General features: G+C 47.3%; 1 protein-coding gene across 1 annotated transcript; it reads left to right on the top strand.

Moving 5' to 3' along the window:
* The first annotated feature begins 35,610 nt into the window (after positions 1–35,610).
* Positions 35,611–137,867, top strand: mAChR-B (muscarinic acetylcholine receptor). Its single transcript, XM_089550577.1, has 2 exons — positions 35,611–35,724; positions 136,217–137,867. Exon 2 carries the CDS (start codon positions 136,227–136,229, stop codon positions 137,634–137,636), a length of 1,410 nt encoding a protein of 469 aa, XP_089406703.1. The 5' UTR covers positions 35,611–35,724; positions 136,217–136,226; the 3' UTR covers positions 137,637–137,867.
* Positions 137,868–144,179: the final 6,312 nt, after the last annotated feature.

Below are 144,179 nucleotides of genomic sequence, written 5' to 3'. Positions count from 1 at the left end.
TGAGGCAGGGGAGACAGCCGTGAAATGCGTGCTTCCCGACACCGTCAGCGCGTTAGAACAGAGCTTCTTTCGACCGCTTTTGTGCATTGCGTGGCATGCACACTCGAATACAGCGTGTTTGGTGCTCCAAAACAAACTAAAAGCAAAGCAAAGGAAGCAACTTTTTTGCGCGCTTTTTGTCCGCCGGTGCCCTGGGTGCGTCTCCTGGCGCGAGCGCTTCTGCTGGCGGTGGTTCGTTTTAGCAGTTTGCTCGACGCCTGATTCGGAAGGCGTTTCAAAAAAGAAAAAAAGAGAAAATCGCGGGGCGGACAGACCACACACTCCCTCACTAATACGGGGCGTATCTGAAGATCTGCCCTGAGGCGCAAGGTCAGGAAGAAATGCATGCTACAACGTTGCTCTGAGAGCTTCGGTAAACAGCAGCAGAGTCGACCACCACAGCCGTTCCTTTGCTTTCTCACTCGCAAACCGATTATTCTTCCGGTTAACCTCCCTGCCTTTCCTCTTCTACCTCCTCCTCCTCCCTCCTCGCTCGGTCCAAACGATGGCCCGAGTCGTGACCGCGCGCAGACTACGTGACAGGCAATCTCTTCAGCGCGTGCTGTCGCAGAAATGTCGACGCGCTTTTAAAAACAACGGTTTGGTGTGCGATCGCAGACTGTGCGCCGCCAAGCCCCCTAGGTGGAGTAGATTTGTAATAAGGGAGTTATTTGGGTAGATGCCAATGTGTAATTACTTCCTTATTACAAATCTACTCCACCTTGGGGGTTTCCCCTAAACCAGAGGTTCTCAAACTTTTTTGCTTGGAGGAACCCCAAAAGCCTTCAATAAGTTCCAGGGAACCCCCCCCCCCCCCCCCCCCCCCTTTCACTTACCAGCAATGTTGTCGAGTGCATTTTTGCAAAGAGAGAGTTGCAAAAGTTAAATGTTTATTGCTCAGATTAATACAAATACTAATGTGATGGGTGGTACTGCTTCCCTTTTAAGAGCAAGTCAAAGCGTGGCTCAGTAGCACTCAGAGCCAGTCTCATATCAGCTGCCGGGTCAGGGCCGGTGAGGGTTCTCGCGGAACACAAGAAGACAGCCCGCGGAACCCCTGTGTTCCGCGGAACCCAGTTTGAGAACCCCTGCCCTAAACATTTGACCAACACAGTTCACACTTCGACTTACTGCTCAATCCGCTTTCGTCGTACAACAAGCTGCCGTTCCAGTTAGCTCAGCTGGTAGAGCGACTGCTTCGGTGAATCGGTGGTCCCCGGTTCGAACCCCGGACCAGAACGAACTTTTCTTTAACTGCGAAGTTTGTGAGAAAGCTGTATAGCTTTTCTTTGTAGCCGTACGGCTGCGCTTGGGTGGATTCTAACGAGTAATTACTCCCTTATTGCAAACCTGTGTATGATGTGTGCGAAGTTTCCTCTGCAGAAGTGCCTTTGCATACCTTCGGGAAATATGCAAAGTCAGGCTGGAGGTGCGTTTCATTCCTTTGCGGTGCGTTTCTTCACCATGTGCCGGTTTCGAGCGGTCTAGCTATATGCACGCATGGAGCAGGCGGGCTTAACGTCCCGCTTGCTCATCTCCAGATAGCGTGCGCAGTGAAGTGAACGCTCAGCCTGTGCTACTTCGGGTGATATGCGGCTGGATGGCCTGCCCAGGCCGCTTGCAGTGTGCCGCACGCGCGGTTTTGTATATACAGTCCTTTTTTATGTTTTGCAAATATGGCCAATGGTATACTCACTCGCGCAGTTATATCTCAGACAGCGCCTGATACTCGCGCGCGGGAGGCGCGAACTTGTTTGTTTTTCGTGTTTTGTTGGTACAAAGCTCTCACCTGTCAATTTTCGCTGTCGCTCCTCTCCGTACTTCTCCTGGCTATCCTCTCCCTGTCGCTTTTATTTCCGCCGGCCACAGCTGTGGGGCTTAAGATATTATATATCAGCTTTTCCTTGCTTTTTGTATTGTTTTTAGTAATAAACCTACTATCACTGCATCAGCACATGCATTGGTTGCCATAGGCTCCGGTACGGGCTGTAGCAGGTCACGAGATGCGAACGTAGATTTAAGCAAACGTTCTACAACAAGTAACCAAACCTTATACACAAAACGCTGGCTTGTTTACCCTGCACGCTGCAATGCTCTAGCCACCGCTCGTTCGTTTTGTTCGCCTTTGATTTCCAGGGGTAACGTAATCTTTGACTGCTTCCAGGCACTATTTTTGCAGCTATTACGACACCCATAAATGCAGCAGTAAATCGACTTGGTTGTTTTATAGGCCGTTTTCTCTTGGTTCTTTCGAGGAGAAAAGATCGAACGTCTAGCAAACAAGCACTGCTGCTATGTGCTTTGCTCTCAGTGCCGTGCGTGTACGGCAGGATAGACAACCCAGAGGCAAACGCTGGGAGCAGCTGGAAACCGTCATTAGGAAAGCGTTTCCGCTGGCCGGGCAGACCACGCGTTCGCTCAACAACACGGGTCTTATCTGAAGGCATGTCCTGAAGCATCGAGTCAGGCATGCGTCCATAGCACTGACTTTAAAAGCTCCATCTGGGTCCACCATATCCGCGGCTCTTTTCGCTTCCACCGTCCTCGATCTAAACGATTGGTCGTGCTTTGACTGCGCAGTCCCGAAAAAGAAAACACGGGGAATGCGCAAACCAAATGAAAAACGCTGTACAAGAATTCATGTGTGAAATGGACATCGTGGGACGAGGTCGGAGGAGCATGGCGGCGTCGGATCCCGACAACCGTTTTTTTTTTCCGCTGCGCCTTTCAGATGGCGCCATATGTATGTACGACTGAAACTGCAGCGTACGAGGCCTATATAGAGAGAACACTACGAGCGTCGTTTCGAGATTTAGTATTTCTATTCAATTTACCCATACTTTCGGGGTATTACCAAGGGAATAGTACATTATATTGAAAACATGCAGCACGAAAAGATAAAATGCAGTCGAGCCCGGATATATCGGTCCCAAAATATCGAGTTATTGTTTATATTGCGCAGTCAGAACATCCCCTTGCGAATCCCAGGCAAATGTATACCATTGTTGTTCGCGTGTATCAAATTCACGTTCATCGGAACACTCAATATATCGAACTGTCCGCAGTGCCCCTAAAGTGCCGCTTCTTCTAACGGCGCTCTTCGAACCCTTTTCACAAATGGAGACGGATCGACTGCGCAGCCTTGGACTGCGCAACCTCGGGGCGAGGTGAATGCGAAGAGTGTTTAGAGTGACCTGTAGTCTCTTGTACTCATTTTCAACGCCACAACCCTGTCATGCAGTGAAGCCAACCTAACTAAGCCCTTGCAGACCTCGCCTGGCATGCTTCGCTGCCGAAGTCGTCGCTTAAACCGACCGTGCCTTAGTTTTCATGAGATTATTATTTTTAGAGTTTACCGGTAACATGATCAAACATCTAACGATATGATAATTCCAAACCACCTTCCGCTCTAGATTCGATGCGAACACCTAGCGAGTGGTGGGCTACCAGCACGCCGGCGGGCCGCATGTCGCTGCAAAATGTGTCAAGCTTGGGTGCAATGCAGTCTCGCTTCTAGGTTACAAAAAAGCTTTTCTATTGCCATTTTTTATATGTCGAATTATCGACATGTCTAACTTTTTAGCTATCCCCTTCGAATTCAATGTATTTGTGTTCGACTACATGTTGTGAGGCTTTTAATTAAGCAGTGATAGCTAACGCGTCTTGGAATTGCGGTGGTCTTGAATGGTGTCGATGAGCCTAGGAAGGTGGCTCCAGCCCCCCTTTGGTTTGAATGGAATAAAACTTTTGGAATTAAGAATTAATGCTCCAGGATACAATTCGAACTTCGTGGCAGTGATAAATGCGAGAACAACAGGGATGAACATTGTTTTTAGTTCATTACGTTAGCAGATAAAGATTAAAACAGTCTTCGATGAATACTTGTGTATAGCCTTCAAAGCCAATGGAGGCGAATATAAGCTCTGTTTTATAGCTGCAATACTGGCAGCGTGACTCCAGTCAGCAAGGATGACACGCGAGGGAATGCTGTGAACTAGTTGGAGCGAAGTAATTTTCTTTTAACCACCCCGTTTAAACTCGGTTTAGTTAGGACTGGCGTTTTATAAAGGAATTTGTCGATTCGGACAGTAGAAAAAAAGCACTGCCATCGGTGCTTTAGCATTCGGTTAGCATTACAACTCAGGTGGTAATGATTCATTATCTCAAATTTCTTCGGCACGTGCGGCTCGGAGTGGTGTCAGCAAACACCCCATTCGTATCCATTGCTAGCAAGGCTTAGTGCAGTGGCAAGGGCTGACGCGAGACAAGTAACGGCGTCCTCAGCATTGGTTATTGCTACCATGCGCAAAATCGTTCATTGCCACACTACGAACAGAAAGGAGTGAAAAGGGAGTAAACAGTCCTCTAGGACACTCCCTTACTCCCTTTTATAAAAGAAAGTGTGCTAGAGGACAGGTTAGTCTCTTTTTACTTTCACATAGGCGTATTAGTGTTCAGAGTGTGCAATTACTCCAGGCGGGCTGGCAATCTTCCGCTATCGGGTTCTATAAATCCTCGGGCTTGGATCTTACTTATGATCTGCGAGTAAAACAACAAAACCTTCTCGGACATGCTGGTTTCCGCGATCATGTATGCGAGATTTCAATGTTCGGTTTGATTGCTGGGACTTCGTGCTTCGGACGGTTTAGTCTTTGACGGGAGAGCATCTTTCTCAAGTGTTTCTCCCTTGAAAAATTGGAGAAATACCCTTGGGAACGCTTGTAGGAACCAAGTGAAGAAAAGCGGATTGCTGGAGGTCAGTTAAAGACAACTGGTTGAGCTCCTGTCGGTAGAGGGATATGAAAATACTACAACCCGCATGCAATAGATGCATGAAACACTTATTATTTTCCTTCACTTCTTTAAACATCGGTTTATTCAAGTTCAGTAGAGTTTCAATCACTTAAACAAGTCCGGATACATTGGTTTCTTGATAAAGGGTTTTATACCACGCGGACCGAGAAAGACAGCTGGGTAAGCACCTTTTTATTGCAGAACGGGGATTTCTGCTTTGCGTCGTATTACTACTTAAGTCTTTGGACTCTGCCTTAAAAGAGGGATCGCACAGCTGTTGAAATGGACAGGGAAAAGGCAGAAATGGGACGGGGAAGAGAGAAGAACATGTTCTTTAGAGCGAGAGCGTGGGAAAAGGAACATGAAACGTATTTTTGATGGTCCCATCGAGCGGTGTTTAATGTGTCCCGAGGAAGCCCATTCCGCGGCGATGGATAAAAAAAGTCGAGGGGTTTAAGCTGCTCGGATTGGCAGGTGCCGTCGATTTGTTTGACAGTGAATGGAGTGCGAAGAAGTGCGATTGGTTTTAGTTTAGTTTATATGCGTCTTTTATGCGAAGCATACAAGCCGCACAACCGAGCTCTTCCTTGCTGCGCCGCGCGCGGCCGCGTAGCCACCACTTGACCTACATCGGCGCACCACGTGATATGACGTCACAACAGCTGTGAAAGCTGGGGCTCAACTCGTGCGCTCGCTTGCGGACGCGCAGCCTCCGCCGGCGGTATGCTTCGCATCCTAGGCTTAACCATAAGCTAAGCCAGGCCATTTTATCGTTACAGACAAATGTTATCAACAAATATGTTCATCAAGTTTCAAGCAGGAGCAGTAATCGTAGTTCGGAGAGGTCACTTCACAGTTAGGTTAGTGAGAGATATTTGTGAAAGACTACGTGCAGAAGAATGCGACAGAGCGCTTTCAAACTGTTGGGGTGGTGCATTATTAGCCTCAGTTTAACGCGCAAATTTACTGGATGCATAAGAGAGTGCTCATGACTTGGTAAATTACGGCGGCAATTGTTTTCTTTTGGGGCAAAATATTTTGTTCGACTTTTCGACACCTCTTTGCAGGACCAGGATTCCCGAAAATTTCAGAGTAACGAGTGTTTAAGCCTCCCCATCCACCTCTTCCAACGCGTCATTTGGCTAGGAGCAGGTGGGCGAGTACCTACTTGTCATGTTCGATGGGCTTTAGAAGGCTGCAATTAACTTTATGCTTATGAATAGATCACTGCTTAAGAATTCGTTGAGCGCTGTTAATAACAGACTTTCCGCTAGCATAATTGTATAATGAGATGGATGACCATGCTCACTCCAAGCAATACTGGAGCATTTGGACACAAGAGGGCAAACGTAATGAACGTGGCAGCTTTTGTTTCAAAGTTATTCGATGAACTGAATTGCATTAATCAGTGCACATTTTTGATCATAAGTTCTAATGGTGGTTGATTGATCACTGCACACGGCGCGTCCTCAATGCCAATGCCAGTGGCATACAACATTTAGGATATTCAGAGTCCGGTGGAGATATAGGATGACACCTGTTGTTGAGATAGACAGCTTTGTGCAGGGTTCATATAATTAAGTAGATTCTTTAAAGAGGCTGGGGGCTTTACGCTGCTTGCTAATCACGCAAATCATGTAATGATGGTGAAGCAGCCCAGCTGTACCAGAAATACAAGGCGTTGTGTGGGAGGAGGTTGCTGAAAAGGCTACTGGGTAGCCCATAGATAGAGCCAATATCGAGTGAGAATTGATGTGAAGGTGATCGCCTTCGGCTTGACCTATACCAGTATTAAAGTTCTCACTTGCAATTCATTGTCTTTTTTGTTGAGAAGACTGAATGAAGCAGACTGCATAGCGGGCCCCTTGACTCCTCTATCTTGTAATGTCGCTTTTGTTGCGAAACACGTAGCTGACATCCCAGGAAAAAAAATTGATTTCGTTCGGTCGGTGCAGAACCGATCACCTTCGTATTGATCCTGAAGGCACGTGTATTGCCAGCTTAGGCTCAACATACCAGAAGGTAGCTGCGGCCGGAGTAGTCTAGTATTTAGAGGCGGCAAAGAAAGACTTTTTATCTTGTTACATGTTAGTAGATTCGAGGCGCGTAAGGTGCGGAGAAGGGCCAGTGACTGAGTGTACATATAGAAGCAGAGCTACTTCGAACTGTGAACACGCTGAAGCTTCAACTGATTCGATATGTGGGTACATGAGCTCGAATGTTGGTCGTGTAAACTAATTCATAAACCAATATTGCACCTTGTTGAAATGTCCTTTTAAATAGCGGGCTCCAGTCGCTTCCCGTCCCGTTCATGTCTGCGTTCGGGTATACCGGTATATGAAAGACAGAAAAAAAAGGTGCGAAATCTGTGTACTAATACATGTCAACATGGGCTACGTCGACAAGAGAACCGGTTAGGAGATTTGGTTCTTGTATCCAATAGCAACAGTGCGATTGATGATGCAAAGCGCTGTTCATACAAACTAGGACGGCAAAGTTTGCGGGACGCGAGTTATTGGAAAAACGTTTATTGTAGCTCCGTATCTCTATACGCAATCACCTGATATTGTCAACAGAGGAAAGACCACTTAGGTTTTCAAACCTTCATACAATATCAGGCGACTGGGCATCGACGTGGCGCTACAATAAACGTTTTTCCAAGAACTCGCGTCCCGCAAGCTTTTGCCTCCGATTATATACCTTAAACTGACTGTCTATAATCACCAAATACTTGTACTGTTTATAGTCGTACTCTCCTGTATGCAAGGAATAGTCCAAGCCGCTCCAAGTCGCTAACATCGCCTTTTATTTGCACAAAAAAAAAAGAATGCAGTTTAGGCGAGGTATTTTTTACTAAGTACCGTTTCACTTCTAATGAGGAGACACGATCGATAATGTTTCCACTCAGGGAGCCCTTCCTTTGAAAGCTATTCATCACTAGTTTTCTGCGCTCCCGTATTCAACAAAAGTCGTCATTATTCTGTCGAGCCCCCTTCTTATTATCGGTCAATGGAGCTGAATGGGGTCCGTCGGCCGAATAGACGCGCCGCTTCCTGTGAGTGCGGCTTCCGTGAGAATGGATAATTATTGCGAGGATCGTCCTGATTGTGTGGACGCCAACTTTCTACATGAGGTGCAGTGTCCGGACGCGAAAGCGAAAGTGATGGCATAACCGTGCATGAACAGGTAATTAGCAATTCTTCGCATGGACAATAGCTCCTGTGAGCTGTTCCGGCAAGCGGGGAAGATTTGTGACTGACGCAGTCATCCGGTAAGGTCGGAACTGAGGTTGGAGCGCAAACCCACTCGCTGGTGGGTTCGCGCTGGAGCTCACAATATTCAATGGTAACTTTTTTTAATGCCCCTCGAGTATGAAAACAAGGCTCAGAGTAGTGAGAGTAAACGTCGGAGGCTGTCTGCGCAGTTCTTTATGCATGAGCGCCAGGTTTTCTTGAACTGACGCAGTTAACCTAAAGCGTTGCATAAAAAATGTCGACCGCTCTCGGTTTGGCTTAGTTAGAATACGCCTAAGCCCGGTAACTTCTATTAAAAGGTGCGTTTTGCAGATTTGTACCTTTTATATTTAAAGTAACCTTGTAAAACGTGAACTACGGAGAGGGGTTGGATAAAAACCTCTACATAATGGTTACCACGGTACCTTCTAGGAGTGAGAGCTTTTTAAAAAATTTGTGCGGCACATTTTGCAAATATGTGCTGCTATTTTTTAAGTAACCATGAAAAACATGAAATATGGGAAGTGATAATGGTGACGAATGTTTGAGGCGCAAGGGCATCTGTGGCCGAAGAGCGCCATGGCACAAGGTTTTTCCTTCTACTTAAGGTGGGGTGCAATTAAGTCCCAGTTTCCAAGCATCTCACCCCAGATAAGCCGAACTCCAGGCCAGGGGAAAGCTTGTACCCATTCCATCACAAGTGGGTACCCGGCGGCATTGGGGATCGAACCCGGCACTTCCCGCATGCGAGGCGGATGCACAAACCACTAGGCCACAGCTGCGGTGTGAAATATGGGAAGTGGCTACATAAAAACCTCGATAACCAGGTAGTGGTTACCATGGTACCTTGTATCAGAAGGAGCTTTCTAAAACAAAATAAATTGTTCCAGCAACTAGCTTTTAGAACATTTACACGCTTATAGACAAGAGTACTTTATTCCGCAGTTTCTTTATTCAACCCCGTAATGAAAGCATAAGCGCCTACAAAACATTTTGCAAAATGCGCCAAAAATAGTGGCAACAGACAGGCCCTTCTTGTAATGTCTTGCGTGCACTGCAGTCTACCAGAAAAAGTTTTTCATTTATCACACAGATATATGTACATATACACATACAACATATTATTATTCAAGGATATCATAATGTAAATTGAACGAAGTAGCCTCCACGATGTATCCCACGCATTTGCAGTGGGTTCTTCTCAGCTTCCCCTCGCTATACCCCAAGCGTCTTCAGGACCTCCATGTAGGCCTATAGGGAAACACAAGAACGAAGTGATGATACGAGTTCAATATAACGCCAGGTAATTAAGGATGTTCCTACAAATTCCATTTTTCGAACACATGCGTTCTAGCAATAAAATCGGGCGCCACGCCTAAGAAGAGTAATTACGCCGCAGAGCCTTACCGAATATCCTACGAAACATGCAGCCAAGGAGGCGAAAACTGTGGACACTTCGTCGTAAGGAGGGATGTCCTGTAACACGTCCCCTAAATGTTTTTGGAATTAGATGATCCATTTATCTTATTTCCTCCCCCTTCCCGCTCTCCTATTTCGTCATGCTTGTTTTCAATGCCTTTTGAAGATTAGTTTGTTGCTGCATGCTCGTATTACATGTTTGGTTTGGTTTATTGGGGTTTAACGTCCCACAGCAACTCAGGCTATAAGGGACGCCGTAGTGAAGGGCTCCGGAAATTTCGACCACCTGGAGTTCTTTAACCTGCACTGACATTGCACAGCACACGGGCCTCTAGAATTTCGCCTTCATCGAAATTCAGCAGCCGCGGCCGGGATTGAACCCGCGTCTTTCGGGTCAGCAGCCGAGAGCGGTAACCACTGAGCCACCGCGGCGAGGCCCTATTACATGTTCCTGGTATATTGTTCCTGCATGTTCCTATTACATGCTCCACCTTCAAAATGATAGCGTACCGTACTCTAGAACGGATCTTGCGCTCACGAATTCGCTGTTTGAATCCTTTACAGAGAAGTTAGAGTATAGGAACATTTCAATGCGAGGCTGTAATTACTAAGGCAAAAGTTCTGCCGCAGCATGCGCTTCTGTGTCTACCGAGAGGCCTATGAAATGCGGGCAACGTAGGGTGTTATTCAAACAATGCAAATGTAAATAAATACCCAGGACTTCCGTCGTTCATGCTGAGTTATGATGAATTTTGAAACTGAGGTGTAACTACGGGATGACGTTAATATGGGCCAGTATGCATGCAACACCGTAGAATATGAGCCGTAGTTTAGTAATTAAGAGAAATGTTCTTGTTCGTTTCGGCGCATTTGTAGTCGGCTAGAAACTTCTTTTATATTGTTACGACGCAGTGGAAGTGGAAGACGAAGTGGACTCCCGCGTGAAAGGGACGAACGAAGAAGAAGAGGTTGATGGTGCTTCCTGTTCGCGCTGGTGCTCCCGGCTAGGACTTATTCACCTACGGCTTGTAAATAAATGTAAATAGTATTTCCCCGTAACATCTTTGGTGGAGGTGCGACAAGACGGAACTACGCAGCGGACGCTACCTTCCACCCCCGACCTACCTTTCACGCCGCCGCTACCTTCCACGGCCGACAATGACGGAAACAACTCCTCCAGATTCGGCAGCATCGGTGTCCTCCGTCGTCCTCACTCACCCTCGTGATCCTGGACCCTTCTCTGGGGACGACGACGCTGACGTCGAGACTTGGCTTCGCAAGTATGAACGGTGCAGCGCTAACAACCGGTGGGACCAAACTTTCATGCTTGCGAACATCGTTTTTTACCTTAAGGGCACGGCGCTCAAGTGGTACGATACCAACGAAGAGACGTTGACCAGTTGGGATGACTGTAAGCAGAAACTTATCGACCTTTTCGGCAGACCACTCGGCCGGCAGCTTGCCGCAAAACGAGATCTCGCAAGTCGCGCCCAGTCATCCACGGAGTCCTACGTCTCTTATATTCAGGATGTGTTGGCTCTTTGCTACACCGTGGATACAGAGATGAGCGAGGCTGACAAAGTGGGCCATGTGCTCAAGGGCATCGCAGACGACGCATTCAATCTGCTCGTTTACAAAAACTTTGACAAGATTGCAGACATCATAAAGGAATGCCGCCGCTTCGAGGACGCCAAAAGCCGCCGGATAACCCAGCATATCGCACGCCTGCCCAACACGGCTGCGTCTTCGTCGTGCCAAGATCTTTGTTCTCGGAACCAGCCGACCTCACCTGAGAACGTGACCCGTATTGTACGCCGTGAGCTTGAAGCCATTGCTCCGGCTTCCTTAGCAACACCCGTAGCCAACCAGCCCCTGTCCCTTCCACTTATTCAAGCCGTCGTGCGACAGGAAATTGCTAACTTAGGTTTAAACTCTGTCGCCGCTCTTCATCCCTCCCAAGTACCTGAAGTCCCTCCTCTCTACCCTGTCCGGCCTGTTTACACCGCTCCTCGACCGCGCAACCCCTCCGAGTGGCGTACACCTGACGACAGGCCCATCTGTTTCAACTGTTCCCGTGTCGGCCACATCGCCCGTCATTGCCGTAGTCGATGGTATTCCTCCCAGCGGACCCGTTACTCGGCCCCACATTATCGCCCCGACGCTCCAGACTCAAGCTCTTTCTCGCGACCCTTGAACCCATCAAGCCCCACCACCGACGTCTCGCCGGCCCGCTTCAGCCGCTCACCGTCCCCACAGCGCCGCCAGTCCCGTTCGCCGCAACGACCGCGCGCTTCCTCTCCTGGCCCCTACGGACGATCACAGGCGGAAAACTAGTTTCTGCAGCGTCTAGAGGTGATGCTGCAGTGACGACCCGGGCCCAAAATCCTCGTTTAGTTCTTAGTGCCCCGCGCAATTTACTGACCATACAAGTCGATGGCGTTGCCATCTCTGCTCTGGTTGACACGGGCGCCCACATTTCTGTGATGAGTTCCGACCTACGACGCCGCCTTCGCAAAGTACTGACGCCTGCTCCTGCAGCCGTTGTTCGAGTTGCCGATGGTACAACGTCCCCAGTCCTCGGCCTGTGTGCTGCTCGTGTGACGATTTCTGACCGACAAACCACCGTGCTCTTTACCGTTCTGAATCAGTGCCCTCATGACATCATACTCGGCCTTGATTTCCTTGGTGAGCACGCAGCCCTTATTGACTGTGCTACAAGTGTGGTTGAGTTGGACCTGCCGTTCCTCTCTAACCCACCTGCCCCAGTTGTGCACCGTCTCTGTACTGCCGAGTTCATCCGGTTGCCACCTGAAGCCGCAACTTACGTATTGTTTAAATCTATTCCACCTCTTCCTACCGGCCAGTATATCATCACTCCTGTCCTTGATTTGCCCGTCACGAAGAATGTTGCCCTTGCCCATACAGTTGTTACAGTCTCGGCAAACAGCGCATGTCTACCTGTTCTCAACTTCAGCACGCACGTCCAGACGCTTCCTCAAGGCATGTGCCTCGCCACGGTGTCCCCTACCGACGACTACGTGATCTCCGCAGTCACAAACTGTGTATCGTCCTCTCTGGACGATCATGTCACAGCTCTTTCGAGACCTGACCACTTCGCCAATATGATCGCTTCCGATCTCTCTTCTGACCAAGCAGAGGCGCTTACCCATCTTCTGGCATCTTTTCAGGACATATTTGATTTCAATGACCGCCCTTTGGCTCGTACGACTATTGTGAAGCATCGTATCAACACTGGTGACGCCGCTCCTCTGCACCGCCGGCCTTATAGGGTGTCCAGTTCCGAACGCCAAGTGATACAACAGGAAGTCGAAAAGATGCTCACTAAGGACATCATCGAACCGTCGTCCAGTCCTTGGGCCTCTCCAGTCGTCCTTGTTAAAAAGAAAGACGGCAGTTGGCGTTTCTGCGTCGACTATCGCCACCTGAACCGCATCACAAGAAGAGACGTATACCCGCTCCCTAGGATCGATGACGCTCTCGACTGCCTCCACGGATCTCAATACTTTTCTTCCATTGATCTTCGTTCCGGTTATTGGCAAATCACCGTTGACGAGCAGGACCGCGAAAAAACAGCTTTTATCACGCCTGATGGTTTATACCAGTTCAAAGTCATGCCGTTCGGACTTTGTAATGCGCCAGCTACTTTCGAACGGATGATGGACTCACTACTTCGCGGATTTAAGTGGACAACGTGTATGTGCTACCTTGACGATGTTGTTGTCTTCTCGCCCACATTTGCCTCGCACCTTGAGCGTCTCAGGAGTATCCTGACTGTCTTTCGTACGGCTGGGCTACAGCTCAACTCGTCCAAATGCCGATTCGGCCACCGCCAACTCACCATTCTTGGACATCTCGTCGACGCCTCCGGTGTACGTCCTGATCCAGCTAAAATTGCAGCGGTGCAACACTTCCCTCGTCCACATTCCCAGAAAGACGTGCGCAGTTTTCTTGGGCTGTGTTCCTACTTCCGCCGTTTTATTCAAGATTTTGCTCTTATCGCTCGTCCCCTCACTGACCTCCTGAAGACCGACACAGACTTTACCTGGGGCACTGATCAACAACGTGCGTTTTCCACGCTTGTCCGCCTGCTGACATCATCCCCGATTCTGGCACATTTCGATCCTGCGGCCTCAACTGAACTCCGCACGGACGCCTGTGGCTACGGGATCGGAGCCGTGCTGGCTCAACGCTCCCGGGGCCCACACCGCGTGGTTGCGTATGCTAGCCGCCTGCTGTCACCTGCTGAGCGAAATTACTCCATCACCGAACGTGAGTGCCTCGCCCTGGTTTGGGCTGTAGCTAAATTCCGGCCATACTTGTTCGGGCGTGCTTTTTCTGTTGTCACGGATCACCATGCCCTTTGCTGGCTGTCCTCGCTGAAAGACCCTTCCGGGCGTCTTGGCCGCTGGGCGCTACGGCTTCAGGAGTATTCGTACACTGTCGTGTACAAGTCTGGACGTCTCCACCAAGACGCTGATTGCCTGTCTCGGTACCCTGTCGAGCCACCTGCTCTCAGTGACACTGACGATATCCCTTCCCTGTTTGGCATTTCTGATCTACACAACATCGCCGAGGAGCAGCGCAAAGACCCATATTTGCAAACCATCATCGAGGGCCTCAGCTCTGGAAGCTCGAAGCGGTCCCTGCAGCTCTTCGTTACCGAAAATGACATCCTCTATCGCCGCAACTTCCGTCCTGACGGGCCCTCCCTCCTTCTAGTCATTCCCCAGCAGCTGCGGTCTTCTATAATTGCAGAACTCCATGACCTGCCTGCCGCTGGCCACCTTGGTGTGGCACGAACTTACGACCGGATACGGCGCCGTTTCTTTTGGCCTGGATTATACCGTACAGTCCGGCATTACGTCACCACTTGCGACCTCTGTCAGCGCAGGAAGAAGCCTTCGGTACCACCTCCTGGTCTTCTGCATCCTATAGACGTGCCTGTGGAACCGTTCCACCGTGTAGGGCTCGACCTCCTTGGGCCATTCCCGACCTCGGACTCCGGAAATAGGTGGATCGCGGTAGCCACAGACTATGCGACTCGGTATGCGATCACCCGTGCATTGCCTACGAGCTGCGCGACCGATGTGGCAGACTTTCTTTTGCACAATCTCATTCTGCAACATGGTGCCCCTCGTCAGTTACTCACAGACCGCGGACGCTATTTCCTGTCCAGAGTTGTTGACGACATCCTGCGTTCATGTTCTACCAAGCATAAGATTGCCACAGCATACCACCCGCAGACCAACGGGCTAACCGAGCGTTTGAACCGAACATTGACAGACATGTTGTCTATGTACGTCTCCCCCGACCACAAAGACTGGGATCTCGCCTTGCCCTACGTCACGTTCGCTTACAACACCTCGCGGCATGACACAACTGGTTACTCTCCTTTTTATCTCTTGTACGGGAGACACGCCGTCCTGCCTTTGGATACACTCGTCCCATCTGCTGACCGTCCAGTCACCGCCTATGCCCGTGACGCCATTGCTCAAGCTGCAGACGCTCGCCAAATCGCCCGTACTCGGCTACAAGCGTCCCAGCAAGCACAGAAGTCTCTGTATGATCATCACCATCGCCATGTCACTTACGAGCCGGGGTCGCTCGTTCTTCTGTGGTCCCCTCCCCGCCGCGTCGGTCTTTCTGAGAAACTTTTGTCCCCCTACCATGGTCCTTATCGCGTTGTGCGTCAGGTCACCGACGTCACGTATGAAGTTGCACCTCATACACTTGCGTCCTCATCATGTCGACCATCCACCGATATTGTTCACGTTACGCGCCTCAAGCCCTATCACGCAGCTCCTCTCTCATCGGCCTAGCACCGGGACGGCGCTTGTGCCGCCGGGGGTCATGTTACGACGCAGTGGAAGTGGAAGACGAAGTGGACTCCCGCGTGAAAGGGACGAACGAAGAAGAAGAGGTTGATGGTGCTTCCTGTTCGCGCTGGTGCTCCCGGCTAGGACTTATTCACCTACGGCTTGTAAATAAATGTAAATAGTATTTCCCCGTAACAATATATTTAATTATGCTTAACATATTGAAGGTAAAAAAAAAAGACTTCGAGTAACCCGGACAGAAAGATTATTGTTACAAAAGGAATAAATACTGAAGGCACAGCGCACGGAAGACAGGACTAAGGAAGGGACAACCACAGCGCTGTGGTTGTCCCTTCCTTAGTCTTGTCTTCCGTGCGCTGTGCCTTCAGTTTTAACAATGTACCGACTAGCCCAAACAAATACCTTAGTGGAATAAATACACATACAACTCGCAGTTCAAGTCAAGGTATGGTTTGGCACGGTACGGTATGGTATGGTATGGTATGGTACGGTATGGTATGTTGTGGCATAGTATATTATGGTATAGTGTGGTATGGTACGGTATGGTATGGTATGTTGTGGTATGGCATAGTATGATATAGTGTGGTATGGTATGGTATAGTGCGGTATGGTATGGTATGGTATGACATAGTGTGATATGGTGTGTTATAGTGTGATATGGTATGGTACGGTGTGGTATGATATAGTATGCGTGTTTTAACGTCCCAAAGGGACACATAGGTTATGAGAGTCACCGTAGTGGAGGGCCCCTGGCTAATTTCGACCACCTAGTGGTCTTTAACGTGCACTGACATCGCACAGCGCATAGGCGCAAGCTTATGCTTTTCGCCTACATTGAAATGCTGCCACTGTGGCTGTGATTCGATCCCGCGAAATTAGGCATAGGTGTCGAATCCCGTAGCTATTGACCCTTTAAGGCCCAGTGATTTCAATCGGAGTCATCAAATTGAGAGGCCGCCACTCTTGAATTAAGCGCGGACGTCCTGCTGTTTTTGCAGTACTATCTTTTAGCAGTTAGTCAAGATATATTAGCTGCATTTCACCTGACTGACATATGCTAATAGGTAGGACAGGAATATGGAAACTGCGTAAGCTTTGCTGTCACCATCGCACGGCGTCACATTATCCCTTGCATCGTGTAGAAGAAAGAAAACCATTTTTATTTTTCTGTGATCATGTGAATGGTAGAAGTGGGCCTCACGTTACTCCTTAAAAATAAATTTTTATGGCCTCCAGGTCGCAGTGATTCTATTTGGAATCATTATTATTTGCGAAATATTTTAGCGCTTGTAAATATGTTTTGCCGAAAGAGGAGGAGGACGAAGAACATTTATTCGGCGGAAATAAATGTTCTTCCTCCTCCTCCTCTTTCGGCAAAACATATTTACAAGCGCTAAAATATTTCGCAAATAATAATGATTCCAAATAGGATCACTGCGACCTGGAGGCCATATTGTAGAATAAGCGGGGCGGTCGTATTCGAGTTAACTATGTCTGATTGAGTCGTGCAAACATCGCCTCGTCCTCAGTCTATGTGTAATATTGAACGTATTTTTCCTCCGAAGATGTAGACATTCAGCGCAAGCACTTTTGATCGGAGAGGAAGAAGTTTCTCATAGCGGCCCATCACACGTTTTGAGACGTCGACTCATCCGATGAAGAAGAAATTCAAGAAGTTAAACAACAACTGAAAGACAAAACATAACACAAAACCATTACACCTCTATGGAATATCGCCCATGACTGCAAGTTGAAAACTGCAGGACGATGCAGAACCGAGTGGTAGCACAACTGCATCAAGGCTGAAAGCCATCCAGCTTTCAAACTTCGAAAAGTAGACCAGCTCGCCCTGAGATTCTTGTTGTGTGACCAAAAAAGTAACCACAGAAAAATCCGTATTATGAATGCAGCATGATACTGCTGAACAAGGCCGAAGACATGAATACGAATCACCACCACAAGGAACATCTTCACCGTACGAATACTTCAAATACTTCTGCATCGACTCAATCTGAGAATTTTGGATTAGAAAATTTTAGTCAGTGCAGTAAGCTAGATGCTGTAAGCTCGAGGTTGGAAATCTGGATACTGAGGACGTGGTCCCCCTGCCTCTTACACGGCATCTCTTAAAAGAACCAATGCTCGTCTTCAGCCAACTCAAGAATTCCGCATGCATAAGACCGCACACTGACTCGCACACAATGAAAAAATAACAGAGCTGTGGCACCCACATTTTTACTACAGAAAAGACAAGCGTAGTTTCGAAGGAGTTGAAACTTAACTAAAATTTAGAAAAAAATCCCCAAACTAAGCATTTTGCACCCACTGCGTCCCACTGATTTCATTTAAAATCATGTAAAGAAACTTATAAAGAACCGACAGAACGTTGGTTTTCTGATCTTTTAGAATCATCTTCCTCCTGCAGAGGCTATTCTATCGAAGTAATTTTTTATATTGAGCGGTTTTATTTTGGCCTGGAGAAGGTTAAGACGCTCGGTGGGTCGCAAAGCGAGGTCAGATCACAGTACCTGAGCCGGTTCGTGGCGAAACTATAACTATCGATCTGTTCTTCTCTCTCTTTTCTTGATTTTGTGAACTATATATCAAATGTTTTTACCGCCCATAGGGGGAAACTCAGGCGGCTATCCTTCCAAAACCACGGTGAAATCGACCTCGGAACTGAAGCCAAAACCGGGGCTGGAGCCATTGGACCCCAAAGTGAAATTTTCCACCCGAACAGTATCGAACAGAAAAAGGGTTTTTCATTTCAACACCCCGTGCGGGATTCGAATCAACACAGTCGGAAAGAGAACAGCTTCGTTTTTTGACACCTCAGACCACTCGGTCATCGCCCTTCATTTTTTCTTTTACTGACAAGGTATTTATTACAGTGCAATAATGTTCTCAAGTGGTGTCAAAGCCGTCTTAAAACAAAACGTGTCGAGGCAACACAACACAAGAAGGCAGGAGAGGACAACCATTTGACCAAAACAAGGCTGTTTTGAAGTTTATCTGGTCAGACACTTCTCTAAGCTGAACAATCATACAGACGAGTTGAAAATATGTTGAAACTACCGATTCACAAGGCCAGTCCATCGTAATATTCAAAGTGAAATAAGAAATCAGTTTATAGTGCTTGACATCAGGTAGAATGTCATCTCTCGTTCGAGCACGCTGTCTGCTCCTATTTTTTTTTTAAACGACATAAATACAGGGCGTTTCACCTAAGTCTTTCCACAATTAAAAAAAAAAGAGGATTTTTGAGCTAGAAGAGCATTTCTTCTCGGCATAGCACTGTCAGCGATGTAGTACATCACGATAGCGCTAAGGCAAGCTAACTAGCAGGATTGTTAACTTATTATTATTTATTTATTAGTACCTCAAAGGCCTACTAAGGGCATTACATGAGGGGTGTGCATACATATAATTGAAAAAAAAAAATCAGTGATGAATGATTTGAAGTATTCCAGTTAGTGAACTTTTAGTTAACTAACTGTTAACTTTAATTATTTAATTTGTTAACTTTTAATCATTGAGAGGGGTGCATGCAGCCCACCGTAAGTCATAACCCTACCAGTTTTTATAACTTTGAAAACGCGGTTACCCTCGATTCTGTGGTCCAACAAACTTTGTGTATTGCGATGAGTTAAGCGCATGTATCGACACGACGTAGCCAAAATTGGTTTTGCCACAGCACCGAGGGTAACCGCGTTTTAGAAATTCTAAAAACTGATACGGGTATACTTACAGCGGGCTACACGCTTCGCAACGGCAATATTTAAAAAGTTAACTATTCAACAGAAGTTCACCAGCCTGCTAGTTAGCACGTCTTAGCTGTGTTCTGATGCGCTACACAGATGAGAATGCTATGCTGAAAAAAAAAAAGCGCTCTTCGAAGTCAAAACTTTTTAAAATTGTGGAAAGACTTAGGTGACACACCCTGTAAATTCTTCTCTTCCTTTCTCACGGGGTTTTAACATCCTTATTTGGATCTTTCTTTAGTCTCCAAGCCGTGGCACCTTGTCTGAGAACTGGCCTTATATAACGGCCGGTCCAGTAATCACTCTGCCCAAATTCCTGCTAGTGTTTGTCGATGCGCGCACACGGGGCTTGCTTGACCACTACTCGCCACCAGAGCGCCACTGCATGGGAAAATCGGCTCTGGAACGCCGGCCGAGAGAAGTTCCGGCTGTCTCCTGCAATGAACATCGATCCGAACAGATTCCTTTTCAATCTCGGCGTCGCGGAGCCCCTGAAGCATCTAACGCGGCCCTCGGCCGCAATTCCAACGCTTCCGTGCACTCCTAATGGGATTTCACGGCTCGCGACAGCACGGCTGTGGCGGAGGGTGATGTGATTTCGCGTGAAGTAACTAACGCCCAGCTATAATACCTGTCCGAAGCCAGGGTCTAGCGTGAAGTAGAGCGTTAAGGGCTGTAGTGACTATAGCGTAAATAAATGTTTTCCTCATTCATTGTTTTCACGTTCTTGATGTGTTACTTGGATGAAAAAAAAAATTCTTTAGGTTGCTTTTTTTCATTTCATTTCATTTCATTTCATTTTAATACCTTAAATACCCACTGGGGGTATTACATAAGGGGTAGGTACAAACAGTCAAATGAACAAGTGTTATGTTGAAAAATGGTTGGTAACAGCTTCGGCGAATGTGGATGGGTATGAGATGGTAGCGATGTCATTGGAGAGGTCGTTCCAGTCTACAGAAACACGGTGAAAAAAAGAAGCGGCACAGGTAACAGTACGGGCACGGGGGCGAAACACTTGGAAAGGATGACGAATGTGGTGGGATATGCCGGCTGGTGGGGCAATGTAGGGAGCGCAGCGCAGCGAACTATGAAAAAATTTATGGTATAGGCAGAGGCTAGAAATACGACGACGAAGTGAAAGGGGCGCTAAACTGGATTCCGCTTTTAAAGATGCTACACTGATATCGTACGAATAGGAGGAATGAATGAATCTGGCTGCTCTGTTTTGAAGTGACTCGAGCGCATTGATTAGGTAAACTTGATGAGGGTTCCAAACTGGCGATGCGTAATCTAACTTTGACCTGACAAGAGATTTATATGCTAGTAATTTTACCTGTTGTGGGGCGTGGCGAAGATGACGTCGTAAGAATCCGAGAGTTTTATTAGACGAGGAAATGATGTTAGTAACGTGTGTAGCCCATGATAAGTTGTTACACAGCGTGACGCCTAGGTATTTGTATGATGAAACGGACTGCAGGTGAACGTTAGCGACTACATATGGGAAATCAAGCGGGTTGCAACCCGCGAAATCAAGCGGGTGCAACCTGTGGTTCTTTCAGAACCACAGGTTGCACCGTTGGAGATTTGCCTTAGTCCACCATGACCTTTTTGGGTAGCACCCTGTCACTTGAGCCACGTTGTTTTATTAGGTAAAGGTGTTGATCTGCTCCACACTCATACCCAACAATTCTGGACAGAGGCAGTTTTGGTCGGGAAACCTTTTAGGAACGAAATTTTTATATATAATGTAAGACTTCACTATAACAATCAATATACGCACAGATCATAGGATGGCAGTCTTGAATTTTTTTTATGAACGTTTTTGCTATCGTCAAAACAGTTCCCCATTGGTTTTCTATGGCAGTCTTAACTACTCCATGCGATCGATGGAAAGACTTAAAGAAAGATTTTGCTACGCGTAGGAAGAATGGACTGTTACTTTAAATAGCTCAGTAAAAGTATCTTACAATTTTCTAACTTTCAAAATTTTTATCCCCAATAGATGAACATGGTACTAGGTGGCGCTATTCGTGTACAGTAAATATTTCTACTGCGACATAATATGAGTTTAGGGCAAACAAAGTGTTTATCTTGCTGGTGTAATTGACAGTCTTGACAAATTCAAAAGCTCTTACGTCCAAGAATATAAATAAGAAGATATCGGACGCCAACGACGTACTGCCGAGACGAGTATGGACCCTTGGCCTTGTATTTCGTCGCATAATATTTCTTCCAAAAAATACGTGAAGAACTCGCGCAAAAACTATTACTTCTTACTCCACGAACTAGTCCATTGCCGCCTGGGACACAACTGCCGGTGGTAGATGCAAGAAAACTTAGTCGCTGTGGAAGAAGAAACGAGTATAAGGTTAGCATTTTGTGGACGAACAACCGGAACGCGAACGAAGCCAATGTAAATACGAACAAAATGGCACAGTTTCCTTCCAGGCGCTCCGCATTACTAGATGCCTCACATTATTACCTTGAAACCGTATATGCAGTCATTTCAAGTCACGTATTGTACACACGCGAGACGACCTCAGTAGTGTCCACTGAGCCTTCGTGATAGTGTCGTTTGTGTGCGCTTGCTAATAGGGAAATACGTCAGCGAGTGGGAACACGTTTATCGTCGACTTCGTTGCTTGTGCTTGCTGCGGTGGACGGACATGGACTACGAGGGAGAGGAGAAGAGATAAAGGAGAGGATGGAGTGTGCCGAGTGGGCGCTCACATTTTACCCTTGAATGCCTAGAAATGGAAATGCCGAAAAAACGTTACAAATTTCCAGCCTTCGCTGTTGCTATAGCGCCTGCATTGCATGAACGTGTAAGATAGGGTAGCTCTATTAAAAATATGTCTGCTACCAAATTGCATTTAGTAAATCGCAGTAATTTTTGAACGTCTGACAACCATAAAACTGTACGTGGAAGAGCCTCGAATCTTATGCAAGCGACTTTTTTATTTACGTTTTAATTTGCTTGAAAAACTACTGGAAACACAAAATTCAAGAAGTGTTGCATTTCCATTTTAAAGTTTCTTTTTTTTTCCCCTCCGAAACCTGTGCAAAGAAAACAAAATGTGAAGTTCTGCAAACCTTATCTCAAAGCACGCTGTTTTTTTGCAAGCTTTCAGTTCGTAGTGGATATTCTGAGAAGCAAATTTGTTTATTTACAACAGACAAAGTGAAACCTCTGAGCCTAATTAAAATTGGAAAAGTACCGTCCGCTGCGATATTTTTGAAAAGCCTCGCATGAAACAACATGACACAGCATCGAAATTATGAAGTAAATTCTTTTTTTCTGCTTGCAATAATTAACGGATGTAGTTCACAAACCTCTGGCATGCGGGAGTTGTAAGAAATAAAACTTCAAAATTTGCAGATTTTCTTTTTATTATTTTCGACGTTCACAGCGTGATTTAATTCCTGAATCGAAACTCTCTTTCTGTTGGCTTCTATGGCTTTAAAGTTGCTTTTAACTAGGACAATGCTTAACAGAAATTAGTGCGGCTCTTGCTGATGAGAACCATTGTTCCGGTTTCATGCATATACATAGGGACGAGAAAGTTGAGGCTCTCGCTCAAGTAAGCTGCAACACGGGAACATTCTCTTCATTACGAAAGCACCTCATCAGCTTTTCGCATATTACAAACACATTAAAATACCGATACGGTGCGTGTCCTTACCTCTGTCTATTCGTTTGCATGCAAAGTACGTGCCGACATTAACTTGTGCACAGCAAACAAATGCACTGTGGAGCGTATGCCGCACATGTGTTTTTTAGATTTTTTTTCCATCGTATGGTTTTTACTTAATACCGCCTTCATAGAGGCTGTATTTGCTTGAAGCAGGCGTGCTGTCCACATGTGACAAAGGTTTGTTAGCTGTTCCTCGCCGTACTGTCAGCAAATAATCAGGACTCGTGGGCTCGTTAATTTTGGTTGCGTTTCATGGTTCCCTATTGCTCATCCCCCGAAGAAAATGAAAATCGTGTTTATAAGTTTTTGCTGTTTGCCGCTTCGGCATTCTTTAGCTGTCAATGCGCGCATGCTCGCTGGCGATGCATATTAAGGGCGTTATTCTGGACTGATTGCCCCCAAGCAGTAATTAGTTTGTCAGTTAAGCTTCATAGCGCGTGTTGGGGATGGAAAAGTCTCGATCTGATCTCAATGCGTGCCGATGCTTTAGCCCAATGCATCAGCTTTGCGTGCAAAGCAACTGTCAGGGAAAGTCGACGTCGACAACTTGCCAGCGTTGCGGTGTATACACACGGATATGCTGTCATGTCTAGTTCACGGGGGTTTAACGCCCCAAAGCGACTCACGCTGTGAGGGACTCCGTAGTGAAGGGTTCCGGCAATTTCGACTACCTGGGGTTCTTTAACGTGCACTGACATGGCACAGCACACGCACCAACAGAATTTCGCCGCCATCGAAATTCGACTGCCGAGGCCGGGATCGAACTCGCGTCTTTCGGGTCAGCAGTCGAGCGCCATAACCACCGAGCCACCGCGGCGGCTCATATAGAAGCAGATTTGTGATTTCTTCTTGTTCCAGACTTCGAGTCGAGAATGCGGCGAGAAACTGCGCGTAATTGGACGGGACCATCGGCAAAGCGATTTTTGCTGCGTATGTCAGCTTGGAAACTTCATCACATTTATCCATAATGAGCTTCCCTGTTCATTCTCACGCAATTTATTCCTTTCTAAAGTGCTTGTGCGCTCTTGAATATGATAGAGACTTGTGCGTATCCTCGCAGAACTATTCCAGATTAGCTAAACCGGCAGCTCTGAAATACGCAGACAGCACGTGCAGGGATTTGGCGCGTCAGCTGACGTTTCTGTTTCGCTAGATATATAAAGTCAACTGGGCACAAATGCCGCCATCCCTCATAAAAATGGTCTAAAGACAGTCTATAGACTTCTTATAGACTCCATTGCCTTCCTATAGGTATTTCCTTTTGCCTATTCATAGTCTATAGACTGTCTATAGACAGAAGCCTACTAAAAGTGTATGGCCCTAAATCTATGGATTGTCAATAGACTGTCTATAGCATTTGTATTGTCCATAAATCGTTATCTAAAATTTTTCTGTAGAGAGTCTATAAACTTTATAGACAAACGTCTATGGACATTCTATAGGCTGTCTAAAACATTTTTGTAAGGGATTATCCTGGACCTTAATTTTTTCCTAAGCCACGGGCAGTGGTGCTTATGCTCGAGGCTATGAGGTTTCAGATTCTGAATGCGAGTTCCGGCTGGAGAGCCGCCATTCAACAACACCTGCCTTTAAAAAAAAAAAAAAAGACACAAGAACAACAACAAATTTAGCAATCATTGGGCGCAAGGCAAATTAAAGAAGAAATCTGCGGCTTTCGGACGCATTGATGACAACCTCCCAAAATATCAGCCCGGCCTTAAGGCTGCTAGCCTGACGGATTTAATTTAACAGTTCTAGTACTGATACTGCTTCTGCCACTTTGCAACCGACACCACTGTAACAACGACATAACTCCTGCGAATAGTGCGTATTGCCAAAGGATAACATTATAACATAAACCCAGCTTCAAAGGCACCATCATTTCAGATTTCCATCACCACTTGAAAAGCATCATCCAGTGTGGCTACAATGCTGCAGAATTTCAGAACAGTCTTTGGTTCTTAGTTTCTTCCTTAAAATAAAGCAACTAGCCACGGTACGCCGCTGTCGAAAACACGGCTGCAACTTCGTGTTTGTCCCCTGGAAGATTAATCGGTTACGTGGAGAGTGGGCGGAAGGTTGTTTAGAGTAGGCATTTTTGGTTGTAAACAAACAAAAAAAAAGAAACGGACGTCCGCATACTCTTTCCGCCGAAAGTCACTCCTTCAAGTACCATGGTGGGGCGAAGGGAAATTATAGCAAAATCGTTCGCTAACGTTCGCCATTCCGTCAAGTCTGCAGCCGTGGGCTTCTTTCAAAGCTCGCCGTCCGAAGCGCAGCATAAACGTGATTAGGTGCTATTTTAAGAATTGGTTATGTTCTTGGGACCGCCGGACGAGAACTTCAAGCAGTTCCACGGGCACTACTCTCTATAACCTATAAAAACACTGAAAATAAATAAATACAAGATACACACTTTCTTTAACGTCCAAGCGTTACGCTGAAAGTTGTCAGCGGCACCGTAATGGAGAAACCCTCGTTAAAATTCACAACTTGCGATTTCTTAACATGGACCGAAATCTCAGAGCTTGGTCTTTCTGTATTTCGACATCATCGAGGTAAGGACGCCGCAGCCAAGTATACAAGACGCGCCATTACACACAACAGCGCAACGCCGTAGCCGCTGTTCATCCCGGAGAATACAAGCAACACAAGCCGATTGTTTTCCCGCGATGAGTATACAGATCTCGAGCGGCCGTAGCAAAACAGTTTCACGAAACAGCGCGTTGGTAAGCATAACGCCAAGCAAAACGTGTACTTTAACTGCCATTGCAGCATCTCACTCGCTGGATCCCGTGTGCAGAAGAAAGCGTGCCGCAACCTGGCTTGCATGGTGCCAACGACCCTCCGGTTGAGGTGGTTTTAATGGAACGCGATAACGACGGCCGTCGCACGCGTAAACGCCTCCCCTCATCTCCGTACCAGTTTCTTTTTTCTTTTAACAGCCTTCGTTGCACGCCGGCTTGGCTTCAGCACAGCGGCTTTCGCTGAAGAAGTCGTTACTGCGTCCTCTCGGCCACGTCGCCCGCAGCTGCGCCGGCTGCTCACGCGTGAGGCCGTAGGTCAGCGAGGCAGTCGTCCGACGGCCCCTGGACTGCGTGCAAGGCTGGGCCTGATTGACGGCGCTCAGCTTGCCGACACGCCCAGATGGTGACAGCATCAGAAAACAAGCCTCTTCGCGCTCTCTCTTCCCGAGCCACGGCTGCTCGACGCCGTTTTGTGCGCGGACGCGAATAAAATAGTCATCTGACATTTGCCCCCGGACATGAGTCGCGTGAAGTTTCAAAGCGGCAACGCTTAGTTAAGGAGAAAGTTGCCGTCGCTGTTTAAAGGAGGTGGGTTATCGCTTCTTACTGCTTTTAGTTCTGGCGAAAGCAAAAAGGGAAACAGAAATAAAAGACCTGCTAGCCACCGCTTGAAAAATCACGCTTCTTACTTATAGCTTGTTTTTAGCCACTCGAAACATATGCCTGCACAACGCAACTACGAGGTGCTTACACGAATTTGTAGAGGTCTTGGACGACGTCAAATATAGAGAGTGGTGCAGTGCCCCTGCGTAAGTGATGTGGTCCACTGTAAGTGGAGAAAGTCCTTAGCGAGAAGTTTTGCACAGAAGTGTACTGGGGCAGAAGTATCAGGAAGTGAATTGGGAAAATTGTACACCCTCCGCCAAACCCCTGCCTGAAACCCCTCGAAAATCGTCCAGTCCAAGTGATGCCTGTTAATCTATCCCTGATGGGTACACTCTGTTAACGCATACCTGCAGCAGCGTTAGGGTGGGCTTTAAAATAAATAATAAAATAGTGCCCTGACCAAACTTCCTATGACACAACGGGCTATTAGTGGGAAGTGTTCGAACTTTCTGGGCAGACGTCGCGATTGGCGCCACTCGCAAATGCAGGAGTTATAACCCTAATTAAGTAAGGCACTGTCGTCATTCAGCGCTTCACAACAGCCATCTGTTTTGGAATAGGTATCAGGCAACTGTTGACACGATGCCCAGACTCCAGAGTCTGCAGCGTTGAGGTAGCTTCGCCAGGCATCCCTGCATGGCTGAATCGTCTTCCATTTTTGCACTATTCGTGAACATGACGCAATGAGCCCGATGAACATATTGCGGGCGTCAATTTAATGTTACTGCTTAAGTCGAAAGATATGCTGATCAGGGAACTCTGGGTGGGTTACTTCATGACATCAAACAAAGAGGGGACTTGAGTAAGCGAACCACCCATGGTGCTTACCAGTCAAGAAGAAAAAAATCTGAACGAAAGTTTAGCTGAAGAAAACAAGTTACGTCTTTATGAGGATATTGGATGACTCATACTTTTTATCCTATAAGCGAGACCTTTACTGCCTTCAGATCCTTTCTTCCTTTAGTCGGGAAGTGTTTAATAATACTCTTACTAACAATAAACTTTCGATCGCTTTTTTCTGAACCAGTATCCTGTGTTATTTATCTCTAAGTCTGACCGCATTTTATGAATAGCGCGAAGATGCAAAAAAAAAAAACCACAAACAAATAGCCCAGTTTTGAACGATATCACTGGATGGCTGCAACGTTTCGACTTGTTCGCATCAGCATACATTGCGAGATGGTTTGGTTTGGTTTATTAGGGTTTAACGTCCCAAAGCGACTGAGGCTATGAGAGCCGCCGTAGTGGAGGGCTCCGGAAATTTCGACCACCTGGGGTTCTTTAACGTGCACTGACATCGCACAGTACACGGGCCTCTAGAATTTCTCCTCCAAAGAAATTCCAGCCGCCGCGGCCGGGATCGAACCCGCGTCTTTCGGGTCAGCAGCCGAGCACCATAACCGCTGTGCCACCGCGGCGGCACATTGCGAGATGGACGAAGTGAGATGCCAATGGGGAGATGCAGCACAGTAGCGAAACTGCTTCACGGGGGCATTCGTAGGCGGTGGGAGGGAATTAACGGGTTAACATGGTAATCCACCGCTTTGTAAGGATGCTACATCTATGCAACGACAACGGGGCCGACTCGCCTCCGATCGGCTGGCGGATCAGCTAGCCGTACATTTTTAACACGAATACGCGTGTATGGGAATACTATGGGAATTCTATGGGAATAAGCTGTCTTCTAGCGCAGTTCTTTTTATAAAGAGGAGTATGCTAGAAGAGATAGTACTCCCTTTTTACTCATTTCTGTGTAGGGTGTAGTGACTGATTCGAGCACCAGATTCGGTCGACGCCTCGTGCTTCGTCTAAATAAATTTACTGCCTCTTGCTTTCAGTTCTGGATGTAAATAACACTGATTTCCGCGTTTACTATTGTTGGCTTACGCACGAAGCTGCTTTCCTTATTGTTGATCAAGTAACGCGACAAAAGGTGTATTGCGTAATAATAACGCCGCCAAGCTGTGCTCAAGTGCTGCTGTAAAAGGAAGTTTAAGGGCAAAATGAACATGCTGCTTTTCGTTCACTCCAACGTCTTGTTAATACCTTCCTCCCAGTTTTTCCGTGTTCCTTTTTTTCACCCCTATTTTATGGCGTGCAGGGACCGAAAGGAGATTCTCTTCTCGCAAATTCCGCGAGGGCGCCTTTTTCTGACAAGACCAGCTTTGCATGACATACGGCCGGAGGCGCCACCTCCGCGAGGTGCGGTCCGTCCGCATTTGTCGCGGAGTCACGCCCGAGCTACCGAGGTCCTACGCCGTCAGCGAAAAGATGCCCGCTGGAATTGCCCTCGCAGATGTTCATCGAGCGACCCGGAAGGGAGTCGTGTCGGCGTCAGCCGCCTCTTCCGCGGCAAGTCCTCTAAACAACGACAAACCACGTCCGCAGCACGAACCATGCTCGGTAATCTTGCTGGCACGGTAGGCGACCGTCCAGGAACCACCTTCCTCCGGCTCCAGTTGAGAATGTTTTTGCGATGACTGCCGCGCAGCGATTTTTTGTCGCTGCTTTTTCCCACCATTCCTCCCATCAAAGGTGGCTGCGTCATCATGCATAATTCATGTGTTTGGGGTCCCAACGTGCGTTTTGGCCGCGCTCGGCTGTCGCGGCGGACATTTGCGAACCAAGGTCACCCGGTAAGGTGGCAGCACAGCTAAAGCCGTTTTTTTTACTCAAGGAGTTTTCTTATACGAAAGGCATTCGATTCTGCTAGCACTCCTGCTCAGTACGATGCCAGAGCTCAGACTAGCCTGCTTGAGCAACGCAGATTGATTTCTACCGGGAAGGAATGTGTGTATGACTGAATACTCAAGCCGTTAAGAAACGCTGATTTCTATCATCAAATATGCCAAGGCTGTCAGAGCTGAAAACTGCGTTCATAGCTGCGGTGTCCCTTTAACGAGACAATGCATCAGTTCAAACTCAATCAATCACGTTTGTTACCAAACACGGCTCAAAGAAAACTCCAAAATCTCCATGTTTTGAAAATGTTTTCATGTGTAGAAAATATTTGTTTTATCGTTGTTTTTTCGTGTTTGTATGTGAAGAACAACAATAATAAAAACAATAATGTGATAAAGTGGTGGTGGTGAAGTCGACATGCAGTTATTTTTTTTTCTGACTGCAGTGCAAACAGGTGTCAAAATGACGGCGGGAAACGTTGCTGGAACAAAAACACAACTTGACCAGCGGATTCTGAGTAAAGTGGCCACCGCGGCAGGTGACAGCTAAATTGACGATTGGTCCCGAGAGGTAGCTCGGGAAAAGTAACCTCGGTCAGAAGTTCGTTATATCCGAAGTGGCTTCGTGTGACGGCGGTCGCTAATTCCCTTCCACAGACTCTTCTAATGTTGACGCATTAATAAACAATTATGAGTGCTGGTGCACCGCCCCACTAACTTCATCAATTTCGGTTTTAATATGTGGTTTCGTCGAGTGCAGTAGACAGAAATGCTTTAGAACTGCAGGGAACTAAGTTGTTTTCATTTTGTAGCACATGCTAGCTTCAAACGTACTCCGAACTTGAACAACGTAGCTATTTTAGCTGGCACCCACTGCAGCGGCATTTCGATGAAGGAGAAACGCAAAAAGACGCCCGTGTGCCGAGCGATGTCAGTTCATATTAAAGAACCCTACGTGGTCGAAATTAATCCAGAGCCGTCCACTACGGCGCTTCTTTCTCTCTTTCTTCCTTCGCCATCTGCTTCATCACTTTCCTGAAGGCTTGATTGAGGCGTCCACCGAGTGTTCGACAGTTACTGCGATCTTTGCTTTACTTACAACTATTTTTTTCCTTGTGATATCTGCACTAGGCTTGGCTACGAAGGGATACTTTCCATCCGTGGTGGCAACCCATGAACTGTGGCTTCACGGCATAAAAAATGTCCCGTACTTATGACACCATAGTCATATTTATTTTTGCAGGCAACACTGCTGAAACTATCTAAGCGATTACGGCCGCAGTCGCATCGTCCAACACCACTGGACGGGATCTTCGTGCGTCAGTAGGGAATGTGATAGGCCAGAGAGTCCGTGTTGTCTATAGCTGATCATACCGAGATGCAGCCTCCCATGTGCTAGTCACGTACCCAACGAGGCGAGAACGAAGGGACTGGTCAGTCTTAGAACAGAGCTTACTTCCGACAGATTTTATAGCAGCGGGCTTAGAGTTCGGCCGGTGCACTTCCAAGCCCGTCTGCCTCTTTGCCGAGATTACCTTCAACGGGGAGTTATTGTCTTCGCGATTACAAAAAGTGCTTCCGAAGTGCTTAAAGTACCCTTCGTGAAAAGAGGCTCGCACAACACCTGCGCGTTTAGGCAGCCGTCTTCATTACGGTCGCACCGCTTCGGCCTGTCGCGATAACGTCCCTCTTTTCTCGGAGAAACTGCGACGGGGAAAGGAGTGCAATGGAAACACTTCGTATCGCAATTCCCCCTTTCCCCTTTTCGGCGCGAAGACAGCGCGGCAGCAGCGTTCTGTCAATGTCAGGTGGAAAAAGGCCACTTCTCATTGTTTTCGACCGATTGTAAATCTTGCCTCCCGGCTGCTCGGTTGCGCAGCTCCGGCCGAGGAGCACTCTGCGGACACTTTCTCGCCGACGCTCCTTCTCATTCGAACCACCGCGCACGGTGGTGCGCGGCTCCTAATGCGTTATTTCGGTTGGTCACGAGACTGTCGCGGCGGCGCGAATGCCTTCTTATAACAAGGGCTCCGTGAGGGAGGCAGCCGGGACAATCCTTTAAGGTTGCGATAGAAATAGCGTTTCGGAGATTATATTAAGTTCCTGCCCCGCCGCGGTGGCTCAGTGGTTACGGCGCTCGGCTGCTGACCCGAAAGACGCGGGTTCGATCCCGGCCGCGGCGGCTGAATTTCGATGAAGGCGAAATTCCAGAGGCCCGTGTACTATGCGATGCCAGTGCACGTTAAAGAATCCCAGTGGTCGAAATTTCCGGAGCCCTTCACTACGGCGTCCCTCATAGCCTGAGTTGCTTTGGGACGTTAAACCCCAATAAACCAAACCTATATTAAGTTCCTGCACAGTCTGTAAATTCACGCAATGAGCAGGCATATAGGCTGGCTTGAGATATAACCAACCGTGCTGACCACAACGCCCCCCCCCCCCCCCCCATTAAATCTACACCGAAATCTCGAACCCATTTAATGCGATAACAAAGGACTACGAGGAAGGAAGGTGAACCTTTCTTCCACCTCATTCAGAGCTCATTAGAGCACAGGCTATAACGCTCAGAAGGATCCAAACAGGATCTGTCCGGAGTCCTCAAATATTACACGCAATCTCTAAAGGGAAACTCGATTCGAAATGACGAAGTTGCAACACATATGAAATTGCTATACAGGAACATGAACTTTGGGCATGCGAGGGAAATACGCTGCCCAAAGAACTCCTACCAGCTTCCTCACGAGAAGCACGGAACGATTTAATCGTCAAATCTGACAAGAAGACCAAAGCCCTTCTCGCAGGTTGGGTAGAGGAAGTCACTTCCAAGTGGGAGTCACGACCCTGCATGACCGCTTAAACAACGCTATCAATAAAGTTAAATACTACTGCTACTCTTGCCAGATCCGTTGAAGCCACGGCGAAAGCGGAATGCGAAGACGACACTGCCGCCCTCTTTCTGACTTTCAAAGCAACCATATACTTGCGTATACGTTCCTTCTGGACTTCGTTCGCTGCAAGTTTATGCGGCAGAATTTGGCGCGCACTAAGCCATGCAGGACTAGAAAGGATAAAGGTAGCAGTCCTTTCAGTGTCAACTGCGCTTTAACAACCACCAGCCCTGAAAAGGTCGACCTGCACTTCCTTCGAGAAATCGCAAATCGGCTATCATCCAAAATTGTAGGCGCATCCCTGGGACCAACCTGTGGCGTGAAGTACTGCATGGTTCCATCTTACCCGGTTTGAGCGAGACCGTGTTGCTTGAACGAGCAAACAGAACGCAGCTCAGTTATCCTAATGTTGCTTTTGCCCAGGCTGGAAGTCTCGGTCGCATGTTAGCGCGTGAGTGTGGCGCTGAAGCGGTCACACACGTGGACGATATGGGAAACTTGAATGTTTCAATGTAGTGCATCACTGCACGTCGATCACATATCTTCCAGGTTCCAAGATCAAAACTCTTCGTGTGCAAGCACTTGTAGTGGTCATTCGCCCCAATCAGTCGTTATGTATTCGCGTGTCTGAAGCTTTGTCTCGTGGCATATGGCCCACCTGCCACGGTGGGCAGTTGAGAACCTGCCCACCGGGTGGAATATGTGCTACCTAGTAGGCCAGGTGTAATATGTGCTTTGGCCTAACTGAGCAAATCGGCTACCATTTTTTTAATAATGCGGAGCTTAGCACGATCGCCACAGGAAAGCCCATGAAGTGTACGATATTGCTTCAAGTTAAAGGCCGCTCTGAGATGTCACCAACGTTCTCCTCTAAAAGTCGTTCACGATATCTAGACCAATATGAAGCACTTCGTTAAGGGAGAGTAGCGCTTAAGAAGTCGGGTTTTAGAGGCGAGCGTGAGGAATGTGGGCAACAAGAAGCGGATGCATATACACCATTTTACGAGGAGCGGGCAGGAGAGGGAGAAATACTTTCAAACACCGCGTACTGTACGCCACACCATACTGTTGACATTTCCCTCTGTGCTGTTCTTCTGGTGCGCGGAGCAACTTCCGGCTGCTTAGACACTCGTCAAGTGCGTGTTTGCGTCGGCGTAACAAATAGCTGCAATGCTGTACGCAACGCAGTTGTCCTCGAGACATTTATGTTTCATACGGGATACGGCAATGTACAAAAAAAAAAACGGAATGAAAATGCCTCTGGTGTGTATGCGAAGCATGGTATTACGAGGTGGCAATGTGGCTGTGAAGTGTTTTTGTTTAACTACTTTCTCGCCGTCCCCCAGATACATCGGGACTGGTGAACAGAAAAGACTTTTGCCGACAACGAGCAGACGCATATGTCCAGCGCACGTTTTGGATGGAGTATGAAGAGAAATAAACCGACTGTCTATAGCTTAATCTCGGGTGTGAGCAAAACACAACGCCTATCTTACCAACTACTCTGTACTTGATTTTAAGGGACAGAGCTTATGGTTGATTCGGTCGATGCTGTTTTAACTGAGCAGCTCATGATGTAGGGGTTTCAAAAAATTGGGCCCAACTTTGTGTCGCCCACTTGTTCACAAACATCGGCTGCGTTTGGGTATCACCATCTGCAAAAAAAGAAGAAGCATGCTGTTAGGATAAAAATAATGGCATTTGCGTAACACTGCATGAATGGAAGTGGCGGCACGAACGTTCTATTCAGCGGCAAAGCGCACACAAATAGAGCGACGGTAACGAAGAAGAAAGAAAATATGGCATGCACGGGAATGTGAACTCAGTCATGCGTCGTAATAAATCGTTCGATTGAAAGCGCATCCAATGCATTATAAATTAGTAAAGTCAGTTACACGATGCAAAACCGCCCCAGACGGGAGGACTTTAGCAGTGCCCCTTCCCAACTGAAAATAGAATTCTCATCACAGGAGCAGCAATTCGTCCTTCCCGCAAGCGGTAGTAGCGTTGCCTTAACGTACCAACCGATCAGTCCCCGTAGTTACATTCCGGTATTTGTGAACCGGTGAGTACTGGCGGGGCAGAGTAGGCGAGAATGTGTATAGTTTCTAATGGATTGGCTTTCACGGCTCGTAACATCAACAGCCGTATGAAAATGGCAGGAGTGACTAAATTTCAGCTTCATCGCGCACTACTCCTCCAAGCCTCAGCTGTTCGATCGCACTCACCGATTTTGATTTTCTTTTTTGATCCATGCAACAATGTGGCAGAGTTGTCCTGCAGGCAACCGGTAACAAAAGAACTTTGGGCCTTCTTAACACTCTTAAAAAAAAAATGCTGTAGTATTTAAAAAATGCTTTCCTCCTTCCCCCCCGCCCAAATTTGGGAACAAGAGCCATCCCCAAAAATTGGTTAAGGTGGATTAGTAGGTGAAATAAAGAATGCTGGATTGCTGTGGATTAGTTTGGATTAAGCTGGAAGACTAGGTCGGGCTAGTATGGCCCCGTTTGATAATCCAGTGGAACGCACTCCAACTTTCTGGCTCTCAGATTTTCAAATTTGGCGCTGCTGATGTCGTCATGGCCCTCTAGACCATATCAGGTAATTTCGTTGCGGAGAAACCCGGTGGTTTTTGGGAGACGACAACCTAAATGTTATCTCATTAAACTACATACGTGGATTGCGAACGTGGAACTCACCAGCGCTGATCTCGTGCTCCTTCAAAGTATGGTCGCCTGGTCCCGGCTGGTTACTGCAGGCACTACTGTCATAGCACACAGGCGGATGAACTCTCATGCGAAAATTCGGACGAGCTGATGGCACTACCGGAGGTCACACGCTGCTCCGTCAGAAGCACGTGAGCGAGTTAGCAGCCCAAGGTGGAGTCGGCGGTAGGCGGCGCTCGGGCAAAACAAAAATAGTAGCGTCCACCTATCGAAACTAAAATCGCGTGTATATAGAGTTTGGAGGGATGGTCTATGATGCACTGCCTTGGGAATGCGTTGATGCAGCATCATTACAATCTGAGAAGAAAAGGAAAGTAAACCCACTCGTTGTCAGCTGATAGCGTTTTGTCGCAGGCGCACACCTTCAGAAATCAAAACTGCATGATGGTGCCGAGGCTGTCATGAATCGTGCACCTTCCACTCAGACCTCGTGCTGTTCACTCAGCATATATTTAAGGCACTGCTTTGCCCTACCCGAACGAAATACGCGAAACATCCAGAAGTGGAACTAGGTGCAAGGCTGATTAGAATCGCGTTTATCTTTGGTGCAGGTTGAGCAAAGTTATCTCTTCGGCGCCGAGGTGGCTGGCCACGTTGTTACTGCAAATGCCAGTGACATATGTAGTGCACTTTTCAGCTCCTCTGTTCGAGACGCTATGCAATTTCCATCGCATTTCAAGAATGTTCTCTTGTCAGTCTAGTTATCTTCCCTTTTTTGGATAGCCTCCAGTATACCCACCTCTTTATTTACCGGTATAATAATTCTCTACCTCTGTAGCACCCAATTTTCAAGCCTCATTATCTATAAATATACAATTTTAGTTTTGGCGCCTTTGGGTATTGAGTCCCCCCTGGCACAACAAACTCCCAAATTCGTCATCACCTGTAACAGCACTCTGCTGTCTCTGCTGCGACACGTAGCGCCGCATGCCAGGCACTCAAAAGCTCCAACACACGCGACTGAATGGGAAGCGACGGGGACCCCAGTTTATGCATCGGCGTGCCTGTGCACCGCTCAATGGGCGGCTATGCGCTGCTGCGCGCCACGGCCCCGGGGCGGCGCTACATCCCGCGCCTCAGCCGCGCGCTGGGCCGCTGCGTTCGCGTGGCGGCCGCTCGGCGCCTGCGCCCGGGGCCACTGCGACGGCGGCGGCGGCGGAGGGAGGGCGGCATGCCTGCAGAGCGGCGGACCGCAGCGCTGCCGGACGGCACCGGTGAGTCGCGCGCGCAACTGTTGCCTGCTCCCCCCGTGCACACCACGTGGTGCTGGTGCCGGGGGGCCCACACACACGCGTTGCGCGATGACACGCGACGTCTCTCTCCCGCCGTCTCCTTCCGCGCGCAACACGACGTCTTCCTTCCAAACGACGGTGCGCGGAAAGACGGCCGAGCGTGTACTTTTCGGCGTCCGTCTTGGTCGGCGCGGACCCCCACTCTCCTTTCTGCTCTGCCCAGCGAGAGTAATTTTTGGGAACTGCGGAACAGAGCGTCCGGCTTTGTTCTTCCCAGGCGTTGTGGTGCCGGGCCCCTCTCCGCACCCCTCCCCACAGCCCCCTCTTCCCCCGACAACGGTCGCGCGCCGCACACTTGTGGCTTACACTCACCGGACTCGCGCGCGGAATGAATCGGGTGCCAGCGCTTGTGTATACTGCGCCTTGGTGGTGCGCACCCGCGCGTGTAGCACCTCATGCGTTGTGTGTCTTTGTGCGACAGCTGTGTCCATTCTCGCGGTTCATGCGCGGGTGATGGGGCGGTGGCGGCGTAGACCGTTTCCACTATATCGTGTCTATATCTTTTATTGCTGGCTAGATTACCGTAAGCCAGACGTCGTGTCATTCGCTCACGTTGCATTATTGCAGCGTGACGCAGCGACGGGTGTCGCGCGAATTTCGCTCGTGTTCGGGCTGTCGTCGGTGTCAAGTTCAAGGTTGTCCGCGGAAGGTCGGCGCACTGCGGGTTCTCAAATGCCATCGCGCTTGTCAACGGGTGTCCTGCGCGTGACACGTGAGCCACGAAACGGTAATGAGGAGGACAATGCGATGCTTGCTTCGCGGTAATGGTGTTTTGTAGCACCGTATTACGGCTGAAAAGGCGCACTGATCAAATGCGTTCGCTGTCGCGACTAAAGCAGTGCACGTGATCGGGGGCGCAAAAGGCGTCGAGTCATTGGATACATTGTGATTGGCTGCCGTGCTATTAACTGGTCCTATTATGCGCTGGTGTTTGTCGTCGTCCGAGGGCTCACGAAGTGCGCACAAGTTACTAAACGAAACCACTGCGCGCGACCTGAAATGTTATGTAGACATCCAGCTTTGCGATCGAGTTCTTTCCTAGCACAACTATCGCCGCGAGAGCTCCCCTCCCGTGCTGACAAAAGGCAGAAATGTGGCCTATCAGCGAGCCATTCACGTTAGATGGCGCTTTGCACGCACTGCGTTCTACCAAACATTCGCGTTACACTGGCATCAAATGGAACGCCGCACGCCGCTTTTGGACCCGTCGGAGGAAAGTCGTCAAGGTCTGCCCTGTTGTGCTTACACGAGCTGGTGGTTCTCAGTCACGGCACGTCGCGTGAAAGCCGCTCCAGTGGACTTTGACATAGTAGTAGTATTCATCCACTAAATATTAGCAGCTTAAATGGACGCGCCAATTTTTGTGTTTAGTCATCCTTTGGTTTCTTGCGCCGGCACGTTGTAGCTGAGAAGGACCTCGCAGCCTCAGAGCATTCGAAAGTCAGGCCGTTCTATTAAGCTGCAGGGAGTCTCGCTACAATGCTTCGTGGTCTGAGAACCCTCACACTGCAAGCTAAAATTCCCCGTTTCTTTCGCCTATGTCATGCAGTGAAAAACGGTGTCGGCATGCATGAGCTTGTGTCGCGAGCGCAGAAGGGTTTCTCGTCCGCGTCTGACAGCGCATGTTTCTGACGATGATGGATCAGGGTGAATAAGCTGCATGCGGGCTTATTAGCTGTAAGCTATACGAACGCCGCGGAAGCGACTGACCGCCACCGGGCATTTCAATGCGTCAGCCCCAAAGCCGCGGATACTGAGACGTATGTGCGGTGTAGTGCCGACGTGAATGTTTTTCTCCTGCAGCGAAGCAGGGGGTGGGGGAGTAAGGGAGTGCCATCCTTGAAACGCGCGTTGAAGCCTATCTTAACCGGTGAACAGAAGTCCGGTGTACACACAGCTTGTCTGTTTATTCCTATGAACCTCTGCTCGACTGCCTTCGAGAACACTAGAAGACACATTGCTGTGAGCATAGGGGACGCATGTGGCCGGTATACTTAGCTGAAACTCTCTGACGCGTGGCTCGAATGGCGTTCCAACGGAGTATACATTGTTCTAGATGGCGCTTGGAGCCCCCAGCGTTACTGGGTCACATTTCGTACTGTGGGCTTGGTACCGCCTCCAACACCAAACGAGAACCAGAATGATGGCCAAACCGATGGACTAAAGTCCTGGACTTTTTTTGGACACGAACAAGGGAATGCGACTCCCTCCGATAAACCGCAACCGTTTCGGCCCTGTGATCTCCGCCTTGGGATTTAGACAAATTACCAGCCTAGATTGCGGTAACACAGGGCGAAGCACATGCAGCGGAGCATTCGGGTACTAGAAAGAGTCTTTGCACGGGGAAGGCTCGGGTTCTTCTCAAGGCAACAAGCTCAAGCACCGTATGTTTTCCTTTTGTCCACATCTTCGGCATCCCAAGAGACATGCCCTTTGCAAAAGTCCACAAGATGGAAGCACACAGATCCACTTCTTGGCCATAGGCGCTGCTTGCAGGCTGCATGGGTGCTGGCGCAAGTTGATTGCTAAGCACAACTCCTCCCCTTCCCTCGTCGTTCGTTCATCAGCCCCCGCAAATTGCATCACACGCTGCGGTAACGCCTCTGGCGCGCGTTTCTGGCCATCGATACAAAAGCAAAAAGAATCGGGCGCCGATTTGTTCACAAAGTACGACGCGGAGGATGCGAGGGGCGACAGGAACGACGTGGACGGCATTGATTTGTTTGGGCCTGGCGGCCGGTCGCGAAGCTGCCGATTCCTTTTGGCCACAACCTCTCACGCCTCCCGGAACGGAGCGGACATCGCGCAAGCAGAAACGGGGGAAAAGACATTGACAGTGATGTATTCGAGATCGGAAGTTTTCCCTCTTTGCGTTGGTTCTCGCTGGCGGAAGAAATCCATGTCCCGTCTCCGCCGGTGGCACTTGTGGAAATCCGGAGATTTGCTGCGATAAGGCGAAAACAATGCAGAACATCGCAGGGGGCTTCGACCCTTGCGCAAGAAGTGTGACGCGAGTCGCCGTTAACGCCTGTCCTGTCCGCCTGCACTTTTGCATGTCCGAAGTGTCTGCAGAATCTGAGGCGATATTTGTTACGCAGTAATGACATGTCATTTGCGTGTGGAGTTGTGAACGCTCTGCTATGACTGCGCACCCTGCTTTCCTTTAATATTAGCAGCTTCACTAGAATAACTAAGCAGAAAATCAGTGACCAGGCCTTTCAAAGCCACTATGGGCTTCAGCGTCTTATTAGCTGGCTTAAATGTTTCAAATCGAAGCCGCATTATGAAAATAGTTCAACAGCGATTAAATTAGTACTCAGCCTTGAACCCTGTGCATCAGTCCCGACCTGTTGTGCGGCATTTCAACTAAAATGTTTCAAGGGTTGAATAAAAATGTCCCCGGAATATACGAATAGCAGCACGATACCTTTTGAAGTCAGGCACGTGATAACGCAGGAAGCACACTTTAAGCAAGAGTAAATTTGCTCCGCGGTGAAAGGTTCTTCCCTATTCGAAGACGTAGCAGCTTGCACCGGAGGTGCACCCCTTCGCAGACGGTGATAAAGGACGACGAATTATGGATAGTGACACTTTATGAGAAAACAAACAGACTAACTGAATTTTATAACAGGGGTAAAGCTACGACTATATACGGACACATTCGGCGGGCACCGAAATCTTGACGCCTACGAGCTGCGCAGGCTGTCTGAGCTTCGATATCGATTCTTTACATAACCTATCGTTTCATAACCAATCGCATCGTCCCATCTTTTTCCTGTCGGGTCGTCTACTTCTTCGGCCCATGACCAGAACTCTTTCTTTTATGTCTAACAAAACAAAGACCACTACCACTGCTTACTACTACTACTTTAGGTTCTGTGTCCGATCCTCAGCGATGGTGGCGCCGCTTCGCGGGCTGCGGCGGAGTTTCCGCGAAGCGAGCAGCACCAGTCTCAACACAGTGCCGCCATTTTGTCGCCGAGAATAAGAAGTCGGCGTCGCTGCATACGCGACTGAGTGAAACGCGCGATCTGCAAGCGCCTCGCCAGGGACCGTTCGTGCGCACAGTGCGCAATTTTTGGACCGCCGCCTGTATTGCGTGATTGTCACGACTCGGGCTGTGTCGGCGAGTGTCGTGACCCGGGCATGTTAATCAACTGTTCAGCGTCTCGGTGCATACAAGCGCGGGCTCGCATAATGTCGCATATCCGTCGACTCGCCCCACGTGCCGTGGTGGTCGACCGCCTTTATTTTCTCTTCTACACCGGCAGTATATACACACACACACTTGATGGCAGCGTCGGCTCGCGTGACCTCGGGTTCTCTTTCGCGGCACGGCGTAAATATGACTTATACGACTCTATAAACCCGACGTGCTTTACGGTCTTCTCCACAATGGATGAGGAAGATATACTTATCTGCGAAAACAGCGGTGATCGGCGATAAAATGCGGGAATTCCGCTCTCACGGGACGTAAATTAACATCGCAGGCTGTCGCCCAGAGCGAAGTGGTTGTTGAGGCTAGTTTCGTCTTTGCCACTCGCATTTTGATCCCTATACTTATCCCTAAATACGGCGTGTGCACGAATACCTGCTCAATATCGAAATACTGAGCAAAATAATCTCCATAAAACCAAGGCACTACAACTGACGATAGTTAGTCAAAGAGCTACACATGCGCCACGCCCGGGAGATGCGCAAAATACTTGCGGGCTTTTTCTTTCCTCCTAGAAGTCTTTTCGCAAGTTTGCTAAGTGACATGATATCGCCTTGTTCTGACTATACACCTTTGTAATGCCCTTAGCAGCACGGCTGGTTCCGCTTAAGCCGATGGACAGAGGAAAGGAAAATGTAGAGCTTGGAAAGAAGTTCATGTTATGGAGGTCCAAGTTAGATGAATCCGCTACAATATCACTAAGTGATATTGTGATATTTGAGTTTTTGATAGAACTGTTTCTTGCATCACAATGAAGTAGACGTTCATTTAGCTTGTTTTGTGAGCTGAGTAATATAAAACGACTGCGGTGGACTGCCTGACAATACTGCGCGCTTGTCTTACTGGACCCTGGTTAAAACGAAATCGCTCAGTCCAATGTACCGCTTTTTTCTGAGTCAGATATCACCTCAGCATACCGTTAGTGCTCAGTTACCTTTGAGTACGTAGTTACTACTTAGTATACCGTTAGTGCATATAGCAATACTCCTATGAATTGTAGTACTGGTTTTTGTTTGATGTTACAGCCAAGCCTCTGACTTCAATATAACAAAGTTTCCCAAAATTTTCAGCGTCACCTATGCGTATGCCGGAATTGAAATGCCCTGATTCCCTGTCGCGTGGTTAATGAGTACATGAATTAAGGCGCACAGCTCTCTGCAAATTGTTACCTACCTGCGCGTCGGGGAAGCTCGAATTTAACGGCCGGAAAACGTATCCTATATATACGCCTCGCTTTGGTCACGTCAGTCCTGGACAGCCAATCTGCGCTGCGAGCTTGGTAACTGCCCATAGGCGTCGTAATGCTCCCTCCTCTTGTTTGTCTTTTTCCTTTTTGCAACTTGCGAAAGTAAGGTTGTCGTCCTTTTTTTCTTGCTTTGGTGCTTTTTTTTTTGTCGTTACTTTGGAACGTCAGCGCTTAATTTACGCTCGCCAGCGGAGACAGCTTCGCCGTAAACAACGGCGTAACTCGACGTCATGGCACGCCAATCTGACGACAGCGCTAAAAGGGACCTCGCCGCCAGCTCGTTGATTCCGAAAACGTGACTTTAAAGCCGATAGGAGATTTAACATGGCGCCTAATGGCTGCTGTGAGGTCACCGTTTATCGTTGCTATGGCTCCACGAAACTCGTTTTCAGAGCTACCCTGGAGGAAAGAAGAGCACAGCCGGAAATTGACGCCAATATCGGCAAATCACGAGATTTATGACGCTACAGGCTGCGTAATTAGCAAGGAAAGAGTTAGAGGAGACAAGAACATTTCTGGCCTTCGCCCTCATTGAGGGCTGTAGATCAGTGTGCGATTAATTACACGTCCTTCGGGTCCGTTTGTTGTGTTTTCTTCACTGTCGTTATTTTTTCAAGGGGAGAGGCAGCTGAAACGGCACCTAATTGTAGCTGAAGAGCGTCAGCTGAAGCGCGGAAGGACATCAAGAAAAAAAAAAGCGAAGTGGTCAGCTAAAGCTTCTGGCGCTTCACGCAGCTCGTCCTTACGCTTGTAGTGACCTTCTAGTGCTTTCTCGCCGGACATTTCTACCGCGCGCAGTGCAGAAATGAAAGGAAAATATTTTTCCTCCGGACCGGTGTCGGCAGTTCGGCGATGGTAGCTTGACGTTATTGGTGGCGGCGGAGTTTCGCTCGCTGGCTTCTGTGTGAGTACTTGTTTCGAGATAATCGATCTCTCTCAAGTCGATGTTCCTCTGGATCGTTTTGAATGATCGAGGTTGCGGGAGAAGGGATGAGACGTCTAACTCGCCCAAGCGCCCGGAGTTTGTGTCACTGGGTCGCCCGGGAACACCTTGCTTGCAGTCTTAAGCGATAGCATAGAGCCTTCACCGGCGCTAAACCCTGGCGCTACCGGCGTCTTCCAGAAACATCCTGATTGGCTGGCGGGCACTGACGTCACTGGAGTGGAGAAATCCCACTGAGGGAAGAGGCGTGAAGTCATCATCAGCCCAGTAGTGACGTCACCAGATTAGAGAATGCCCATTGGCTGGAGCGCAGTGATGTCACCAGACCGTGTTTGTGTGTGTGAAATCTCCACTTTCCAACCGTGGCAGGTGGTGCACAAGACAGAAAAAGATGCAACTTTTATTTCGTCGACCAAAAGAAATGGTTGAACTTCGGTGCTAGGTCTAGCCACGTCAGGTCGGCCTTTGGCGCTCGCCGTCCTCCAAGGCTCCACATCTTAACACGAATAAGCCTATACGGGAGTAAAACGCGAGTAATCTGTCCTATAGCGGACTCCATTTTGTAAAAGGAAGTGCGCTTGAGGTCGTACTTCCCTTTAACTCCTTTCCATTCAGAGCGTAGACACCACCCGGAGTCACGCGGCCTCCCACAGTTCAAGATTAGAGAGCTGCAAGTCTTCAGGAGGCTCGTCCTTCGGATATCCATGTAGTAAATGTGCTAGCGTGGCTTCGGTGTTCACACACATTTTACACTCGGGGTTAAACTGTCCTTGGTAGACCAGGGAGTAGATGTAAGGGGATGGGAAAAGCTGGGCAGGAGCAATGCTCGTGTAGAGCAACTCGGGTCTCAGTAAGCCGTACCAGTCACTTCCAGCAAATGCATCAACAGCTTCGAATGCTATTGTATAGTCAACATATAACACAGTAAGGTGTCCTTGTCTTTTTATTTTGCTGAGAACATTTATTATTCATTGTTTGATGCTTACGAACCTTGTAGTTGGTCACCTTCGTTATTGAGCTCTGGTCTGTTATATCAAATATCAGAGCCCAAACCGTCTACCAGGAACCTTAATGTTCCATGTTTAATTCCTTCGGGTTGTTCACTGGGCCATCCAAAAATATCTTGGTGGAACTTTTTTACCCAAAACATTCAATATACAGCGCGCCGTTTCAGAACCTTGCTGCCGCTTCTCACTTCCTCTCTCGCGCTGTGGTCTTTTGTACCTAATATCATACGCCGTAAAGTCTTCCCAAAAACCTTAACGTCTGCCTTTTATAGACTGTATTTCAATGTGACATAGTAGAGATATAAGCACGCGTTGCATGTTTAAGTCAAGTACATTTTCTCACAGCAACGCCATCATTTGAAGCACGGCAAGAAATTGAGCTTCCATCCACTGACGGCGAGAAGTTTGACACGCATTGGTATATAGAGTTGAAATAAAAGCCTGATATAGAGCTGTGCACCTTAACTGTGGGTAGTGAATCTTCTTTTCGTGCTTAGTTACACTGAGCTCAGAGATAGGTCTACGGCTGCACGAAAATACCGAGGTCAGGCTGCAGAATAAGTCAACTATACGGGTTCTTTTCTACGTGCAATCACTGCTGTGCTCCTGCTGACACCGACCATTCTGCGCAGCCCGGCTTCCTGTCCTTATTACCTTTGTTTTCATATTGTCCTAATGTAATCTAGTAAAGCTGAACTGACTAAAACAGTGCACATTGTCTCCGTTCAATGAGGCGACTATTGGGTGCGGTTGAATGCTGTTTGCTAACACAATTTTTTTCACGTTAAATAAATGATATAACAATAAATGGTTGCCGCGAAAGGAGAGGCGCAGCAACCGTCTCATTTGCCAGTTGGCGCCTCAACCCTGAAATGGAGGAAGATATATAGAAGGGAAAGAAAGAAGGAAGAATGAAAGAAGAGAGAAAGAGGTCAAGTAGTAGAGGAGTCCGGTATAATTTTGACCACCTGGCGGAACGCAAAAAAGAGAGAGAATATTTACAACATTCGTATAGAGTGCGAGATCACGGCGTATCCATATATGCAGAATTGGTCTTTCTCTACTTAACATTCATAAATCCCTGGCAGTACTCGTACCGCTTCCGGCACAGTGGTGCAGCCGTTAAGTGATGCGCCACTGCCCTGAGATGGTTGCTGCCACCGATGGAATTTGCGCGATCCTAGTTGGTCTCGGATAGACAAACGCTGGATGATTTTACTGGGTTCTGAACCTCCGGATTAGTGCTTTCGCACTGAAGGCGCCAGTGGGCTGCAGTGCGCTGTCAGCGCACGTTAAAAATCCCCAGTTCGAGATTATTCCGGAGCCGTCCAAGACGGCACCTCTTTCTCTCTCTTGCCACTTTTACTCCCACCTTACTCCCTTCCCTCACGGCGGAGTTGACGTGTCCACCATGAAGTGAGGCCGTTACTGCGCCATTTTCTTTCTTTCCTCAATAACTACTAATTATAACTAACGTGCGCTGACACCACATAGTACAAGGGTGTCTTTTGCGTTTCGCCACCGTCCAAACGAGCCGCCGCAGCCCATAGAATGAACCCGCGTCCTTGATCTCAGCCACTGGACGCGCTAGCCGCTGAGCCACCGCGAAGATTAAAAAAAGTAAGAAACTTTCTTGAAGAAGCTAAACCGTCTTGTAGACAGTGGAGCATTTTGCCACCCACAAAGCAAAGCTGAAAGTTACCCCTCCACATGACCACCAAAAGCCGCGGAATCAAGCGGTCAGCTCGCATGATTAGCAACTAAAACCATCTCACTGTTGGACCCTTTTGTGGGAAATGCTGACTCGCTGCGTTTTCCACCTATTTTGTCGCCATGCCGGTGGATTAACGACCTCTATATCGGTGCGTTTTCCTGGCGTTAAGCCGCTAAAGCGCCCTTTGCACGTGTTCACTCGCGTGAACGAACTGCACCGAAGCTGTCGCCTGTGTTTGACAGAAATGACGTCACACTTGACGCCTGGCGCCGCGAGTTCCTTTCACGGATCGTCCTGTGGAAAAATACAAAGCGTTCACTTTCGCTTCCCTTTGAAAGCACTTCAGAGCAACTTGGGTGGCCTACGCATGCCTCGTTGTCTTTTCTGAGTGTGTTGCGAAGACGGAGAATTTACCACCTGGCGAGAATACAGATTCGATATTGTTGTTATTGATTGCTGCATCTGTGAGCTTGCTATCACCGCTGGCTTTTTACCGTTTCGATTAGCAGTTGCCAATATTTTTAATAGTGTTTCGTAGCAGCGTAGCAGAGAGTTAAGATTTCGGTTCATGCTAAACATTGATTCGAATAACAGATTGCGGGCTAGTTGGTTCATCACAAGGCAGAACAGCGCAAGCTACACACGGACAAGAAAGTAGACGAGACAGACACAAGATTGATTCGAACAAGATTTGCGTACTTCTACTATTCACTTCATTCCGAAGGTACCCTTTGTTGCTATTGTTAAAGCGCGAAGTCTAGTTGCTGCTCTAACGGTATCTTGCTCGGTGATTACACTTCACGTTATTTGCTACTTATGCTCGAAGTCATATGCAACGATGTACAAATGATATTTGTAATTACACGTTATAATGAAGCCCCTGTACGGTTTTGGTTTTCAACACATGCTTCTATTTTACTCAGGCGCTTTCCACACTTTCGGCCGGAGCTAAACACATAAAAAAAAACCGAACTGCCCACGTAACCGGACTGCTACCGCTCACAGCATTTACACTTGCGACACAGACCAGCCCAATGAGCAAGATGCTCGCATGCAGAACCCGCCGTACCAGATCTGGGTCGAACGATGGAACGTGAGTTTGGGCGACATAGCAGCAAGCAACTTCAGTTGTTGCTCGTACAAATTTGATGAGTGGAGCTCGATATTTGTCAATAGAGACACGCATAGAGCGAACTGGCTGTTTCAAAACAGATTGCTTCGGCGTAGCGTCGCCTCCCAGTGCTTGGAAGTACTGTAAAATTTATGCATGAACCAGAAAACTTGTCCCAGGGGTCTTGTGTAAAGTTCCGGATGGGAAACTGCGGAGCTGATTAAAATTTAGGGCGCCTAAGAATAAAAATGGCATTACTTGCGTAAAAAGAAAGAAAAAGAAGAAAAGATGTGAACGTTTTCGACTTCGTTTGCATAACAAAGGGACCAGAAGCGAGGTGGTGCCGCCCACCTTCCCTTCGGTTCCTCACATCGTTTGTCCACACCATCGTAATATGAAGATCTGCTCTTGCAGTCGAGACTTCGTTCATCTCATTAATCTATTCTCTAGCTAACGCACAGTTGTTTATTATGCCGCGATGCCAATAGCCTTCTCAGTAAGGCGGAATTCAATACCTGACGTCATTTTAAGCGAACATCAAATTTCGGCGTATAAGATAACTATAGATAGATAGAATACCTTTCAAGAATGCCATGTATGCATATGTTTCAAAGAAAACGGAACTTCGTGAAAGTCGGCAATTGTGGGAACCTGAAGCGCTTGGGGCGACTCAGTTTATTGTTTCGCGTTCTGTGATTTCACAACCAGCAAGTTGCCTGCCTGCGCTTCCCCGTTTTTGTAATAACTTTAAAATCTAGATACAAAACCAGCTACTTTGTGGCATGCAGCGATAGCAGAAAAAGCCCCTGAACTGTTGAGAAAAAAAGACCCCCAAGTGGTGTCTCAAAACCGCGTTGGCTTATTCATAGAATAAAGATTCCCGATGTCATGTTTGGCGTTAATAATGCAACCGCTGTCGTGGAATATTCTAATTGTTCCTCCAACCGTAAGTTTTGCGTATAAAAAGAAAGCGTTACGCGCCGGAAAGGGAGGTAGCTTCGAAGAGCCCAATGACTCGCCTTTGGAGAAGAATAGAGAAGCTAAGAAGTTGAGTTCGTGCTTGTTAACAGCATGAAGGAATACTCCTGTGAAATAATTACACAAGCTGTCCAAATCCCAAAGCTAAAATACTTGTTTACCTGTGTCCAATACACTGGCGCTTTAATTCAGTACAATAAAAAAGAATTGCCTTGTTCAAAAATTCATATGAAGTTGTAGGTAGGGAATATTTCGCAAGAATCAAATGTTGAGAAGCAGTACCATTAGTTCTGTGTTCCTCCCAGATCTGCAAGGTTTCTTACATTGCAGGGGTGGCGTGGCCCATGCTGCATGGTGCTCAGCACTTGCCAAAAGCATCTTTGCAGGAAATCGGCAGTGACTTAAACGAAACAAACTGATTACTCTTGCTCTTTATGCAGGACACTTCGGGAAGTAATTCGAGCGCTTGGCATATTCCGCAGCGTCGGCCAAAACAGTAACACTGTTTCCTTTTGTAAACCCAACTAATTCATACTCGCAAAAGCAGTCCAAAGGTATGGCGTTTTCGGTACTCGCCAGTGGTTCCAGACATTTCACTGGAAGGAGACGGGCTCAACATACAGCAGCAATGAAAAAAAAAAATCACAGGACGGTCACCACTGTTTAACACGAGAGTCAGTGAGAGCTGTTAAGGTATTTTCAAACTATATTGTGGTAGAGAATATGAGGGCGACTTCGTATCTGTATGGTTACAGCGGAATCTTCATAATTTTTCATTCATACTCATTCTTCAACCTGCGCTCCTGTTCAGTTCGCCGCTGTAGCCGCACGGCGTTGCCGCCGCTGACCGTCTCCTCGGGCGGCGCGTTGCGCAGCAGCTGCCGCTGATCGACCGTGCTACATCCCCCCACTCTCGCCATACCCTCCCTCCTTCCGCGGTGACCACTCTTCGGATGGTTCAGACATCCTCCGGTTGTTCACTCCTCGCACTTGCCATACCCTCCTCATCCTTTCAGGGTTACTACTCTCTGGGTGGTTCCCGTGGCAACCCCTCTCGGGTTGGGTTGACAGCAACCATCCTATCGTTATCGCTGTACTTTCCTCTTTCCACGGTAATCACCCTCCGAATGGTCTCCATGGTAGCCCCCCTCCGGCCACGCATTCCTACGCTCTCGCCAGACCCTCCTTCAACTGTAACCGTCCTCTGGTTGAGGATTCCTCCACTGTGGCTATACCCTCCTCCTTTCTAGGCAACCACCCTCCGTATGGTTCACATTATAACCACTTTCCGGTTACGCATTCATATATGCTCTCGCCAGACCGTCCTACATCCACAGTAAGCACCCCCGGCTTGAGGATTCCTCTGCTCTCACCATAACCTCATCCATTCCCGGTAGTCACCCTCCATATGGCTCCCACGGTAAACACCCTTCGGTTACTCATCTCTAAGCTCTCGCCATACCCTCCTCCTTCTACGATAACCATGCTCCGGGTGGTTCTCTTAACCCCTCTCCGGTTACGCACTCCTCTGCTCTTGTCATATCCTTCTCCTTCCACGGTAACCACCCTACGCGTGGTTCCCATGGAAACCATCTTTCGGTTACGCCGACTACCACCACTACTACTACTACTACTACTGCACCGACGCGAAATCCAGGAACGGGTGCTTAACAGCTGTCATTGTTAAAAAAAAGAAAAAAAAATAAGTTCGAATTACTGGTCAGCAAGATCACCCTTTTACCACTTTTTTTCGACATGGAGATAATTGCCTCCTCAACTTACATTTCTTGTTTATAGACAGGAACAGTGTTTTGATCTCGGAGATTTTTTTCTTTTTTTTGTCGAGTTGTGGGTGGAAATTTTGCCGAACTTACTTGTGGGGCCTATTTGTTGCGTGCTTTGTGCGGTTTTTGGAAAATACGAAAGTTAGGTCATTCGCAAAAATTAAGCCGTTTGCAGTATTTCCTGGTTTTGCCTGTTCTAGCGCGTAAGGTTCCTTCAGCCGGTCGTTGCCGAAAACGTCGATAATCAAAGGACATTCATCTATGACGTGCTCGTCGTGACAGCATGAACGCGGCCCTGCATGCCTGCTATAGTCGGTTACAAGTCAAGAAAAAAGCGGCTTTTCCCCGTCAAAGGACCCCATCCCAGCCAATGGCGTCGGTCGGTTCTAATGAACCTACTAGAGTGACATTGCAGGGAGCGGCATGTTAAATGAGATAGTCCCCTCCCTGTATTGTTGAGAGTAGTCACCTCCCTGCTTTGTCACGCCACTCTCTGCATTGTCACGTTCAGGTTCATGAAAACCGTCCGGCGCCATTATGGGAAATGACTACCTTTTTCTTAACTTGTATCCGACTACAGAATATTCGAACACTCCATGTGCTCCCATCGATCAAGAGAGGCCCAAAAACGAGTCTGCGAGAAGACGGTGAAGAACAGAGATGGAGAGCTGCCAATGCACAAACCCGACGGAAGCGCCGTCTTGTAGCCTGCCGTCAACGAAAAGATGGGCTGAAAACGTCTGCCCTAATATAGTGTCTGACTTTTTGACGCAGTGCTATAGTGACAGCAGACATAACGCTACAAAATAGGACCAAGTGCCTCGTGAGACGCACGGTTGAAAGCTTTTCCGAAATCAGTTTACAGTGTCGCTGCTTCAGTCTTTCTACAAGGAAACTCTTTACCGTTTGGCCACTCTCTCTGGCAACCTCGCGAGTCAATTCTACCGTTCTTTCCGCAAAAGTCGAAGGTGCCGCACTCTTCTATCTGCTGGCACTCCACTCGTTCTTCACTTCGTCTCTTACAGGTATACCTTCTTGCTACTTAGGGAACATACCAGTTTCTTGAGAAGCTGAGAATTTTTAGTGCGAAAGCACTGTTTCGACGGGTAAACCCCGAGCAATATCTTGGGATATTAGGGGGTTTGCCTATATCTTGCAGTGTTTGTGGATGTGTGCCAAGTGAATGAAATAAGCAATAATTAATCAAGTTAATACTCGCAACAGGGATTCGAACTCGCTGGCCACTGCGCGAGAGCACTAGGCTATCACCGCAGCCGAACACGCCTCGTGTTAAACTGTAACACACTGTACCACTGTGGATTGTACATCGCCTTCTTCGTCAACTAATACTACTATAAAACTAATATTCGCGCTTGGAGCTATATTGGCGGTAGTGGCAGAGAGATGTGCGCTGCATGCATTGCCGTGGACAACGTTGTGACAGAAACACGACACTAGGACAATACGCGTTGACGCTGACAACATTGCTGCAGAAGCGTGGCCCTGGAACATAGGCCGCCGGCGTACGTTGGGTAAATTAGCATTGACGATGAAAAAGTTGTAGACGTGCATAACTGGCTCCCTGGGTCAGTGGACATCTCAATCGCACTTTCAGATACGTGGCGGTAGTGTCCTTCTGAAAAAAACTGTGCTTCCGCACTATATTTCGTGCTTAGCAGTGCTAAACCACCAGACATTTTTTTTTTGCTGATGACGTTGCAGAAATTTTGATGTAAGAAGTGACCGTATCTTTTTCCACATGCACGTGAAAAAAATTCAAGGGGGCGCTTTGTTGACCTAAAGTGCGGTGAGTCGGAAGCCTTAAGCGCGGTGGTGCTGCTTGTGTCACTGATCTGTGATTAAGATGTTAAGCTTCGCCTCTAAGAGTGGAACGCGACAGCGTCTTGCAACGCTGCCAGGGAGTCCAGAGAACGCCAACGCCCGTTCGGCTCTACGCCTTGCCATCACCCCTTGCTCGTCCGTAAATTGGTTTTTGAGGAAAGGAAATGTATCTGTCTCGCATATCTCGGTGGACACCTGAACCTCGCCGTAACGGGAAGGGAGGAAGATAGGAGTGAACGAAGACACCGTATTTACTAGACGCGCCTTTGTTCATTCCAAACCATCGAGCTGGCATGGCGGAGTGGTAGCGTGCTCGTCTCGCACTCCGGAGGCCTTGGTTCGATTGCCCAACTCGACCAATTTCCTACTAGGTTGTATTTATTTATCTGGTCTGACTAGAAAGGTTAATTAGGCTACTTGGTCAATTAAGGAATTAACTAACCTCAGTCCCACTTACTTGGAGCATCACTATACCATCCCTTTAATTGGTTGCATGGTTACTAGCCAAAGTACAATTGGCCCGTTTGAAATTCGAGCACTGTGGCGTCACGACCATTTCGACCAATCGAGATCTTTCTCTGAGTGATGGGAGACCGCATGGCGGGGCGGCAGGAGTGTGTAACACGTAAATGACGACTGTTCGTGAATGGCGCGTCGCATAAAAGAGGCCTTTCTCGGGTGACGAGGGCAATTTGTAATACATTCGGTACCGTGCCACTCGAGACAACACAGCTCACCTCATTGTTATGCCAGAGCAATAAATCATTAGTCCGCAGCAGAAACATCGGACGGTCAGTTGTACATATTTTCGCTTGCTGGAAGCGTATGTAGAATGAGAGAGAAAAATTGGCAAAAGGAAGTGAGACTGGCTAATGTCGCTTTAGCCCCGGGATTGCATTCAGACTAAGTGGAAGTTTGGGGGGCTCCGCCCGAAGCAAAATAACATTCAGAGAGCCGCGCTGATGAAACGATGACGTTTTGGCTTGTGTGTGTGTGTGTGTATGTTTGTGTGTGTGTATGTGTGTGTGTGTGTGGTGTGTGTGTGCGTGCGTGCGTGTGTGTGTTTGCGGGGAGGAGGAGGGGGTCCTAATTAAAAGGACTGCATGATGGGTACCAGATCTCAGCTCAGCTGCTGACCGCTTTTCACAGGGCAGGCAGCAGTAGAGGAGTGAACGTAATTTGTGGATCTGGTGCATATCATCTACAAGTTAATAACACACCAACCATGGCACCAGAATTTCTCAGCCAGTTTCACCCTTTGTTTTCCTCGGGAATAGGTACTTATATCCTATTACTATTCTCGCTTTATTTTAATGCGATAATACTTACAGTAGGTATCCCTCGCATTTAGCTGTAGTGTTAGCTTCTTTTTCTGTCTGAAGCCTACTTTTTGGCAGGTCCCCAGAGAAGCAACCTATAGGAGGCAGGTGGGCCACCTATGTCACGTGACTTTGTGGCGTCATTACAACCTGCTCACTGGATTGCGAGAAAACTGCCCACTGTGGTAGGCGGTAGTTAAATTAATGATTGAGCTCGAGAGGTTGCCCGGAAAGAGCATGATTGAGCTCGAGAGGTTGCTCGGGAAGAGCATGATTGAGCTCGAGAGGTTGCTCGGGAAGAGCATGTTTGAGCTCGAGAGGTTGCTCGGGAAGAGCATGATTGAGCTCGAGAGGTTGCTCGGGAAGAGCATGATTGAGCTCGAGAGGTTGCTCGGGAAGAGCATGATTGAGCTCGAGAGGTTGCTCGGAAAGAGCATGATTGAGCTCGAGAGGTTGCTCGGAAAGAGCATGATTGAGCTCGAGAGGTTGCTCGGAAAGAGCATGATTGAGCTCGAGAGGTTGCTCGGGAAGAGCAACCTGGGTCTCACAAGCCCCACCGGTGGCAGCACCTGCCGTCGCAGGGCAGTGGCGTATCGCTTAACCGATGAGGACTCCCAGGGATCTATGAATGTGAAGCCGAGAATGACCAATTCTGCATATAAGGGCATTAACCCATTAACGCAGTCGCGTCATACCCTTAAGGCGGAGCTTAAATGTACGCTCCAATTTTTTTCTTCGCAATGTTCGGCCCACATGAAATCGACCGCCTTGATATTGGTGCCGACTTTATCTCACAAGATTCGAATGGAGGTAAAGCCTTGACTTTTATGACACTGACCCCTTTTTAGGCGGTGTCCAGTGAAATCTCCGCCGCGCAAGATGCCCGAAACGAGTACATGGCAAGACAGAGCTTGGCTGAACTTTGGTTTCAAGAAGCCGCACCCTTTTGTTGAAGCGTTTCATGCACTTCAGTTTAGCCAGTACAAAACCTAAAGCTCTTGAAAATGTTCGTGTGCGAGATACTCGAGCGGTTTGTACCACTAAGACCATCATCACAAACTGGATAAACAAGCTAATTAACACATTAAACGTCATGCATATCCAACAATTCTTTGTAAAAGCATTTTTCAATAGGAAAGAGTTTGTGAACGCAATTTTTTCATATATTGTAAGATTTCACAATAACAATCAAAGTATGCGCACAACTCTCGTCGGAAGGGTTGAATTTTTTTGCTGTTAACGTTTTTGCTGTCGACAAAGGTGCTCCCAATTGGTTTTCTATAGCAATCTTAACTGCTCGATGCGAGCGATGGAAACGTTGTAAAAACAAGGTTTTGCTACGTATCAGAAAGAATGTACTATTTCCTTCAATATTTGCATGACAATACCTTAGTTTCAATTCTCAAAATTTTTATGCAAGAATGTTGGACATGGTATGGTGTGGGGTCGTATATATATGGTATGATATGGTTAGGTTATTTCTAAACATAAATACCCCCGAAAGCAGAAGACTTGACAGCCGTCGCCGTAGCTCAGCGGTAGAGCACCGGACGCGTAATTCGGAGGTCGTGGGTTCGGATCCCACCGGCGGCATGTGGTTGTTTTTTCTGCTTTTCTAATCAATTAGCTTTAAGCGATAACATATTCAGTAATATTATAAATTGATCAACACCTCAAAATAAAGAAATTAATTAAAAAATCCCCTGCGCCCCTTGGTTTCTGTGGCTGTTGGCTTTTCTCATTTGTTTGAGTATGATATGCATATAGTATGGTATGGTGCGGTGTAGTGGGATGCGGTGTAGTGTGAAATTGTATGGTATGGTATTTCGGGTTCAACGTCTCAAAACACCATATGGGCTTTTTGAAGGGCTCCTGATTAACTTAAACCGTCCGGGGTTGCTTAACGTGCACTGACTGAACACATATCTAACTGCAATGCTACCGTTTCAATTGACGAATTTTGGCAGTTCACGGTCGCTTGACGCTGGCAGCTATTGAAGCCATTTAAGCGCTATAACTAGGTGCTGTGGGATTCAGTGACCGTATACAAATTCTGTCCTATCCTAAGTTCGAAATGTCCTGTGGGCGTGGTCGTGCAGCTGCACTCAATTTCGAAGCCAGCTCTCGCTGGCGTAATACTGTGGCACTTTTGGAGGCGATATATGGCCTCCGGGATTACGGTGGTCACGCCCCGCTAGCTAATAACACCGGGATGGGCGCCTCCTCCAGACCGTGGCAGGCACGCTCGTGAGACTGATTGCAGTCACAAATTACAGGGACCGGACTAACTGCGCCGCTTGAGGAGTTAAACGGTTCGCTTCGGTCGAGTAGTGGACTAATTAGTGCACCGAGGCGTTCTCGGAGCAGGAAGAGAGAGAGGTTTATTTGCGAAGAAACGCAGAAAGATTCATGCGCGTTTTAAACTAGACACAGTGACGCTTAGAGTGATTCGAATACCTGAAATCTGTCGAATATCTCTCGCGGTCTATTTCTTACAAGCAGTCTCATAAGTCACAGCTTGATTGGTTGGTTTATTTAAGGGGTTTAACGTCCCAAAGCGATTCAGGCTATGAGAGACGCCGTGGTGGAGGGCTCCGGAAATTTGGACCACCTGGGGTTCTTTAACGTGCACTGACATCGTACAGTACACGGGCCTCTAGAATTTCTCCTCCAAAGAAATTCAACCGCCGCGGCCGGGATCGAACCCACGTCTTTCGGGTCAGCAGCCGAGCACCATAACCACCGAGCCACCACGGCGGTAAGTCACAGCTTGAACTTCGCTTGCGACATTACTTATGTGTGGTACGACGTGCCTCTTTTCTTGACCAAAAATAGGACCGGCATAATATAACTATATTTTTTTAATCTGTTCTTATCATCCTCGTCACCGAGTGGCGATCTTAGAGCGTGCGAAGGAGTGGCTTCGTCCGAGCCGATTGGGATGGGCTAAAAGGATCAAAAAGAATAGAACTGAATTGGAATCTTTATATAATCCCAGCCAGCTAGGTACAGGTGAGGTTATTGCGGGAACTTGTCGCCTGCGGAACCTTCGCAGCGGACGAGAAGAGTAAATGCGCTACGGAACGCTGGAACGGTTTCGCCACATATTCGATTCGAACGCGGCCTCACAAGATGTCGCCACCGACGCTGCCACCAGCGGCATATACGGCTTCGGTAGAGGCGTTACGGCAAGAGTATGTTACGTGTGCGCTGCTCTAAAGGTTCGAAATTGTTGAAATCATGCGGCCAAAAGTGTTGTTACGGAGACGTGTAATAAGACCGGCGTTCTTTAAAAGCGCACGGTTGCTTTTTTCAATCTGATTTCACCATCGAAACGTGACAGCTGGGGCCAGGAACGGAACCTGACTCGTGATGTCATCGCGCTCGGCATCAGGACGCTTTAGTCATTTGGCCACCCTGGCAGATTTCGTCAGATAGGTAATGCCGTAACGCCGGTGAGCGGCGCCACGTGTGCCGATGACATTTCAGATAATGTCCGCTGTGTTCATTACCTACCGAAGGCTGCGTTTTAGTGCTGGGTCAGCTCAGCCGCCTAATGAGTCTTCGCTCCACATCCGCCAGCGACGCTAATGAATTGCACAGAGAACCCAAGTCTTCGTTGTACCTCGTTATGAACAGTGCCTTACCGTCCATGCACGGTCATCGTGTTCTCTTAATTTGTACGAAAAAGGAGCGGCCCAGTCCTGACTGGCTGCTACAGTAATCATGGTTATTGGGTGCTATATCATCTACGAGGAAGACCCCAGCGTAGAGCTGGGGATTTAATTTAGACGGAATTATTTAGTTACTTCAAAAGCCCGCACAAAGTAATCTCTTCTCGAGGGCGTTTCAGTTCTGCGTTAAGTCTCAAAGTTTATGTAGGGCGCATTGGACACTCATAGTTAATCCGTTCTTCGGACAAAGAAAAAAAATTGCCTCAGAGACGCATACGCCTTGCCCTCCGGCGTCGAGTAGAAGCTTCTAAGAAGGCAGGTCCAGCTGATTAATGGCGGAAAGTCAAGTGCGCGTGGGACAATTTAATGGCTTCTGGTTGGGTGCGGCTATGAGACACCGCATTCCCCCCTCCCGTCTCCTTTGTGGGGAGACGGCACGGCCGAGCGAGCATCGCAAGCAGCTTCTTCCAAGAACTGGAGCAGCTAGCTATCGAAGACACGTCGCCGACGGCGAGGAGATAGCGCCACACTCCGGCCGAGCATAAAACCGTGCAGTAGTATGGATGCTAGTCTCGGCCAATCAGGGATCGAGTTCGCGAATCTTCCGGGGCCGGATTGGCTGCAGCCTTGACTGTCGTGTTGCTGACTACTGTGATTGGCTCTTGCTCCGCGCAGGTGCCCAGTCGTGGGCACCTTTCACGCCAGGTGAATTACAAATTCGAGAATGGCTTAGCGCGCTTTTACCATTCTCGTTACCGCAACGCTGCATGGTTTTGTGCCAGAGGAACCAAGCCGAGGGTCTAGTGGTTTTCCGCCCGTGAACAATACGTTGTTTAGCGGTTGTTGCGGCGGGAACGATGCCGTGTAAACGCGTGCTTCTCGTAGTACGAGCAACCGCGGATGTGTGCGCAGTCTGACGGGGTCAGGGGCGGTACTTTGTAATAATTTTTATTTCCTGTACGCAATTTTGCCTCTCCTTAGTCGCTGCAGCCTGGGTAGTCACGGCGGAAGGCTGGTTATAGCAATACTGTTCTTCAGATCCAGCATCAAAGTCTCAAAGTTTAATCGTAAGCAACGGCAAAGAAGCAAATAAATGAATTTACTGAAGATTGGATTCAAATTGCGGGCACTAATTACAGGCGTCACCCAGCGTGGAGCTACTCAAGGCTGCTTTTTCTTTCGTTTGTTGCAACTGTTTGCTGTGTGTCGACGCGCGTTGCTGTGGTTCTTACATCCTATCGCGTGTAGGACGACTGTTTGTGGTAGAGCTACTCTTGCACGCATTCTTGCATGTTGCTAAGATGCATTCCATAATTCTGAAGCAATTTGAGATGAACATAATCTTTAATTCACACGCTGTTTTCCCTTTATTTCTGTCTATCATTCTGATCAGGACATTTTTATGCAATATATATATATAAGAAAAGAAAATTCCGATAAGAAAATTTATCGGAAACGCCGTGTTCGGGACCTGCCCACTTTTCTTAGAGTAACTAGAAATTAGCCTTGATACTTTTATGTGTCCGTTTGGAAAAGGCGATTACAGTATATAGACGCTACTGACGAATTGTGGGCGCTTGGATCAGATCAGTACAGCGCTTCTTGCATGTAACCTTACTTCCCTATGCGCCAGTAAACACATCAGAAGTAGCTATAGCTTCCATAAGATAGGACTCTTTTTGTCATCTTAAGCGCAACTTACACTGATGAAGATGATGATGATAGTGAATTTTTCATGGAGCAAGGGCATTTGCGGCGAAAGAGGCACAAGGTACTTTCATTTGCTCAAGGTGGGATCAGAGACCCATTTCCTAAGCATTTCACCCTGATTCAGCCGAGCACAAGGGTACAAGGGGAAGCTTGTACCCATTGTATCACCGGTTGGTACCCGGCGGCTCTGGGGATCAAACTCCGCGCCTCCCGCATCAACCATTGGTTTTTCTGTGGGTTTCTTGTTCGATGATGTTTTTAAAGCACATCGCTGGCCTTTTAAAAGAAAGCTGCACGATGCGTGCGTTGTCACGGCACTGCGAGCAGTATAGGTTTTGAATGTACATACCTGCCATTCGTCCCCTCTACTATTCGCGAGTTGTTTCTGCGACTGTTGAGTCGACTATCAAATGAATACGAAAAGGCGCCAGCTGCTTCCTCTCTGTCAGCAGGTTTCCGTCGGTGAAATTTTCCATGAGGAGCGCGTTCAGAGACCGTACACCGTGAACGACTATTGATCGCAAAGTCAGCATTTTGTAAAGTATTACGACTCTGCATTAGAATTTTCTAGTTTAGTATTTGTTTGATGCTGCATTTTTATACTTTCTCATCGACCAAATTCATTGAACAAAAAAGAAAAAAAAAAGTTCCTCCCGTAGTTACTCCGCTCTTTGCTCGTACACTTTTCAGTGGCTCTTTGCGACTTTAGCGTTATCCAGTGGGCATCCTATGTTGTCCCAACCTGTAAATCTTTTTTAAGGTGACCTGTGCTTGATTCGTTCAGCGAGCTTTTTTGTTCTGCTTTCTCGATAAAAAAAGAATAAAAGGAGGACGGCGAAAAGAAAATCGCAGGACTGTTTCGCAATAGTTGGGCGCCACTGTGGCAAGTTTACGATGAAAAATGACCCGCGTCTCTTGCTTGCGTTGTTTTAGTTTTGCGCGTCAACTAGGTGGAACTTGAGGCAGCGGCAGCCGTGCCGCAACCATTTGATGCGAAACCATTGACCCCCCTCGCTCCCATCGGTTGCGTGGGTGCGGTACACAGCGCCGTCGATTTTGACAGACGTCGAGAATGTACGAGGCAGTCGACTGGAACGCAGTCTCCGGGCGCGACGCTTGTTACCGATTGTGCAAAGCAAGAACCACCTCTCTACCTCACGCGCGATTGTCTCTCAACTTTTGCCGCCTTAGTGGAAGCGAAGCGAATGATATACCTCTCTCAAAATGCAATTTGAAGGGTGTTCTCAGAGTTTTACAATTTTTTTTTTCCGTGTCCGGCATCGACCCTGTCAATGGCTCTACTTGTCATAAAATTTTGTCGCGCATTGATGCTTTGTTATGCTTTGTCATTTTATCTGGTAAATTATGTGCGCGTTCTGGCCTGCTTTCTGCAATGTGGTGAAGATATGAAACTGGCTTTCGGGCCCAGGGACCTATTGACTTGCGCCGGTACTGTAAATGGTCTGGTCGTTCTTATTTGAGTGGTACCGTGTGCTGTGCAATATCCGGTCACGTTTAAGAATCACATGTTGTCGACGTGAAGCCGCCGCAGGTCTTCGCTGCAGCGTCTCCAATATACCTCGTGCCGTTCCGGTACGTTAAATCCCAATATGATATATCATAATTGTTCGCGGCTGTTTAGCTGTTAGACAGAAGAAGCTCTCCTAAAGGCGTGTCAGGTGATGAGCACAGTCACGAAAAGCAGCATGCAACAGTTTAAATTCATTTTATTCATTCATTTATTGGTACCCTCAGAATAGAAAATTACGGAGGGTGAGGTAGGTATAAAGTGACTTACATGCTCAGCTACAAAACTAAGACATGCAAATAACACGTGGGGTCCGCAATGTACAAAAATACCTGTCAATGAGTTATACATTAGTTTGCGTATAATATGCAGTGGTATGAAAAACATTTCACAATGCCACTAGTAATTGCGCAGCGACTTTTCATGGTGCGCAGCACAATAAATAAGAATATGTAGATATGAACACACGTAACAGGATGCTTTCATCTAATGGTATACAATACTAAGGTTTGTAAGTGTACTGTATGTTAGGGCACACTGCGCACAGAGGACTGAAATAATGGTAATTTATCGAGCGTCGCACCTCAAGAGAAAAGGCAGTTCCGTCCGCTGGACTTGCCGGGGGGGGGGGGGGGGAGCGATTCAGTCAAGTATTGTTTTAGTGTGGCATGGAATTGAGCCGACTTCGTGCGTGTGGTCTAGCAAAGCGCGATCATACATATGAAGGTGGGCTAAACAGTTCCCCTCGTAGAGTATCGTGGTGGAATATCTTGTGAGATATACGCAATCGTGCGAGCTTCCGACGTGATGCAAGTGGGAATAATTTTAAATTAGATTCTGTCAAACATATGCTGGATGCGCGATGATAATTGGAAGGAATAAAACAAATTGTTTGAATAATTTCTGGCTCGTTAATCAGATCGTTAATACCGGGATCCCAAATTGACGATGCATATTCAAGCTGTTAATTAATTATGATTTTGCATAAGATGAGCGTAGTGTTAGGAAAAGCTGCGTGGAATTTGCATTTTAAGTATCGAAGCATACGGTTCTCTTCGTTAACGATAAAGACGACGTGAATTTTCCAGCACTGGTAAGAAGTGATATGAATATGAATGCCCAGGTACTTGTATGATATTGGAGATTCGAGGTTAACGGTGCTTAGGGGACATGTTGGTAAGTTGCTTGTTGTCCGGTATATGCGCATAATTTTTAATTTCTTAGCTTTTAGTATCATTTGTCATATTCGGCACCAGGATGAGACATTGTTGATATCGATTTGAATTGCACATATGTCAGTATCACTTGTTATTTCACATGAATAGAATGCAGTCGTCTGCAAATAAGTGAATGACGAGGCAACGCAGTTTCGCAAGCCATTGACCTATATTAGAAAAAAGTAAAGGCTCGACGATGGTGCCTTTCGGAACACCGAGAAGAACGGGGTGTGAAGAGAGTTAATGCCCCTGATGGTTACGACTGCTGACGTCATGTTAAAAAGTACACAAGCCATCGCAGTACGTTAGTATCAAGTTCTATCAAGCGCAGTTTTAGTAAAAGCAGGTAACACACGTTATCGATACCAGAGAGAAAGAGAGAGAGGTTTATTTGAGAAAAAGGCAGAGGTCGGCCTGAAGACTGCTCATTTGGTGTGCTACTCCGCACTGGGGAAAAGGAGAAGAAAGACGGTTATGGTGAGTGACCATAGTGGAGAAAAGAGAGGTGGGATCACCAGGAGTCGGTCGGATCGCAACCGCGAGTTGATGTTGATGAAATTTTATAGCGTAAGAGCTTTTTTATTGAAGAAAACCATGGCACAAGGTGTTTTTCGTGTACACAAGGTTGGATCACAGATCATTTTCCATGCATTTTACCCCAGATAAGCCGAGCACCAGGCGAGGGGAAAGGTTGTACCCATTCTATCGCGGGTGGGTGCCCGTAGGCACTGGGGGATCGAACCTCATTCCTCACGCATGAGACACGACCGTGAGTCTAGACCCTTGTTGCGCAAGGAGCGAAAAAGCGCCCGCGTTGCCTGATGAGCTATCCAAATAGCGACCAGTACAAGGTCCTCCGAGAGAGGCCTGCTCTCAAGAGTTAGATGGGGAGTCGATGACGGCTGTGCATTCTATCGTCATCATCATCAGCCTGACTACGCGCAGTACAGGGCAAAGGCCCCTCCCCTAGCAATTAACCCTGTCCTGCGCCACTTGCTGGCATCCCATCTCCGCAAACTTCCCAACCTCATCTGCCCACCTAACTTTCTGCCGCCCCCTGCTGCGCTTGACTTCTCTTGAAACTCATTCTGTTACTCTTAACCTATATTACTTTGCCTTAGCATTACATGCTCTGCCCACGCCCATTTCTGCTTCATTCCTACTATTTCTCAAGAACGAAGCTGCAAAAGCCCCCAAAAGGAAACCCTCCAGCCAATGGCGTGGACCGATTCTCATGACGTCGTCCTAAATCCTGTTAGACCGGCAAACGTGACATCCCAAGAGGTGGCGGATGAAAGGGGAGAAACCACGGTTTTATCGGATTAACCGGGGCGTCATGAAAATCTATCGAAGCCATAGGCTGGGCGGCTTCCTCTGAGGGGCGTCTACCGCTTCGTACTTGAGTTGTGTCGGACTATAGGAGGGCATTAAGTAGCGTTTATTCTGTGAACCACTCGGCTCTCTTCCTGCTTTTTAACTTTACACCTATCGTTTTATTATCATAGCTCACTGCGCGGTACTGAGTTTAAGCGGAGCCCTTTTCGTTATCCTCCACGTCTCTGCCCGATAGGTGAGTACCGGCAAGATGCAGCTGTTGTACACTTTTCTCTTGGGGGGATCCTGCAAAAGCTGCCACTCATAATTTGAGAGAGCCTGCTAAATGCGCTGAATCTTATTTACGACGGTGCTCTTAAGGCAGAAAAAAAATCTGTAATAAGATTCCATCGATTAAGGCGAATCTAATTTCCTTGATTTATCGCATTTGTGGCAGTGAGGGACGAGAAAGCCTTGAGCATGGCTCAGATTTCTTGACTTTTTCTGTTCGTGCTTTAAATAGGAAGAGGTTCATTAACTCTGAGACGCTTTAGTTTCAGCTCGTGTCGCGGAAACCCAATCAAGGGTAAAAGCCTGTAGAAATGCGACCGTTACTTTCCCCGTACTTAGCAGTTGGGTTCATCGGTTGACCGCAAGATGGCTTCAATGAACTGAGCCTTGTACGAAGTATTAAAGCGGACCTTTTGCCTTTATCCGACGTAAACGCTTTAGATGCACGGCTGAGTAAAAGGAACCTGCGCTTGTAGCTTACAGAATTAATTTTTTTTGTACAGTGATGCAGAGGTTACTATTTGAAACGCCTATATTTTTTTCAGTTATTCTTTTTCATGAAAATGCAGGAAGAAAAAAATGAAAATATTTATTGATCTTTGAACTTTCATACAAGTGTAGTCCCCGCCGGAAACAGGTGGTTTAAAGCAACAGCGTTTGCACGCTGGCAGAGTGTGACAATCGCCGCAAAGAGAAGAATAGGTCAAGCAACGCGATTTTTAACGTAGAGATTGTGCCCGACGTAAAAAAAAAAAAAAAAGCGGCTGCGCTGTATGACCTGCTAGTATCACAGTTCTTGGACGCAGGACGTCTTGTCACTGGCATAGGCGCGGTTCCAGGCCACGAGTGGGGCTTTCTTCCACCGTTCTACACGTAGACTTGGATGCGGTGCATTTGCAGTGTAAACTTTCTTAGGACATCAACAAATTTTCTTAAACTGCTCGAACAGCGTTCGCGCAGTTAACGGACACCTTATGAATAGCAAATATCGGTTAATTCATCTTTAGTTAAAACATGTAGCCGCAGCGGGTGCAGGAAGGGGTCGATTAGAAATCAATGGGAGAGGTTTTTGTCTTGTGAGGCACGTACCTGTGATAGTGTTGGCGATGCTGATGATGACGAAGATGTAATTGTTTTACTTAATTGTTTATTATACTCTCCGGACCAGGGCGTTATTGATGGGAGCGCTTACAAGAAAAGGATCGCAATAACATGCAGTACAGCAAAAGTAATTAGCAGTACATAAATAGTTGGCTCCTAGTTACACAAAATGATCTAATGCGGTGTTGAAATTCTGGTTATATAAAATATAATACAGTGCATATAATGCGACAAATGCAGGGCAGCAATTAGTGCAACAAAAACATGCGGCTCCTAGTTCATCATCACCATCATTATCAACAGCCTAACTACGCCCACTGCAGTGCAAAGGCCTCTCCCATGTGAAGTGAAGTGAAGTGAAGTGAAGTTTATTTTGACATCGATTTGTCAGAGGTGACGGGACAAAAGGCAATTCATTTTTTGCCTGACGTGGCCCCGTCACCCGTTACATTGCTCAGGGGGGTGGCAAATTACGTTTGCGGTCTGTCCCATTAGCCCTGTCCTGTGCCAGCTGCGGCCACCCTATCCTTGCCACCTAACATTCTGCCGTTTCCTGCTACGCTTGCCTTCTCTTCGAATCCAATCCGCTAAAATATTATCTAATGCGCCCTTGAAGCGCTGTGATCAACAGCAATAGCCTTTGGTGCGGAAGGTGATTCCACTCAAGAGAGGTTCATGGAACGAACGACTGAAAGAATCCAATATTTGTGCACAGTGGAATTCCGACTTTGTAATTATGGTATAACCTTTATGAAATGAATTTGACAGCGGGGGGGTCAGATTAGTTTAGTAAAATTCTGGGGCTTTACGGCGAGACGCTAAAGATGGCAAGTTGAGGCTTGATTTCACTGCAGAAATTCCGGCAGTTTGGTTGTAATTAGGATTTCATGCTGATTTAAAGATAAAATTTGGCGTGCACTCAATAGAGAGAGAGAGAATAAAAGAAATTCAGTGAGGTTAACCAGGCGTAGCGCCAGATTCGCTACCCTGCATATTGGGAGAAAGAACGAGAAAAGAACACTCCAGCTAGCATGTTCATGGGGCGGGACCTGAGCCTTTGTTCGTCGTGGTCACTGAAAACGAGTTAATGCCATAAGTTTGTAGGCCGTAACTCAACTTTCCGGCTTTTGAAAAGACGCGGTGATTATTAATTCCTCTCGAAGGGAGGATAGCAGCATTCAAAGCTATAACTTACTCAAGTCTTCGAAGCACTGGACTCAGGACGTGCAAGATTTACCTAGAGCTTTTACCTATTCGAGACTGTTGTCTATCTAACAGTGCTTAAATGGCGTTAACCAGCGATCTCAGCACCGTTCAGTCGGTAAAATTGCACTCTACACTAGAATCATAAGTCAGGAGTACTTCAATTTCACCTTAACTCCATAATTTCCCGAGAGCGAATGCATAACTATACCCGACGTTACACTAGATTTTCATAGCCTTGAATGCAGCAATAGTATATTTCGTTGTTTCGCAACGACATACTGAATTAACGATGTAATAAGGAAGTAATTACTCACTGGCATCCGCCCAAGCGTGGCCATACGGCTACAAAGGAAAGCTTACAACTTTCTCACAAACTTCGTAGTTAAAGAAAAATTCGTCCTGGTTTTTCTTTGACTGCTAAGTTTCTGAGAAGTCTGTATAGCTTTCCTTTGCAGCCGGATGGCTGCGCTTGGGTGGATGCCAATGAGTAATTACTCCCTTATTACAAATCTACTCCGTCTTGGGGCATTCCCCTAAACATTTGATTTAGCGATGGTGCCATCAACGAAGTTATAGTGTCGGTCGAACTGGTGCTTTGTTACCGACACATCCGTGCTATCGACCAGTACTGCCATCTATACAGGCTTTGAAGCTTTGTTATGCGCGGTAATTGGCTGGTAAACCATAATGCGAATAGTGCCCTACCCTGACGTTCTCGTGTACGCAGAAATCACCAGGCGCGTAGCAACAAGGTGTGGTGGTCGGCCCAGCCTCTGCTTTCTGCAGGTACAAAGGAGCACGGCCACCGACATTGATGGAATGCCCTTTCTTGACCGCGGCCCGAGGGTTGGTTTTATCCACTCTCTCGGCATTCCGAGGTGCTAACGGGGTTCTTGCCCGTGGCGTGTCGTCACTGCGGGCACGGAGACCGGCGCAGCTGTCGCTCTGGAGCCCTGGCGCCGGCTGCCGCACCCTTGGCCCATCTCTTCAGCTATGACACGGACGACCGTTGGCCGGGCTATATAGGACGCATTCCGAGACGTCTATTCCTGCCTCGAAATGGGAAGAAAGAAAGAATAAAGTATAGACGAGATGTCGCAAGGTGGCAGCAAGTGCGGAGAGGAAGATAATGGGCATTGCCCCCGTTTTTTTCGCCTGTCTTTGCTGGTTCCTGGGGTGGGATGGACGAAAGCACCACTTCAAGACCGCAATAAGGGCTTCATGTGTGAGAGGTGCGCGGCCAGTTAACGTTGAGCTTGTACTCGCGGACATCTCTCCGTGGCTCAGCTGGCAGTTATGAGGGGGATTCGTGTTAAGAATTCCAGTTTGAATAATAGTCGGAGGTCCATAACTAATATTGGGGAAAGCAGCCCAAGGGACGAGGCAGTGTTTTTTTGAGCGTCTCGTCCGTTGGCGCGGTATCACCGCATGTATCACCGAATTATCATTGCTGTAAATTAGATTTTACAAAAGTTTCATACGGAGATGGTCACCGTGTGTGTGGCAGGAAATATCGGCAGTAATAAAGAGAACGCAAAATTGGGCTATTTTTTACATGCGGTCTTTCTTTTTATATATTATCACGGAACCAAGGTTCGAGACACCGTTCACCAGCAGCGTTTCCAGAAGCAGCTCTCATGGCGCGTGAGCCAACCTTCACCTTCTTGTCTTCTGATGCTGCCTGGGGCCGCCTTGTGAAAAAAGAAAACGAAAACAACTGTGGAAGCGCTGCCAGTTAGTGCGTGAAAGAGGGCTTCATACGGAGTACGTGCACTACTTCAGGCTGGGGTTGACGGCGCGCACTCTGCATAGAACCGTCGGGCACAACTTCATAAGTCACATCCGTGATGCGACGCAACACTCTGTAGGGGCCAAAGTAGCGGAATAGGGGTTTTTCCGACAAGCCTGGGCGACGGACAGGGGTCCATACCCACACTTGGTCGTCTGGTTGGTACTCGACGTTGCGGGGTCGCTGGTTGTAGCGGCGTGCATCTGTCCACTGTTGCCTCCTGATGTGCATGCGGGCGAGTGGGGGAGCTTCCTCCGCATTTTGGACAAATGCCTCGGCGTGTGGCGTGAGGGTCCGGTCGTCGGCAGCGCATGGAAACATGGCATCCAGCATTGTGTGCACATCACGCCCATAAACAAGGCGAAATGGCGTAAAATGAGTCTCCTGTACGGCCGTATTGTACGCGAAAGTCGCGTATGGGAGGATCTCGTCCCAAGTCTTATGTTGGACGTCTACGTACATTGCGAGCATATCCGCTATAGTTCTGTTGAGTCTCTCGGTGAGCCCATTTGACTGCGGGTGGTAGGCAGTAGTCTTGCGATGGCTGGTGTGACTTAGCTGTAATACCTCGTGCATGAGCTTCGCTGTGAAAGCCATTCCTCGATTTATGATCACGTAGGATGGGGCGCCGTGTCGTAAAACAATGCAGTGCATAAAGAACTGCGCGATTTCAGACGATGTGCCATGAGGGACCGCCTTGGTTTCTGCATATAGCGTGTCAGGTAGTCTGTCGCGACAATTATCCACTTATTGCCGGCCAATGATACAGGCAATGGACCCAGAAGATTCATGCCGACTTGGTCAATATGAATGCAGTTCTACCAAAGCACATTATTCGTTCTTCGTTCGCGGCTGCATAGAAGTGCGATCAGCGCAGAAATTTAGGAGGCGCTGCGGGCATCGTCGCCGAACAGTCGCTGTAAACTGACCACGAAGAGAGCGTGAGCCAAGAGGGTTGCGCGAAAACAATCGCAATCGCGGATGACTCGTAGTCGACAGTTTGCGGTGTTTGTGAGGAGTGGTAGCTATGCAAGTAAGAGAGCGACGGTAATTTTCATGTTTGCGTGCGCATGTGTAAGTGTTCACGTGCGTACGTGCGTGTGCGAAAATTCTGCATTGCCTATTCCGAGACCGCAATTATGTAGTGGTTCCTAAAGTACGAAGTTTCGTTTCCCTTTTTACTTTTAGTTTACAATGCTACAGAATGACGCTTACGTTTTTTTGCTACTTCTCGTGTGCGCCTTCGCTATATTTTCGCTGCAATTGCGTACAACCAAGACCCTGTTGGCACTTATGACCGAGGTGTGCAGAGGAATCCCTAGCAGGTCGTGACCTGCTGGCAATTTTCACGAAATCGACGCCATGCTGCGGCGGGGCCGCGAAATAGTTTAAGAAGGATCGCCACCATGCAGCACAATTTTTTCGCTCCTGTAACGAGTGCTCTGTCGGCGCATTCAGACATTGTTGCAGTAGTTTTCTTGTAGTTTTCTGGTGATTTTCATGGCATAGACGCCGCACACTTCAGCCGCTCTACGATTCTGTCTGCGTAGAACTGGCCCTGCAGATTCGCTTTGTGCTGCTGGTGCTGTTTAGCAAGCACTTCCGAATATTGTTCCCGGAGCGTTGTGGCTATAAAAAAGCTCTTCAGCACTGCTGCGTGCCTTTCTATACGTCAAAGAGATGGAAGAGTTAGAATGTATCATTCGAATGCTTAACCATTGCTAGTAGCCCGAAGAAAAGGCACCTTTGGGTTCAGAAAATGAAGATTAGCAAGCGAGTAAAAACGTCGACGGTCGTGCGTTCGCAGCAGTTACAGGGAGGCGACTTCTTTCTCCGTGGTAGGACTTCGGTACCGTTATAGCCTTCTTTGGTTTCATTTGAACAACCAGGGTGATAATTGTGGCTGATCGTTGTAACTGCTGCCGCGACGCAACCATTATCATCCGCACCACAATAATCTTACTAACGCCCTCGAATTGGTTCAGAACCGCGCAACACGATTCATTCTATCTAATTATTCCTACCACTCAAGCATCTCAGCACTAAAAGCTCGAATCAGATTGCTCCCCCCCCCCCCCCCCCCCCCTAGCTTCGCGCCGTAAAATAGCACGTCTTAACCTTTTTCATAAATTTTTCCATTCTTTGCCTCTTGATAACCCCTACATAAAAAGAGCCCACCGCATCGCCCGGTTCAGCCACAGTAACGCAGTGTATCCCCTACAAGCCCATACTGTGACGTTTCAGCAGTCATTTTTTCAGCGTACTGCACGAGACTGGAATGACCTGCCCACCGAAGTTGCCATTATCATCAACCCACTAGAATTCAAGCGGAGCATCGCCAACCTTTCATCTTAACATTTTTTACCATTGTTTGCCAGATACCGTCCACTCCCTCATGTAATGTCTCAACCGAGACCTTTGAGGAAATAAATAAATAAATAAATAAATAATGCACGCAAAATTGTACCTCATCGTAACCCAAAGCTGCAGTTAAAGCGCCAAAATTTTATTTTTTCATCTCTGCGTTCTATGATTTCGCATTTTTGTCTGTTCATTCTAAAGACTCGTGTTTCACGTTCCGCGAAACACGACCTCAAGGTGAAGAGATCGAAGCGGGGAGAGACAAGCGTATTTGAGAAAGTTTCAGCTGGAGGGAAAGAAAGAAATATAGCCCCGAGGCAGGTCGATTGGCCAGGGTTAGGTTTACACGCTAGGCCAGATCACAAAATTGCACTTCTTCAGTTTCACGCCTCGGAATCAGATTACCCGCAAATGAAAGCAGGAACAGGAGCTTGCGTCTACTGCCCGGGCCCTCGCGCCTCCGTTGGCACGCGCCGACTCGATGGTATCGAGTTCACGCCGCAGCGTACAGACGTGAGCAAGCTTGTATCGGAGCACTGGAGCGTTTATTTGCAGAGCAAACGAAGCGAAGTTCTACAGCAGGTACTAGTTTTCACGTTTGCTACGCTGAAGCGAACCTGCACAGAAATAAAGATAAGGATCGAGCACACTGCCCTAAAAGCAGCACTTAGTGCGCGTTATATGTGACTTGTTCCGCTGCACACTGTTCCAACTTCCAGCGCTCTAACGAGTCTGCTCACGAGTGTACAGTCGGGGATAAAAGTCTCTGGACCACGTGTTCCTTAAACTAAGCCGATAGCTCTGCTATTATTCGGCGGATGGAGACCACATTTTTGGGGATGGAAGTGAAAATTTTGTTCTTTCTCCTCCACAAGTGCGGTCTTCAGCCGCTTGCTAACCATAGAGCTACCGGCTTCGATTGAGGAGCACGTGGTCCAGATACTTTTGCGCCAGACTATACTACATACGAGGACGTTGCTTGGGCGAGTTAAGCGATGGTCACACGTAAATGCTACTGGGGTTCATACTAGGTGAATTGAAATCCAAGCAAACGATGGTCGAAGGCGAAACCACCGCGAACCGTTTTAGCTTTCTGCGTTATGTAATGATTTCCTGAAGCCTTGCTTGCGTGTAAAAGAGCAGCAGTAAACCCGAGACGTGCTTGCATTTTTCTGACTTTTACGTGGTACAGGAACTCAGCGTTGGCGGCCTTGACATTGCTAAAAACGTCCTGGAGGCGGGCGGCTATCGTGTGCTGTTCCGCTTGCGCGGCGGGCGTTTGCCGATGTAGGTTGACGATTTATATTTCGTCATCGGTCCTGTGCTTTACGTCGACTAATACGAAGTGCTCAGATAAAGTTAGGCGCGCACTTTCAATAAAAAAAAAATAATCAGCAGTGGCTTAGCCCTGCTAGGCCAGGATATACGTAGCGGAATCAGTTTCCTCTACTGGCATTTCGATAGCGACGCGCCGTCGTTGTCGTTCAGCAGCTTGGCGGCATCTCTTAGCGAGACATTCCTCTCGTTCTTCGGGCGTCTCGGCCGCCCGCTTAGCCCTTCTCGCCTCGTTTTCATGCTGTCGGCCGGCCTAGTGCCATGCGACGACATATGGATCGGAAGACTCAATTTCACGCAGCCTGTTCTGCTGCCGTGACGGTCCCGGCCGCTCTCCTTCTTCTATGGTGCGCGTTTGAGGAATGAGCGCACCTCTTCCGGCTTATATCCCAGCTGCGCGGCGCGACTCTGCGCGTGGGCAGTGAGGCGCAGCGGCTGCGGCGCCATGGTTGCCATGGTACTCGTTGCCTTGGTAACGGCGCATGCGCAGTAGTGGCCTTTGGCAGGCACCGCGAAACGCGCTTCTGCTAGCCTAGTGTAGCTCTCGCTACAAAAGCGTAGCTCAATCGTGCTATCAAGGCAACTTTTTCATGCGCTGAGGCCTTGATCCATGCTAATCGTAGACAGAGTCCTCTTATGGTTGCTATCTTTGCTCGACTGTGGCGCCGCCTATAGGTCGTGAACATCGCCAGTGTACATAATATATCAAAGTGGCAATCGGACGATGTGATGAAAACGCGAGCGCGAAGGGAATGGCTACGAGGGGCGAAGGATTTCCCAGGCACCATCAGATGCCAGGCAAAACTACAGACGTTCTCTGACTGGTGTCAATGTTAAAAAATGATTTTAATCGCCAGCCAAGTTACGTTCGCTGCAGCACAAAAGCCCGTCCAGTTAATTTCCAATCACACCTACTTGTGACAGCTACAACAGCCGTATCCAAAATGGGTCTACTAATATCATCACTCCGCGTGAACTAGAGCCGCTTTTGATCACGATCTCCATTCATTGGTGTCTGCTTTCCCGCAGAACAGAGATCCAGAGACAAGCCCTGCCTATAATAGTACGCACAACTCTGTAATAAGTTTTGAGCCGTATGCTATTATAGTAAGTATGCAACAGGTGACAGTAGAAGCAGTGGATTAAGGAGAGTCCCCGTTTCCATGGCGTTCTCGCTCCCAGCGATTTGGTCTCTTCGTTTTTGCTGCATAAGCACAGTACGCTGCAGCGAGAACGGTGTGAATAAAATGATATTCCGAAAGCCGGTTCTTGTGACTCCACCTGAGACTAGAAGAAGCTATCTTCCTTAACTTGGTTCATAACTTTGGGACTTAACCGCAACGGTATGGCTGCTATCGTTAAGAGAGAATTGGGAAGGGACAGTGAGTTGCTTTAGCGTATAAAAAGAACATTCGTAAGAGGTGCGGAGCGAATCTAATAAAGAGACAGAAGCCACAGCCAAAAAAATGATTGAGAAAAGATAGAATCTATGAAAGCAGTTCGCTGGACATTGCTATTTTGAACGGTGCACTGCCTGTGCGTAGATTTTACAGCGACCGCTGTATCAAGAGGACATGAAGGTGTGGAGGAATTGGTGATGTTGCCAGTATGGAGCGTAACCGTAATTCCAGTGTTATGTGCGATGCACTCTAAACAAGAATTACCCTACTAGTGCACCCTCTTTTAAGGCCCGCGTATTCTGTCCCAGCTAGTTTTTCACTCTTAAAACACGGAATACTTACGCATGGCTACGGAAACAATTTCCCTCTTCCAAACATACGCAGTTGTGGCAGTTACGAAGATTTTAAACGACGTTCGTATTTCTTTTATTTGCTAACCTCAGGACCTTCGGTACCGCGTTCGAAGTCCCCTCCTATTTCTAACTGCGTCAAGTCACTATGCTTCGCGGTGGGAATTTGCCCTCCGTTGCCGAGAGTCGGTAAGCACTAATTGGTGCTCGAAATCTACCCCGGAATTTCGGTTGCGCACCCTGCCCGTGAGCTTAACGACAGCATATTTACTTTTTATTCCCATATAGGCTATTTTGTGTTTACGGTGTGGGGTTCACCTTCTGTAGCTGCGCGTGGGACTTCAGAGGCGGCATAGTCGAGAGCTTCGGATGAATTTAGACCAGCGGAGGTTGTTTGTCCAGAACTTACATTGCACAACGCACGATCATTGTAAGCCCCATCCAAATGCGGCCGCCGCGGCCGCGATTCCCTGCCGCTCCCTAAAGCTCCGCAGTCGAGCGGCAAATCCATTCAGCCACCGCCGCGGATTGCAAGAAAAGTTGGTTGCTGGCCTAGCCTCCAGTGGGAAATAAAGGTCGGCGGAAGCCAATCACACGCAGAATATGTAGCGAGGTAAAACTGAATTCAGATACAACACAGGCTTGGAAAGCGAAATAAATTGGAATTGTACGAGGAACAATAGGTAAGGGCATTTTAATAGTATTTCAATACGAGGGTATCGACTCAGATACAGAACCTTCACGCTAGGCGCAAATTATTCCTAATGGCGCGAATTCGACGAGCAGAAAAAAAAAATGCCACAACAGCTCGCAGTAAGGGGACGAATTACCTCACTATTACTGCAGGAAGAATTATTCAAGCCATTTTAAAAACGTTGTTTTATTGATGGAAGAGAATGGCGAAGCACATGGATGCACGGCATTTAGTTACACCTTCCTCGAATTCCTCCGAGGAAACTGAAACCTAAGAATGAAAATAGGTCAGCTGGCTGGGCTCGCCCCATAAGCATAAGAAGATTTTTGTCAATGTCAGCGCTGTTTTCGAAGCCGTAAACACAACTTTGACGTGTGATGCCAAAGAAAACCTGCGACCTTTGACATGACACCTTCACGTTTACAAGTCCGGCTACACTCGTAGCAGACATATAGCGCTTGCTTTCGTTTATCGATCGTGTTCAGTTTCTCTTTTTCTCTTTTAATGGAAAAGGCATCGTGGGAAGCTTCTTTTTGGACAAGACACGTTCAATACGGCCCAGAGCGAAGGCCTCTGGTAGCATTCACACCCGCGTATTTCACAATCGTTGCATATCCCTTAGTACTGTCGACGTTATCACAAGAAACCGAACGTCGCTGCCGTTTTTTTTCCCTACCTTTTCTTTTTTCTCGTCCCCTCCCGCGGCATATTCCTTTTTGCAAATCGGGCGCATCCAAGCAGCCCGGGGCAGTAATCGATGGCCGTGCGCGGCTGCAGATAAGGCAGGCCGCCCTCGTATCTCGGCATGCACTTCTGCAGAGGGCTGGAGCAATACAATAGGATTCGGTCTGCCATATGTCGCCGCACATACGGCCCAAAGAAGGGGGCGGGTGTTTCCTATAAAGGGGGATCGTGGGCTGGAGGAGGGCTTCTGTAGGCGCCGGCCTCCTGGACTCCTCGCTGCTTTCTGAGATGCTCGGCACGGCTGGATCCCTCATCCGATATGTGGCGCCATTCTGTGTCTCGATTTGTGTGCATCGGTATTGCGAGTGACGTCACAGCGACCGGCTGCACCGCGTAGTTCTTCCTAAACTGACCGGCGGACTGCGTTGACTGGGGTGCCGCGTAGAACGTCTTGGGCTGTGTGGAGAGCTTCTTTGCCTTTACACCCCCCCCCCCCCCCCCTCCTCCCAAGACTGAGAGATGGAGCTGCGAAGGAACGACGGGAAACGGGATCCTCTCGGTTATTTGCGTTTCCTTCTTTAATTCCTTCTCCCTGTTTTCATTCTTCAAGACATCTGTCTTCCTCATCCTTGAATAATTGATGTCCTGTCGGCTGTCTGACCAGCATTCTTGGAAGAGCGGGCTGACAGAGAAGACCATTTGAAGTCTAGCCGGTGCAAACTAATCGCTGCGCCTTCCCTGCGATGCCGGTGCGCACGGAGCTACGAGAAAGGAGAGAAAGCAGGGGGAAAAAAAAATAAAGAAGAGACACCCGAGCATCGCAAGCCGTCTCGAACGGACTAATTTATTTACCGGAAAGACGACGAGGAGCTCCTCGCGCTCCCGAAACAGCGGCGGCGGCATCAGCAGCAGCTCCGTCGCGGGAGAACAGCCCGAGGCGTCTGGGGAAAGTGAATAATGAGCGAGGAAGAAGGGGCGCAAACTGGCGCGCTCTCTCTCACACACACGCACACCAGGCGTGGCTTTCTGCGGCGCAAACCACGTTGCGTTGCTTGCGGGGCACGGAACGCTGACAGGCATCCACCGGCGAAAAGGCGTCCCCAAAGGGTGCCGCGGTGACGAGAAAAAGCGAAATAACAGAAAACAAGCCGTCCGTCCCTTCCAGGGGCTGAGTGAAGGCAGAAAGGAGAGTGACAGAAGCCGCGACAGACGAGTGAGCCGGCTTTATCCTGCCTGGAGAGGTGCATCCTCTTCTTTCTCCCGTGGCTGTCCTCCCGAAAGTCAATGTTGACCCTCTTGTCTGATCGCCCTTGCGCGCCTCCGAACTGAATGGCCCGTCGTAAGCGGGAATGGCCAGCGCCTCGTCGTGCCTCTCAAAGGAGCAGGATCTTGGTGTGCTGCGCGCCCTGGCGGCAAAGAAGGGACGCTGTCAGGCGACAGCCATCCGGCGCTTTTGATAGCTTGCGCCCGTGCGATCTCCCGTGTAAGTTATTTAGGCGCTTTACCGGTAAAGACGCCTTCCTGGGGCCGGCTGTACGACTTGTCACGGCCGTGCAGTGCCGAGAGGGAGGCTGGCGGATGGTGCTAGCGGATCTAAATGGATGGAGTCCAGCATCAAACTGAGCGAGCGTGAACGGAGAGGTGTCAGGTGCCTTCGCCCGCCAGTCTTTTCGTCTTGAGTGGGGATACGGTTTGAAAGCTTCAGCCGGCGTATGGGACGTCACACTTCACTGAACAGCAATTAGGGCGAATCAGTCATCTGATGGATTCTGTCTCTGATTTACCTCAGCGAGATAGGTGTCAATGTCTCTAATGTGTGGTTGGCCTGGCATTGTTGAAACTGTCGCAGTGTATAATGTCCGATTACAGCTAGCGACTGTCGTGACAGCAAAAAAAAAAAAATAACGATACCAATTGAGCGAGAATTCTGAAGCCTTTAAGCGGCGAGTCTCCGTGGTTGGACCGCTAAATTAGCTTGAGCGGTGTTTGTCAATGCAGCAGACAACTTTGTTGACAAATTACGCTTTTATTCATCATTGCGACCGGCGTAGATTCGCCTACAATCACTGCCCATATTTAATGTTCGAACTCGTCGGCACGCAGTGAGGCAGTGAGCCAAACGGTTGTTTTCACTTCCAGAATGCCGAGTACTGACATTCTGCTTTTACAACAGCGAATACTGCTGCTCGCATTGATGTTTTTACATTTGGAGAGATCGGCTGTGCTACTGCATACCTGAGCCACTAGGTGCATTCAACAAAACGGTCGTTCGATTTACCGTAAACTGGCTCTATACCGCACGTCATTATGCTTGGAAACGTTTCTCGTGAAATTGGAATTTGCCGGTGGTAGGGAAGTGACCGAAAACGACGAACTGGTGACAAGCATACGGGGTGTTTTTTTATCTCTGCACATTTTTGTGTGAGAAATCTTCAGCGATACATCGCTGCGGACTGTGCAGGTGGATTGCACTACAAAGCAGACATTACGTACTCGATGCAGTTCAGTTGAAAGACGCCTAAATAATCAACTTTTTGATATATGATCTTGAAGCGCAAGAATATATTTCGAAATTGAAGGATGTCAACATCGAAGGTGAGCCCAGTTTTTAAATGTTCTGTGCCGGCATTCAGGATCAAAATATCAAGCGTGAAAAATACTCATTTGAAAGTTCGTTGAGTTGGCTTTTCCGCGTTATGCATTGGTGAAATGGCTTCGCTGAAATTTTCAATGCAGCCAATACAGAACAAAGGTTCTGTATGTTAAGATGTAGATATATGATCTTGAAGCGCAAGAATATAGTGCGAAGTTGAAGGACGTCAACATCGAAAGTGAGCCTAGTTTTTAAATTTTCCGAGCCGGCATTGTGGATCGAAATATCAAGCGTGAAAAATACTCTTTTGAAAGCTCGTTGAGTTGGCTTTTCCGCGTTACGCATTGGTGAAATGGCTTCGCTGAAATTTCCAATGCAGCGAATACAGACGAAGGTTGTAGATGTTAAGATGTACAAGAAGTCAGAGTGATTCCGGCTACCTGAACGCGCACAGCGACACCATTTTTTAAATAGGGAACGTGGGAAAGCCAACTCAACGAGTGCTAAAATGAATAGTTTTGACGCTCGATATTTAGAAGCACAAAGCGTGTTCAGAAAATTGAAAAAGAAAGTAAAAACATAGTCAAAATAATACAAGACAAAACCAAAGTCGCAACAGAGTCAAGGCCACAGTTACAGTCACACAGTCAAAGCACAGTATACTGGCCACGACTAAAGCGCCTATGCCCAACAAAGGAGCACGGAGCCCTCCTTTGTGCTGAGCGTGGGGAATAGAAATGAGACCTTTAAGGAACGAAACAGCGCAACTAAAACGAAGGACCAAGAAAAAGAGAGACACGAACACGCGCTGACTTACAACTGACTGTTTTAATCGGAAAACCACATATAAATATAAACCACATATCTCTAATCGCGGCGTCACAGGCTCACGTCGTCATCGCAAACTACTAACATAAAAAGAAAGGAAAACCATTGGCGAAAGGCCGCCGCGGTGGCCAAGCGGTTATGGTGCTCGGCTGCTGACCCGAAAGACGCGGGTTCGATCCCGGCCGCGGCGGCTAGAATTTCTTTGGAGGAGAAATTCTAGAGGCCCGTGTACTGTGCGATGTCAGTGCACGTTAAAGAACCCCAGGTGGTCGAAATTTCCGGAGCCCTCCACTACGGCGTCTCTCATAGCCTTAGTCGCTTTGGGACGTTAAACCCCATAAACCAAACCAAACCATTGGCGAAAGGTAAGCACCTACAGGCTCCCACGCTTTTCCAACAGATATATCTCGCGCTTAGACAAGGCTATCGAAGTGCTGCTCACACAAGAGTCACCTTCTGTGCAGATATGATACGCCTCTACTACTTCCCGTACCAGTTGTTCTTTATGGCGATACAGCACAACAGTGTTGCCAAAGTACGGAGTGCATAGGCAAGATTTGCAATGTGCAGCCAGTTTTGACGAACCGGAGCCACGCAAAGAATTAGCGTGTTCCAAAAGGCGTTCGTTCAGGCACCTGCCTGTTTGACCCACGTAGAAATGGCCACACGAGAATGGAATCCTGTAAACGACTCCAACTCTGCACTGCACAAACTGAGTGGCATGACGGACTCCGCACCCTTCTGTGGCGTTGCCGTTTTCTTTCTTGCGTTTCACTGACGCCGGAACCTTGCTCAGCCTATTAGGCGCTGAAAACAAGACCTTGCCCCCAAACTTCGCCGCTATCTTCTTCCATCTGTGAGACAGCCGATGCACATATGGGACTACCACCCCTTTGTTCTTACTTCCAGTGTCATTTTCAGCTACTTTTTCTTTCTTTGTTTTCATTTTCAAGAGTAGCCTGTTGCACGTTGACACTAACACCTCTTCCGGAAAACCTGCTGCTCTGCAACGAGACCATTGTGTGTCAAAGCTTGAACCAACTTCATGCAAGCATGACTTCTTAATTGCCGCTCCAAGGCACGCCACGGCGATCCCGTTCTTGACCAGCTTGGAATGATTTGAATCAAAATCAAGAAGTGGCTTTTGCGTTCTTGGTGCGTAACGCCAACATACATGGTTCCTTTGAAAATTGAAGTTGACATCCAAAAACTGCAGGCGTTCTTCAGAAGGCATTTCATAGGTAAACCTTAGTTCAGGCGCCGTGCTTGAAAATACCTTCATGATGTTATTGACCACTTCAGGGCTTGCTTCCGTTGGTAGTGCCACAAGATAGTCATCCACGTATCTAAGGATGCTAGAGGTGCAATCCTTGAGTTCTTTCTCCAGTGCCCTGTCCACTGCGCTTAAATATATACTGCTCAAAACCGGTGCTACGCTTGAGCCGATGCATATGCCGGACCGCTGGACGTATGTGTCTCCTCCCCACGACACCAATGTACTCTGCAGATACACGCTCAATAGCTCCATAAAAGAATCAACTGATATTCCGCATTCCATCACAAAACGACTCTCGTCGTTGTCTTCTGTGACACATTCCTTGACATGTTTCATGAGAGTCGGATGTGGCAGCGAGTAATACAGATCTTCTATGTCGATGCTGAACGCGGATACAACGCACAGTTCTGCCTTTGATACCGTTTCTATAACCTTGAACGAATTTTCCACCAGGAACGGGTCCGTTATGTTCAAGGAAGATAGGTGCTTTTTCAGGAAACCTGACACCAAGTACTGCCATGTACCGTGTTCATTCACTATTGCTCTGAATGGTACATCCACTTTGTGGCTCTTGGCTGAGAAAAACACTTCGAGCTGTAGGCCTTTTGTACTATGTACAGCTTTTTGAAGGGCCTCCAGGTGTAGCTCTTGGAGCAGTGCGACTGCCTGTCTTTTGCACTTCTTCGGGCTAACTTGCACTTGCTTGAAGTGCAAGTTAGCCCGAAGAACACTGTTGTGCTGTATCGCCATAAAGAACAACTGGTACGGGAAGTAGTAGAGGCGTATCATATCTGCACAGAAGGTGACTCTTGTGTGAGCAGCACTTCGATAGCCTTGTCTAAGCGCGAGATATATCTGTTGGAAAAGCGTGGGAGCCTGTAGGTGCTTACCTTTCGCCAATGGTTTTCCTTTATTTTTATGTTAGTAGTTTGCGATGACGACGTGAGCCTGTGACGCCGCGATTAGAGATATGTGGTTTATATTTATATGTGGTTTTCCGATTAAAACAGTCAGTTGTAAGTCAGCGCGTGTTCGTGTCTCTCTTTTTCTTGGTCCTTCGTTTTAGTTACGCTGTTTCGTTCCTTAAAGATGCAATACCAACTCGCCCACTATGCTATGCTGCTACAAGAAATGAGACGAAAGATAGAAATCAGCATGAATGATTAGGAATTGTGCTACTTATGAGGTGTACCATTTGAAGGAGAAGAGCACAAACAGCAGGGTCTCGGAGAAGGGCGGGGTAAACAGATGGTGTGACGTCCGATTAGCAAAGAGATTTTAAACGAGAAACTAAAGAAGCAATAAGGGAACAAACCCGGGAGTAGTGACGGATGTCTTCACGTAACATTCCACCGGAACAAGTTTGAAAATGAAAAGAGGCCATTTTTTTTTTTTAGATAGAACGGAAATCTATCATGCCCAGTAAGTAAAGTAATAAGAGTATTCCTGAGTAGACAAATTGGCCATAATGACGTAACTCTCGCGGTTTTTAGAGTAAAAATCTGTGAAGGTTAAATATTTACTCGGCATATTTTCACAGTAGTGGCGGGCGTAGCGTTGGCTGGCCGCTCAGAAAGAAAGCTACGCGTCCTTCGATTGGCCCGCTGCGAATCAGGGAGTCTTCTTTTTGACATGGTTGATGTGTGAGGTGGAGCAGGAGGGATACTTCCGTGTCTAGAAACCACAACGTCGTCACGGCGAATCGATTAGATTGGCATTCAGTGTGACACGTGCGGTAGTGCAGTTCTTGGCGTGCGGTTGCTGCTTAGATGGGCGGCCTTCCCTTTGGTTGAGTGCAGCCGGATAGATGAAGGGGAATATACAGTTTTACAAACAGGACATACAGAAGGAAGAAACATATATTTTATTTTTTTTGCAGAAGAATACGAAAGCTGAGGGAAAAAAAAGAAAGGCATGGAATAAATAGCGGGCAACGCAGCGAGCTATGGAAAGGAAAACAAAGGAGAATAAAGGGATGTAAAGGAAGAGAGCGGAACAGGTGAGGAAAGGAACGTTCGGTAATGATAGAAAGAACAAAAGAAAATTAACAGGGACGGTACACGTAATGCGGGTAACGAATAACCAATGGTCCTGAGTTAAAACAAGTCATTTTAAGAAAAGCCAAACGTGGTGTTAGGTGGCGGAGTCAGGTGTTCAAGTGAGCTTAGGAAGTTTGTGGAGACAAGGTTAATGAAAGATCAGTGCGAAAAGTTCTTGTCCTGCGGTGGAGGCAGGTAGAAAAACATTTTTTTAAAAAGTATGTCACTGTAAAATCTGTCCTGCAGTGGCCATTACTGTGCTGGTGGTGATTTGTGGTGAAAAATATGAAGGCTCCACTATGCATAATTTCTCTAACAGCTCCTAGAAGCCTGTTAGGTTAGGGACTTCGATTCGCGCCCATACAAATTTCTCACAGAGGCGAATGCTTGTCCGAAGGGGGGTAGGTGACCTTCGTTAGCGTCAGTTGATTTTACGATTGAAGTTGGCATCTGCAAACGTGTACTGAAGCAGAGCTGCGCACGTGACCATTGTGCCCAGAACTTAACGCAACGGCTGAAGGAAGCATGAATAGGAATGACGCTTCGCGCTCGTTTGGGATGTTCATGGGACATGGTTATTTGCTTCGATTTTAAATTCTACATAGCAGACTTCCTGTGGTTCATGTGCGTGAGCGTTAATGAACCTCGCGTGCAAATAACTTCCTTACTGACTAATATTATTGGAGCGAAAGCACTATTCCGATGGGTAAACCCCGAGCAAGATGTTGCGATGTATCTGGGTTTGTGCCAGGTGAAATAAAGATAAATAAAATTAATGCGACCGGGATTCGAACCAGAACTGCTTCGCTGGCCATTGCGTTAGAACACTAGGCTATGGCCGCAGCCGAACACGCCTCTTGTTAAACTGCAACACACTCTCGAACTGTGCATTGGACATCGTCGTCTTCATTCGCGCTTGTAACTAAAAGCGGTAGTGACCGAGAGATGTGCACTGCATTCGTTGGCGTGGACAACAGTGCGGCATAAACACGGCGTCAGAGCAATACACGCTGGAGTTTACAAAATTGCTGCAGAAACGCGGCATTGGAGCATCCGACGTACAGCGGGTAAATTAGCGCTGACGACGAACAAGTTGAAGTCGCGCACCCTGGATCAGTGGACACCTGAATCGCGTTTTCAGGTTCATGGCGTTAGTGTCCGTCTGAAAAAAACAAAACAAAAAAACATCTGTGCTTGCGCACAATATTTCGTGCTCAGCAATGCTAAACCGCCAGCCATTTTTTAACTAGAGCCCAAAACTAGGCCCAGCCACAGCATCATCGTCGATGGAAAAAGAGAATTGACGAACGGACAGGACAACCTCGACAAGATGCGGCGTCGAAGACGTGCCTTGCACGCATCGCTCGCAAGCCTCAGGACACTGACGGGCGTCCGCGGCATACGTAATGGGGCTCCGATGCCCGCCTGACGCGTCTGAAGCCACTGTCGGCCCTGAAGCTACTGTCGGCCCTGCATCGAGCGCCATGTAATTTACAAATGTCAGTTCTCTATTTCAGTTTCCAACGGGCCTTCTTTGTGCTCATATAGCCGATGCAATGTGGGGCGCTTTCAATCTTCACTGACTGGCCATTTCTCACGCCGACGTATTCGGATGGCCGACGAACTCGTACCGCTCCAGCTGGCGTCCGTTGAAATTCGGCATGTGGGGCTTGACGTCCGGGAGCTTCACGTGGGCTGCGAGGGGCGCCGTAGTGGAGGACTTGGGATGAATTTACACCACCTGGGGTTCCTTAACGTGCGTTGACATCAAATGCTACGACTTCATATGCATAATTTAACTCGAGTTTAATCATGTTCATCCTCCAGCTAAAAATGTGACGTCACAACTCTCTCGAGCAATTCTAAATGAGTGTGACGACGCTCATGGCTTTTCCCCCAAAAGCCCGTTCTGACGCTGTCTCGTTAATACACTGTCGTGATTTAGCATAGCACCTGTGGTGATTGGATGCAGGGAAGGAGGTCGCGAGCTCGCATCCCGGCTGCGGCGGCCGTATTTCGAGGGAGACAAGGCGGAAAAACACCCGTGTGCCATGCAATGCAAGGCGCTTCAAGGAATCCCAGATGATCCAAACTAATTCTGAGCTCACCGCAGCGGCTCCGGGGTCCCTCCTTGATTTCACTCTCTCCTTCATTCATTCATATTCATTCTCTGAGTGGACACCTCTTCCCCCTCTTTCTCTCTCTCTGACACAGACACACACGCACACACTCATCCCCCCCCCCCCCCCCCCCCCCCCCCCCCCGGACACACACTTCAAGAAGAAATAAGGAAGTGACCTGTCGGGATCGCAATTTTTCAACAACCCAACTTCTTGTGTTATTCTATATATCCCAATACTTCGAAACCAGTTAGCTCGGACACAAACGGAAACCCATGTTTGGGACCTGACCACTGGGAGGCAGGAAAGCGCGGGCCCTTGCGAGTGCCACTAAATGGGTATATAGCAAGCTTTATAGCTTGCTTGCGAAACTTCACGCCAGACATTGCTCGTCGTGACGACTGACATCGTATGAGAGGCTAGCTGTTGTGGCGTGAAGTCGAACAGACCACCACAGAGTTAGTCTGCAATGAATTAACGAGTCAAGGGCGCCGAAAATTGATATGCAGCTAAAAATCACAGCGGCATTACGCGGCTGCCTGACGTCACATGTCGCCCGTAGGTGGGCTGTCCCACCCACATGAACCGTGACCACAAACCGCGTATCACATGGCTGCTTTAAAACCCGCTGATTTCAGTCGTCATTGTCGGTAGATTAGAAACACTTATTCGTATAAATTTCTGCATTTATTCGTACATTTCTGGATAATTTCCTCAAGCAAGGCAATGTTTTTGGGGAAGAAAACAAAAGGTGGGAAAGGAGGTGGGGGAGAACCTGACTTCGCAAAGTGTGGCAACACGTTGGAATTGCGGAGCTGCTTGAGCAGCTATCAGGACTAATTAGCACTAATATGCTTAAATAGTCGCTATTATGCTTCCAAAGTGGTTGAGATTATGCTTGAATAGTATGCTTCAGTAGTACGTTTAGTTCTACGGTCAATCACGCAAGGTACCGACTCATAACCTTTAGTCACACATGTAGGTACCCTCCAAGTGCGGACACTAACACTTTAATCGTTTAATCGAAGCAGAACCATTCTCTTGGGTGGGCCGGCGCAAGGCATTGTTCACAGCACCAGGCTTCCTTGAGGCTTCGCTTCTTTCTGTTGAAGGCACGCTTCCCTCTTTCTTTTTATCTTCAAAGCGCACCCTATTGTTGAAGTCGACGATTACATGTTGCATTAATATACGCAGTGTATAGAAACTCAAGCGCACGTCGAAGAGAATCAGGAGTAATGATTCTGTCCCCGGCGTCCCCAGAGAGCAGAGAGGATGGTCTCGAAGGCTTCCCTCTTCTCACAGTGCTAAGCGAGCAACCGCTCGCTCGAAAGAGCGTCCCGCCCCGCTCCCATTTTGTGCGGCCGAGCCTGTTATCTTTTGAAAATGAAACGCAATTCCCTGAGCGCCGACGGACAGCTCCACGCCTCGGTTATCGCTGCAGAGCTGTTTTCGGAAGAGTACGGAAGAGGAGGGAATTTTAGACTCCTTCGCTCCTTTTGGGTGGCGCTCGCGTCTTTTTTCCCCTTCGAGGCCGTGTTTCTTGATACGACCGATGCCTGTTCCGATAAAACGATGCCGAAGGCACTGTGTGGTGTTTACCTTCTGGCGTCGCTCAACGGCATTGTCGCTGCGTATCCGGACGCGCTGACAATTTGAGTTCTCTTTTTTGCTTTTTTGGCTTGAATGAGGGCTCCCAAAAGTGGAGACGCTGCGTCAGCGTTTGTTGCTTCTTTCTTTTTTTTTTTTAGGCTCAAGTAAACTCGATGAAGGAGCTCTCGCCGTTTCGCCGCAGTCACGGGCTGTAAGGCTGCCTTGTACGACCGTGTGCAGTCTCCATCAATGGCCGTCCTCTTACTCGCAGTGATAGCACGGGGCGCATCTACTTCGCGCAGCATATCGTTAACGAGCGAACGCGATCCATGCATCGGGCAGGCACTTTCGATGCATGAATTCTCCCCGAACTCCCGCGAAGTTCGAGCAAAGATTACAGATGGCGCTCCTGACGCGAGTGCGTCGTCGTCAACGAGTGCCGCTTAGAGGTTATCGCAACGTGCGCTCTTTGCCACTGGCACGCTCGGCTATTACCTTTTATCACTAGCCCTTGATGCCCTGTTCCTTTTTATTTTTGCTAGAGCAGCCGAGTGCTCTAGAGCAAGGGGGGGGGGGGGGGGGGGGGGGGGCAGATAAGTACTGAATCGTGTTGCATTGCTTTGCTTTCTCTTCGCGGTCCTCAACCCTTCATTCACAAACATCACTTGCTGATGTGACCTCGTGACTGTTGAGTAACGAAACTGTTAACGTTAAAGACATAAGTATGGTAAGTGAGAAGAGTTGCTCAGAGAATTTGTATTAACGATCAGATAATCCGTTGACGTCCAATGTTAGCATCACATTCAAAGTGGATGTAAACCGTCATTCCAGAACTGCAAAATAACACATTTAGCGAGTAGACTCTTCGAAAGCATTTCTAACAAGACAGACGGATATGCGCCCGAAGAATTCGCAGACGGCGAAAGAACACAACCATAGAACCTCCGGTGTAAGATTCCGGGCCAGGCCTCTGAAACCAAGTGCACATGTATCAGATTAGCAATACAGCGTTTTTCGAGACATCCAGATGCCCCTACATGTCTCCACTATGATAACTGCTGAACTTTCACACACACTCTTTTGGGATGCCTCGTTTCCCAAGCATCTCGGGCCAACATGTTCAGTACCATATACTGAGCGTATTGGCGCAATGAATGGCTGGCTCCTACATCTTCATGGCGTTGTCCAGTGCGTCCGCAACGTGCTGGGGTAGACCTGCGGAGTGGCAGGGAGCCAAGGGCAGCGAAAAGTTGGTTCTTCTTCAGTTTGAAGGCACCATGAAGAGAAATGAATGTTGGCCGCGTTCAAAAGACAAAGAAGCCATTTTCACCTAAAAATGAGCCTTTATCAGCTATAAAAGGTAAAAAAAAGAAACAACTAACGCAGGGTATCGCCGCTCCTAGCCATTTTCACAAGCAAACTGCGATGACCTGAAGAAAGTTTTCTAGCATACGGATCCTTGAGGCTTGGCTACATCACTCTTCATATCCAAACGGCAATCTCGGAGTCCTTTTCGTTCTTGCCGTTTCGTGGGTTATCAGCAACACATGTGTCTTTTGCAGTCTAATAAATATCGGCATAGCTGCAGAAAGTCATACAGTCTATTTTTGTTGACAGCGAGAATCGAATGCAGTTATTCTGTGTCCCTTCAACAGCGCGCCGGGTTCGGCCATACAGCCGCCGTTATGCTGTCATACAGAGCACAGCGTGCCAGCGCCCCACGTGCTCCTCGGTCGCTCGAGATATTGGCGACTGAGAGGTGGGTTGCCATTGGAAACGGCGCCCGAGCGCGGCTGTGGTGCATGCGCGAGCATCCACTCCCGAAACAGCATGCCAAAAGGAACACCGATAGCTGAATTCATTTTGAGGGAAGCGGCAGAAGCTATATATCTTGAATGTAGTTCTACGCTCCTGCTGCACACTTAGGAAACAATTCTTCCTAAATACATCGCTTGCGAGACGTCCTATCGTTTTCAAGGGGCTTCCTGCTGCTGACGTAAAAGTGTTCTGGGGCTTCTTTAAGGCCCCTGCGGATATTTAGGGCTCCTACAAAGTCTCTAAGGTCCTTCGCGTTTGCCGTTGGCGATGTGAGACCACGACGAGTTTTTTTTATTAAGAGAATTTGGCTTTCTTGAACTCGAGCTCCATGGCGCGGCGTGTTTCCATACATATTGGCTACTTTTGGTGCGTGGTACTTGTGCTTCCGAATGCCTGAGGTCCATGTCAACCGAGCAGAGTTCTCTCGATGTGAATGCTAAGGTATTGCAGATCCCTATCACAATTTTTGCACTCAGCTATCCGGTCAAAACTAGAGCGCCAGGCTGGTGAGCGCGAAATCATAGATTCCACTTTTTGACTGCGGTAGCCGCCTTTAAATGGTGCCATAATGTGAAAGTGTGACGCGTGTTGTCCTCAGTAGCTGCAGGTGCACAGAACTGGTCAAGGTGTGCTTTCAGGGGGGGGGAGTCTCTGAAAACTGACAATGTTCCTTTGGGTAGTAAAACAGCCCTTATTCAGTCCCTTTCTCTTTACCGTGAGAGCTGTCTACAGAGCCTCTTTTGACACACAAGGGGTTGGGCTAAAAGGAGTGTGCCACCAGTGCTTTCGTAATCCGGGACGCCTTAAGTGTGAGTGGTCTAGGGAGAGGAAGAGGCATTGTAAACCTCACTATGACGAAAATTTCTATTAGCAAATAGAAATAGGGGAGTTGAGGTGCTCGTTACAATATGCTCAGAAAGAACGTATACAGTCTTTGAGGCCACGGAAGACGTAGGAAAAGCATATCTTTTTATAACGACTTTTGTTGACGAGAGGAATTTCATCGAGGAATTTCTTTAAATACGAGATCATCTATAAGAAAACACAAGAAAAGTCGACCACATACCACCGGCGGGATCCTAATCCACGACCTCCGCATATTGCGTACTGTGTTTTGCCAACCGTGGCCTCAAAGACAGTTTGCTTCTTTCTAAAAAAATTCTCGAGACAGTCCTTAAACTGTGACTCTATATAGAAAACTGAGCAAGGTCTCGTACTCGCTTCTGCGTCCCTGGCGACGGTGAAATGTCGAAAGGTTCTTTTCAGGAGAACCGTTGTTGTTGAAAGAAACGGTGAACTTGGCGCAGACATCTCGGCATGCGCAGTCTGCCTAATGAAATGCGTGGAAGCTGAAAGTGTGCGACGAAAACATGTGCCAGTGGCGAATGACCAAGACGGGGATTCAGAAAGCGACGACTCAGAAAGCCAGAAACGTGCAGCCATTATGTTCTTTGAAGATGCTCCTCGATTCTGACACTCAACTCCTCACGTGTACGTAAAACAGCACATTACCAGCTCTTGTTTTACGAAGTGCATGTGAATCCGAGGGAGTACATACCAGGAGAGACGGGCCCACGGTAGAAGACACTGAAGACCGCTATGCGCTTCCTTCGCTTCTGCGGTGGGAAAGATGGGGAATGACTGTATGAATCACTGCTCCTCCCATTTTCAGCTAACACGGCCTGGACCTGAGTCACGCTTCGCCAAAACTGCCGCCCGCTACTTAAACGGTCTGGCCCAAGCATAATATTTTTCCATGTCCAGAGGACCCGATAGAGGCCAGCGCGCCTGCCGACTCTTCGCGACGAGAGAAACGTCATCGACCATTTCCGCGAAACACGGCCGCTCGGGAAATTTCGCAATTACGTTTGATTTTCTTTTACCAGCTGGATTGCGGCAAAGGGTCCTAACATTTTAGTTTTGTGGTGTTAGTCTGTCTTTCGACAGTGGACGCGGTGATGTCGACTCGAACGGACGTTATTTTAAAATCGAGCGATCGATCAAAAGAAACAATATTTGTACGCTTCAAGCAGATTTTGCGGAAATTTTTGGTGCTCTTCGTTTCTTATTGAGGGGGTGATTTGAGCGAAAACACAGTGCTTCGTACTCCTCGGATGTATTAATAGCTCCACAAATTCCCCCCCCCCCCCCCCCCCCCCCCCCCCCCTAGAAGCCTGTGTTTCGATTGATCAACTAACACTCATATTCTTTCTTGTTCTCTTGTAATGCTGTTCACTGCGTGCGCCTTTATTTCGCCCCCACCGAAAGCCCCCTCCCCTCATACGTCCCCCTTCTCCCATAGGTTCGTCCATTCCGAGGCCCATGAGTTGGCTCATGTGACTGTGGGTAGAACACTGCCGGGATCGCCTGCAGTTCGTTCCACTGTTCCTCATGTCCTTATGCCCGCATGGACAACATTTTCATTTGGTGAAGAGGTCGTCGTAGGAGTTTTAGTTTACAACACACCAGATGGCGATAGCGATGCCGTTCGACCCGAAAAAAGCCCAGAATATAAATATCGCTCTAAAGAAATAATAAAAAGCAAAGAAAAAGAGTGGCGCTACGGTGCCATCGCACCCGTATCTCTCTTTTTAGTGGAAAGGCCTGGCGCAGTACCTTATTTCAAGAATCTCTCCTGAAGTTTTGCTTTTGTCTCTATCTGTATGAAAGCACGCGACAGAAGCAAAGCGAAGCCGTGATGTGGCTTTGGAGATGCTCCGAATAGCACCGCTTCTCTTAAAGCTGAGTGATTAGGAGGATTTTGCCTTTTGAGGATGGGTTCTTGGTGGTCGGAACGCAGTATGGCTCCTTTGGAGCTTAGAAGTCCAATTGGTGATTTCAGGAAAGATCCTCCATAAAACCACATTGTAAGACGGTTAATTGCACAACGTTAACTTTTGGCTCATTTATGTGCTGTCTCGCCTTGAGGTTAAAGACTTAAAAAGATAATCGAGAACTTATGGCCCATTTAGAGATCTAGTAAGCCTGATATTCTCATAGGAAGAATGCCACACGTGCACTTTATACGGGCTCATTTCGTTTTTTGATCAGTTGATTTATGATGGGCTGCCAGGATGGACTGCACGGTAACCCTGAGACTGGGGCAAGGTTTGCCCGATGGCCTGCATCGTGAACCATCCCAGAAACTTCTCTTGACAATCAGTAGAGTCTCTGTGGATTTCTATTGTCAATCAACATACACTGAGCCCACCTGTTTGAGTTTTACTCTGGTGTCACGCCATATTCTGTACCATGTGAGTGGACCTCAGTGTGTGGACAGCTTAGTTTGTTAGAAAGATGTATAGAACGATCTATAGAAAATCTATATGTAGATTTCATAGACAACAGTCTATTTAGAGTCTATAGACTGGCCTAAGAAATTTTTCTAAGGGATATGCACCTGTCACGTCAGGAAAAAACACTTGCAGCCCTTTTAATGCTAATGTGCGCCACGGGGTCGGCTACCCTATTAACTGAGCAGTGGCTGTGTTCAAAATGTGGTACAAAATGAGGGTAGGTGTGATAACGCTCGACATACCATTCTGACTCTGCGATAACATGTGGGTCCTGGTGAGAGGATGGCTGAAGCTTGGCCGACACTGTGAACAAAAATTTTACGCTGTTAAAAAAGATTATCTCCCAAGGAAACACTGCTTCTGGAAGAACGGCATGCTCGCGGTGTGAGGAATATCGGAACCGGAATTGTTGTGTAGCCACGAAATGACGCGAAGCAGCAAGTGACGTTCTACGTGGAATTTTCACATCGTAGTTGCTAACGAGGTGAGGCCTCCGTTAATTAGAGACATCGGTTAGGTCGGCGTTGCGAGCTCCAGTAAATGCGCATGCACTTTAAGGATTTTTTTAAAATCTATTTATGATGTCGGGGTGGTGAATGGAATTTTCTGAAACCAAGATTTCGATCCAAATAACAAAAACTGACAATCTAATCAGCATTCTGAGGCTTATGCAGTGAACGCACTGGGGCTGTATAATGCTGCCAGCGCAATCAAAACAAGCACACTGGTTGCCGAACACGAATACTCGATGATGTCGAGGGTTCGGGAATTATTTGAAAGTAAGAATTTGTTTGCAGTAATCAATCACTGAGTACAAATCTTAATATTACAGTGCAGTGCAGCAAAATATGACCCACTGCTATACAGTCATAATAGGTAGCACAATACAATGTTCATCGGGTAGTTAGATGAGGCCGGCGCTGAACCTACTTCACTGAGCGTTTCCTCGCTAAAAGGATCCTTGCCGATCGGTGCATCCATGACGGAAGTGCTTTTGTACCCACTTCAAAACTTTCGAAGATTCGAAATAATTTCTATTCTCTTTCCTCACAAAAAGATATTTTTGTGATAAAAAAAATAAATGCAAGCTGTTAATCTTCTTTTTTCGTACCCAGAGCAAGAGGGCGTTCATTGTTTCCTCAAGTATGGCAAGCTATTGTGTTGACAAAAAATCATGTCTAAAAAACTCTAAGCATTAGAAGTTGTGCGTTGGGTCTTCAGAACGATCTCCGCAGTAAAGGTAGACTGTTTCCGGTTAGACAAAAGCAGCGATTTGATTGATACAGTGCAAGAGAAAGCTCCTTTGTAGGGGCACTTCGGAACTGCCCTGCTAACTATGCTTTGTGCCAGGAAATGCTCTGTGAAAAACAACAAAAAAGAAAGAAAAGAAAGGGAGTCAAGAATGAGGATCGCCAAATGAATGCAGGGTGGAGTCTCCGCGACATAGCTGAGCCTAGCGGCAGACCCTCTGCTGCCAGGTGCTGCTGTGTCCTCGTTGTTTGCACGGCAGGACAGATCACCAGTGAGTGATAAATGTCCGCTGCTGTCTCGCGGTAAAGACACGTTTGCCATCTGGGGCTGGCGACTTAAGCCTTGGTACTGAGGTCAACTGCTGATCTCCAGGCTAAAATAAATTGGCAGCTGCAACGTTTCTGTCGCTTCAGTAGCATATATGACAGTTAACCTTTAGCTAATGCTTTTCCTGCATTGATACGCGGTTGGTAAAAGATTTCTCTTTGTATGCTGCGTTCACAGTCCGCCCCAGGACGCAACAAGTTCCGGTTGTAGCAAATAAATTAAGTGAAATGTTCTCATAACTTCGCTTGGCTAAATTGGTTCCTGTATGATCCTGCGGAATTGCAGCGCTGCTCACAAGAAAAAAAAAATTGAAACCATGCTACGTTACGATATTTCAAGCGCTTTTCGGCTCACTTTTCACATACAATAAACGATAATGAGACGTTGGTGTGCAGTTTATAGTTGTGCGGCTGCACGCCATTTTAGCATCTTTTTTTTAGTATTAACCCGTTACCAGTGTTAATCGATATACTGGGCAAGACTTCGAAAGAAATATACGCTTTCTTTTTTTAACTCAAAAGAAAGACACTGAAAGTTGACTCGGAGTAAGAGTGCTGGACGGCTCCAATGACAAAATATTTCAGACATGCTCTTTTCACTGGCTTCTGCTAGCGGAACCATTACTTTATCAAGAAGACATGACTGCATTGCTGACTGTAGCGATCAGATTACTTACGTTCGGATTGACTCCCTATTGTGTTGAAAAATGTACCTTTATTACTGGTGATTTTGTTGCCTGAGTAGTTAGAATTAGTATGCTATGTCTACAACACTATACTGACAGGCGTTTCTCTGCATCCACTTGTGTAATTCCCCCTAGCCTTGAATCAGCTTTGTTTATGCTATTAGACCAGGGGGAGCAAGGAGTACGAAGGAATAAAGCATTATCTATCCTAGCAATCGCGCAAAAGGTTTCTTAGACTTCGCACTGCGACCTCTTTTCGCTGCAGGTGTAGTAATTACCAGCATTGTACAACTACTCCAGGAGATCTAGGGAACTGACGAGAGCGGTCAAGCAGCGTTCGCGACTGCAGCGGCAGGCGCAGTTTTGGTCACGGCATGCGCGGTCCGTGAATAGAACGAGACGTAATGTCGAGAGGCGTGCCCGAGAGCACGGTGCCCGAGAGCCAGCGCCTTGCGGTTTTTCGCGGTTCTCTGCAGCGCTTGCAGATGGCGCCACTGTCTCGGAGGTGGTCGAGTGCGCGGCGCACTCTTTTGCTTTCTCCGCGGCGGCGGTTGGCAATCAATCTTTCCCTTTCGCAGTAATGAATCGCTCATGATCGGCGCTGGGGCTGATAGCCTCTATGGCCCGCGCGCAGTAGACGCGTAAATAGAGCGCCGCTCATCGGAGCTTTGACGTAATAATAACAAAGTAGGTGGTGCCTTCGTGGGCGTGGGAGTAAGATATATACGGAGGGATAAGAAAAGAGAAAAAAAAAGAAAGGAAGAACGTTAGGATTCTGTTTCTAAAGGAAAGAAAAAGGAAGGAAAATAAGGAAGCTAAGAAAAAGAAGGGAGCAGAGAAAGGAATGAAGAAAGGACGGAAATTAAGGAAGACATAAAAGAAGGAAGGAAGAAAGAAAATTGAGCCCGAAGGTTTCATAGCTAGTCTGGATAGATGCATCGCGTACGAGATCGTAGCCACTACTATCGATGGGAACGACGATGCACCAGGTCATCAACACTATATCAACAATCTTGGACGTCATGGAGAACCATTCGATATGAACTATAGGGAAGAAACTACGCTAGGTACGCGATGTACCCAGGTGGAATTTTTGCAAGTGGGACCACTTGAAGTCGATTGTTGGGCAGGGGCCACTTGTAAGAGGGACCACTTGACAGGAGAGGCATTCTTTCGACGTCACTCTAGCTATGAGACTACAGCGACGTCTGCCGTGCCTTTATTGAGAATTTGCGGTGTCCGCCGGACCCATGTTTACACACATGCAGTGCATCCTGCTCCATGTTCGATAAGTGGGCTCCACCTTCAAAAACACTGCTACATACTACATTCACGGCAACTGAACCCTTTGTTCCATTCGTCACAGCGAGAGTATATAAATATATATTATTTATTTATTCCCGTAAATTCTCAATAAAGGCACGGCAGACGTCGCTGTAGTCTCATGGCTATAGTGATGCCGAAAGAATGCCCATCATCATGCCCGTCATGCTTCAAGCAGTATGACGGGCATACTTTGGACTATATCCATTGGGCCTACAGCGACGTCCAAAGAATGTCCGCAATGCTGCTTGCTACGCACTCTTCCCGACTTAGTTTAGTTTGAGGAGGTTTAACGTCCCAAAGCGACTCAGGTTATGAGGGACGCCGTAGTGAAGGGCTCCGGAAATTTCGACCACCTGGGGTTCTTTAACGTGCACTGACATCACACAGTGCACGAGCCTCTAGCATTTAGCCTTCATTGAATTGCTACCTCCGCGGTCGCGATCAAACCCACCTTTTTCTGGTCAGCAGCCGAGCGCCATAACCACTGAGCCACTGCAGCTGGCTCTTCCCGATAAAGGGTTGATAATTACGTTTCACGCTATATTCTGTACTTTCGAGGAGCTGCAAAGATAAGTTCGATCGCCCATTCTTACATCTCTAGACTCCCACAAATGACACAGACCGATGCCTTCACACCCAGCAATTGCGCGTGGCGAGTGGTTCATTCAAGCGACGGCGGCAGGCGACGCGACATACTCCAGGAGAGGTACGCATCCGCACGGTGCCTTCGCTTCGCACTTAACAGCCTCGAAACCTGTCACCTCGATCTGTTCATTATATAAGCAAGTTATCACAAGCATTTGCGCCGTCTGCGATTCTGCACATACCACTGAAACGCAGGGACACACATGGGGATCAGAGCCCGTACACGGCACAACATGCATCTCACCATGCAAATACGCGTCCGTAATAGTGGTAATCCGTAAGAAATGTTACGTTAGCTCTCCTTTACCAACAAAGAGTAAATATGATGTTCATCATTCGAAATTTTTGAATTCCACCTCGCACCTATGGCAAAATGCGTGTCGATGCCATTTTGAGCTCTGCGCTGGTACAACAGCGATGACCAGATTGGTGAGCTTTCCGACGCGAAGTTGTGCTCTGCCGCATTGCATGAAAGAGCAACAGGAAAGCCATAGGTGGGAACGATCCGCTTACGAGAAGACGTTGTTGGTGAAAGACTAGGCGAGAGCCCAGCCCGCAGCGTTATATTCTCTCTAAAGTTGGCGTGCATGGAGTTTAAAACCCCACGGTTTTGAGGTTAACACTAGCCGAACGGCCTCCGCTCAGCCGCTGCTACATGCGAGCAAAGATGCGTTGTGCACTTAGCTTCGAGTGGAGAAAACGGCTTGCCTCAGCGAAAGCCTCAGCGTTTCTGAAACGGACTTGGGCACACGGCAGAAAATCATATATATGCCTCATGTTTGAATGGAAATACCCAGCAGTAATTCTGTATTTCTCACGCTGCAACCCAACTACGCGTGAGAAATACTCGGGAAGAAAATGCACCAGGTCTGCCCGACGTACATACCTTAGCCGCATTCTTAAAGGAAATGAAATAAACAAAGAAAATACAAAATGCGACTAAAGATGATTTTATTGTTATATAGCTCCGCGCAGTCCGTTTCTACTTGTCGGTAGATGTGTGCAATGCAAGAAGGCCTGCTTTCACCGATTTTACATGTGCCCATTATTGCCATGAAGGGATAAAAATAATTACGCTTACAAAAGCACTTTCGCAGGCGCGTTTCTCGCGTTGTTTTCCCGACGTTAATATTCTTTCACCCATTCGATTAATGGTTTTCATGTGAGAGCATTCGAATATCGGGACGTCGATGGTACCTTTACGCTCAAAAAGCTGTTCGAATACACGTGTTCTGGATAAAAAAAAAACAAAAAACACGCGAGTACCTGTACTGCACACACCCTGTATTTATCCAAAATATATACTTTACTGCGGATCTAACCTCCGAGCTTTTCTTTCTTTGGGTTGCTGGGTGTGGTCTAAGAGGAGCCCGAAACGTAAGACCACGAGTGAAAAAAAAAACGCATAATGAGGTACTTTTCCATGTCTTATGTTCTGGGCCTTTTCATTTGATTCGACCTTGCAGTACAACGAGCCGACCAGATCACTCTTCTAAACTACCTGGATGTGCATGGTTTGGTATGGTGTCATACATGAAGTACACAAACCCGTAGTCCTAACTTCTTGCTTCTCCTTTGTGTACCACTATCATTGCTTACGGTCTTCATCTTTAATTAATTTTCATCATTTCGTCCTATGCTCCGTTGGGCTTCTTATAAAATTCAAAGAGGCGAATTTTTATAGCATTTCGACAATCTCAACCGCGGAACGGCCGCTTCGCGAGTTTCATTTACCTATGCATAAGTGAATGCAATGCTCAAAACTGTATCCTTTGTAACGAGTTCCTTGAAAGTGAACAGTACCCTCTCTGTCTGGATGCCGGCGAGCTTACATTAAGTCGCTCGTCACATCCTCCTTAGTACCTCCAATGGAAAATTTGACCGGTGTATTAGACAACGGAATCACAGACGTGCTTACCCTTACAAAAACGACTTTGAGTTTCAATTGACACCTTGTTGAGCTCTTGTTGAATCAACTGGAATACAACATGAACCCAATGCATGTTGAGCCTACTCAACATCTGCTAAACAAGATTTTTGTTTAACGTAGTCAACAGAACAACTGTTGAGTAATATGTTGAATTTACGTTGTATCGAGTCTCATGGCAGCCGTTTCTAAGCGTAACTAAATGAAATCAGTTCGACATGCGTCGTGTAAACGGAATCTTATCACATTATGCATATTAAGAACGCATGCAGCACCGGTTAAGTCTCTCCTAAACCACTGAAACTCATTTTCTTGCATAAAGAAAGTGCTAGTGGTGTAAAATGCTTTTTCACGCATAACCTTTTTCGGAGGATTCGTATGTGCGCTCATAAAAAAAGGGCGCTTAATTACTGCTTTATATCTGTTGTTTGAGAATTAATCAAGGTTTTCAACTAACAGAACGTTGCATGTGAACTTGATTACTTCTACTACACATAAAATAAATAAATAGTAATAGTTATAATTGACATAACTTTGCTGATCGGCAGGCCACTACCTGCGCAGATCCCATATGTAGGAGTATATAAGGGTGAAGCTGAGATAGTGCTTGTGATGCAAAAGTTAATGAGCTCTTGGTTAGGTCATGTGGTAACCTCGTGTGCAATACTGTTTCATGTTCTTTATCTGACGGTTGTATAGGCGAGAGTGTATGTGTTTATGTATGTAGGAAGTACAGAGCGTACTTGATGGATTGTCAGCGTGCACAACTGAGGGTCAACACATGAACCACATGCTGCTTTTAAGTTTGTATTCAGTGTATAATCAACAGAAAATCAACAAAAAAACCACAACAGAATTTCAACTTAAACACATAGGCTAATTTTCAACGTATGCTCAATGTTCGTCAACAAAAATGCCACAGAATTTCTACAGCTCTTAATGAGTGCTTATTGAGGCAACTTCACAAAAATTCCACAGAATTTCAACACTAGTTTTTGTAAGGGTAGCCATGGAAGCAGGTTTTGGTTTAGTAGAAAACTGTTTTCCGCCTAATTTAAGGGGATGTGCTTTCATCAAATGGGAATCGTTAAAGTCGCACCCTGTTCCGCCTCTTGAGGACTTCCTTTAAAAAAATTCACTAATTATCAGTGCGAGTAAATCATGCCGTGGTAGTAAAACAAATGTAAGCGGACTCGCGTGATGGTGTAGTACTTGGCGCTCGTAACGAGTGGTGTGCGAACAGAATTTTTTCCAAACCAAATCGAATACGAATAGTGCAGCTTTGCGACCAAATGGCTGTGAGGTCAGAGTTCAGTACGGGTAACGTGAAGCATGAAAACCTGCGATACGAAAGGAATTCTGTACTTTTAATTCACTATAACGCTCAAGTCAGCCTGGTTCAGCAGCTGCAACGGCAACGAATGAAGAAACAGCGGTGAAGAAACATCGCAGCCATAGTTCGGCTCTTGAAAGGGAAACGGAAACAGCATGAGAAAAGAAATGTAATTGTAATTTATCTGGCGGTCATCGGCGAATAGGACATGTTGATCCACGTACGAGGGGGTACCCAAAAGAAACCGGACTAAATTTTTTGGTCGGCAAAGCTCCTGTGGTACCGCGTTTTGCCACTAGGAGCGCATAGAACGAACATTCCAGAGTCAGTAAGCCGAGTGCCATCTTTGAAGGACGTCAGACTAGTTTAGGCAGAGTTTTAGAGTGACGACTGTTTTGTGTGAATGTCGTTTTTGCAATGGCTGATTTTCGTGAACAGCGAGCGCCGGTGAAATTCTGATTTTTGCTCGGAAAAAGTTGGATGGAAACTATTGGAATATTAAGAAAGACGTGCAAGGACGACGCTATGGGGACAACTAAAGTGTTCCTGAATCGAATCCTGAATCAAAGCAACAATCATGCCAATGGAAAACTTCAAATTCACCTTGCCTCAAGAAAGCTCGTCAGGTGAAACCAAACCTCAAAACAATGCTGATTGGTTTTTTTGACGTTAGAGGAGTCGTCCATTGAGAATTTGTTCCGCAGGGTCAGACAGTTAGCCAGGCTTTCTACTTGGATGTTTGAAAAGATTGGGCAACAGTGTGCGGTGGAAGTGGCCAGATTTGTGGCGGTCGGGTGACTGGTTTCTGCCATCATGGCAATGACCCTCACACAGCCCTGTGTCTACGACAATTTTGGACCAAAAATGGCATGACCCCTATTCCTCAATCCTCATACTCTCCCGACCTTGCCCCGTGCTACTTTCTCTGTTTCCTAGAATGAAAAAAATAGGTGAACGGAAAGCGTTTCGCTGATGTTGCTGAGGTGAAGAAAAAAACGACGGAGGCACTGTCAAGCATCACAAAAGATGAATTTAAACGATGTTTTGAAAAATGGAATGAAAGATTCGACAAGCGTATCATTGCAAGTGGGGAATACTTTGAAGGAGATTGAAGGTCTGTGCTTAAAATGCGAACAAATAAGTTCAAACAAAAATAAGTCCGGTTTCTTTTGGGTACCCCCTCGTATAATAATGTCTTACGCTTCGTTGGAAAGAAAACAGGCATCCACAATTTGGTCCTTGCTCTTCTTTAAGTGGATGAGCTGCCTAATACTTTCCGCCTGAATACGGCATGATCGCAGTCGGTCGCTGATGCAGCGTCCGTGCTTGGCGCGAGCCCCTTTTTTGCCAACAGCACCGCGCCACGCTCGAGGCCCTCAGTAGGAAAGAGCTACAGGTGTAATCTTCTTACCACATTCGCGCCGGTGCGGCACGTAGATTACACATAAGGTCGCCTCGGTATTTCAGCGAACGTGCATGGGAATCATGCCATTTGCCAGGCTCTATTCCTTATTCTATATGTGTGGATGGGTGTTCTCTCGACCTTTTGGTTAGGCACGCGGACGTCTTTCGGACGTCCTTTCTCTTACGAGCGCCTTACAGTATCCCCTGGAAAGGGTATCGCGAGCCCCTCCCCTCGACCCGCATAAAGAAACGCTAGGACATTTCTTCTACTCGCGAAAGTAGTTCTTGGAAGGGGCGTGTGGATCCACTGCGCTACCGCTTCTGCTGGGGGATAGAGGAAGGGAGAGGGGGGAGCTGAACTCAACAGCGGAACGAGGGCTGCGCAGCAGTGGCGTCAGGGGAAGGAGGGAGGGCCGGAGGCAAAAGGCGGCCAGCAGAGAGCGCACATATAGCTCTCGGCCCTTCTTCCCTAGCCGGGCGTCCGGATCATCCGCGGTCGGCGGCGGTGGCTGCTGCTCGAGTGACGAAGGGGGAAATCAATCTCGGCGCGGGAGCGCTCGGGCGGAAACACGTTTGGGAGTAACGGGAGGGCGGGGATGGGGAGGGGGGTTGGCGCACTTCTGCTAGCGGCTGCACAAAAGCCTCCGGCGGAAATTCTTCGCCGCCGTCGCCGCCGCTACAGCAGCAGGGAGGGAGGGAGGTCGAGGCGGAGGGAATCGATCCCCGACTCAAGGTGCGCGCCGCGCACCGCTCATCCGGGCCCGGCCGCCGACGCCCTATAGCAGCGCTCGTGCTTCGTCTTCTCACGAGGAGCGCCCCGCGGCCCTTCTCGTCCCGTACGTCCGACCTGAGAGCAGCGCACCTACCTTCCTTCCTCTTCTATACGCGGAGGTCCTGAGAAAGAGCGGGTGAAGAACAACTGATCTGCACGCACTGCCTTATGTAAGAAGCCCGCAGCTTCTGCGCAGGAAGGTCCAACTGGTAACAACCAATATCGGTAGCTGTAGCACCAGTGCTGTGATTTTACTGATGATGATGATGATGATGTCCTCAGGCTGAATGGCACATACCCACGGCGGGGGATTGGCCAGGGTGCATAGCGGATACAAACGCACTGCCTTATGTAAGAAGCCCGCAGCTTCTGCGCAGGAAGGTCCAACTGGCAACAACCGATATCGGTAGCTGCAGCACCAGTGCTGTGATTTCATTGTCACTGTGCTCCTTCGTCTTTTTGTCTCACTCTTTGTTCATCTTTGTAAAGAATAATTGCCGAATCTTTCTTTTTATAAATCAAAGTTGCCGCAACCAAAAGAGTACCAATTATACAGTGTGTTAAGAGCGATAACTGCGCATCTTCACCCCCGACCTCTTCGATCGTAGTAATTGCGAAACGCCCCTGAAGAACGAGAGAGAGAAATAGAGAGAGAGGAAGAAATTCACAGGACTTACTTATCCGGGCCTCCAATCGGTTAAAAACTCGGGTGAGCTGGCCGTCACGCCTCTTGCGGAATTCTGGCGAAGTACTTTTGGGTAGTCAAGATGGATGGATGTGATAGAAGTTGGAGGGCGCGCCGAATAGCTGACTGCGCGTCTTCTACAGGACGCCCCATTCTGTTGACCTCCACGAACTCGCCGGGTTACATTCGCCTGGATTTTCATTCGAAGTTTCGTAACCGAAGTTAGTAAAGAACTCAGTCCAGTCCTGCGCCGCCTAAAAACAACGAGAAGACGCTGTGAAGGACGGCGTGGGCTCGCGGCGGTCTCTCAGAATTGGTCAAGTTAGCCATTTTGGTCAAGTTAGCCGCACTGTGTTAGATTACAAACTTGACTTCGAACTGAAAATGTTTTGCGTGGTCAAACGCTTGAAATGCTACTGCCGACGAGAGTGACGAAGTGGTCACAGGTGTACAAATTCTTACCAAATACACTCATTATAAGGCTCTAATCAACCTATGCCAGTGGATTAATTTGTAATATGATATCTTATTTCAAGCGCAACAGGGTAACCATGCGGGCTAGTTGGTGTGTATGAAACATAATGAAATCAACGATAAAATTAAGATCACAAGAAGAGGAAGCAGACAGGACAGCTCTTCTTTTGTTTCGTTTTTGTCGCTGGTTTCATTATGTTGTATTGCTTGTTTAGTTTAATTTTATTGTATTGTTTATAGGCAGTAAGTAATGACATATTCTAATCGGAGATCTGGAGCATCGCTATGAATCCACGATAGAGCACAAAGTCCTTCGCTGCGTTGGGAAATCCAGGTGGGCGATTGGAACACAAGACGCGCTCTGGACTGCGCGCAGAACGGAGGGGCGCTACGCCGCAGAGTGAGTTGCGTCTGATTCGCCACTGGAACTGAAAATCCGAATCTGCCTCGCCCACCGAAACAAGCTTTCCGGTTCACGGAGCAAACAAAAGAAAAAGAAACGTGCTCCGGACTGCCGATTGGATTGCGGCGTAAGTTTGTTTGCTCTAGGCAATAAGTGAGTTTGGAAAAGAGATGAGAAATACTTTTTCATGATACTATCCGTAAATCCGGCGCTGCTATTCATTGATGACAGCCAGTCATAAGGATTTCATTTGGACTTAAAAAGTCGGTTGCCCTGATCCGAAAGCGGCAGGATCCCAGGCACGGGCGAGTGCTCTACGATAACAATACCTTCCGGTGGAACTGACTGAACGGAATGCATCGGCGGAAGCGTGTTCGCTCACTGGAAGAGAACGCCGAGTTCAAGCCCGAACGATCCGAGGCCCAGTGGCAAAGCCATGCGAAGGAGACAGACGAACAGCGACCTGCAGCACGAGCAACAAGTGCCTGAAGTTTCATTAGTCCCGTGCAATTCGCTCTCCCTTGAGTTATTTTCAACGCATACGCGCAACGGGGGAAAAAAAAGACACTTTTGTAAGTACAACGAAAAAAAAAAATCAAACAAGTAAGCTACGGCTTCCTCCAGTACACCTAAGGAATCACACTGAGGGGCCAGTTTTTTGTTTTTGTTTTTCTTTTATTCTAGAAGTGGGTCATGAGGCATAAGTTGAGAAAAGGGGAATGGAATGAAGGAGAAAGAAAGTTAAAAGAAGGAGTGAAGTCCAGTTTTGCTAAGGCAGTCTCAGAGGTTGCCGGTGTAGTGATTGTCCATTGTTCACTTCTCATAATCACATTCGCAGTTCTACCGCAGACCCACATTCCCGAGGAGCCGTTTTCTAATAAGGGCCGTCGCTGGGCACGTCCACAAGGGCCGCATAATTGGTGATGATTGTTTCTGAAACAGTTATTCAGCACTACTTGTTTCAGACAATCACATGGACGACATAACAGGACGAGCGCCCGTCCTATCATGTCTGTCTATGGGCTGGTCAGTAATAAGTAGCGCTGAATTACTACGCCAGTACACAGCCGCGGCGACAATAATAGGAAATAAATCTTTTCGATCAAACACCCCTCATGCATTAGGTATAAAGTAACTGAGTGGTGTTAGGCATTTATGCAAGTGCGTGTCACTTGTGGGCTTGCGCATAAAGGCAGCGAGCCTTGGTATTAAGTCTACGTAATGCACTGGAAGGGTTAGAAAGCCGAAGTGTGCCCGAAAATATTTTGGCCGTGAATATACAAGGTGTTTCACTTAAGAATTTGCGCATTTTTTTTTTAAATGGGCTTTTTGAGCTTGAAGAGCACTTTTATTCGGCATAACATTGCCAGCGGTGTCGTTAACCAGAATACAATTTAGACATGTTAATTAGCAGATTTGGTTAAGTAATATTGAGCAGTTAACTTTTTAGCTATTACTGTTAGGCTCCTTAATTATATAGAGGCGTGCAACACACCGTAAGTAACATCCTTGTCGGGTTTTATACATTTGAAAATGTGGTTACTCTCGGCGCTGTTTTCCCACAAATTTGAGCTACATCGTAGCAAAATACATGCACTTTCGAGAAGCTTGCAAGCAAAGCAACCTCTGCAGTGCACGTAACTCGTCGAAATAGCCAAAATTTGTTGGGCCACAGAGCCGAGCGTAACCGCGTTTTCGAAATTCTAAAAACTGGTACGGATATTACTTACGGTGGGCAACACGCCTCTCTGTAATCAAGGAGCTTAACAGCAATAGCTAAAAAGTTTATTTAATATTACTTAACTAGCCAGCAAGTTAGCATATCTTAGCTGTATTCACGTGTACTACTTCACCGTTGCTAATGCTATGCCGAAAAAAGCGTTTTTCTAACTCAGAAAGCCTATTTTTAAAATTCTGTAAGGCCCTAGATGAAGCACCCTGTAGATTCGTTCGCACGTGGGGCGAGGAATCTTCTAGCTTTCTCTTTTTTTATTTGCATTTGCGAGTTACTGCCTTAACCAGCCTCGTACTGTACTCATTTAAGTGCACAGTTTTCAGCGAAGTAATGCAGGGTTGCACTTATTGTTTCGCTTTAGAAGCCGCCGGCAGAGAGGGTGCAGTCGTGGGATGAAACTTCTCTTCCTCTTGCAGTTCGTCGCCGGATGACGGAGGCGCGTGACGTGAGCACCCAGGGTAGGGATGAGGCCCGCTTGCTCGCAGATGGCTCGCCCGTAGGCTTTTGCTCAAAAACTGGATATTGCGCTGCGAAAGCAATACGGGCTGCTGCTCTGCTATCGCAAAGGAGAACAGAGGGGTGAGGGAGCAGTATGCTCGGATGCCACGAAATAAGAGCCCGCGGAAGCGACCCGGGGGAGGGTTATTGCGCATTACGCTTGACGGATTGTAACGCCGACTCGTGGCATTCTCCGTAATTGATTTTCTGTTTTCTTTGTGTCGCGTACAGGTTTTTCTCTCGTAGAACTCCTCTATGATGGCTGAGCTTTTTGAGATGCCGGCTGCCGAGCGCCTATATTTAGATAACGAATTCGTGTTCCGAGATTGGTGATGACAGCTGCTTTTGGTGTGCGGTTTTTATTATTATTCGCGAATGCAATTTAAGTCACGAGCGACGTTACACAGTTTCTACGGAGGTAAGGGAGGGTTACCGTACATTGCAGAAATGCCTAAATCAGGAGGAAACCATTTCAGGAATTGTTCATTCACGCGAAAAGAAAGATATTTTAATGCTCGTGGGTACAATATCTGACGCGCTTGGCTACCTGAAAGCTCCAAGTAAATAAATAAAAAGAAATTGTAATAAAAGGAAGTGAGAGAGCTAGCGAGAGAGAGAGAGAGAGTTTAAGAGCGAATCTGCGAGTCAAGATGCTGGAATGTCAGGTCTGATGACAATTGGTAGGGTGCCTATGGTAGCCATATAGAGCGAAGCGTATATGATTACATATTTTCTAGTTTTTCTTCTTCGTATTACGTTTGCGTTACAAGAGAGATAGATGGAAATATTTCAACAATAGTTTTCTCTAGTGCGCAACGTCAGTAGTTTGTGCTTCCGTCTTTTAACCTACTACCGTAATGAAACTACCTCTCGCAAGTACGTGGGTCAGAAAATCGCTTATCTATATTCCTAGTGTCTGCAGCCTTTTGTAGTTTCCTCCCGTGTCGAAGTTCCTCTGCGAGAATTGACAGAATTTTTCAGCTTTTTCTCGCTTAATTCTCTTCCGGATAATTTGACTGATCTGCACGATGACGGCAGTGTAGCATTAACGAAAGTCGATCGCATTTCCTCGGCAGGAATGCGGGGCGCTGAATTGCTTCGTTCGTAATCTTTCTCACACGCACGCAAAAAAGTAAAAAAAGAAAAGAAAAAAATGACAATAGCAGTATGTGCGCACAGGAGCGGCCAATGCAGTTTAGAAATGTGCGTTTTAGACAAATTAAACGCGAGAACTCGTTCAAGAATAGTAAAATTTTGATGGAGAACAAATTAAGCCGCTTTCCAGGTTTGCTTGCGAAGAGAAGTAATCGAAGGCTGTGAAGAGGTAAAAAAAACGTCACACGAACTATTGACTGGCTTGCATGCAAAGCTCCGTACTTTTAGCTGTCATTTGTGTTGCGGCCTTCAAGCTCCATTTGAATACGGTGACACAGATACAGATCAAGATGTAATGCATGGAAACTAAATCAGCGCTTGGAGCTGTATTACTGCGTATATTATTTAAATTAATCCAAGGAGTTTCGTCTTGACTCAGTGGTATTACATTAAAAATATTCATAATCGTGTGATTACAATAAAACAGTTCTTGAAGAACCTCATGACGTGTGCACACGGGCGATTCTTTGAGGAACTAGTGTTAGTTTCCTGTCTTGTTTCAGGCCTATTCCGCGCTTTTGCTGTGATTGCCAAGCTCTCTTTTTTTCTTTTGCCCAAATCCCGTTTTTGGTATTACAAAACGGGAAGTTTGAGAACGTAAATATCTTTTTTTTTTGTTATGCTTCTTCTCTGGTGGGACCAGTGATCGCGCTTGCTTATATTTACTTGTGATATCAGTAATCCTTCATTTGAGTTCCGCGTTTATTCTGCGTTTGTGGGGTTACCTCTCAGCGTGGTGCTGGGCGTGCAGTGGTAATCTCATTTCCCTGGGAGCGGTCGGACCCGACCTTGTATAACAAAGATCCTCTCTTTCGCCGTTGCAATAGTCGCGTTATTGCAGGAGAAATACGCTGATCACGTGGCCAGGCATCTTCGATTAGGCTTCGCATCTTCTACATAAGCGATTATCATTCACCTAATCGACCCCACCAAAAAGAGATCCGATAATAACAGAACCCTACACCGAATCGCCTACACATTCGACGGCAGTGTGACCAGGAGCTAACTGACAAACTCGTAGAGAGGTGCATTGGCACGCAGCATATGCCAAGTGTATAATTAGCCCCAAAGGACCAGCTTAACGTAGACCTCAACGCCCCGGTCCGGTTGAGGCGTACGAGATTACGCGGCGGCAAGAGACTCATACAAGAGCACCGCCGTTGGGCCAGACAAAATCAAGAACGCGGTGCTCAGGAACGTCAGCAACGAGCAGATCGAGCAGTTAACAAAGAAGATAAACGAAGACCAGTGGAGTACGGGAAGGATACTTGTAGCGTGGAAACACGCGGAGATTATCCTCATCCGGAAGCCAGGTAATGAGCCTAGCTTAGCGCCTCTCAGACCGATATCACTGACATCTTGAGCAGGTAAGCTCTTCGAAAGAGTCATACAAACGAAGCTGCAAAACTGAATTGAGGAACAAGACCTAATACCTCAAGAGCCCTGCCAACGCAGGACATCTTCCAGGCTGAAAGAAGTGGTCCTATCACACATGAAAAAGGTGGACGAGCGATTTGTATTCCTACACGGACTGAAGGGTGCTGTCGATAAAATTTCGCATGCATCCATCTTGGAAGGCCTAAAAACTAGTTGAACTGCGGTTACTGCATTTTAAACTACAGGGCGGCCTTCCTTAAAGACCGCGCAGCCACGATCATTATCGGCGAAACCCGATCAGACAAGATACAAATGCCAAACAAAGGAGCTCCCCAAGGGTCGATAGTCTCGCCGCTTTTGTTCCACATAGCCATGATGGGTTTAAGGAAAAGACTTGACCAAATCAATCCCGGGAGTCGAGCATTCGCTATGCGCTGATGATATAGCCATCTGGATCACCCCAGGATCCAGGCGAAAAGGAAAAAGCACTTCAGCAGGCGGCTTCGTGCACGCGGCCTCGCACACACGCACGCATGACCCCCCCCCCCCCCCACCCACACATACGCGCAAGCACACACCCCTCCACAGACACACGCGCGCACGCACATGCACACATGCATACATGCACGCACACACCCCTCCACACACACACGCGCGTGCGCGCACGCACATGCACACACGCATACACACACACACACACACGCACACACACACACACACACACACACGCACGCACACACACACACCACACACACACATGCACACACACACACACACACACACACACACACACACACACGCACGCACGCACACACCACACACATGCACACACACGCACACACACGTACACACGCACACACACACGCACACATATGCACACACACACACTCACACGTGCATCCACGCGCGCACACACGCACACACACGCACACACACGCACACACGCGCGCACACACACACACACACGCACACACACGCACACACACACACACACACACACACACACACACACGCACGCACGCGCACATGCACGCGCATGTATCCTTCTATGTATTGGGACGATTGTCCCTCATTCGAAGACTCGCATCCCTCCTTAACCAGATTAGGTGGCAATGTGGGGGCAAGCCGGATTTAGGGAAACGCATACGTATTTCTCGAGGGCAGTGGGAGTCCCCCCTGGCCAGCTCTGACCTCAACGAACAGCTTAAGCTGATAGAAGCGGTCGAGAAGGCTGTAAGAGACATTGGAGTCCTCGACTAACGACTCAACCCTGCTCTCCTATGAATACTTTCGCGTTTTATAACAGATTTCCAATCAGCCAATCAATGTGAAACTTGGTCGAAGCACGGCCGCGGCGAACGAAATTTGATAAAAACTGTTTATTTCCTCTATCTTTGCACTACGTTTACACAATCTTGAACTATCTTGAAGAAATGAAGCGGACATACATTTACATGCATGCTCTTCAGTATCTTTCATACCTTTTGTATCTCAGAGAAAATACTGAAAACCTTATAGTTTGTGATAGCTTGCGTGCCAAGTGATATCCGATTTTTCTTCGTGCTGAGTGGTGGAGAGGGCAAGACCAGCATCGGCACTAATGAGGCGGGCTTTATTTCAGGCTCGTAGTTTCTCTCCCTGCGCTATGAAAAAATAATAGAAAATTGCACAGTGATTTCTTTTTTACTGTGCTTGCAGTTACATTTGGCCCATCTACTGAAACACCGGTAGTAAAGTGTGGAGCTTTTGGTGCCCTGTTTTTGCTTCTTCACAATTTAATTTTATTCGTTTTAGTTCGCAACTTCATAAATCCAGAACAACGAAAAACACGCAGCTATTGCAGTGAGATAATGTTCTGCCTTTCTTGGACATTTTGTTCGACGCCATTGTTAGACATTGTTCTAGAATGAAATCCCGAGTCCTATAAGATAAACTGCCGGCTAGTTTAATTCGATCAATGATGCGGAGGAAACCACAGGCGTCTCTAATGGAAAAAGAAAAGACAATGCTCTGGCAACCCGATCTTATTCAATACAAGAGGTCGCTGAATGAAGGAGGGCCACTGCAATTGAGCTGTCAGGTTTTTCATTCGTCATAGGCGTAGTACAGCATCGTACTTTTCCTCTTCTTAGCTTTCTTTATTTTAACCGATACCCTGTCGATAGACCCCCTTTTGATTATTTTTTTAGAGCAGTTTCACAGAAAGCGGTTGCTCGGCATCCCGCAACCATTCATCAGAAAACCCGCGAACGAACCGGAAATGATAGGTTGTATCGCGCTTGACGTATCGCAATTTTTGCCGCCGGTCATCGATCAGTGTAGACTCCTACTTTTGTATCATAAAGAAGGCCACTAGAAAGCGGATATGTAACGACTTCTGGGTCAATATACAAAAAATTCGAGTGACCATAGCGACAGCACTGCTTGTTTTTTGTTGGAATGCGTATTAGGAGACGTTGCCATCTGGCGACGTCACTTGGCCCTTTTTGCTTTGTACTTTTGTTATTAGTATTGAGGCGTGTGTGGTAAAGCGACAGCAGGGCCCTAGTCGGGACAGGCGGAGGTCATGTTTGCGACCTCAGCCGATGGTAACCTTGGCAGCCAGATCCGGTGCCAAACTAGTTCAGACGGTTTCTTTCGGGCACTTTATGTGGAATAACAATTAACCTCTAATAATTCAAGCCCGTGGCCCGCATGTACCTTGCATTCCTCAGAGCAGCTTGCTCAACGTTTTAAGTTGTACGCGATGTTGGCGGAAGCAGTACTGTCAGAGTTTGTTCCTCTGTGTAATACGCATCTGTATTTCACATAACCTACAGGCTTAAGAATCTCGAAACCGTAGTGTCTGTAAAGGTTTACGGAATTTTTCGTAGAATCTAGGGCCCGTGTTCACTTCGCTTCTCTTCGGTCCTGGTGACGGCCGCATTGCGAGTATTCTGAGCTCAGAGAGAGAAAGATACAGAGAGGGAGAAGGGACAGCTGGGCCTGGACACTGAGTCAACTATACTCGAATTATATCCCACATTTTATTAATTTACTCTCTTTGTTAACAGGACTGAACGGCGCCATGGCTACATTGCGGCCGGGTCAACTAGTCAGCGCAGCGAGCTAAAAAAAAGAAAAGAAAAAGACGGAAAATAATCGGTCGCTTCGCTCCATACACAGAACTGTAATGTTCGTATTTAAATGAAGCACACCGGTATTGAATTTTTGTCCCCATAAAAGTCTATTATATGGCTCGTTATTGGTATGCTGGTGTTTGTCCGGCAGTGAAAGACGAATTGAATTTACAATTTTCCCCACCATTCAATTCAAACTTTTGCAGTCTACAACGAAAAGGACTCAGTGATCGCGGTTGTGAAGTGAATGGTTGTGCAGCGTATCCTCTGAGATCCGCACAAAAATCAATCAATCAATCAATCAATCAATCAATCAATCAATCAATCAATCAATCAATCAATCAATCAATCAATCAATCAATCAATCAATCAATCAATCAATCAATCAATCAATCAATCAATCAATCAATCAATCAATCAATCAATCGATCGATCAATCAATCAATCAATCAATCAATCAATCAATCAATCAACGCTCTAGAGGAGAGATTACCCCCTTTTTACTCCCATATAAGGCGCATTCGTGTGTAGAGTGTAGTTTATAAAAGCTCCGTATTGAGTGAAAGTGGCGCCTCTGTCGTTAGAATGCGGTACTCTATTGAAGCAGGCCCGCATCAGTTTGTCCTTAGTATCCCTTAAGATTTCTCAAGAACCGCTTGGGAGGCATGAAATCCGTTACAAGCTTATTCTGTTCCTGGGGACAGGTTCCTTCTGACATTAGCAATACACTTAACGCTTCGCTTGACAAAGAAGACAAATACGCCCCTCCTTCGAATGCACGGGGACTGAGAGCCGTTTGTCGGTGCTCCGCTGGGCACCGAAAAAGCAAATGTTTGATGAGCGTTGTTGCCCTTATTCTGCGAGGTAAGCTGAGAGGAAAAAGAAGACAGCGACAGTTCGATTCAGAGGATTGCTTTACAACGGCGGAGGGTGCTCGAGCAGTGTGTGTTCTGTTTTTACAGCTTTTTTTGCGTGTGTATGCGTTTTAAGATGTCTTTGCCCTGACACGGGCCAAGGAGCCATCGATTTTTCCGGAGAAAAGCGTCCTTCAGTCGAAATCCCGTGGCCTCTTTCAGAGATACGCGGGATCAGTCGCTTGTTCGCTGGACTTGTTCGCAAAGGACTTGTTCCTTGAGATTTGGAATACTGGCGTACAATGCGTGCGCACGTACGGTCGCATTCCTTCTCAGTACCCATAGAAGTTTGTTTTCGTTTCTGAAATATTAATCAGAAATTTAATCTTCTACTGCCCAAGAAACACCACTGCGAAATATTTGTGGCGGTATTTTGAAGGACGTACCATGGGAGTTAGTGTGACAGAAAACTAAACCAGTCACTGGCTTGGCTCGTACAAATACAATGATACGAAATGAATTCTTCAGAGTCGGCGACATAGGGTTTATCTTTCCCAGAAACCTGGCCAGATACAATGATAGGAAGTTCACTTTCCAGAGTCGAAGACATATAGGCTCTATTTCTGCCAAAATCCTGGTCGACGTTGTTCTAGCAACGGCACAATTCGAGCGAACGTGTGCATGCGAGAATTCTTGCTAGTTTGTCTGCTCTCTGTACCGCCCAGTCTCCCGACCTTCCTATATGACAAGGACCCATTGATATGTGCAGAGAAACCGCACCCTTCAGGGAAAATCTTGCGTGTGTGCGAAAGCTCGGTAAGCGTGCAGTTTCCGGCTTTCAACAGAGATAACGCGCTGACAGCAAGCTATTTATGGTAGTCACGTTAACTAGCTACTCATGATACTCATGGTAGCAAGCTATTCATGGCAGACTACTGCCGACCGCCATCGCTGCTGTATCCTCTTGGCTGCGCCCAGACCTATTGGGTTTGAATTAAGTACTGTCAGCGCATCAACTTTACCGCAGCACCAGAATGCAGCCCTTTCCATGTGGTTTGTTGCGTTGTTGAGCGTTCCATAAAACGGAGGATGGCTGCTTGGGAAACCATGAAGTAGCAGTTCAAGTTCACATAATAGAAGGCAGATTAAATACAGCCCTTTGCATGAACGTTCGAACAGAGCAGGCTTAGCTCGCGCCGAAGTGCTTATCTTGGTACTTTAAAGTTGAGTATATCCGTTTCCTAAGCTGCCTCAGCTGTTTCGTGAGCGATATGCTCGGTAGTAAGCGTTATCAGGCAGCAATATCAAGGAGTTAATTTCGCTATTCGCGATCAAGTCGGATTACAGGGCGGCCCCCTTTTCGTTATCCCGTCTCAGTCGAAAGATTCGCTTCTTTGTGTTTCAGTCAGGAAGAACCGCGAGTTTCGGTCTAAAGGGACGTAACGAGAAGCCGTGCTCTGAGATATATTTTTTGTTTATCGCTGGCTCCAGCACTCTTGTGCCCCTCGTATGCCTCACTAAACCGTCAGTTACTGTAGGCGCCACTGCAAGAAGTGCGGCGGACAAAGAAAGGTATAACAGCTGCCAGCTCGAGCTCTCAAGGCGTATGGTAATAATGATAAGGGCGCCCTTGGTCGTAAACAAAGTTGTTCCCAAAAGAGAGCAATAATTTTTTTCGCTCGTCTTATTTTGACTGCGCGCGGCTCGATCGACGTTCTTCGGGACGATAATCTTTAATGGCGCGTAACGTTATGGCTACTTGGAGTATTACGCTGCGTCTGATTGATCAGAATTCCTTTATCCTGGTCGTGAAACCCGTCACTTGCCGCCGCAGTTACGCTGTTCACGATGGTCCGCTGCGCATAATTCCGGCTGCCTTGCAGGACAAGAACAACAATCATATTTTACCTTCAACTCAGCGTTACTCATATTTACACGTGAAAACTCTTTTTCCTATCGTAGGACAACCAGTAATGTCTTCTTGGTCATGGTTAGCCTTCTTTGTAGTTTTCACTTCCCTCTTTCTCTCCCCCTCTCTCTTAGTACCTGTGGAGTTCACGGGGAGTCTTACCTGATTGCGCACACGTAGTGCTTCAAGACATCATATGCAGAAGGGCCCTCTAACTGCCGCAAAATCGGTGCAGTGCTTATGAAGCGGATATTCGTATCGACGCGCTGTAAAATCATCAGTAAATGCGGACGAGCTCGACAGGAAAGCAAGGTTATAGGAGGCACCATAGAACGGAAGTTGATGTCGGGACACAGCATGCAGTAAGGGTGGAGACAGCGTCTGCGGTGTCATCTCTGCTTCTTCCTGTTTTGACAGTCCGTAATTGCGCTTCTTTTACATTCTTTTGACATGTCCGACCAACTAGGGAGAGCCACAGCCGTTACGAACATTCGTAACAGTGCGCAAAGTCGAACGTTCGTAACATTACGCAAAGTCTTACAGTCTGCGTTGAAAAGCAAAATGCGCGAATGGTGTCACTTAGCTGCCTCGAGGTAGAGTGGTTATCGCTCTCTAAAACCGACAACTTGAGTAAAGAAAGCCAACTTTCTCTTCGTCACTTCAAGGCCCCTTCAGGAGGGTTCACCAAGCCACTTCCGTACCGACAGAGAGGCGAGTCCGTGGCTCAGAACTTTTTGCATAAATGACATTGTGCCACCGGCGGTTCTTATGCTTGGGGCTACGCTTAACGGCGTCTCATAAAGTCCTCGGGGCGCAGGCTTGACAGGCTTGTCGGCTGCCGAGTGACGGCTTCAAGGGAGCGGGTCACCGTCCCGGGGTGCAAGCTTGGCTCAGCCAGCACCACTAGGCACCAGGTGCTGCTGATGGCCGGCAGCTGGCGCGGTCGTTTCTGTGCAAAGTTTTGATCAAAAAGTGCAGTTTGTGAGCCTTTTCATGACGAGCTGAGATTAAAGGGACTTTGTAAAGATAAAAAAAGTGAATCACGTTAAGTAGATTGCTCATGAGAGCCCTAGTAATTACATCAAGGCGACCGGAAAAGCTGAGAGGACAAAGCAGCGTGATTTTGGAAGCCAGAAGGCATACTTTTTGAAGACTTTGTTCAGCGAATGCGCCCGGGAAGGGTAGTCGTCTGTCGCGGTGACGTGTGACACTTTCGCTGTCGCGGTATCACTTAACCGGAAGTATACCTTCTCAAGAAGAAGATTTCTTGGGAAGTCATATGCTTGCTCTCCCGTCCACGGCCTTCATACAACCTTAGTAACACACGTTGCGGGGCTAGTTGTCTATGCATTTTCTTTTCTTGAAATTTGAACAGCGCTAACTTTTAAGACGAATACACAGAGGACATGACAGGACGGGTGCTGACTCCAACTATGTTTATTGAACACGTTTTTCGTAGAACATGTAAGAAAAGACGACCGTGCGCGCATGCGCGTCTACGACTGACCACGGAAGGAAAGGCCAAGAAAACGGGACAGGGGGCAAGGGTAAAGTGAGGTCGCTTTTTTCCTTCTCAATGATGACAGCAAAGGTAGATTAAAAAAAGCAGAATGCATTTCGTCCCTTATTTTCAAGCAATCTGACTTCGCTGGCATGCAGGGAGCCAGAGGTGGTGTTGACATACATGTCGCCTCTTGCCTTCATAAAAAATGCTTCGGATAATTCCCGAGCTAATCTATCTTTGCTCCTGGTCAGAATTTTGATCTTGTCAAGCCGTGGCTCACAGTTGTAATCGTTTAGGTTCTACGAAAAACGTGTTCAATAAACATAGTTGGAGTCAGCGGCCGTCCTGTTATGTCCTGTGTGTATTCGTCTTAAAAGTTAGCGCTGCTTAAATTTGAAAAAGTAGTAAGAGAATATGAAGAGTATGAAGTAGTAAGAGAATATGCATACTTAGGGCAGGTAGTGACCGCAGATCCGGATCATGAGAGGGAAGTAACTAGAAGAATAAGAATGGGGTGGAGCGCATATGGCAGGTTCTCTCAGATCATGAATGGTAGCTTACCAATATCCCTGAAGACAAAAGTATATAACAGCTGTATCCTACCGGTACTCACCTATGGGGCAGAAACGTGGAGGCTAACACAGAGGGTTCAGCTTAAGTTAAGAACAACGCAGCGAGCTATGGAAAGGAAAATGATATGTGTAACGTTAAGAGATCGGAAGTGGGCGCAGTGGGTGAGGGAACAAACGCGGGTTAATGACATCTTAGCTGAAATCAAGAGGAGGAAATGGGCTTGGGCAGGGCATGTAATGCGAAGGCAAGATAACCGCTGGTCCTTAAGGGTAACGGAGTGGATTCCAAGAGAAAGCAAACTTAGCAGGGGACGGCAGAAAGTTAGGTGGGCGGATGAGATTCAGAAGTTCGCGGGGATACAGTGGCGGCAGCTGGCAAAGGACAGGGTTAATTGGAGAGACATGGGAGAGGCCTTTGCCCTGCAGTGGGTGTAGTCAGGCTGATGATGATGATGATGAAATTTGAAGAAAAGAAAGTTCATAAAACCTGTGCCTATTTTCCTGAAGAGAATTTTTTTTTGTGCGCTTAAACCATTCTGACCTCGTTTGTACCTTCGTGGGCAACGCGTGTTTGCTGATCTCTGTCGTTAATTATTTTACTTAGGTTGGTTTAGTTGGTTGGTTTATGGGGTTTAACGTCCCAAAGCGACTCAGGCTATGAGAGACGCCGTAGTGGAGGGCTCCGGAAATTTCGACCACCTGGGGTTTTTTAACGTGCACTGACATCGAACAGTACACGGGCCTCTAAAATTTCTCGTGCAAAAAAATTCAACCGCCACGGCCGGGATCGAACCCGCGTCTTTCGGTTCAGCAGCCGAGCACCATAACCAATGAGTCACCGCGGCGGCTATAGTCTTACTTAACTGCCGCATTGCATGTTGCTCAGCAGTAAATTCAATCTTGGCACTTTTGGCTGTTCCTTTAAACGATGGTAGGGAGCGCTGGGGCAGCGGTTACACTTGCCTCGGGCGGGACGCAGCGGCGCGCACCCTGAACGTAAGAGAGAGTGCAAGAGAAAAAGGCAGTGAGGTTAACGAAAAATGTTTACCGGTTGGCTGTCGTGTACTGAGGAAACGGAGGAAAGGGATGCGAAAGAGAAAGAGAGAACAGGATAAACAGCGAGGGCATCAGGCGAGGACATGTGCGCGAAGTTATCGCTTTCTTGGAGTCATCATCGTCCGAAAACTCTCTTGGAGCCCACGAGCTTTCTACTTGAAACAGCAACGACAGTGCAGAACATAGAATAGCATGCAGGGGAAGAAATAGCTCACCAAGCTATCCCTCGGGCCTCTGCCTTCACCTCCTGCTTCTTTCGGCGGTTTATTTCAAGACCTGTGTCTGGAGGCTGCCAGAGGTTTAAAACGAGAGGTTAACTTCGTTACTGATACTGCGGTCGTGGGCTAGCGGTTCAAGCGTCAGCCTCGCATGCGGCAGGTGCGGGGTTCGATTCCCAGTGCCGCTGTGTGCCAATCGATGACACAACGGGTACAAGCTTTCCGCTGTCCTGCTGCTCGGCTTCTTTCGGATGAAACTCTTATGAAATGGATCTTTGATCCCACCCTGTGTAGACCAATATGCCTTGTGCTTTGCCGCTCTATGGCCTAAGCTGTCCTTACGCCATGAAAATTTATCATAGTTTCGTTATTGATTCCTGCCGCGCACACAACGCGCTGCAGCGTGCCCTTTATGCACCTAGCGGGGTTGTGTCCAGCCCTCGTTTTATTTGTGCTTTGGCGCTACTTTTATTGCGAAAGCAATACTAGTCGCACTTTCAGCCCGTCGCGTAGCGAGGCCGGCAGCTACCATATTAGCATATTGGATTGGATTGGATTAGATTGGATTAGATTTGATTCGATTGCATTGGATTGGATTGTATAACCGATGCATCAGCACAAGTCTAACCACAAGCACCACCACCAGCTACACTACCAGCTGAACCATGGCGTAGCTACGGATATTGCTTTCGCAATTACCGGGCTTAACCAAGCTAAGGCACAGCCATTTTTTAGTTGGCGGATTCCTTCTAGACACGTTGACGCTGCGATTCCCCAATAGGCATCCTACGCGGGAATTTGCATCAGGCTTATCTGCATATGAAGTACCCTGTTTCATGTGTACGGTACTAGTCGTACCTTCGCCAAGTGATTTTTACAAATTTTCGACTAATGCAACTCATTCATTACAATGGCTATCTTCGATCGAGCCATGGTTGAAGGATTGCACACTGTTTTTATTGCTCACGTATAGCACAGTTAGAAATAATCCTAAGCACTCGCTGCTATAAAGTTTTTGAAAGACTTAGACCTGCTTTCATGTTGGGTTGACCTTAACCATAGCAGTTAGAAAACGCACCTCAACCAAGCAGTTGTCGCTGCTCATTGTGGTATGTCATTAGTGCCTGTGCATAGGTAGCCCAGACATTAGTTTTAAGGAAGTTTTCTCACTCATCTGTCATGGTTAATTCTGTAGTGAATTTCGTAGCTTTGCTACAGTTTTTTTTCTTTTACCTAAATTGAGCTGACAAAAAATTGCGCATTGCTTACGATCTGCTGCGTAATTCTCTAACCCTCATTAAAATGGCCTATAAACTTTATGTATACTTCTTATAGATTACATTGCCTTCCTATAAATATTTCTCTTTGTTCATGGTCTATAGAGTACAGAGAGACAAAAGTCTGCTAAAAGTGTACGGCCACAAATCTATTGATGTTCTATAGACTTCCTGTAGGATTCGTATTGTCTATAGACTATAAGATCTGTCTATAGAACGTCTAGAGACTATAAGAAAAAAGTCTTTGGACTAAAAAGTCTAAAAGTCCATGGAGAGTAAATGTTTTTAAGGGAAGAGAGCTAAAGTGGACGCGTTGCAGTTCATTTATTTATTTATTCAAATACCCTAAAGGCCCTCCGGGGAGGGTATTACATAAGGGGGACAGACGAAGCACTTTGATGACAATTTGTTCAAAATCAGGTGCAGAAAAGAGAGAAAATTAAAATACAGACACCATTTTTGAAATACAAAAGAAACAAATAAAAACAAAAAAACAACAGCAATAGAGCGCAACAAAATCCAAAAAATGCAAGCAGCTGAGATTAAGAATACAAAACAACGCAAAAAAAAAAACGGTTACAGCGCAGATTAAGAATGCAAAAAAAAAATCTGAAGGAAGGTAGTGGTATTCGAGGGAGCAAAAAAGAAGGATTATTAACTCTGTAAAGATACAGTGGGGCACAGGCAGGTCACATTCTGATGTGAGTAAGCAGCATTTTGTGAAATTTGTCTGGGTGAACTTCGGTAGCAATATCTGATGGTAGGTTATTCCAGTCACTTATGGTTCTAGGTATGAATGATTGCGCGTAAAGAGATGACTGACACACTGGGCGATTGACTTTGTAGGGATGATCACGGCGATGATGAGATGATGACGCTGTTGAGCGGCGACAGATGCGCCTTGATCTGCGGATTCGTGCAACCGATAGACGTGGACAGATGAGGAACCTTGATATTATGCACATAGATATTGCCCGCGGCACACAGTTGAAAAGCTCTCAGATACGCCGTCGGGAAGTCTCGCCGCAAGCACTCAAACTGCACCGCTTGCTGAGGTACCAAATCTCGTCGAAACCACAGTCTGCCTGACACTGAGCACGAATGGCCGAACGGATTCGAACGCATCTCGCGGTGGCATCAAAAGGTCATATACTGTTTCATGTTGCACACCGTGGTATCCAGTGGTGTGAGAAAAGTACTTTTTTAAAACCTAATTGGATGCGGATAGCGTAGCTTTGCTACCGAATCGGATACAAATAATGTAACGAAATAGCTAGCCGATTACGAATTGAGTAATGTTACAACCGAATAAAATACGAATCTAATATTATATAAAAAATATTCGCTATTGGTAAGAAATTTCTTCGTACCGCGCCAGTAATCCCGCGGCTCCGCTATGCGCAAGCGGCGGCGCTGCGGTGTGGGTCTGCAAGTTATGCATTTATAACTATACCTATCAAAAGACGCAGCACCATTGGGGGTACGCAACACGAAGTCAGTACACGAACTCTATGACTGCTATGTATAAGAAAATTAGCTTTTTTCGCTCGTGGCGACAGCTGGTAAACTATCGCCACATCGCAGTAGCGGAGAGATGCGAAGGCTACGTACGAACCATTCATTCTGAGATCGGGTATCAAGGCAGGGTTTGCTAAACCTTGAGCCCTGCCACGTCTCCCAAATTTGGACGCCCTGTATCTGCATTATGAACTCCCGCACACGAACGAACCGCGTGGTGGCGCTGACTTTTCCTTTCCGCGCTGACCAGTCGCCGAGCGTCCCATAATCCTTCGGCCACACGCGCCGACCGTGGTTTCAGTTGTGTGAAAAAGCGTGACGGCGACACGTGTTTTTCCACCGCGTAATGTCTACCATAAAGAGCTTTCAAACAACTCAATTGAGATTTGCGAATGTACGAAAAGCTCACAGGCATACGGCAACTCACGCGCTTTAAGCAACATGCTTTATTTGCAATGTATTTCGTGCAGTTTTTACTAAAATGAATTCCAGTAATGGCTGTATTGATCAGCGTTGTCACTGCAGTATAAAGTGAGCTTTAATTTTCACGGCACTTTCTGGTGCATATGCCGTGTGCGACGCTTAGGCCTGTCAGTCATAGCGCGATACATCAGCGGAGCTCTACTTATGGTCCAGCGAGTCTAATGAGCGTCACAGTGTTTGACTTAGACACACTGCCGAAGGATCCTCGTGTTGCGACAAAAACTGCATGTTTTAAAGAGTATGTAATCTGAGCTAGTCTTGCAGCGTTTCAGCTTTTAAAACCTAGAGGATGGTTTGGTTTGGTTTGTGGGGTTTAATGTTCCAAAGCGACTAAGGCTATGAGAGACGCCGTAGTGGAGGGCTCCGGAAATTTCGACCACCTGGGGTTCTTTAACGTGCACTGACATCGCACAGTTCACGGGCCTCTAGAATATCTCCTCCAAAGAAATTCTAGCCGCCGCGGCCGGGATCGAATCCGCGTCTTTTGGGTCAGCAGCCGAGCACCATAACCGCTGAGCCACCGCGGCGGCAAAACCTAGAGGAGACGAATGGGCATCTTTGATGTTGATGCAATTCAGCAGTCCAATGGCTACAGTCAGTTATTGACAACTGGTGCTAAATATAGGACACATCTATTTACGCCAACTTTTTGTTTCGCGTTGGAGATGTTCTTAATCTATTGCGTTAATATTTGACTATGCTATAAAGGGAGTTTCTCAATCGCATGGGCATCGAGGGAATACGGTTCATGTAGAGCCGCTCGCAAACGAGACTTGTGTAATAGAGATGAATTGAATCAAGAGGTGGTGAGCAGAAGTTGTTTTGCATTCTCTGCCGCGAGACTTCGTTTCTACGCAAGGAAAATCCGAAACGGCCCGTGTACTGAGACGCTAAAATCAATCAGCTGTAGAAATCACCCCGGAGCCTTTCACTATTCGGCGGCATGCATTGCCATCAGTGTTAATTTGACGCGCAAAAAATTGCTGTGCACTAGTAGGAGCGTTGTCGTTTCAAGCTATTATTTGGTTGCTTGCTTTATTAGATTCGTGTAGAGATATATATCGGCAGATGGTGCTCGCAGAAGAAATATGGGACATTTCAGGACGACGTCTCTTCTTGTCTCTACTTTGTTTTTTATTTTTTTTTTTGGTGCGAAAGCACTACTTAACACTGTGAAACCCAATCAATAAGTTTGTGGCTTGCATGACCTTGAGGCTGATTTTGGCCAACCTGCTGAAATAAAATAAATATTGCCGCGACTGGGTTTCGAACCCGTGGCGCCGCGAACGGATCAGCTTCGCTGGCCACTGCACGAAAGCTCTATGCTGTATTTTTTTGTTTCGTGGTATTTATTCTACATGGTTATATACAGAAAGGATATATATACATATATATGTGTGTTTGTATATGCACAAAAAAAAACTATTTACAGAGCAGCTAGGTTGGCGCTACGTGGCACAAACATGATAGAAAACATAACAAAAATCTATGCTATCGCCGCAGCCAATCACGCCTCGTGTTAAACTGCAACACAATCTCGCGCTGTCCGTTGCACGTTGTCGTCTCCGTTAGCTTCCGTTTATGAGCAAAACTTTTCGCACGTCCTGCTCGGTTTAACTGCGTTGAAGCCCTACGCTTTTTTGGCATTTTCCTTGTGTGGGGAACTTCTTAAGGGCGAGGTTCAGAAATGTGTTTTGGAGTGATGTCCCTTTCAGTAGTTCAGTACATTGACTATCCCGCTTGTTTCGCTTAAGAGACGCCGTTACTAATACAACGAAGGGGGAGGGGGAGCACAAAAGCTTTATAAACCACACTGATAAGAAAACACTAAAAGTCCGCTGGACTACAACAAGATGTTTTAAAAGATAAGGCCGGCGGGAACGGCACAGCACCTAGAGAGCATCCAGCCACATGAGTTACGCGTCGAATCACTGCGCGAAGAGAGAAAATAATCAGCGGGCGTTCCAAGTTTGAAGGTCAACCGAGCAGAAAACGCTTGAAAGGAAATTCGCGCACCGGTGAGCCAAAATTTCCAGAGAGGCAAGTCGCAAATCAACGAGTGGTAACTACAAAAACTCGAACGCCAGGAAACAAGCCGGGGGGTATGGGAATAGCGCTTCCAGAAATAACAACAACAACAACAACAACAACGAGAACAAAAAGAAGAAACTACCGTGCACACTGCAGGAATCGGTTGCGATCACTGACGCATGGCGCAGTATTACAAGGTGCGGAAACTGAGATAAGCATATGAAAGGTCTGCACCATACTCATCGAACGAGCGCCGAGATGAGTGGAAGCCTCCCGCTATACCACCAGCCTGTACACCATTTACGTTTTTTTTTTGTAACGCGTGACAGCACTATCTTACGTAATGAATCGTTTCCCCTTCAAATGAAAAAGTACAGCGCTAGGCCTGCGGTTATCTGCCCCAAACCGCTCCCTCTTGCTCTGGAAGGGAGGTCGTAAGGTTTGCTTTCGTTCGCAGTTTCGTTCCTTTTCTTCCCAGGCCCCATTTTTTAACGCAACCCGCTTTGGTGCTGCGCCCTTAGTGGTTGTACCGAAAATTTGCCCGGGTTTCTTTTCGCGAAGTGAAAGCGCACGCAGCAGTGAACGTAAAGGGGCTCATTTCGGAATGGAGGTTCCCATAAATTTCTAGGCGGCAGCCTTACCAGCTCCACGATGAGCTGACTCCGCTAAAGCTAAGGTATACTTTTACGCTCTTTTAAAGAAGCAGTAAGGGGGCGATGTGGCGGAAGTGAACAAACTGGCCAATCGCTGACATTCTTGTATATCCTGCCGAGGAGCAGAGCTTTAACCAATGCAATATCTCAGTAAGGCGCCGGGTAAGGCATCTTGCTGTTGAGCACGGGAATGTAAGTTAACTTTTTGTAGCTGCTGCCGTGTTTTTGTGAGGGCGAAAAATGCGAAACATGACACTATAGGCATGTGCAGAGCTTTCAGTGTCAAGGTTGCTGAACCTGAGATGGTCGTGGGATCACTCGAATTTACCAGGGTGCTCTCAAGTTGATAAAATAAGCTGTCTGGATAGTTGGTGTTTAATTTTTTCAGCAGCGCGTAGCTAACGAGGACGGGCCACGAAGACACTCGACGACATTCAAATGCTACACAATAGCGACACACAATATGGCGCCCACCTAGTAGCAATGTGCTGCCTCCGGATTTAGTTTCTCTCCCACGGAAGCATTTAAAAGCCGGAAGTTATAAAAACAAAAGTCAGTTGTATTTCGTTGTGGTTAATTTCACTCTCAGTTAGCTCAAGCATAGTGGCGCAAATGCTGTCACCTACAGATTCCTCATGAAGAGTTACGGGCGGTATAAATTGAGTAGATGGGGATGAAATAAACATCGCATTATCTACGCTCAGGTTATTCTCACGGTGCGAAGCTGCGCATCGGTCCATAGCACAAGTTCGATAGACGAATGTTTACCAGTAATCGTTTATTGAATGAGTCTCTAACCGTGGCCGGAGCCCTCCACTACGGCGTCCCTGAAAGCCTGAGTCACTTTGAAACGCTACACCCAATACAAACAAACCAAAACCAAACGGTCAAGTTGAAGCCTACCGAATCATAAAATTGTCTGCGTGGGCAGTCGAGATGTCACATTCGCTTGGAGAGCGCTTGCAGAGCACGCGTGTCATGTTAACATAATTAATAATGTTAACTTATTGGTAGTGGATTTTCTCAACTGTCTTTTCAGAGAAATATCAGAAAGTTGAGTATCGCTGAATTAATGCAGGCCCACGCGGCTCATAATAATGTATGCGGAATTTCATTTACGTCCCCTTAACGGGGACGCGGAAATTAAGACTATTTGCATTATTTTTGCAAGGTATGTAGCCAAATTTGGCTGTGATATGTAACTTTTCATGCAGATTCCACAGCTCATTTCATTTTAAGCTTTCTTTAATAGCTGTTGAGTAAGTACAAGCAACCCTCTCGTAAAGTCAACGCTAGACATTTAATAACCAAGATGAAATGCCAGATGTTTTTTTGTTTTGTCAGCAAGTTGACAAAGCTCTGTTGTCTGTAGTAAAGTTATTAGTTCTTTCTTTCTTTAAGCGCACAATTCTTAGTAAAATAAAACTTAACTCCGACATGCCTATTTGCACGAAAATGTTTCTTTCTAAACAAAATTTTACAAAATTATTGCACGCATACATAGAAAAATCGAGACCGTTACTGCACCCTTCACCACCTCACAATTAATGTGCGCAAAAATCTGCATCATTCTACGCTCGTTATACGAAATGCCGAAGGTATGAGTACTAGCAACCACAAAAAAACGCAAGGGGACAATATGAACCTAAAATTTTTTACCTCATTTTCCTCGTTTATCGCCTGATTTGCTTTGCTTTTGGTCAGAGAACTGCGGCATTATGGCCAGCTGAAGTCTAATCTCTCGTCTTTACGCGTGATACTAAGGTGGTGGTGCTCCGTCGCCGGAAAGCCGCGGAATGCGCATTGCGCCGGGGCCATCGGAAGCGCGATTAGCTAAGATTTTTTCATGACCACACATAAAGAAAACGTTTCTTTCCCCCAATTTTTTTACCGCATATATCTAACTGCAATCTTTTCCTGCGAGACAGTTGAAGATATGATTACCACAGAAATAAAATTGATTTAAAAATCAAAATTTATGAACAATCAAGCCATTTTATTTGCCACATCCTTCAACAACAAAAGACAAGGACAGAGCAGGCGCTACATAAACAATGACAATACCTGGTCAGGTTGTCGTAAGGGGTATTGACTCGTTGTTGCTGTGGATTATTTGCGCGTTCACTAGATCAGCCCCAAGATGGCGCGGTGGCGCAAGCATGTTCATGGTAGGCGTACGTGTACAGTCGCGGGTAAAAAAGATTAGCACACGAGACGGAACACCAGAGCGCCGGAATGACAACGCGTGGCGCTGCGGGTGGCGAAGAGGCTGATAACGAGAGTGCCGGGCCGTTCCCATTCTACAGTATTAGGGGGTTTCAGTGGACTGCCACGGACCAGCGAAATTACTAGGCTAAAAGCAGCGCTATCAGCTATTGTTCCCGCGAGTTCCTTTTGACAAACCATCGCGGACATAAAAAAACAGTAATAAAAGAAGCCATCTTTGCTTGATAACCGAGCCAAAATAAATGCCGCATGCACAGTCACGTAGGGTCGGCATTTCAACGCTCGGGCGGTGCACGCTTGATAAAGCTTACTTCCTGCCGTCCCCCCCTAGGCTGCAAAACATGGAAACGGCCCGATAAGCAGGTCTGCGTACCGCAGCGCCGCGTGGTGAGATATACGAATTCTGATCCCCAATGATCTGTGCTAATATTTTTGCTCGCGACTGTACGTAATCAAGGCTATGCTCGCACTTCCAGTCGCGAAGCGCAGGCATGTGTTGATAAATATGGCAACATGAAGTAGTATATTAGTGTCTGACGATAAAACAGCGAAATAAACAGAGATAATCGCGGAAAGAGGAAGAGGAGGAGTCTAAAATGAAGATGGAGCAAAAAGGGACGAGGGAGGATTTAGAGCTAAGTACTCGCGTTGAAGGGGAAGCGCTGGGAACTGAGGAAGAATGCAGTGCGTTGCTTGATGAGGCTGGAGTGAAAGGAGGCAAAGAATGTAAGGCGGCTGACGAGGCTTCATACACATTCTCCGCAGCTCGCAAAAAGGCGGAGCTGGAACTCCGTCTTGCTCCCCGCTCTCGTCTGGTTTCACACCGCTACGAACAACTCCTGACCAGGGAAAACTGAGTGAAAACAAAGGTTATAGAGTGTTGCTTGATGAGGGCGGTGTGAAAGAGTGCGAGAAGGAACGTAAGCGGGGCCTTAATGGAGGAAAGTGAAAGGAGGCGTAGGATGGAGAGTAACTCCGGGAGTTACCGGGTGAAGGAAAACATAAGCAGACTGTTCTTTTTTTTTATTTTGTGAAGAAGCAGTCCATGTTGAAGGCCTGACGAAAAGGAGAATAGGTGTAGAGAGAAAAAAAAAAACAGGCCGCTTTGGTTTCACGGGAGCTAAGGTCGCCGCGAAACGAGAACGGCGCGGCTCTGGAAACAGATGCGGAGAAGCGACGGCTGCCGGCTTGAGATGCGGAGGTGGAAAAGCTGCGCATCGTCGAAACGATGATGGTAGAGAAGCGCGGCCGGAACTGATCGAGAAGCGAGAGAGCAACGTCAGGCAACGCTGTAGACGAAAGTAGCTGCTATAGAAAAGCGCCCTTGAGCCCAGGAAGCAGTAGGAAGCGAATTCGAGGCTGGCTGGAACGCAGCATACGCAAACAGGGAGGGTACTTCGAGTACGCACAGCGCACCGCAACATTGGTCACAAGGGCCGGAAGAGGTTCTTTAAACGAGAGAGTAGTGTGAGAAACTCCACGTCAACTGAATATAAAACACCCAGATGTGAGAATTGTCGACATTAGTCATTTTCTGTCTTTTTTCTCTTTCTTGATTTCCAGTGGCAGGTATTCACGACGGAGCATTAGGCAGGGTTTGACGTATAACCCCCCTTCAGAAAACAAAATCCTCATCGACTATGCTTTTTCTTTACTGCGTTTGACCGGCAGGGCTGTATGTGCTTTTGCGTTTTGCAACTCAGTCTAGAGACTCCATCCAAGGCCTGTGCGGCGCGCGCTCGAGCGGTTTCTCGTTGCAGGTGACGTCACGTAGCCGAGAGCGTGGCGTCATGGTCACGCGATGTCACATGGCGCAGCGTGACCGCGGCTACGATACGGCGCTGTCATTGTCACGTGAAGTCACATGACTACGAGATAGTTGCGTGATGCGCTGCGCCAACGAGGACTCAGCTGATGCCACAAATGGGTCTGTAAAACGACTGGAAAGCTGTAAAACGACTGGAAAGCAAGCCGTAGGAGGAGGTTGTCGACAGTGAGGTTGTGTAGGTAGTGAGATCTGCGATGACGGACTTGAAGTGATCCCTGTCGCAGTCGGTCTGCATCATAAGCGAGCGATTCCCTGATTAGTTAGCGTCTTGACAAAGGAGGTAACACCACGACCACCATCTCCGCGTCTGCGAGTATTGTGACTGTCATATATCGTTCAAGTTTATGCGCGGCACTCGCGGGCCCCATTTGTTTTAATTGCCCACGTTTCTGAGCAACAGAGCAAACATACCAACCCCTGGACGCTCAGCGACAGGATTTAGCGCCAAAAGATTTCAATCTTAGGACTCTTCGTAGTTTAGGTATCGTTTAGTTGCGCAGAGAGCACCAAGACTTTTATTATTTCATGACCTGACAGACCCTTCCTACGCCTATTGAAGCTGCGCTATGCGAGGTTGGTCTCCTTCTGAGCGCCGTAGTCAATGTATTAACGCTGCTTCTAGCTTGTGCGAAAAGTCGCTCTCTGCAACGTACGCGCGTCGTTTTAAGAAATTGAATAAACGAGAATATGGTGAGGCTCCAAGAAAAATAACAATAAGATGGCCACAGCCCGCGCCTCCAGGCGTAGCAAGCTTAATCCAATCATAATGAGAAATGAATGGGTCCTGACGGACAGGAAAAACATTTCCAATTGACGAGGGGCACGAGTTGTCACTGAGCGCACAGGGTCTGATAAACGAAGCGCGTGGTTTTCTGTAGTAGCCGCCTCACAAAAGCACTGCCCACGTACAGGTCCGTTTAACATGAAAGGGAACGAAAGGGAAATAAGTTTGGGCAATCAGTTATGATAACTTTGTATTTATGCTGGACAAGCACACTTTTCCCGGTTCTTTAACTAGTTTTTCTTTTTTTTTTTGGCTGTAACATACAAACTTATAATATCCAAAGTACTGCCCATGTTTCGCAGGTACTTCGCCTCTGCTTCCAATGCAGACAAACCGACACACGTCTACGCACCGACTGACACAGCAGCTTGTCGGTGCTCACTTGGTCGCCGGTATCACTGCCGACTTTTCATTGCTTTTCTGGTGTGATCACGTTATTTTAAAAGGGGGTTGAGGGTGCCACAGTTCTGTCTGTTTTGTGGCAGGCTGCTCACCTTCCCACCGGGTGGCTTACTTGCCAAATTGTAGCCGGTGGTAACCAGGAGCGAACCTGCGGCGCTAATTAGGCGGCACCTCCCCTAAGCACACCGAGGTAAGCGGAATGAGCAGCAGCGGTTAGGAGGAGAACGTGATTCGAATTATGCTTGCCCAGTAGCTAAACGGAAGAAGAGGGGTAGTAATTAGGTAGTAGACTGAAACCAGCAAGTACGTCGTAGCTCTAACGGACAACTGACGTCGTGCTAGCGCACTTAATCGCATTTGGCCAAATTAGTCAAATCGACAGAGATTTTTTTTTTTTGCGGAACAAATAGTTGGAATTCCTACATTGACGTGACTCGTCATCATGAAAATCAGCGAAAACCTCCTTACAAACCCTGAGACGTCGAGCCGTCAGCCCTCCTGACACTTGATCTGAACTCAGAAAAAGTTCTTTTATGCTACGCTATGCTATGCAGTGTCAGTGCGCCAGGAAGTTTCGTAGCTCAGTGCGCCTGTTCTGCATGGTCTTCCTGGCGAGGCGCATTACGAGCGGCTTCGCAAGGTGACAAATACTTAATGTGAACATCAGCGGCACTATCGTTAGTAATGTTAACATCAAACGGAGGTACTACATTGAGGCGAAAGCATCTTGACTAAATAATTATGAGAGCGGCTGCTGCGGCTGATGAAACAGCATTTTCCTGGTAATTAACATAGGAAACGCCAAAATGCTTAAAACGACCGCTGTCGCAATTTGGGTGATGCTTTTTAGAATACAGAATGCTTAGAAAGTTAGCAACTGTAATTCAAAAAGCTTATTGAAGGGTGTCAATTCGTTTGAAGATTACTGTCGAATGTGGCAGAATTTGATGTATTTTATTCATGAATATTTGTATTTCAGCATTTTCAAGGTTTGCGCCAAGAACAGTCAACAAACTCTGGAAGGTGTTGTTTAAAAGCAGTAAGCTTGTCACCTTTTTTTATGTCCCTTAATTATTCATCAATCTTATGAATCAAACTTTAGCAAAACTAACTTAACCGGTGTATTAACTTCACGTTCATTGTAATTGAAGATATCGAATCTGCCTTCTATTTTTTGACTCGAAGAACGAGAGGCACCAGTTACAAATTGTTGTTATGGGGTCATTAAAATCCAGAATGAACTCAGCTAACCAATGGCTTAAACAGCTGCTTTTGCGATTATTAAACGTTGCTGATGCCATTCCAAGAATGTTCCAAAATAAAGACGGCTTCAACGAATGCACGGAAAGCTACATTGAATGCTTTCCGCAACCGAAAGCCTAGTAATCTCTATTTTAATAGTAAACAGCTCGCGTAATAACCCTTCTAGCAAAGTTGTAATGAACTGCTCGAGCAGGGGAAGGTGTTACAAAAAAAAAATGACGTGTCCATTGGTAAGGATGCGAACAGCGCGAGCTGGTTCGCGAAATGACTGGCGAAATGACGATACAATGCCTAACGAGCTTGCTAATGGTTGCTCTCGTGGTGGATCCACATTTAACCCTTAAATTACGAGAATGCGTATTATTACGGTTGGCCTCTGCGTTTGTGGCCTTCGTGCCGTTTCTGTTTCTTGCTTCCTGATCACAACTTTCATGACTGGCCAGGGAAATACTGGCTCGCGGACATAACCGCTTTTACACTGAACTGTTTGCTGAGCTCCAGGTCTGTGCACATGTTTCATGATGTTTTGACGGTGTTGGATTGGTTTCGAGGGCGAAGTCCTCGGATGCGGCGTTGTGGACGAACTTCCTGTGCTGCTTCATGACGCCGAAGTTGAAGTCGGCCAAAAATGCGTTTAGGAAGTGCGAGATCGAAACCCACTACCGTGGACTTGAAGAATTTCAGGATGTTTCGCTGAGAGACGTTTCCAAGTGTTTGACGGTGTCTTGGTGGGGCCGTGCGCTCCGCCCGATGACGACAAAGGAATAAAAGGGTGCGACGAATTGGCTGCATGCTGTAATATAGACTTGAGACAACTGTCCCGGACTCAGTGGCCAGGCACTGAGTTTCAAAGACATCGTAGTGCACGAAGTGCTGGTAGGACCCGCTTTTAGCACAAGGCCTGGTTGGCCAAAGAACTCGCCAAGAAAACCCCGATGAACATCAGGCGACCTGGTTTCGAGCAAAGAAAGCACCTTGCGGATATTATTCTTAATTTTTGAAGTTGAGCGTTTTTTTTTTCTCGTGAGAAAAGGCGATTATACGTCAAGTACTCTTATTTTCCTTGAAGCCGTTAAACCTTTCTTCGTCCGTGCTACGCCGAGAATAAAATATTTTCTCTAAACGAGCTTTTAATGCCTCAGGTTTAGCTAGAAAGTCTCCAAGGTGACAGCACTGACGATGACAGATGGGTGTTTCACCAGCTGCAGCAAGGCTTCACGCCGTAGTCGAGATTATCCTGAGCACAAAAGGGGGCCTATACGAGCAGCGTGAAATACCTAGTTCGACCGAAGGACATTTTGTGAGAGCACGAATCTGAACACAGCCTTTTGGATGCGAGAAGTTAAGGCGATGGAGCTTCAAACGTCGATGCAGGGCAACATGGAGAAATGCAGCTTTATCAGGAGGTTCTTGGGGGCAGTGCATTTTGGATAGAGGCTCGTTACTTGCAGAAATCAAAATCCACAAGCAAAAGTCCGTAAGGAACGACATCAAAAGAGGCAGGTGTCGTAGCAGGATTTTCGTGGCATTACGTTTTCGGCAAGGGCTTCTTACTTGCAGACACCGAAATCCATGAGTTTAGTCCTACGCAGAGGAGGATGTGGCGTTAGAGCTTTTCAAGACTTTTGCAGAATGCTTGATTACAGCTGAGAAGCATTCGAAAACGCTGAGCACCTAACAGCTTTACTAGACGTGTTGGTCCTTGAACTTATAAACCATTCTGCAAACCTCGCAAACTTCGAAGCATGGGCTCTTCGGGAGAAGGAAGTAGTGGCATTCCGGCTGCACAACCGCTTTTTCGCTTCTCAGTAATATAGAGCCATTTTCAAAAGATTTTACACTGTAGGGTTTGCCAATGAGCAGTATTGCTGGGCACTTACAGCAGTCGTGAAGCTTTGAAAGTGTCAGTACAAGGGTCCTCCCATTGTGAAATGTTCCAAATCACGGTTTCTATGATTTCATTTGATTTTTGTATATCTCATACGAAATCCTCACCGAAAATATCTATGCTGTATTGCAATGCATATGGGAAAGTCGAGATTCATACACACTACGTATGGAGTCGTGACCGTCATTTGGAAATCTTGTTGAAACTGCACAAGAAAAGTATGTAAAGCGTGTGGATTTCCATATATTTTTTCATATTATCTAATAATTCTATGTCAGCCGCTGATATGGGTTTTCATATATTTTTCCGAGCCATCCCATAATTCTATATCAGCCGCTGATACGGAGCACTTCATTTGAGATCAGAAGATTATAGGAACTGAAGGTTATACACTTCGCGCTTGCCGTAACAGCAGAACTACACGCGGCTTAAAAGCAAATGACATGACCTAAAGACTTCTTAACAAGGCTTTACAAACGCGTGTCCAACTTAAGGACTGAGAGTGACTTAAGCTGCCATTACTTTGAAGAGGCAAGTAATTGCTAACACAGGGAATACGATGCGGTCTAAGGCCAGAGCCTGGTAATGTAGAACGTCAGTATTTCTGTCATCTCTTGCCATTCAATGCTTCGCAGTGCGGCGGCTTTGGCCCATGAAGTCAGTGTATTCGTGCGGAAGTTTGTTTCAGAATGTAAGATCACCATTTTTCGCTCTCGGTTCCAAATCACAAGCGCCTAAGAAGCATGAAAGAATCTACACACCATAATTTCGGCGCATCGAGAGTGAAAGGAGACATTTTATAGTCTAATGTTTGAAGATACCACTCGGCGGGCTTCGTCAGAATCCTTCGCCTAGTGGCTTAGTAATAATGTATGGAGAAAATTTTCTTTGCAAGCGAAAGGCAGCCATAACATAAACGCCACTAGGTGTTTCCTACATTCTGGTAGTGATTAGTTGTCTGTTTTTTGGCCGTGCAAAATTTCTGAACGCACCCACGCACCTCCACAACCCGTCGTTGCTCTATGGCATATAAACGCTGTCCCTGATGTGATTTAAAGCCTCTGCGAACATGGCGTGTGTTGCCACGAGAGAAATAGCTCTGCATGCCATCATGGTTTTCAACACAAAGCCATATAAGAAGTGCAGCCGATTTTTTTTTTTTTTTTGCTACAGAGGTCCCGGGTTCGCGCAGTGCTCACCGCGAACGGCGCTTACAAAAGATTCTTTCGAAACATGCAATCACTTAATATATCTTCACACGTTAATTTACCTTCAATTAGTAAAGCGCCACGTTGAGGCTTATAACCGCAATGGTGACCATCCGCGTATGTGGCGTAAGAACCTGCACGTATTGGACGCACTTGTCGATGTACTTCGGTGACACTTGAGAGGGAACACTTCCCTTGATGCCGAGCGGGACGTGTATAAAATCGATCTGTTATTTACTCGAACAATGGGACCTGACGCAGTTTCTGATTTTTTTTTTAATTTTTATTTTTTTGCAACACTGAAGTGGCTCTGCGCTGGTGCGCGAAATAATTTTTTCATAGTCTCGAACTTTAACGTGTGGCCAAACGCAGCCGACATTATGGACGCTCGGGACGCTGTTCTATGGGGCAAGATGGTGATTCAGCACATCGGGGACACGTTAGGTAGCTTGTGAATACAGGATCAGCGAGTGTAAATGGATGATGGCAACTCTGACATTGTGGAAGCGTGATAGTGTTACGGAATCTGGTCGCCAGCTGTCCTCCAAGTAGATGTTAGAACCCGGTGCGAGAGCATCGGCAAAGGCAGCAGGTTTTTTTTCCCTGTCATGTAGTGCAGCACTTATATCACGAATTATATAGTTCAGGTTCTTAACACCTGCAAATTTCATACATAATATGTAATAATTTATGAGGTCCCAGAGTTCGGAAACTACCTGGGGGACCTCATAGTAGGAAGTGAGTGGTTTTACTACAGTATTTGCAGCAAGTAAAGTAGCAATTAGTGAAATATGAACGCAACTGAAATAAGACGGAGGAAAAATAAAAAGTAACAAAATATTTTTAAAATAGTGCAAATAAACAGGAATATAAACAATGCGAACGTTCACAATATCATTGTACATTCTGTTACATAACATATAGAGAAACCAGGGTAGAAGGACGCAGTGAAGTTATTCAGTACAATAATAAAAAGTTAGGGCATAACAGGGTACAATAAAGGCAATTAAGAAGTCTGTGTAAGGCAAGAAATCTGCTCCTTTACCTTCAGATACCTTTCGTTGTACCTTTTGCTCCGAAAAGCAAGTCCCTTTGATTGGTTATTTTTGGCAAAAACGGCACATCTGGGGCCATGAGCAGTCTCTGTGTTTGTTTTGGTTTGACACGAGGGGCGCGGAACGCATACTTCCGAAGGAAATATGAGCATAAACGAGAAGACGTGAACCTACTGGCTACAAGCGATGTCAAGTAATCTGTGTCACAGCCTTCACGGTTTCCTTTTTTCTTTTTTCTACTTCCGGCTCGGAACAGGCGAGAAGTTTTCCCTGATGCCTCATTGGCTACTACGCGAAAATGAAGTTGAGTAGCTATTTGCGCCCCTCGAGGCCATTTCCCCTTCCACACATCCGGCCATTACAGACGATGGCGGGATGGGCGATCACTGAGCGCGGTCCAATTCTGTCGCCACCTGATAGATGGCGCTATCTTGCAGAGTTACGCGGGAATAGATAGTTGCCGCTACCATGCCACTAATGCGATGTGCGTGCGTGCATTGGTGCTTGTGTAGAACTTTTGTAGGGAAACACCTAGGCTTGCATTTTGTCAACTTCTTACCCTACTGCATAGTGCTTGCGTAAAAGAATGGCAGCAGTCTTTCTTTTTCTACCGTGTCGCCGGATCCGCGTTATCGATAGGATGTCATTATGCCGCCTCGACACCTTACTCTGAGCCAATCTAGACGCCTCTTGATGAGTAAGGCCTAATGAACATCCTGCATAGGTGTTACGAGGATGTGGAAAAAGCCATTGCGGCATCACGTTCTCGATCGCACGTTGATTGGTATGCTAGGGAATGTAATCGATCACTGATGACTCTTGTACGCGTGATAGGCTGGTATAGACGCTGGGATAGACACTCTGCGACACAGCTGCCGTGTCTAACGTCTGCATCGATCCAACATCCAGGGTGCACAAGTGAAAAGGCGAGTTACACTACGATACGCTAAAAAACGCATATAAATACATTTCCTACAAAAAGAAATGGATTGGTTCTTCTCGCTAGTCTACGATTAGCGTATAATAAATGGTTTTTGTTTTATGCCGCCGTTCACTTCGCGCGAAGTGCTGCTTGAGAGCAACCGACAGAAAAGGCTTGTACAAAAAAAAAAAGTGCCGCGTAATAGACTATACCGCCTGTTAGGCTGTACTATCAGCTTACTGCCCGTTGCTTCCGAGGTATTCACTTTGGTAGCTACTAAAACAATGAAAATAAAAAAGTCAGAATTAATCAACGGAAGAGTACTCGATAAACCAAAGGGTACTCGACATAATGTTTTATCCACGTCATCAATTAAGTGGTACCGAAATGCGTATAAAATGTTCAGTTGGTGTATGTAGCCGTCCTAGATTACGAGGAAGCATTGGATTCAGTCGAAGCATCAGCAGTCGTGTAATGTCGCATAACCAGGGTGGAGAAGAGGTATATATAAATGTAGAAGAGCCGCACATCGACCGTAGTCCTCCACAAGGAAAGTGATAAAACGCCAATCAAGAAGGTTGTCAACCAGGGAGACATGATCTGTTCTCTATTATTCTCCTCTTGTTTATAGGAAGCAATCATTTAATAGGACTGGGGGGAATTTAGATCTGTTGTGGAAGAGAATACCTTAGTATTTTAAGATTTGCTGATGTGGCTTCCTAGATAAGTAATTCTGGATGATCTGCAGAGGATGACTGAAAAGCTCAATATGCAAAGTAGAACAGTGAGTCTAAATATTGATATGAAGAAAACTGAGGAAAGGTTTGCCAAGGAAAATAGTCTACTATATGCAGCGAAGCGTTACAAATGATTAGAGAATACATGTAGTGATTAGAGAATACATGTACTTAGGGCACGTAGTGACCCCAGATCCAGACCATGGCAGGGAAACAGAGAAAAATAAGTATGAGCTGGAGCGGATTTGGCATGTACACTCAGGTCATGAGTAGTCATTTCCTAGTGTCCCTCTTGAGGTACGTATACGTAATGCTGTAATCGTATGTGGGGCAGAAACTTGGAGGCTGAAAAACAAAAAACGCTTGAAATTAAATTGAAGACCATCCAGTGAGAAATGGAAAGGAAAATGATGGGTGCAACGTTAAGAGGCCCGATAAGAGCAGAGTGGGTCTCAGAACAAAGACGAGTTAATGATATCCTAGCTAAAGTCAGGAACAAGAACTGGTCATGGGCAGGGCATGCAGTGCAAGTTAACCGATGGTTCTTTCCGGTAACGGAGTGGGTTACGAGGGAAACGAACATAGCAGAGGCAATATTAAGTGGATGAGATTAAGAAGTTTGCAGGGATAAGCTGGCCGCTACTGGCGCAGGGCAGTGTTAACTGGAGTTTTTGGAAGGTGTCTTTTTCTTGTAGCGGACGTGTAGTCACGCTGATCATGGTGATGATGGTGACCACACCCGTGCCAACGCCACCATTTTTATTGTGCTTTTTTTTAAAGAATTTACTTGACCCAGTGTGAGAGATGGTTGAGAATACTGTGATAACTAGCGGTGGGCATACAGTAGGGCTTAGGAACAGGTAGTGCCAGGTAGTGCACAACACCTGATGTTATTTTATTGATACTGATGGGGGGCTGGTCATGACAGTTTATTTTACCGGGCTCCGGAGTTGGAACGGAGGCATTCCTTGTGTAGTTGGAGTGGCAGGCTTAGTTGGCTTTGTCGTGGGGGGCACCTTGCCTCGCTATTAGAGACGTTTTTTCATATATTCGTCTCCAAAAGATCCGAAGAGCCTCTCGAGTCTTCATCTTTGAAGCCGCACATCAGGTTCTAATTGAAGTTAACTCGGACCACCTTTTTATTGCTGAGTCCTTTATTTTGAGGTGTCGACGAATAAGATTCAGTTCTAGTCTTTCTGATATTACCGAAACGGAGAAGGCAGCACACGCTTGAGCTGCGCCTTTAACACGCGCAGTTTTGCGGCAGAAACCATCGGTAAATGTTTAAAATGTTATATATACCCTGTTAAGGTTTTGTTTATTGGGGTTTAACGTGCGAAAGATACTCAGGCTATGAGGGACGCCGTAGTGGAGGGCTCCAGATAAATTCAGCCACCGTGGGTTCTTTAACGTTCACTGACATCACACAGTACACGGGCCTGCAGGGGGCTGTTTGAAACACAGCACCGGTGGGGCTTGTGAGAACTAGGCTGCTCTTCTCAAGCAAAATATCTCGGGACACGAGTCTTGAAATCATCAAAAAAAGCGAAGATTTTGATTTTGCACAAAAGGCATATTCGGGGTCAATACAGTCTAAACTTCCTGGCTAAAAATTTCAATGTCTAAATTCGACCTCCAAGTACTAAAATCTCTATATATTCCGCGCTTACGAAGCCAGGAAATGGCGATTTCGGAGCGAAATGCGGCAGGATTTTACGTCCGTTGCTTCCCACGATTGTGTCCCCGATGGCCGCCGTCTTGGTTTGGTTTGAAAGCTCGTCCCCTTCCCCACTACCTGGTATTAATTACTACCGTGAAAGGTTTTTGGAACGCCAGCATTCCGCTGTTTTTTTCTTTTTGAGGCCTCTAAAACGACCTCCGAATGGCTGGCGCGCGAACTTCAAATGCGATTTTCTCAGCTTCATGTTTTTCGCCAACATGTCTAGCCTTACGGAAGTTTTTGTTATGTTTTAATGGTCTAATTGTCATTAATGTTATACCGCTGAATTCAAAAAGAACCAAACTGTGGAGCTATGATGTTTTTCTTTCGCTGAATCAAACATTTCAAATTTTGTCAACCATTTTGTTACCTAACTATACTTCATAATTATGGTGCTTGGAGAGAAATTAATATTTTTACTTGATGACGTGCTTCCACAACAATATAATTAGCATAGTTCCACATGGCGGTCTTTGATTACTGCTCCATTTTCATCGAAACCAAAAAATGCGGAAAGAAAATATCTTAACGACCGGTAAGAATTTAACTAGTTAGGCTTCAGTTAATTTCCTATAGTATGAGAACTAGCTGGCATATACTAAAATTAATGAGATTTCTGAAAACTGGAAGAAAAAACGCATATACACACCTGATTTGATTACGACATCTTCGGTAGTAAAAATGTTAATTTCAAGACCCGCGTCTCCCCTTAACTGCCGCCTGCCCCGGTGGGAGATTTGCTCACAGTTCAATGGGAAGATCGCCGTCACAAGGTCACGTGACCATGTGACCCAAGGTCACGTGACCTATTTGGTAGGCACCGCATTACATCTGCGTGCTTCGGCCGCTCTGTTTGCGAGGCTTCAAACGGTCGCCAACGCTGACGCCGGACATTCTTTACGACATGCGCTATCGCGTTAAAAAGAATTTCATGGTAAGGAGAGTCACACTTTTGTTTATTCTGCACTGCTAGACAGAGCTAACGCGGTCAACAGAAGGCGGACGCTCGAATTAATGTCTCTGCCTCTGGGCTGCCCGGGGCACAAGGCATCGTCAGGATGGAGTGTGAAGGACCCTTTCAGAGCCGATGTCATTTTATCTTGCGCCTTTATTCCTTTATGGCGATGCAAGCAAGAAAGTAATATTATTGTACTTGCATCTTGCGCGCAATTTCCGGGTTTCTGTCATACATAATTCTGTCGCGAAATAACCGCATAAACCCAAGAGAATAACGTACTGGCTAGCAAGGCCCGATGCGAGAGTTAGCACTGCCATTCATTTCTTTTTTGTACAAAATGTCAAGAAAAAGTGTAGAAAACGCGTAAGATTGTTCTTCAAGCAGGCAGCTGTCCCTTGATGTAAATTAGGTTGCAGCCATAAAATGCACACGTGGCTTAGCTCCTCTAACAAGAGTCGGACACGGGCCCGTGCTTTCCCGGGGAGAAAAAGAAGGAAAGGCAGGAATGCCGGTGTCTAGATTATGTATGCTAATTTTTAAAGAAGGATGAACAGCTAGAAGTTAATGTGCTTTACTTGCGACACGAAGAAATGGCCTCGTTCGCGCCTACTTTTCACTGTACAGATCTAGCTGCATTCAATTTCAGCGCTTCAAGCAGACTTTCACTCTGACGACGAATCAGGCGCTAAAGCACACCTGCCGATGACTGATGTCAGTGGCTCTTTATTAGCCCTAGCCTGGTTCATATTCGTTTTTACTGCAGTAGTTTCAGCGAATACTTATGCAAGAAGAAGCGGCCACGTAAACTTGACATAGCGTGGTCGGCTCTTCAAAAACTATGGGATTAGTCACTGGTGGGCCACAATAGCTGCTGTGTGGCTGCGCGCCTCACGTCCAGCGAAGCCGAAGCACTTCCGTCTGCCGGCTGCTTGTCACGACCCATGTGTCAATGCGTAGGCTGGTGTAAGGGGTATAGGCGCAGCATACCGGACAAATGTGAGTGCAATTTCAATGCAGGCCAGACCATATTACCGTGTTTGGCTTACTAGAGCAGAATTTGAAATAGAGCTCGGGCATAATGGAATTCCTCAGATTCTATACATGTACAGATCAGAGCTGAATGCACTGTCCTCTACCCTGGAGGTTGTATTGTTTTATACTGTAGTGATTGGCGCCCGACTACAAACATGATCTGCTGAACAAATGCGGGAAGTGTCGTATTTTGCATGCTGCCTTCACTCCTGGACTGGGGCCAATGCAAAACCGCGCCGCATTCGACTCTGCTGCACTTGCCGTCGTTGGACAGATTGGCTAAGGTTGCACCAGCATGGAACTCATTGCATGGTCGTTTCTTTATACATCCTCTGCGTCTATAATGGCTTTCACAATGGAGTACACCGTGTATAAAGTGCAGGTGGGACTTTGAAAAAAAAATAGCTTGGATACCTCGATTAGTTGTGCCTCCGCGTGAACGCAAAGCCTGCTCCTGCTTATCCTATGTGATTCGGCTGAACGGGCAGCCTCTTTGCGCGAGTGCTGCCTCCCCATGCTTGTTGTTTTTCCGCAGCCTTTTGTTTCTCCTTGAAGTGAACCTTTATTTCGCCTGCTCTTCATGCTACTGTATCCTCGGCTAGCTTATACACGGACCTGACAACTGGTCCGGCTATGCAGCGCTACTGTATTAATGATCCCCGAGTAGTGTCCGTATAATAGCCGCGCCGGACGCGAAACTGACACGCCAGGCTTTCCGTGCACATGGTCATAACGTGAAGAGGCTAATCCGGCCTTCTCAGACGTTTATTGAACCGTTAACTCGCGTCGTCCAAACGAGCGCGCGCTGAACCGGGCGTCGCTGCAGGGCCCTGACCATGGAGGCGTGCGGCGACGCCGCCAACGGCTCGTGCGTCGCCGGCGGCAGCAGCAACCAGAGCGGCGGGGGCGGTGGCGGCGTCATCGGCGTGCCGGGGGCGCCGTTCAGCGCCTGGCTGACGGTGCTCATCGGGCTGCTCATCGGGCTGTGCATCGTGCTCACCGTGGCCGGCAACCTGCTGGTGCTGGCCGCGTTCGTGGTGGAGCGGGCCATCCGGCAGCCGAGCAACTACTTCATCGCCTCGCTGGCGCTCTCCGACCTGCTCATCGGGCTCGTCTCGATGCCCTTCTACGCCGTGTACGTGCTGGTGGGCCGCTGGGAGCTGGGCGCCGTGCCGTGCGACCTGTGGCTGGCCACGGACCACACCGTGTGCCTGGTGTCCATCTACACGGTGCTGCTCATTACCATCGACCGCTACTGCTCGGTGAAGATTGCCGCGCGCTACCGCAACTGGCGCACGCGCGGCCGGGTGGCCTCCATGCTGGCCGCCACCTGGGTGCTGCCCTTCGTGGTGTTCTTCGTCAGCATCATGGGCTGGGAGCACTTCACCGGCGTGCGCGACCTCGAGCCCGGGGAGTGCGCCGTCCAGTTCCTCAAGGACCCCGTGTTCAACACGTCGCTCATCTTCGGCTACTTCTACGCCACGCTGGTCGTGCTCTTCGTGCTCTACGGCGGCATCTACCGCACCGCCCGCGACATGCAGCGGCGCTCGGCGGCCAAGCAGCGGCGCATGCAGCTGCTGGTGGCCATCGGTCGCCAGCCCCCGCCGCCCGCCGCCGACCGCTCGAGCAGCCCGGAGTCGGACGACGACGAGGCCACGTCGCAGCAGCAGAGGGAGCCGCCGCAGCGTCGCGACAGCAGCCGCTCCCGGGGAGGCGGGCGGCGCCGCGGCGGCGGGGCTGCTGCTGGCGGAGGAGGAGGAGGCGGTGCGGGCGGCGGTACAGGTTGTCCTGGCGCCGAAGAGGAGGCGGCCAAGACGGCGGTGGCGGCGGCCGCGGCCAAACTCATGGTCGTCGAGACCTCGGTCGGTGGCGGGCCGGCGACGGCGCGTACCCTGTTGCCCGGCGCGCTGTCGCGCGAGTCATCGACCCGCAGCCGGCTCGTGTCGTCCTTCAGCAAGCGCAAGAAGGAGCACAAGTCGGAGAACAACCGGGCACGCAAGGCGTTGCGCACCATATCGTTCATCCTGGGCGCGTTCGTGCTCTGCTGGACGCCGTATCACGTCTGCGCGCTTGTCGAGGGCTTCTGCGCCGACGCGGCCGGCTGCGTCAACCACCACCTCTTCTACTTCACCTACTTCCTCTGCTATGCAAACAGCCCCATCAACCCGTTCTGTTACGCGCTGGCCAACCAGCAGTTCAAGAAGACCTTCTACAGGCTGCTGCGCGGAGACCTGCACAAGACCTAGGAGCCCAGTCATTCCGTGTCTGTCGAAACGTGCCTCAGTGCAAAGCAGGCCGGCCGCCCTGTTTCCACGCCACTCAGTCCGGTCCAGCGCTGTTCTCTTCGGACGCCACATTTGCCTCGGTCCTCAAGTTGTGTGCTAGACTCGTCATCGAAGGAAGCAAGCCTCAGCTACGTGAGCGCCGCCTGCCCACAAGGCGCACAAATAAACAAGCTTGCTGGTTTTTTTCTTATACATACTCTGCGCGTTGCGGTGAATCCATTGCGGCGACATTGCTTAGTGACCATCCCGCCTCTAGACATCAAAGGGACGAATGCTGTTGTTTTCATAGGTTTCACGAGCTTAGCGTCAGTTAGGTGGAATCGGAGACCCAGCTAGCGTAGTTGCCGGCCTTTGTGTTTAGTGATAGGTTTGAATGACGTGAAATGAAGACGTGTAACGTATGTTCACTGTTGTGGCTGCAAGAGAAGGTTTATTGGAAACAGAAAAATACAAGTTGCGTTTGAGTCAGTTGTTTGAATCAGTGCTGTTTTTTAAAAGTAGAAAGGTACACATAGCCGCTAATATCGGCTTGTGATGTGCGGTGGACGTGAAGTTGCTTGCATGCTAATTGGGATGCTTGTCTTCTCACAAGCGATTGCGCAAACGCCAAGGCGCGTTCTTGCAAAGTACGCAAGGCAGTAATGTTAAGCCTGAATTCCGTCACTCTGTCTTGAACCAATACTGGTGGTGAACGTTCGAAGAGTGCTGTCAGTTGCGGGGCCACCTGATGAGTGCATGTGCAAATCCGATGATTCGCGACGTAGTTTTCTGGTTTTAAAATTCATTCAGTACAAGTGGTCCTTGATTATAAGACACATTGCAACATGTCCTTATGTAAACTTTGTGACAAATGGCTATTGAGGGTGACCAGATGATCTCAGCCTATCACATGCACTTTTGATTGGCTAAGAAAGAAACAATGAAGAAATGGCAATATAGACTTGTGCGTAAAGGAAACAGCTTTTGTTGACCTGTGTGTTCTTTTCCCTTCCAGGGTTTCCTTTTTCCTCTTGTAGGGTTTTCACTATGTTAACTGAAAAGATTTTTTACAGGATTTTTCATGCGAAGTTACATGATACTAGTGAGTCGTAGTGTATAGGGGTGACCATGTGGAGCAAAAGCAACATACCGGCCAATCAATGGCCATTAACTCGCTTATACTGTGCGCCTGTTTAAGGCAGTAATGCACAGAGAGCCCGTTTTCCGGGACACTAGTTTTCACCTTTCCCGGCAGTCAGCTTAACCATGTTTCCTGCCGAAAACCTAGTCTTCGAGTTTCTAGTTTCCGCTGATTCCGGCATATGACACCGTGTGCCCTCCTCATACCCACATCGCATTCATGACGACTGCATTAGCAGAGAAATACTGTCATTTTTTATTATCCTTCTGGAAGATATTCTCGTAACAGGGGTTCCCTCGTTTCTCGTACAAGTAAATCAGTCAGTGGGAATATTTGTATCTTTAGCGAAGGAGCACAAACATACCGCAGGTGTAAACATTGGAGGGGCAGGTAGTATGCCTCAGGGCCCTTTCAAGGAGTGACGTTATATGCACACTCGTATAGTTTAGGTTTTATCGAGGCGGTAGAGCTTGTAGTAGAGCAAATGTTCGGATTCTCTTTCATTTTGCTGCTCCTCAGTACCAGAGGAGGCCGCGTTTCCCACATCTGGCTTGTTTTTTACAAATCACGCCGCCAAGAGTTCCTGGAGCTAGTTACACTGTTTCCATGCAAAAACAACTATTTCGGCTTCCAAGTGGGTCGAGTGTTGTCATGTCCAAAAGAGTGCATCTTTTTTAATCCTTACTACTTGTCTGTGATCGATGACCACAGGCGCTGTGGCTAGCTCGAGCAGAACACTTTTCACCTCCATTTAATTGTAACTTTTACGACGCACTGCTGGTTACCCGCCACGCATGCCACATTAGAACCAGCACGCTAGGTCGCACATATTTATTCTTTAGGTGTTCTAGCCGCCATACTCTTAGCTGCAGCTCCACCATCAGGACCAAACCATTGGTCAGAAGACTACGCACAGGCATAGACACACTCGATGCTGTTTGAGAGGGGAACATGAATACCACGTCTTACATTGCTCTGCACAGCGGCGCAGCTTAAAAAGGTCCATATAAGCCAGGAAAGTGTAGGCAACCATAACCGTTTGGCGTACAGCTAAGGCTCGTTAGCGCTACCAGCTGCGTAACGCCCCGTAAACTGCGCCCCCTTAGCGCTGCTTGTGTTGTGGGTTGAATGAAGCGTGGCTGTACTTTGAAGAGGCCGTGAAAGTCGAAAGTCGTGTTTAATTATCCAAATGGCGAGCAAAGAGACCCTGAATTGCATAGTGTCGCCACGAGAACGTCATATTGAGCTATAAACATATATGTTGCACTAATTATATACACCTATTTCCTAAATATCAAGCAGGCCGAGCCAAACATAAATATGTGTGCACATTTGGCTTAAACTTTATAACAGGAGGCAGCTAAGCGAGTTGTTAAATCTAATTGTGTTATTGCAGCTGGTGAAGAGTTAATATTGGGAATGTAAACATCTTAGCCTTCTTTACAAAAGGCGTTGGTAATGGTAGCAAGTACGCAGATGATTTACATTCAAATTTCCGCTAACAGGAGAAGTTGGGAGAAAAGCTATGATATTCTGTCTGCTTCTTTTGTGTTTTCTCAAGTACTGACGTCTCTGATATTCTATCTGGTTCTTTTGTGTTTTCTCAAGCACTGGCGTCTCTGGCCGCACGTGAAGCACGCCATATTTCCACCCTGCCATATCAGATTGTTGCATTTGGTTTCCTCCGACTGCCCTGTTATCATACTTATGGAAATTATTCTTAGTTCTTGTCTAACTTAGAGCGGTTAGGTTGGGTACAATTCGCTCGCTTTTAATGTGAGAGCGCCTAACTAACCGTAGCAGTGAGCTTACTACGCAATTAGTTCATTCAGAGCGTGGAGCCGAACGGTCGTTGATAAATAAGACAGAGCTTCCAGCGCCACGTTATTTGCAAGATCCGCGCAGCTTAATGTATAATAAGAGGCTGAAACAAGCATGACTGCACACCGCAGTTTGCAACGTTTAAGTAGGACAGGCAAAATCTATTGAAGTTCACAATGAGTGATTACACCTTCGGGATCCACAGAAGCAAGAGCGCGGCGGAACATGTGAACTGAAGGGTGCTACACGTCTGCATCTCTTGCTACGTTTTGGCCTGGTATTTGGGACAAAATTAAGAATGCTTCAACACTGAAATCCTCTCACAGAGTATAAAGCGATTACTTACAGTCGTTAAGGTTAATAGTCATCGTTTCTCAAATTTAAAGCGCTCGGTAAATGAAATCCGCATGTTTTGTCAGTGATAATCACTGAATAATATTAGATGCTATATTATGAATTTTCTGTTTAGTATAAAAAAAAGATGACGCTCAGTTGGCCTTTATTTCTTGACAAAATCATTAGTGTTCAACTTCAACTCCCTTTATTCATTTTCTTAAACGAGATACAAACCACATTGTTTGTGGCTGCGTCGCCACAATAGGTGACACATCATCTTTCAATAATTACTTGAAGGCTATGGTTAGAACGGCGCTCTAACAATAAAGAATTGAATAAACAGCCACTGCAGTACCTCAGTGGTTATGGTGCTCGCTGCTGACCCGAAAGACGTGGGTTCGATCCCGGCCGCGGCGGTCGCGTCTCGGTGGAGGCGAAATGCTATAAGCCCGTGTACTGAGTGATGTCAATGTAGGTTAAAGAACCCCTGGTGGACGAAATTATTCGGAGCCCTCTACTACAGCGTCCTTCATCGCCTCGGTCGCTTCGGCACGTTGAACCCTGTGAACAACTGTCTAAACTTCTCTGCTGATCGCCTCACGGAATCAAATACTTTAGTTCTTTATTTACCTCTTCATTAGTTAAGTATATTTCATTAGCCAGTTAAAATGCCATTTGATCAGACAATTTGTTGCGCAATAACTGCGAATCAGAAAAAGCAAATAGAGAACTGAAAGTTGCAATTCTCTGACGGCGGTGGCACTTTTCCTCCATCATTGCGGAAGAATCCGCGAAAGCCAAGCAATTTACGGCATGGGTGCTTGCCTCGAACTGCATCTCCTGGGGGTCGTTTAGTCTGCGCGCCGAATCTTGCGCAGCCGCAGTCGTTACGCGTTTTTGTACGTAGCTTTTATCGCAGAGCTTGGTCGCATGAACAACTTTTGCAGCCCTTTGTTTAAATTTCTTGGCCCGAATTTCCAGAAGTGCATTTCCGCCTCACGGCATTCGAAGGGCTGTAATGATGTCTAGAAAGAAAATACGACGGTGCTTAAACAGAGAGAAGCTGCCATTATTAAACGAAGTGCCTGCGTTTTGCTGGCCACTTTTGGACGACTGTGTAATACGGACGCCGTGAATGTGCATACTCTTTTTCCCGAATTTATTATGGCAAACGTTTTCATCACATAAAAACCCGCCCTCTTTGTTTGCCTTTTGAACAGCCTGCAGATGATGATAGCAGCGTATTGCAAGACTTGCTTTCGACGCGAGATAAGGTGAAGGGAAAAGCAACGATATCAGTTATGGCAAATTAATGTGCTGTACAAGGCGGGTGCAAGGGCATGCTCTGTTCCAAGCCAAAGGCCGGATAATAGGGTTATGAATTTGGCAGCCGTGCTTCCATGCTATGCGCGGAAACCTGTGAGAGCGGGATGAATGTGCCACAAAATCTGCACCTCAAGCGGTGTTAGAGTGGGTGGTGGACGACGTGGGACATTTCATTCAGGGCGCAGGAATACGTGGTGTTACATAAGGCTATTAATTTAATTGGAAAACGAAATGGGAGCTTGAAACTGCCCTTCGGTGGTGGTGGTGAATCCACTAGAAGCGCGGAAATCGGTCAACGGAGCCCGTTTCTCTGTTTTCAGTGCAATAATGTATGTTCATGGGAGAAAAGTAGATACATTTTACGTCCGTGAGAAATCATACCATTGATAACAACCTCTTAATTCTTACTTCAAATCTTTTAATAGCTTCTGACTGTTGATGAGGAGCTCTTAATTGCTCTTTAATGCCGACAAGGAGGGAGTAAATGGGGATAGAAGGCCATAGGCTGTCCGGTTACCTTTGCCCGCTCCTGTGCATTTAATGAAATGACGAGGGGATAGAAAAAATCAGCACAAGTATGTGTGGAGACGGGGGGGGGGGGAAGTGGGGGGGGAGAAGGCATTTCAGAAAAAGTTGAGAATGAAACCTCAATCACAGATCGCATAAACGCATAGTTGTGCATGAGTAGCCCATTCAGTTAACTATTTCGCATGACTCAACAACACCAAATGCAATACATTTGAGCAAAAAACCCCGTTTACCTAACATACGTTCTTTCCAACAGCTAACTTTCACAAGAAATAAACTTACCGCTAAACCTATAGCTTGCTAAACGCGGTGGCGTGATCTCAAAATGAAGCGAAGGTTGGTAAATCAAATAGAGTGCTGAATGCGTAAATCATACAGAGGGCAGCGATAACGTAGTGCTAGGCATGATTTTATTCTCTTCATCTTTTAACACTGACGTAACTAAATGCATGCCGGTACGCTGCGCTTCCTTCCTTCATCAATGTGCTTCCATTGGTTGCTGTCTGCTTTGAAGTACTTACTTCAACGAGGTTAACATAACTCTTATTTCATACTGGTCTGAGCCTCACTTTTTAGCGACGCAGATAATCTTACTCCATGGGGTTTGAGTGCTGACATACGGCGTTTGCAAGCAATCCTGAAAGAGAAATTGAACGTTGCACAGTGAACTAAAAAAGAAAAGTAGTGACAAATGAACGTGTGCCTGGCTTGGCGTAACATCACCGCTGTGCCGTAGTTTATGTACGCCTCAAGATTGTCTTTTTATGATATGTTGATCATAATCAGGACTTCGCTGTCAAAATGGGTGGAACATGTGGGGGGATGGACTGAAATGTTTGAATGGACATTGAAGTGACAGACTGAATTGGCGAAGGATTAGACGCTACTCTTCATAAGCACATGGGGTAGGCTACGACTGTTGCACAGGCAGAAATCTGAATGGAAGCGTTGACACAAAGAGAAGGTAGGAGAGAGACAGGAATGTATTCGCAGTTTAGTTTTTATTCGAATGACTCATCCAGAATTGGCTGAATTGAGACCATTTAAAATAGCGCATAAATTGAGAGAACTCCTTGTGGCAGCGCGGGCGCGCAGCAAGAACAGGACAAGGAACTATTCGAGCAATGCCAGAAGCACTCCATGCCATTATGCCGTCTCACAACAGTCATGACATGCAGCGTGTCCATATTTTGATAACTCACGACAGGACACCTTCCGTTTCTTAAATCTGCAGCTCTTGCACTCGGCGCGTTGGCTTCTCTCTAAGGTGAATGCAGTCTTCAAAGAAAAGTTTCAGTGCGACAACGGCTTCGTCGTTCTGTTCTTTCCATATGCGGCCGCTCGCTTGTATTGTACTGAATAAAAAAGAAACA

Source organism: Amblyomma mixtum, chromosome 6, assembly GCF_055824585.1.
Source record: "Amblyomma mixtum isolate Tamu chromosome 6, ASM5582458v1, whole genome shotgun sequence".
In the NCBI taxonomy this organism is placed as follows: Eukaryota; Metazoa; Arthropoda; class Arachnida; order Ixodida; family Ixodidae; genus Amblyomma; species Amblyomma mixtum.
Note: the sequence above shows the minus strand (reverse complement) of the source record. Positions and strands in the feature narration are given on the sequence as shown.

What these genes read in the sequence shown, in the direction of transcription:
- mAChR-B (XM_089550577.1), top strand. Translation starts at nt 136,227, where the DNA reads ATGGAGGCGTGCGGCGACGCCGCCAACGGCTCGTGCGTCGCCGGCGGC.